Genomic DNA, 120584 nt, shown 5'->3' with positions numbered 1-120584 from the left:
AGATTCTGGTATGTTGTGTCTTGGTTCTCGTTGGTTTCAAAGAACATCTTTATTTCTGCCTTCATTTCGTTATGTACCCAGTAGTCATTCAGGAGCAGGTTGTTCAGTTTCCATGTAGTTGAGCGGTTTTGAGTGAGATTCTTAATCCTGAGTTCTAGCTTGATTGCACTGTGATCTGAGAGATTGTTATAATTTTGGTTCTTTTACATTTACTGAGGAGAGCTTTACTTCCAACTATGTGGTCAATTTTGGAATAGGTGTGGTGCTGAAAAAAATGTATATTCTGTTGATTTGGGGTGGAGAGTTCTGTAGATGTCTATTAGGTCTGCTTGGTGCAGAGCTGAGTTCAATTCCTGGGTATCCTTGTTGACTTTCCGTCTCGTTGATCTGTCTAATGTTGACAGTGGGGTGTTAAAGTCTCCCATTATTAATGTGTGGGAGTCTAAGTCTCTTTGTAGGTCACTCAGGACTTGCTTTATGAATCTGGGTGCTCCTGTATTGGGTGCATATATATTTAGGATAGTTAGCTCTTCTTGTTGAATTGATCCCTTTACCGTTATGTAATGGCCTTCTTTGTCTCTTTTGATCTTTGTTGGTTTAAAGTCTGTTTTATCAGAGATGAGGATTGCAACCCCTGCGTTTTTTTGTTTTCCATTTGCTTGGTAGATCTTCCTCCATCCTTTTATTTTGAGCCTATGTGTGTCTCTGAACGTGAGATGGGTTTCCTGAATACAGCACACTGATGGGTCTTGACTCTTTATCCAATATGCCTGTGTGTATCTTTTAATTGGAGCATTTAGTCCATTTACATTTAAAGTTAATATTGTTATGTGTGAATTTGATCCTGTCATTATGATGTTAGCGGGTTATTTTGCTCGTTAGTTGATGCAGTCTCTTCCTAGTCTTTACATTTTGGCATGATTTTGCAGCAGCTGGTACCGGTTGTGCCTTTCCATGTTTAGTGCTTCCTTCAGGAGCTCTTTTAGGGCAGGCCTGGTGGTGACAAAATCTCTCAGCATTTGCTTGTCTGTAAAGTATTTTATTTCTCCTTCACTTATGAAGCTTAGTTTGGCTGGATATGAAATTCTAGGTTGAAAATTCTTTTCTTTAAGAATGTTGAATATTGGCCCCCACTCTCTTCTGGCTTGTAGAGTTTCTGCTGAGAGATCCGCTGTTAGTCTGATGGGCTTCCCTTTGAGGGTAACCCGACCTTTCTCTCTGGCTGCCCTTAACATTTTTTCCTTCATTTCAACTTTGGTGAATCTGACAATTATGTGTCTTGGAGTTGCTCTTCTCGAGGAGTATCTTTGTGGCATTCTCTGTATTTCCTGAATCTGAATGTTGGCCTGCCTTGCTAGATTTCCTCCCTTCCATTTTCTTTCTTCTTTCTTGAACTCCTATTAGTAGAAAATTGTACTTCCTGGATTGACCCTTGAGGTCTCCTAATATGTTCTCTCTAGTTTTTAACTCTTTATATTTTTGTCCTTGGTTCTGGAAGATTTACTTGATTTTGAATGAAATATTTATTTCTGTAATTATATGTTTAATTTTTAAAAGCACTTCTTTATTCTGATTTTTTAATATATAGCATCATGTTCTCGTTTTATGGATGCACTAATGTGGGATCTTTTAGAATTTGGGTTTCTGTGACATTCTCTTCTGTTCCAATATTCTGTTTCTTTAAGAGTCAATTTGTTCTGTTTGTCTTTTTCTTTTATTTTTCTCATTGTCTGGCAATCTTTGAGTATTTTTTTAAAATATATTTTAAAGGAGACAGCAGGTTGATTTTTCTTAGGTAGCTAGTATTAACAGAGTCTTTCTCAAGAAAATGAAGGCATGTGTTTTTGAGGCAGAACTTATCTCTAGAAGCATCCCTGTAGGAAAAGTAGGGAAGTAGGGTGTGAGACATTGCAAGATTGTGGACACCAACTGCCAGAATGGTGAACTCTTTCCTTTGGCCTACTGAAGAGTGCAGTAATATTGCCAGAGTGGTTAATTCAATTATTAAGAAGAACAGATCTATAATTTTTTGCCTAAGGGTGACTTAGACAAATGCCTGACTGCCTTAGGAAGGGGAGAGGCAGGCAGCAGAGGAGTGTGGGAAGCTTTTTGCCACTGCTATTCTGTTGACTGACTTTTAATTAACCCATTAGTGTTTGGACCTCCTCGTTTTGTTTCCACCTTTCTGCCACACCTGAGTCAAGAACAGCGGCCTTTAGATAATTTTTATTACATAATTCCAGTAGGAAAACAACAACATTGATCATGCATTCCCAGTAGATGTATTGTTATTTATCTATAAGTTAAATATGCATATTACTGCACATATTTTTATGCACATCGTAAATCACATACAAAATAAACATTTGAAAAGGATGCCTTTTATAGACATTTAAAAAGGTATTTTAAAGGCTTTTTATGAGATGGGATCTTGCTCTGTTGCCCAGGCTGGAGTGCAGTTGTGTGATCCTAGCTCATGCAGCCTTAAACTCCTGGGCTCAAGGAATCCTCTCACCTCAGCTTCTTTTTTTTGAGAGGGAGTCTTACTCTGTCACCCAAGCTGGAGTGCAGTGCCACAATCTTGGCTCACTGCAACCTCTGTCTCCCGGGTTCAAGTGATTCTCGTGCCTCAGCTTCCTGAGTGGCTGGGATTACAGGTGCACACCACCATGCTCAGCTACTTTTTGTATTTTTAGTAGGGACAGGATTTCCCCATGTTGGCCAGGCTAGTCACAAACACCTGACCTCAAGTGATCCACCTGTCTCAGCCTCCCAAAGTGCTGGGATTACAGGCATGAGCCACCGCTCCCAGCCCCACCTCAGCCTCTTAAGTAGCTGAGATTACAGGCATGAACCACTGTGCCTGGCTTAAAACCTTTTACAAAATATTTGAAAAATAAAAATAAAGGTCTTAATATTTGTTCCCACACCATGTATACTGGTCTCGAGCCCCCAAGACATCTGGTCTGTTCACATCTCTGCCTTCCTGATCACCTCTCTGCTCCCATGAAACCTACCTACTCAGAGTGCTATAACTTGTTGCTTTCTCCCTTTTTTGTTTACCATGTTCATGGAAAGCCCTTATGTGGAAATTAATGGAAAACTGTCTCTGTACCACAGAGAAGATAAAGGGAGATATCTCATTGCAAGCTCTGGAAGAATTTTAAGCTTAAATCTGTCCATGAGTGGATGACATGGCTTTTTTGCAGGGCTACTGTGGGTCACACAAGTCCTATAGAGCACCTCTTGTAATGCCAATGACAGTGTCAGTTTTTTCTAAGTAAAATTTCTTCACAGAGTTCATGAAAGAGAGAAAAAATCCTGGAAATGTAACACGATGCAACAGTTATTTAAGCCCAAGTTCAATGCCTTCTAACTAGGATGCATCTTACTAAACATATATTTGAGAGACTATAACACAGAAGATAGGACAATGGACAAGATAGACATGGTATCTGTATTAGTCTGCTCAGGCTGCCATAACAAAATATCACAGACTATGTGGCTTAAATAACAGAAATTTATTTTCTCACAGTTCTGCAGGGTGAGAAGTTCAAGATTAAGGTTCTGGCTCATTTGGTTCCTGGTGAGGCCTCCCTTCCTGCTCACAGATGGCTACATTCTCACTGTGTCCTCATGGTGGAGAGAACAAGGTATCTGCTGTTTCTTCTTATAAGGACACTAATCTCATCGATTCAGGGCCCCACCCTTATGACCTCATTTAACCTTAATTACCTGCTGTAGGCCCTATTTCAAATACAGTCACATTGGGGATTAGGGTTTCAACATGTGAATTTTGGGGGTACACAATTCAGTTGGTAACATTACCTGTCCTCATGAAGTCCACTACAAAACACAGATATTAATAAGCAATGAAACACGTAATGAGGATGAAACATATAGTAGAGGTAGTAACTCATCTGGAGGACTTAAACTGTTATTCTCTATATACTTTTTGGGATGCAGAAAGCATGCATAAGCAATACACGAAAGCAATGTTTAGCAAAGAGTAAAGCTGCAGAGGTAAACCTGTGGCTTTTGACTTGAAGACAAACCATTTACATTATATGCAGGTCACAATTTTTTTGCTTGTTTTTAGTTCAAAAGGCACTTAAAATCTTGAGCATCATAACTTATGTCTTGTTTAGTAGTATAAATTGTTTCTCAGTGAAAGGTAATAAAAGATTATGAACCCACGATAGCAGGTTCTTCTGACTTCTCAGTGCAACTGCTAAGGTCATAGAATTGTGAGTGTTGGTCATAGGGAGCCAGTGAAGAGCAACTGAAACAAGTGTAAACACTTTCTTATCTCCTTGTGATTATTTGGTAAGCTTCTCTGCTGTTTCAGAAAAAAGTCAAAATAAAACACCGTCCCAAGTAGGGACTGAGTCCTCATTTGTCAATCCTAGGACCTGGATCACACACTCTACTCTGGTCTTGCATATACTGGTGTTATTGGTGATCCATCCATGATGCTTTGAATCTTTCTTACATGTCTATGTACATCAGCCAACATCTCCTAATGATGAACAGCTGCACTTTTGTTGGATGCAAGCCAGAAGTGGCAGATTTGTCTCTGGGACTGTTAAACCACAAACGTGCAAGGGCAACTGGAGTGCAGGTTCCAGCTGTCATAAAGAACCTCTTCAGTTGCTGTTGGGGTTTTGGATTCACTTACCTCTACTGCAATGGGGTACTTTTCTACTCCTGCAAAAATAGAAAGTCACAACAACACAGAAACTGCAAATTTTGTACTAAATTAACACCTTATGCACCCTTAAAGGCAATGGTTTGCCAACTTTAATGTTTATTGGAGTCACCCAAGGACCTGTTATAACATAGATGAAAATACGGACTTCTCCCTCACAGTTACTGAGCCAGTAGACCTGAGGTGGGGCTGGAGAGTTTGCATTCCTAAGCTTTCATGTGGTCCTGATGCTGCTGGTCTAGGAAACACATTTTGAGTGCCATTGCTTTAAAGAATCTTGATGTTCTTACCCGTAGCTTAGATGATTATATTTCCTACAGTCCCTGTTCTTTTCATGGGATCTTCACATACAATATATTGTATACAGTTTTCCATGTGATTGTATTGTATCTACGGGATGGTCAAAAGTTTCTTATTGGTGATGGTAGGACATTTAGAATTTTCTACTTCTATAGATGTCCTCATCAGCAGTTCTTATACCTAGCAATAAAATATTAACTTACTTCATTTAATTTTATGAAACAGGAATCTCATGCTTTTCAGATATAACAATTAATATATGCAAATATGTTGCAAATATAGTACAGTTACTATCAAAAGTTGTGAAGTTTAGAATCTTTCAGGACACTTTAACATCCATGAAGTGATTCACTTTGAAGCAAAAGCTCCTATCTGTCCTTTATTCTGATATGTTGGCATCATGTTTTCCAGAATGAAGAACAAGGTTCCTTTGGGAATTTGTGGGCCAAAGTGTTTCTGAGAAGTGGAAAAATTGATGCCAGAGAGCTGTGAAGAAAGGAAAAGGAAGCCATCAGCTGAGAGGGCACAGTACATATATATACATAATTTCTGGGAATCTGAAAGATGGGAAATCCTGGAATGCAGTGCAGCTATCAATGAAAGGAACATAGAAGACCTGAACTCTGGGCATGAGTCAGCCACGGATTTACTTAAAGATCCCGGGCATTCATTCACTCATACATCCATGCATTCAACAAATAGATCTTGAGCCACCTATTAAGCACCAAGCACTGTTCTAAGGGCTGAGGATCCAGGAGTGAACGAAATACACAATGTCTGTGCTCTCCTGGAGCCTACAATCTAGTATGGACAAGGACAAATGTGTGAACAAAAAATATTTGTTGAATTGAATTGAAATATTATGATGTCAAGTAATGCTACATGCTATGAAGAAAAAGAAAGAGGGACAAGAGACAGCGAGGGAGAGGGCCTCTCTAAGGAAGAGACACTGGACGCAATGACACAAGGAGAGGGCTGTGTAAATAGAAAGTGTTCCAGGCTTAGGGAAGAGCATATGCACAGGCTCCAAGACAGATGTGTCTCTGGCACATCCCAGGCTGTTCTGTGAAAGGGCCCTATATGCAAAAAGGCCCCCAAATGCCAAAGGAGCTGAGAAACCGAAGAACAAGGAAGACAAATTCAGTTTGTCGGTAAAGGGTGGTTTATTGGGGAACTCACAGACAGAAGCATGGTCTTGGGCAGCTGCAAGACAGAGGGATTTCTCACGGTTACCCTCAGACCCAGAGATTATATACTAGAGGGAAAGAGGGTACATACTCCAAAGAGACAATGAAAGACCACTGTCCAGAACAGGCAAGACTGCTATGTGCGTCATAGCCTGTACTTGGTGTGATAGTATTATGGTTGCTTTGATCTCAAGGCAGGATTTGTAGTGAGTACATGTTCTTACACTAACGACAGTAAATAAAGTAGGACTCAGGAGGACTTCAGGGAGTGGGGTGAATCACAAGTCAACATGGTGGATTAGCATCCAAGATGCGGTCACTTTTGTCTCCACACAAGCACAGCAAGGAGGCTGAGCCCCTGCAGAATGAGGAGAGAAGGGGTGCAGAGGAATGGAGAGCAGGGCAGTAGTCAGTGGGGCCTGCAGCCTCTGGCAAGGATTTGGGCTTTATTCTGGGCCAGATAGGACGCCATGATGGAGATTTTAGCAGAGGAGTGACATGATCTAAATTAGGGAAAGAAGAAGTGGAAGGTTACCAGGTGCTTAGCTCCCTCCTGGCTCCCACAGATGCTAAACTTACCCGATTTTAATAATTTTTACACACTGAAGGGAACCCACACTAAATCGTTGTTTTTAAACAGCTAAGAATGTTGTTGGGCTGGGTGTGGTGACTCCCAGCGTTTTGGAAAGTCAAGGCAGGAGGATTGCTTGAGCCCAGGAGTTCAAGACCAGCCTGGGCAACAAAGCAAGACCCCATCTCTACAAAGCAAGTAAAAAAAATTATCTGGGCATGGTGGCACAAACCTGTAGTCCCAGCTACTTGGAAGGCTGAGGCAGGAGGATCGCTGGGTCCCAGTGGGGTCCAGGCTGCAGTGAGCCATGATCGCACCACTGCACTCCAAACAACCCCACCCCCTAAAAACCCAATGATGTAAATTCACATTCGGCTCAGATAACTATTATATCAAAAACTAGAATTTTACAAATTAGGGTTCCTCGAGTATTTAAACAATGATTAAAAATTTAATCAATTAAACTCTTTCAAACTAAAAATGTAATGAAAATTATAAGCCAAATGGATATTTTAAAATGGTCTGAACACCTTACAAATCTGATACACATTAATATAATAGTTACAAAACTTTTCAGTATAAACCTCCAAAAACCTTTTTATAAAAATGTCAATTTTGTGAATCTAAATTTGCTTTGTCACAGTCTCTGTTCTTATATTCTTTTTCTCATATTGCTTCCCTGGGTGCTGGAGGCCTTCCATCTGCCCCTCCAGATCCCTTCTTCTCTGGGCCTGCCCTGTTCCATGCCCTGGGAGACTTCTTGTATAAAATGCATCAAAAGTGGGTGTGGTGGCTCATGCCTGTATTCCCAGCACTTTGGGAGGACGAGGTGGGCAGATCACTTGAGGTCAGAGGTCCGAGACCAGCCTGGCTAACATGGTAAAACACTTACTCTACTAAAAATACAAAAATTAGCTGGGTGTGGTCTTGGGCACCTGTAATCCCAGCTACTTGGGAAGCTGAGGCATGAGAATCAATTGAACCTGGGAGGTGGAGATTGCAGTGAGCCAAGATTGCGCCACTGCACTCCAGCCTGGGCAACAGAGCAAGACTCCATCTCAAAAACAATTAAAAATTAAAAAAAAAATGCATCAGCAGAGTCCTTTACCCTCTGACTTTGGGTGCGTTCCACCAGTGGGAGGCATCAGCCCAAGATCAGAGGGTGGGGGACGATGAGGTGTGCTCCCTTCCTGCAGGGTCTCCATTAGTGGGCTGTGTGGCTGACCCCTGTGCTCTCCAGGGTAATGGCTCCTCCCTTGCCCCCCAACAGGCCTAGAGCTAGTGAGCTTCCCACTATTGCTACTGTATTGTTTTTTGGTTTCCCTTCACCCTGCCTATGCTGCTACAATAAGATCCTTCATTATGCCTTTCTCAGTTACTCTGTTGGAGTGTGTCATGGGTTTCCCGCTAAGACTCTGACCTATTGATAGATCATAACCTAGGAAGTCAGAGTGACCTTTGCTTACCAGTGTGGGTGATCAATACAGGTTAACAGTTGAAGGGCCGGGCGTGGTGGCTCATGCCCGTAATCCCAGCACTTTCAGAGGCCGAGGTGGGAGGATCGCTTGAGCTTAGGAGTTTAAGACCCGCCTGGGCAACATGGCGAAACCCTGTCTCTACAAAAAGAAAAAAAAAAAATTAGCCTGTTGTGGTGGTGTGCATCTGTAGTTCCTGCTACTCCAGAAGCTGAAGTGGGATAATCACCTGAGCCTGGGGAGGTGGAAGCTGCAGTGAGCTGAGATCATGCCACTCCAGCCTGGGTGACAAAGGAAGACTCTATCTCAAAACATCAACAAAAACAGTTGAAGACTCAGAACCAGGGATAGGAGACGGTACTTCCTCCCACGAGGCCTTATCCACATAGAATAGAATAGGCTCTTTATCTTTTTTGGACAGCCTTTGCTCATTATGTAAGGAACTGTGGAGGTTATTGGCTCTAACCAGTCAGTTTTGCTTTTTTTGTGTCCTTAGTCTTATGATCTTTAGGAAAATAATGCTGTTTGAATGTCTTATCTTGACAGTAGAGCCTGAGACAAGACAATGACTAATTACATAGTGTTTGTGATGCCACCAATTAAAGCCATTTGAAGAAGGACCTGGCTTGGTTTAACTGATTACGAAAGTGCTGATCAATTCAGTCAACCGAAACAGCAATTTTATTTCTTCTTGGCCATTCAGACCTGCAATGATGAGGCCTCTGCTACTGTAGATCTGGCTCTGTGTATACTTGGGAGCTGGGGGACTCACAAAGTCCCCAGGAGAGTGCGCATACTCCAAGGCGGGGGCCTTTCAGGGCGGCCCATTTGGGATCCTTGCAAGCTTTCAGGAAAACAGTATCAGTGATGCTCTGTTAGCTGGTGCTGTAGAAAGAACCAGAAGAAAAAGAAACCGCAATTGCACCTTGAGGGATGGTGTGTAATCTCTGGATGGATATTGGCTGGATCAGCGGTAAAGAATTGATGGCTCAGCAGGCCATGTCAGCATGGCTTGTACTTTGCTGGCTGACTTGGTGTTTGAATTTCCCTGCCTTCAGGCTTTGGCTGTTCAACTGGGCTAGCATCAATCACTTTTTGATGCATCTTCAGGCTGGGTCCTTTTTTCCTCCAGACTGCTGTGGAAACTAGAAACAGAGCAACAGTGCCAACATTCCCCCTGGGAGGGCTCTTCTTCAGCCCCCTTCCTGGCCAACAGCGCTGTGCTGTCCCCACTGTGGCAGAAATGCTCATTGTGCTGGGACGCAGGAGCCAGCCATCTTGCAGACCCTGCTACTGGCTGGTCACCAAGCTGGGCACCTTGCAGCTTTTCTGTCACTGGTTTTCTAGCAGGTCGTGGCACTGCCCCATCAGCCCTCTGCCTTGTCAGGTGGGCTTACTTTCTCATTCCCCTAGGGAGCTGCTCCATCTACTCATTTCCTCCCAAGCCCCTCTCTTCCCTCCCTTTGTTGATGACCTATACTTTGCCAGGAACATAGGAGACACCAGGCTTCCTTAACCCCGACCCCCTTAGTCGGATCACCTGACTGTCCCTGGCCTGTGTTCTCTCCAGTGACAACCTTGGGAGTATCCCTCCTTCTGCCAAAGGCCAGAGTGGGGGCTGTAGGTCTGGTCACTTCTCTCATGTCCTTTCCAGGGATATCAGGCCTTCTCTCATGGGTGTCAGCAATGCGTCTGTCAAGGGCTCAGCTAAGCTGGAGAGAGTGGCTAATTGAAGCAATAAGCCAAAAATGAAAGTAACAGAAACACCTGTAATCCCAGCACTTTGGGAGGCCAAGGTGGCCGGATCACTTGAGGTCAGGAGTTTGATACCAGCCTGGCCAACATAGTGAAACCCCGTCTCTACTAAAAATACAAAAGTTAGCTAGGCATGGTGGCACACAACTATAGTCCCAGCTACTCAGGAGGCTGAGGCAGGAGAATTGCTTGAACCCGAGAGGTGGAGATCGAAGTGAACTTAGATTGTGCCACTGCATTCCAGCCTGGGCAACAGAGCAAGACTCCGTCTCAAAAAAAAAAAAAAAAGAAAGTAACAGTGAAGCCCTCATCACTCACTGCAGGGGCAGAAGCAAGAGGATTCTACCCTCCCTGCAACAGAGCTCCAGTCAAGGGTCAAGTAATCGGTATAGATGTGGGAATGAAGGTCATCTCTCTGTTGAGGCTTCTGTAGTTTTATGGACCCGGAAACTAGGGGGAGGGAGAGAGGAGAGGGCCAGGAGTGGGAAAGAACTGAGTCAGAGAGGATAACAATGTCTTCGTGGCCCCCCCTTCCCTACTCCCTGAGAAGAAGGAGGCCTTAGCTGAGGTGCCTGAAGAAGGCCTTGGGCACAGGTGCGGGGCTGGGAACACAGGTGTGTGTAAGAGCATGGCCAGCAGGGGCCTGAGACCTTGACCGCAGCTCCCTCCAGGGACTGCAGTGCACTGGCTATGCCATTTCTGGTCTGGAGAGGGAGCCTCCCTGTGAGGCCTCCTTGTCACAGCCTTATAGTTGCCCAGGGTCAGTCCTGAAAAACCAGCCCTGGGATTCTAACTAGGAGCCGGACTCCTCATTTCCTGTCTACAGGCTTCAGGCGACAGTATACAATGGTGGTGTAATATCATCCACCTGAAATATCCCCCCTTGACTTTCTTCTTGCCCCTTCCAGACACTGTCACACTTCTCTGAGCCCAAAAGCCATCCTTCTCAAAGGAGTTGGCTACACCTGCTGTACACCAGCTTCTCCACACCTTCCCATTCACTCCTCAATACCCTGAAGTCTAGACTTTCTTGTCATCGCTCTGCTGCAACAGGTCTTCCCAAGGTCTCTAGGTTAGGCTGGGTTCCCTGGAAACACACTCTGGAAGGAAGATTTGCATGTGGGAAATTCATCTGGAGATGCTCTTGGGGACAACACTTGAAAGGAGTGAGGAAAGTAGGATTGGGCAGAGGGAGAAGTTGGAGACGGATGATGATTCAGAGTTGCCTGAAGTTAACGCAAGGGGGCCCAGCCTTGGCACTCCTGCATGGGGCAGTCATCGGGGGATCCCCTAGCTTCCGTTTCCCTAGAAATGAAAGAAGTCTCTTGCCTGGCAGAGGGGGCGTGACTTATGCCTGATTGGCAGCTCCCTGGATGAGGAGCAGGGAATCGCTGAAAGTCCATCTTGAACTCCAGCCTCTTGTTTTTAGAACAGTGCCTCATCCCTGTTGTTGTTGGATTGAGGACCTCGATTCCCTGTTCGTTGTTGGCTGGAGGCATCCTCAGGTCCTAGCCATGTGACTTCTCCAACATGGCAGCTTGCTTCATGCAAGTGTGCTGTCCAAGAAGGCAACAGAGAGAGTCTGCTGGCAAGACGAGAATTACAATCCTATGGAATCTAAGACAGCATCCTGTCACCTGTGTCACTTTCCATGGGTTGAAGAAGGTCATTGGCACTGCCCACACTCAAGAGGAAGGGATTACTCAAGGGTGTGGCTACCAGGAGGTGGGGATCATGGGTGGCTATCTTAGATGATAGATTCTGGAGCCACACCACTTGGGTTCAAGTCCTGGCTCTGTCACTTCTTGCCTGTGTGATCTTAGGTAAGTGATTGAACCTCTCTGTGCCATAGTTTCTTTATCTGAAAAATGAGGCAGATAATAGTATCTGCTTAACTGGGTTGCTGTGGGAATTAAATGAAAATGTAAAAGTGCTTAGAACAAGACCTGCACATAGGAAGCAGTAAGTAAGGGTTGGCTATCACTCGCATCTCATCAGCTCCACGGGGCAGCTGTGCAATGCAACCCTCAGGGGCAGCCCAGTAGCAGGCAGGCCCCAGGCAGAGGCCAAGAGGAGGGGAACTGCAGCTGGCTTGTGTTTCCCGTTTTTATTGAATTGTTCAACCCAGTTTAAAGTCTGTCCTTGCCACGACTCCTCCTGATCCGAGATATTACTCCCACAGCTTTAACCTTCCGGGCATCTTTTTTTATCACAATCCAACAGCAATAAATTTGACCTCATGAAGTGCCAGCCCAATAGTCAGTGGCTGTTTAATTAAGAGTTCTGATGGGCATGGAAACAAAGACACTGTTTGGTGTCTGCTTGATTCAAACAGGAGTGGTGAGGCGGTCAGGAGACAGAACATGGACCTGACTCAGGGAGAAAAATCATGTTGAGTCTCTGAGTCTCTAGTTCGTAAAATAGACTTTGTTTTTTACCTCCTGTTTGTTTTTTAAGGAAGTTGATTTGCAACAGCATTTTCTGAACTAGAGAGTTCAGGAAATGGGACAGTGAGGCAGCATGCCCAGTCATTCTCAGGTAAGTCCCTTGCTGAGAAGAGTAAGATACTAAGAAGATATTAGAACTGGCAGGGTAAAACAACGGAGCCTTTCCGTGCTGGATTAAGTTTCCTGTGGCAGAAGTAACAAATGATCACAAGCTGGATGGTTTAAAACCACAGAAATTGTCCAATGAATGCAGCCCAGTAGGTTTCAGCCTTATTTTACCCAGCCCCTATTCAATATGGAGTCGCTCTGGTTCAAACACCTCTGAGAATGGCATCAGCAGATTGAGTGTCTGGTGAGGGCCTGTCCTCATAGGTGGCGCCTTCTCTGTGTCCTCACATGGTGGAAGAGATGGGCAGCTCCTCTTTTATGAGGTCATTAATCCCATTCACCACCTCCTAAAGATTTCTACATACGAATTTTGGAGAGGCACAAACATCCAGACTGTAGCATCCGGATATCCTGTACAGAACATTACTGCTTTCTTTTACCTCGCATATTTATTTTTGTTTTCGCTTGCATATGTTTTATGGTGATTTGTTAACTTACAGCTCTCTGTTTAATCTGCATGTGTAATTGTCATGTATCCCAAGAAGGCTTTTGTTTACCTTTTTTTTTTTTTTTGAGATGGAGTTTCCCTCTTGTCACCCAGGCTGGAGCGCAGTGGCGCGATCTCGGCTCACTGCAACCTCCGCCTCCCGGGTTCAAACAATTCTTCTGCCTCAGCCTCCTGAGTAGCTGGGATTACAGGCACCTGCCACTATGCCTGGCTAATTTTTTGTATTTTTAGTAGAGACGGGGTATCACCATGTTAATCAGGCTGGTCTCAAACTCCTGACCTCAGGTGATCCACCCGCCTCGGCCTCCCAAAGTACTGGGATTACAGGGGTGAGCCACCACACCCAGCCATCATTTTTTATTATCCATTAATTCAACAAATATTTCTTTGTACCAGCTACTTAGGATTATCTATTAGGCATAAAGAAAGGGGTAGCAACTTGGAGAATTGCTTCCCAGGTGGTCAGTGGTGAGCAGCCGAGAAGCCTGAAGTGCATGGTAAGGATGCATTCCTGGGCCACGTTTCCCAGAGACACTCACAACCCCTCAGGAAAGAAATCTTCCTGTGGAGGCACAAGGTAATGAGTGGAGTCAGTTAGCTGCGTATTAAAAGAAAGTGACCCCTTTGAAAGCCAGATAACAGAAGGTCACAAAGAAGTGCAGGTAAGCACGTCCTTTCAATCTATCATAACTGCTCTGCTACAGCAGCTGTTCTCCACCTTGACTGCACGCTGGAATCACCTAGGAGCTTTAAAAAATGCTGATGCAAGAATCCCTCCGCAGAGAGCTGAAATTCATTGGTCATGGTAAGGCCTGGGCATCCACATTTCTAAAGCTCTCCTGATGGCCACAGTGTGCAGCTACGGCTGAGACCCATAGTTGTGAGGGGAAGGAACAAAAGTGCCCTGGAGGCTAAACCAGTCTGGGGATGGGTGTGGGAGGTATGTTAGGGGAGGGGCAGGAGCCCCACAAGGAAGTGAGATATTTTCAACAAGGCGAGGCAGCCAGAAAGAGCGAGGAGGAAGGGTGGAAGGGGGTGAGGATGGCTTACACTGTCTTCCCCTCAGGGAATCTTTCAAACCAACTGGACGTATGTTTTCTGCTAGAATGTCTGATTGGTGGCCCACAAATGCTCTGCTGAAACCCCTTCTGGTCCCGGAATTCTTGGACATTTTCCCACAGGTGGAGTTCTTCCCTTAGTCACTTCCTGGTGAAGTGGCATCCTTTGTCTGGGGAAATACCCAAGCTTCATTGTCTTATGCTAAGGAAATTGAAGACACGGACAAAGGAAATCGAAGACATGGACACACAAAAACTGGGTTTAACAGCAGAAGTTTAGTAGTTGAAAGAAAGAAGAGAGAGCTTCCTTGTGCAGAGGGAGGGGGTCCGAGTGGGTTTCCGGGTTTGCGGCAAGATACGGTTGGTTTTATAGACGAGCTTGAAGAGGCAGTGTTTGATTTATATAGGGCATGGTGGATTGGTTGGGCCAGCTGTGCCATTTACACAGCCCACAAAGAGGCTGGCCATCCCACCCTAATCTTTTATTCTGCAGATGCGGTCTCTACCTGGCCAGCACCATAACACCTGCACACATGAGGAACCTCCATATTGGATGTACCTGGCTTCCAGGTATCCCTTTTCTATTGGCACAGCTGCCGCATTCACCTGTGCAAGCTTCCAGCTTGCTTGTCTATGCTTGCAGCTTGATTTTTCAGGCTGCTTTTTGTTAGAAATGTTTTGGGGGCTGCTTTTTTATTAAAAGAAAATTCCACCAAGAACTCTTTTATCCTTACTAACTGCCTAAATAATTTCTTTTTTAACTCCTATATCACTGGCTGCAAAATTTGCAGCTTCGGCAGATTAAATGTGTTACCCACATCCTCCCAACTCAGTGGGGCTCCAGCCCAGAGACTGGAAATCCACCCTGAGTACCAGCAGGGCACAGGCCACACATCTGCCATGAGCTCTTAGCACAGCCCCCGTGGTTGCCTCAGGCTTTTGTTATGTGGTTTCAGAGGTTCCTGTGGAAGGTTCAAACCACAAAGACTAAATGAAAGATTATATGTATTTATCACAAAGTCTGGCACATAGTAAGCACTTCATACATGATACCTTTGTCCATATTATGACTTACCTAAAAAGAAAAACAAATCAAGTACATTTAAGAAGACAACTGTTGTTGTCTATGTCCTAGACCTCACATAGTTCTGTGATATGGAAAGAGAAACTCTCCTGGTGAGAAAAGGCCTCTGAGTGCCTATTTCAGGAATGCAAATAAAAAGGAACTAAGCGGGCGCTGATTCCCCAGTGTCCTCACCAGCATCCTCGTGGTGCTGTGTGAATGCCATCAGCCCTACTGTTCTCTGCATCTCTTCAAGTAGGCCCTGCAAATGCTGGTGAGGGACACGGGCTCAGCCCATCTCATGTATCAGCTGGTCTGGACCCTGCACACCTGAACACAGTGCTCAGCGGTTCCTGGCTGTTTGGGAGCCACTACTCAGCACAGGCAGTGTCCCCTCCTATAGATGTCACCCCGTAACACCCTCCCTTTCAGACTGGGGTGGAAATGTTCCCTATCAGACAGAAAGATACCGAAACAAGACCGCTTCTAAGGTTAAGTAGCAAAATGAAAGTGAGATTCCCAAACAGATTTCTTTTTCTGAGACAAAGACCCATTATCAGCGCTCATTTTGAGAAAATGCTGTGTGTTTTGAACACATATGGGGACTGAATACATGTTCGAATGATGACTATTTGTAAGCATTTGTATATTCATTATAATTTTCCCCAACTTTTATTTTGAAAACTTTAAACCTTTAGAAAAATTTAATGCCCAGATACCCTTCATCTAGAATCACTATTAATGCTTCACCATATTTGCTTTCTCTCTCTGTCTCTCTCTCTCCACACACACAAGTGCACTTTAACAGCTCCGACATTTAGATGTGTCTTACAGTTGATACTGAGGCATAGCTTAAGTGACGTTTTCCTTTTTTCCGCAGTGGTTCAAATACTAATGGTGAATCTTACAATTGATGGCATCTTAGATTCAATAGACAACAGAACTGGAAACTGCTTAGTATAGTGTCTGGCTTATTGTCAATGCTACACAAATGCCAGCTATCATTACTATATTAATATAATGGTGAATTTGTCTAATTCTTCTTATAATTTTGTCCATTTTGATCTATTTTGAAGCTATGTTGTTAAGTGCATATACATTTACAACTGCTTCACCTTCCTGGTGAACTGAAACTTTTTTTTTGAGATGGAGTCTTGCTCTGTCACTCAGGCTGGAGTGCAATGGTGCGACCTTGGCTCACGGCAACCTCTGCCTCCTGGGTTCAAGCGATTCTCCTGCCTCAGCTTCCTGAGTAGCTAGGATTACAGGCATGTGCCACCATGCCCAGCTAATTTTTGTATTTTTAGTAGAGACAGGGTTTCACCATATTGGTCAGGCTGGTCTTGAACTCCTGACCTCGTGATTTGCCCGCCTTGGCCTCCCAAAGTTCTGAGATTACAGGTGTGAGCCGCTGTGTCCTGCTGAAACGTTTTATGATTATATAGCAGTCCTTCTTTAGTAATGCTTTGTGCCTTAAATTTTATTTTGTATTATGTTTTTTTGGTGGGTATTTAAAAAAACTAAAGCTTTATTATTTTTTAAAACTATAGTCTGATAACTTATCTTTTGCTGGATAAGTTAGTCCATTTACTTTTGGATTCATTTCTATTATGTTGCTTTATGTTTTGTATTTGTTCCTTTTTTTTTTTTTTTTTTTTTAAGGTTCTTTTCTCTCCTTCCTTGTCCAAGTAATCCTTTTACTGGGTAATTTTTTTTTTTTTCTTTTGAGATGGAGTCTTGCTCTGTCGCCCAGGCTGGAATGCAGAGGCACGATCTCAGCTCACTGCAACCTCTGACTCCCAGGCTCAAGCGATTCTCCTGCCTCAGCTTCCCAAGTAGCTGGGACTACAGGCATGTGCCACCACATCCGGCTTATTTTTTGTATTTGTAGTAAAAATGGGGTTTCACCATGTTAGCCAGGATGGTCTTGATCTCCTGACCTCGTGATTCGCCTACCTTGGCCTCTCAAAGTGCTGGGATTACAGGCGTGAGCCACTATGCCCGGTCTTTTTTTTTTTTTTGAGATGGAGTCTCACTCTGGTGCTCAGGCTGGGGTGCAGTAGCGTCATCTCGGCTCACTGAAGCCTCCATCTCCCTGTTCAAGCAATTCTCCTGCCTCAGCCTCCAGAGTAGCTGGGATTACAGGTGCCTGCCACCACACCGGGCTAATTTTTGTATTTTTAGTAAACATGGAGTTTCACCATGTTGGCCAAGCTGGTCTCAAACTCCAGACCTCAAGTGATCTGCCCGCTTCAGCCTCCCAAAGTGCTGGGATACAGGTGTGAGTCACCGCACCAGGTGCTGACTGGGTAATTTTATTCCACTTTTTCCTCCCACACAGGGGTTTTCAGTGTCTACACTATTAACATTTTGGACTGGATGATTCTTTGCTGTGTGGGCTGCCCTGTGCATTGTAGGATGCTTAGAAGCTTCCCTGACCTCTATTCACTAGATGCCAGTAGCACATCTCCAGCTGTGGCAGCCAGATATGTTTTCAGACATTGCTGAATGTCCGCTGGGGGACAAAACTCACCCCCTTCCCCATTGAGAAAAACTACTTTATTAATGACGTTACTCTAGAAATTTTAACATACTTAAACTTATCTATGTCTCAGATTAATCAGTGTGTTTATCCTTCTCCCAAACACAAGAACTTTAAAGTACTTTAATTTCCCCCACCTGTGTTTTAGCTGTTTTTAAAACTCATTGTTTAAATTAAAAAAAAATTATTTATCATTGACAAATAAAAATTGTATTTATTTATCACGTACAACATGATGCTTTGAAATATGTATACATTGTGGAATGGGTAAATTGAGCTAATTAACATACGCATTACCTCATATACTTAACATCTTTTGTGTTAAAAAACACTTAAAATCTACTCTCTTAGTGATTTGCCAGAGAAATGTGACAGTACCTGGAGTGGGGCAAGCAAGTCAAGGGTGGGTTATTTCAGGTGGCTGATATTTCACTACGATCGTATATGACTGGGTGGGGTCTGTAGACAGGAAGCTGAGAAGTCCAGCTTCTGGTTAAAATCCTGCATGTTATTTTCCAGGCCTGGCTGTGGGCAACTGCAAGGCCTGGTAGGTCTAATGGGGAGACTCCCTACCCACACCTGACTTGGCACAGCCGGGACACTGTAGTCCCTGGAGGGAGCTGAGGTCAAGGTCTCAGGCCCCTGACCCTGCCAAGTTCTTACACACACCTGCGTTCCCAGCCGTGGCTCATTCATTCCCAGGTCTCTCTATCCAAGGTCTTCTTCAGGTGCCTCTGCCACGGCTTCCTGATGCAAGGGAGAGGGTAAGGAGTGGAGAACTTTGAAAAGACATTGTTACGGCCTCTGACTCAGTGGCACTTTTCCCAAAGGTATTGTGTCAGCAAAACCCTCCAAAACAACAACTAAAAAACCCAATAATTTAAACTAGAGACCTATTGTACAACATGTGGTGTGTTATTAACTATAATCTGACATGACACCGTTCGGGAAAAAAAGAGAAAAAAATTATTGTTTTATAGAGTCAATGTTTGCTTAACCAGAATATTTACCAGTTTCTTTCCTATATTTCTTCGTAATATCACAGCATCCATCTGGGATCAATTTCCTTCTGTCTGAAATAATCCTTTAGATCTTTATCTAATAAACATGTTTTGATGTCAAATTCTCACAGTTTTGTTTGAGTCTTTACTTTATCCCTTTTCCTGACAGACATTTTTTACAAAATATACACTTCTAAATTGACAAAGTTTGTAATGCACATGAAAGGTATCCTATCACTGTTTGCCTTCTGTTAGGGCTCATAAATCATCTGCAAGTTTGGTTGTTTTTCCCCCTTGAAGGTAACCTGCCTTTTCTGGTTTTGGTGTTCTGCATTTTCACACTGATATGATTTCTTCTTATTTGCCCAGCTTGAGAATTGTTGAGATTCCTAAATTGGTAGACTGGTGTCTTTTATCAGCCATTGTCTTTTCAAATACTCGCATGCTGCTTTTGCTGTATTCTCTCACCTCTCCTTCTGGGACTCTGATTAGTAACCGACATGTGTTAGGTCATCTCACTCTACCCTTCATATGTCTCGTATCCTAACCACTCATATTTTCCATTCTTTTGTTTCTCTGTACTGTGCCCAGGATAATAACTTTTTTTCTTTAAAAAAGTGTAACAAGGTCTTAAAATTCAATTTCAAAATTAATTTATTTTATTATTTATTTATTTATTTTGAGATGGAGTCTTGCTCTGTCACCCAGGCTGGAGTGCAGTGGCATGATCTTGGCTCATTGCAGCCTCTACCTCCTGGGTTCAAGTGATTCTCCTGCCTTAGCCTCCCAAGTAGCTGGGATTACAGGTGTGCACCACCACGCCTGGCTAATTTTTGTATTTTTAGTAGAGACGGGGTTTCACCATGTTGTCTAGGCTGGTCTCGAACTCCTGACCTCAGGTGATCCACCCGCCTCAGCCCCTGAAAGTGCTGGGATTACAGGCGCGAGCCACCACACCCGGCCAAATTTTATTTCTATATACATGCAGCAAACATTGAAAAAATTTCAAAAAAGCAATCACAGATCTACCCTCCATATGATGGTTAATTTTATGTGTCAACCTAGCTAGACCGATTGGGTAAAACACTAGTCTTGATGTTGGTGTGAAGGTATTTTTAAAGATGAGATTAACACTTAAATCCATAGATTTTTGAGTAAAGCAGATTACCCACCGTAATGTGGGTGAGTTTCACTTCTATCACTTGAAGTCTTAAAAGAAGCCTGAGGTCCCTTGAGGAAGAGAGTTAATTCTGCCTCCAGACTGCTTTTGCTCAAGCTGAAACATCCACTCTTCCCTGCTTCTCTAGCCTGTTGGTCTGCCCTGCAGTTTTTGAACTTGCCAGCCTCCACAGTTCCTTAAAATAAATCTCTATGTTCATTCTATTGGTTCTGTTTCTCTGGAGAACCCTAATACCCTTCCTGAGTAGCTGGGACTACAGACACATGCCACCATGCCCAATTTTAAAACTTTTTGTAGAGAAGGGGTCTCACCATGTTGCCTGGAATGGTCTCAACTCCTGGGCCCAAGTGATCCTCCCACTTCAGCCTCCCAAAGTGCTGGGATTACAGAAGTGAGCCACTGTACCTGGAGACTCCCTTTTTTGCTCAGTGTCAGTTTCAGTGTCTCAGCTGTGTCTAATCTGCTGTTAAGCCTGTCCCCTGGCTTTTTAAACTTCCACAACTATACTTTTTACTTCTAGGTCTTTTTTTTTTTTAATAACAGATCTGGCCCTTGACTGCAATTCTAGTTTTTGAAGCTTTAGACTGAGAGCTCCCAGATGACTCAGACCTAGTACCTAACACAGTGCCTGGTCAACAGCAGGCAGGGTCTAGGAAGTACCCGTGGAATGAGTGGACATCAAGATGGCAAACTAGAGCTTTTGCAGTATCTAACAATGACACACACATAGTATCATGAACACATATAGTGCAACACAGAGTAAAACTTTAATGGAGCACCAGCAGCATATAAAACATATATAGGTAGAAAAATAAATTCAAAGTACCGCCAAGAATCCAAAAGTCTGTGTATAGCATTGAGCTGACCACCCTTGAGTTGAGGTCGATTTTCAGATCAGTCCATCCATAACCTGGTAGAATGTTACATCTACCAGACGTAACATCTCCATTCTTATTCCTCATTTTAAATATTTCTGTTTCTCACATTTTTTTTTTTTTTTTTTTTTGAGATGGAGTCTCACTTTGTCACCCAGACTGGAGTGCAGTGCCACTATCTCGGCTCACTGCAACCTCCTCCTCCTCCTGGGTTCATGCAATTCTCCTGCCTCAGGCACTCGAGTAGCTGGGATTATAGGCATGCGCCATCATGCCCAGCTAATTTTTGTATTTTTAGTAGAGACGGGGTTTCACCATGTTGGCCAGGCTGGTCTTGAACTCCTGACCTCAGGTGATCCCCTGCCTCGACCTCCCAAGGTGCTGGTATTACAGGCGTGAGCCACTGTGCTCGGCCCTGTTTCTCACAATTAAAACATGATCCTATTTTAGTGATATAAGAGGCTGAAAAGTACGCTCTCAGTGGCCAACTTTTGAAAACATCATGTAAACCTTTATAAGGCAGTGAGTTCCCAAATGGAGTATTTTTGCTAAGAGAGCCTTTAAAATGTAGCTCTCTGGTGGCTAAGATAAGTCCAGGGTCTGGGAGTTCTAGATGTGGGGCTGGCTCAGATGGTCTTGGCCCTCGTTTGCTGCCCTGATCCCTCACTGAGGCAGATGTGAGATGGAGTACGTCATTGTGCCCAGCCGAGTGTGTTTCCTTCTCAGAGCCTAGCTCTGGGGTCCCTGCCCAGGCAGGGTCCCGAGGCTGCAGCTGTCACCAGGATTCTGCTTGCCACTCTCAGAGTCTTCTGCAATGACACTTAGCTTGTCGAAAACATCATTCTCATCCGACAATGGAAAAGAGAAAAACAGAAGTGTGTTATGATGAGGATGGCCCAAAAACTGTGGAGGGAAAGAGGACAGTTAACGATCAATTTTCTCCATTTCTTTTTCTGGGTTTACAAAGATTTTTTCACAGAACTCCTGGCTGGAAAATCTATTTTATTTTATTTATTTATTTTTAATGTTTATTTTATTTTTTTGAGACAGAGTCTTGCTCTGTCACCCAGGCTGGAGTACAGTGGAATGATCTCAGCTCGCTGCAACCTCCGCTTCTCAGGTTCAAGCAATTCTCCTGCCTCAGCCTCCCAAGTAGCTGAGATTACAGGCATGTGCTACCACGCCCAGCTAATTTTTGTATTTTTAGTAGAGATGGAATTTTACCATGTTGGCCAGGCTGGTCTTGAACTCCTGACCTCAGGTGATCCACCCGCCTTGGCCTCCCAAATTGCTGGGATTACAGGCGTGAGCCACGGCCTCTGGCATCTTTTGATTTATTATTTATTTTTATTTTTTTTTTACAGGTGGGGATACCCACTGCTATACAAATGAAGTTTTTTTTTTTTTGAGACGGAGTCTCGCTCTGTCGTCTGGGCTGGAGTGCAGTGGCACAGTTTTGGCTCACTGCAACCTTTGCCTCCCAGGTTCCAGAGATTCTCCTGCCTCAGCCTCCTGAGTAGCTGGGACTACAGGTGCCCGCCACCATGTCCGGCTAATTTTTGTATTTTTAGTAGAAATGAGGTTTCACCATGTTGGCCAGGCTGGTCTTGAACTCCTGATCTCAGGTGATCCACCTGTCTCAGCCTCCCAAAGTGCCAGGATTACAGGTGTGAGCCACCATGCCTGTGCCCGGCCAATCTTTGGACTTTTTTTTTTTTTTTTCCAGACGGAGTCTCGCTCTGTCACTCAGGCTGGTGTGCAGTGGTGCGATCTCGGCTCACTGGAACCTCCACCTCCCGGGTTCACGCCACTCCCCTGCCTCAGCCTCCCGAGTAGCTGGGACTACAGGGGCCCACGACCTTGCCCAGCTAATTTTTTGTATTTTTAGTAGAGATGGGGTTTCACAGTGTTAGCTAGGATGGTCTCGATCTCCTGACCTCGTGATCCGCCCACCTCAGCCTCCCAAAGTGCTGGGATTACAGGCGTGAGCCACTGCGCCCGGCCCAATCTTTGGACTTTTTAAAAATGTGGCTACTAGCAAATCTAAAACACACATGGCTTGCAATATGCTCTATCAGACAGAGCTGCCTTCTCACTTTTAATAGACACCAACTCTTCTCAGTTTGTGTCACCTGTAGCCAGGGCTCCTTAAGGGCAGGGACCACAGTCTGATAATCTTTGTCTCTCCGGTGCTTTGAACGATGAAGATGCCCCTACACATTTCCTGAAATCTCTGCTGGTTTCCCACTCTCCATTCTTCATCTTCCTAGGTCCACCAGTGCTCTTAATCTTCATAATTAGATGGAGAACCTTCTGTAAAGCTTTTCATCTTGAACCCTTTCCCTCCAGAAGGAACCCCTCTTAGTGTCATTTCTACACTCAGCCTTCTGATATGACTTAATGGAACCTGAGGGTAGCTCCACTACCTCCTGGAACGGACCTGTCGGGATTTTTCCCTTGTGGGTTTTGAGCAGCTGATGGAGGGTGGTGGGGTGCTCCTCTGTTGGGCCAAGAAGGAGGCTGGAGGGAAGGGGAACCTCTCTAAACTTCAGATCCAGTGGATTAATGAGAATGGACTGGAAGCTACTCTGGATTTTCCTGGGATAATGGGGACAGCAGAGATCAAAGGAAGGTGTATTAAATCACAAGGAAGCAGTATCAGCTGAGTCTCCCGGTTGGACACGCGCACACACACACACACACACACACACGCACACACACACACACACACACACACACACAAACTGGTGGCTGGCTCAATAGATGAGTGTAGGATGAAACTCCCTAGTGCTTTTTTAACTCAGTCTCCATTCCTAGCAAATCTCCCTAAACTCTAAATGATCCTCTGGGTCCTGGTTAATGGATTCTATACATCATGAGTCAAGCTGGAGAAAGTCGTGACATGAGGACCCCGACCTGCTCCGTAGTTGCCTGGCCCTTCTCCAGCACCCTCCACTCCCTTCTCTGATTTCTCAGATCTTACAGGGGCTGGCTCCACGGTCAAGTCTGCAAAGTCTTCTAGCCTTGGAGGTGAGAGCTCATGCCAGCAGGCCCCTCTACTGTTCATTCCGTCTATTCTTTCCTGTCTGGCCAGTTTCTTTGACAGTGAAGCCAGAAGCAAAAATAGCAGGTGAATAATTTTGTTTCCTCTTGGTTCTCAGTTAACACAATACCTTTTACCCAAGCAAAGGGCCCACCCTCATTCTTTGTTCTTTCTGCTGCAGCTGTGGCTTCTCAAAAGCTCATAGAGGATTCTTAGTTCATGCTGGTGCTACAGTCTCCTTGGTACTTTTTTTTTTTTGAGATCGAGTCTCGCTCTGTCGCCCAGGCTGGAGTGCGGTGGTGCGATCTCTGCTCACTGCAACGTCAGCCTCCCAGTTTCAAGCGACTCTTGTGCCTCAGCCTCCTGAGTAGCTGGGATTACAGGCGTGGCTAATTTTTGTATTTTTAGTAGAGACAGGGTTTCACCATGTTGGCCAGGCTGGTCTCGAACTTCAGACCTCAAGTGATCTGCTGGCCTTGGCTTCCCAAAGTGCTGGGATTATAGGTGTGAGCCACCATGCCCAGCCTGGCACTCTCTATAGGAGGTTCTAGTCGCTCTGAAACACTTGCCTATGGTCCTGTGCCCCACTTTCCATCGAGGGTAGATGCAGTGCTGTGTTGCCCAGATCCCTTTTGTGGTGGAGGCGCTTGTTCCCCCAGCCTCCAGGAATGTCGGAGGCTGAAATGGCTCACAGCTGAGTCCCTTTCTAGGCTGTGCCCTTCCCAGAAGGCAATTGCCTTGGTCAAGGCTCTGTGCCCTTCCCAGAGGCAGCCTGCATCAGCTAACTGGTGGTGTGGGGACAAGGGCCTGATATTAGCTATCACAACAATACATTAATAGGACCAGACACGCAAGAAGTAGCAAGGCATTGGTGAGGCACACACACTGCAGAAGGTGAGAAACTCAGCCTGTAGAGATTCAGGGACCTGCCACATCTGTGATATTTGAGGGGACCCTTGCAGTGGGGCATGCCAGGACATCCTCTTTAAAGGACCAATTATTATATCTCACCCCTCCCACCACTAGGAAGGAAGCATTGTGCCGTGGAGGCCTCAGGGTTCTGGAGGCAGCATGTTCCACGCCTAGGAATACTGACTGCTCCAATATGTTTATCAAACCACACAGGAGGCTGCCGGCATGGAGGGGCCCTGGGCAGGAAAGGGCCCTGCAGAAGGTATGGGCTGTGGAGCCTGCAGCTCTATGGACACCTCAGGACTGGTACATTACCCACCAGGGATGGCCTGTGAATCCAACCTGGGGAATGTGTGACTTGGCATATCCTTGAAGTGTCTGGGGTGGGAAAAGATGCTGGGTGGAGTTTATGGCAAATCCCAAGAGGAAAATCGCAACATAGATACGAGAGTTCTGGGGTCAGGCGGGGCCATCTGCAGCAGATAATTATACTCTGTTTGAAAAAGCAGCTCCTGGGACGCTATGGGGTCCCAGCAGAGACAGAGCTTCTGACGAGGGACACAAGGTGATCGTGCTGCCCAGAAGTGACCATCATGAGGCCTGAGACCCAGGAGGTCCTGAGATGGGGTCAGAGGGTACATGCGGCCACATGTGGTGGCTCGGACTCCTGTCCCTCTACCCCTGTCGCACCGTGTCTGTGTCTGCTCACATGATGACTATAAAGGGGGATGGGTACTTATGCCCAGCAGAAGAAGGAGGAAAGGCCGGCCTGCTTTCGTGGCAAGGTTAGCATGCTATGTGGGCACACACCGAAAGTGGCCCGCTGCTGCACTTCAGCCCCAACCAGGGAGAAAGCCTTCCCACGGGCGGAGCTTTGGGCCATGGGTCTGGTCATCACCTTTACGTGGAAAGAAAAGCAGCCCAAGATCAGGCCAGCTGTGGGATCCCAGGCTGGGGTTAGTGACAAGCCTGGTGGTCAGGGGCCCTGGGGAATGAAGACTGGAAGGTTAGGGACAAGGATGTTTGGGAAGAAGGATGGACCTGAGGGAGTAGCTGGAGTGTGGAGATTTCTGCATCCCATATTAACTCCCACTGAGAGCATGTATCATAGACAGCAGACAGCCAGAGAGACATGCTGACACAGCCAGTGGATGTCAGCCAGCCTCTGCCACTGGTCACCTGTACATGGCACAGGGCCCATGAACACAGCAGCCGTGGTGGCAGGGATGGAGGCTGTGCATGGGCCTGAAAGAAGGGGCGCCCACTCCCACGGCTGGGTAGCTACCACTGCTGTGGAATGTCCAACCTGCCTGCGACAGAGATCAATGCTGAGCCCCTGATATAACGGCATTCCCTGAGGAGACCGACCAGCCACCTGGTAGCAAGCTGATGACATCGACTCTTGCATCACTCTGGAAGGGGCAGTAGTGCATCCTGGCTGGAGCTGACCTTTAGTTTAGGAGTGATTTGCTGTTCGTGTCCTGCAGGGCCTGTCAGGACCCCTAAGGTCTCACAGGTGTTTGCTCTCCTAGCAGAGGATCCTGTTAGGGGTTGAATTCTGTTCCTACAAAATTCATGTCCTGGGCCAGGCGCGGTGGCTCACGCCTGTAATCCCAGCACTTTGGGAGGCCAGGGCGGGCAGATCACTTGAGGTCAGGAGTTTGAGACCAGCCTGGCCAATATGGCGAAACCCTGTCTCTACTAAAAACACAAAAATTAGCCGGGCGTGGTGGTGGGCGCCTGTAATCCCAGCTACTCCGGAGGCTGAGGCAGGAGAATCGCTTCAACCCAGGAGGCGGAGCTTGCAGTGAGCCGAAATCATGCCACTCCACTCCAGCCTAGGTGACAGAGTGAGACTCTGTCTCCAGAAAAAAAAAAAAGAAAAAGAAATTTGTATGTCCTAATCCCTCTACCTCAGAATGTGACTGTATTTGGAGATAGGGTTGCTGCAGAGGGAATCAGTTAAGTAGAATGAGGGTGTAGTGGAGTAGGGTGAGCCCTCCCCCTGTGACTGGGGGATCAGTTAAGTAGAATGAGGGTGTAGTGGAGTAGGGTGAGCCCTCCCCCTGTGACTGGGGGATCAGTTAAGTAGAATGAGGTTGTAGTGGAGTAGGGTGAGCCCTCCCCCTGTGACTGGTGTCTGTGTAAAGAGGGGCAATGTGGACACTCACATAGGAGAAGGCTGTGCGAAGACCAAGGCAGAGACTGGGTGATGCCTCTAGAGGCCAAGGAATGCCAAAGATCGCCAGCAACCCTCAGAAGTTAGGGTAGAGGCCTGGGACAGCTCCTCCCTCACAGCCTCCGAGGAATCCACCCTAGTGACACTTTGATTTTGGACGTCTGGCCTCGAGAACCGTGAGAGAATCAATTCCTGTTGTTTAAGCTGCGCAGCGAGTGCTACTTTGTTACAGCAGCCCTGACAAACTAATACAGACGCCGTATCACATGGTGCCAAACCAATGGGCCCACTGACAGTGAAGGTGGGACCCCCCCTGGTCGTATCACACCCCGCACCACCCAGCAGCTGCCAGCCTGGAAGAAGGACGGAGCCGCCTGTTGAAAGTACAGGGGAGGCGCCAGCTTGGAGATGACACCTGGTGAGGGCGGGGCATTGTCCTCCAGCCCCTGGCATGCACCCAAGACCAACAGTCACGTGGGGCTGTGTCCCCAGCAGGTGGAACACCCGGGTCAGGAAGCAAGCGCGGGGCAGGAGTGGCCCTGTTCACCCTCATGCCCAGTGACCTACTGGGGAAACCGCTGCTCCCTGGCCTTGTGATTTGAGGCTCTGTGGGTCTAGGGCAGGGCCAGCAAACGAAGGCCCATGGGGCAGATCCGGCCTACCACTTGTTTTTTCATATGGCTTTAGGATTTTTAAATGATTATATTTAAGTGGTTATATAAGTGCCTACATAATTTTGATTTTTATTTCTTGCCAACAGAACCTAAAATATATATATATAAATATATATATATAAATTTTAAAATTTTTTAAATTTTGAGACGGAGTCTCACTCTGTTGCTTAGAGTGGAGTGCAGTGGTGTGAGGGATCACTGCAACTTCCACTTCCCGAGTTCAAGCAATTCTCCTGCCTCAGTCTCCCGAGTAGCTGGGATTACAGGCATGTGCCACCATCCCGGGCTAATTTTTGTATTTTTTTTTTTTTTTTTTGAGACGGAGTCTCACTCTGTTGCCCAGGTTAGAGTGCAGTGGCGCGATCTTGGCTCACTGCCAGCTCCGCCTCCCAGGTTCACGCCATTCTCCTGCCTCAGCCTCCCGAGTAGCTGGGACTACAGGCGCCCGCCACCATGCCTGGCTAATTTTTTGTATTTTTAGTAGAGACGGGGTTTCACCATGTTAGCCAGGATGGTCTCGATCTCCTGACCTTAGGTGATCCACCCACTGCAGCCTCCCAAAGTGCTAGGCTTACAGGCATGAGCCACTGTGCCTGGCCTTCTAAAATATTTTTTACCTGGCCCTTTAAGAAAAAGTTTGCTGACATCTGGTCTAGAAGGTTCCCAGAGTGGGAGCATTTCTACCAGGGGACATGAAACAAGGCCCGATAAACTTTAAGCCACCTCCTCAGGCCAAGAGACTGGCAGGCAAGGAGAGAAGTCACCACTGTATCACAGTGGGTACCCGCCAGAGTCACTGGGCACCTCCTGGGACTCCCCTGCCCGATTTTGACAGCAAATTGACAAGTGCAGGGACAGGCCATTGCCTGAGATGGGCCTGGGGACTGGAGGCTCTGTGCTTTCTGGGATGAGGGCTGGGTCACCCAATCAGGTCAGCAGCCCCTACAGCACAGGCTCCTCCCGGGAGAGGAGAGCGGGCCCTCAGGGCCAGCCCACAAGCATTCCTTTGTGGTCCCGACACCAGCAGCAGCGGTGGGGGCTGGAGTGCATTCCACTCATCTCCCTCCTGTAACCTTCCCCAGGAAACGAGATCAACTCAGATCCTGGAGGAGCTGCTTCCAGGAGATCCAAGTGGTCCCAGGGATGACTGTAATGCAGGCTATGGTGCCTTCAGGAATGAGTCACTCGTGCTCCTAGCTCCTGGCTGCTGCTGTCTCACCCCTCACCCTAGCTTAGGGCCCCTTCCTGGGAGTAGCCCACATCCAGCGCATGGCCAGTGTGGAGGTCACACACCCATCCCTCTTGCCTCAGCTTAGGACATCTCTAAAGGGCCACCCCAGCTCGAGAGGCCACATGGGATTGGCTGAGGCCTCTGTTGTGGCTGTGTGACAGCTCAACCTCTCTCTACCTCATCTGGCTACCTTCACTCCCTTAGGGTATTATTCCCAAGGATGTTCCCCATTAAGCCTTTTGAATACAAATCTCTATCTTAGAGTCTGCTTCCTGGGAAATGAGACCAAAGATAGTTCCTTGGGGTCCGGGCTTGGCATCTTTTCATTTTCAAGTGTCAGTGACTACCCAGAGTTTCATTTCTTAGGGCTTCTTCAGTCCTGTTATCATTAGTCAGGTGCATTGTTTCTTCTTCCTAATCCTTTTACAAATAGCCTTCCTAAAGTCCAGGAAACACTACCCAGAATTTCAATCGCTCTCGTATATTCCAAAACTGGAAATGTGCCTTTCCTTCCTCCCATTCTCTCCCTCTGGCGATTTCCTGGCATTCAGCCTCCAGTTTTCTCTTTCTTTCACACTGAGCTCTGTTTTTTCCCCTCCTGCCCTAGAACCATCACCTTTGCTCCTCAGGGACCTGGGGCTTTGGGCAGTGAAGGCTGGAGAAGGAGCGATGCCTTAGGTGCAGGGAGGGCTACTGGACAAACCTGCGCCCCTTTCCTCGGGGCTGTTCCTTGACCTCAGACTTCCCTGAAACGGTTACAAGAGAATGGACCAGCACACAAGATGGGTGTGTGTGTGTGTGTGTGTGTGTGTGTGTGTTTTTTTCCGGAAAACATGTTGTCTGGAATTGGGCAGCCCTAACTTGAAAGGAAAGCTCTTTCCAATCAAGGTTTTCAAATCCACATCTCACTCCATCCTACCTACCTCTTTCAGGTGCTGTGGAAGAGAATTCCTAGGGGAGAAGGCGTACTTTGTCTTCTTGTAAACGCACCACAGCAAGGCGAAGCAGCCGAGGAGTGCCAGGCAGACCATGAGGACCGAGGCCATGAGGATGCCAGCCACCATCCAGGAGGGGACTGTTTCTGCCAGGGATAGTGGGCATGTTACATTCTTGTCACAGGTCGGGTCACAGTGATCCCAAGAGCATTTTAACCATCACAATCCCTGAAAACAGAGCCTGTACGTTTATCTTGGGGGACGTCTCAGAAACAGCAACCGGTTGGAGGACTCAGAGGTTTTCGAAGAGTTTCACCCTTTTCCTATCTTCTCCAAAGTTTGGTTTCTGGAATTATTGCTGATATACATCGAAAGAATAACAAGCAAGAATTCTGATGCACTGTACCTACTGGCAGTGTAGCAATGGGCCTCCCTGGTCTGGATATACCAGTTCTGCCTTGACACAGCCAATGAGACCCCCCTGGACACCTGAGCCTGAGTTAAACACAGGCGCCATCTCACTCTATATTGAGAAAGACAGAAACTCTGCATGAACAACTCTATCCAAACCCCTGCACTAAGCCAGGTGTGGTGGCTCACACCTGTAATCCCAGTACTTTGGGAAGCCGAAGTGGGAGGACTGCTTGAGCCCAGGAGTTTGAGACCAGTCTGGGCAACATAGTGAGACCCTTTCTCTACAACAAAAAAATTTTTTAAAAAATTAGCTGGGTATGATGGCACACACCTGTAGTCCCAGCAATTTGAAAGGCTGAGGTGGGAGGGTCGCTTGAGCCTGGGAGGTCGAGGCTGTGATAGTGAGCTATGATTGTACCACCGCACTCCAAACTGGGCGACAGAGTGAAACCCCGCCTCAAAAACCAAAACCAAAGCCAAAACAAACAAACAAACCCCTGCACTAAGAGACTTGGCCAAACCCCAGCATAGCCTCTAGCAGGCCAAGGCTACATCCCTGAGACGACCCAACCCCCTTGAATTCCTGTCTGGAGAAACCCAAGGCTGCCTAAGGAACTTACCATTTGTTCTTCCCAGCCCCTGATGAGAGCATTTATTAAAAAGGGCTTACAGTGGTGAATCCATTCTCTGTCCCTTTGAGACATATACGTATCTCCCACAGCGCAGGGATATTTTTCTCAACAATCTGCGAGCCATTCTTTTGAAATCATCAGGAAGGACAGGGCCTCTGTCTCCCTGTCTCTGTGGGAGGGTAGAGGCCTAGCCTTGATAAACGCCTGTTCACAGACACAGAGGGCCTCACGGCACTGACCCACCCCCTTAGCTGATTTAAAATTTTTTTCACTTCCCTGATTCTGCTCAACTCCCCATGCATTCTTTCTTTCTACTCCCTCATTCTCCTTTCATTTATTTTCATTTTTGAGATGGAGTCTTGTTCTGTTGTCCAGGCTGGAGTACAGTAGTGCAAACATGGCTCACTGCAGCCTTGACTTCCAGGGCTCCCGTGATCCTCCCACCTCAGCCTCCTGGGTAGCTGGGACTACAGGCATGTGTCACCATGCCCAGCTAATTTTTAAAATATTTTATAGAGATGGGGGTCCCACTATTTTGGCCAGGCTGGTCTCGAACTCCTGGGCTCAAGCGATCCTCCTGCCTTAGCTTCCCAAAGTGCTGGGATTACAGGCATGAGCCACTGCACCTGGCCCTCGTTCTCCCTTTAAAACACCTCTGAGTAAATGGAACTCGGCCCTTTTCCTAACTCCAGTCATTACTGAACAAAATGTTTTGACCGCTTTAACTAGTGTCCTGCTTTGCTTATCTTTGATAGAGTCCAGGATGTCACCTGGGTTGCTCGTGGTCCCAGCTCCCCTTGTTCGGCTCCAGGTCCCTCCTCCAGCTGCCCTGGTGACCTGAACTCTCTGTACCCATCCCCTGCCAACCAGCACCGCCCTCATGAGCAGAGCATTTACTCTGAGAGGGGCCAAGAGAACAAACACTGCCCGTGAAGAGCACGTCGTTTTAAAGGGACACAGGGATCAAAGAGCCCTGACACAGCACATGACCCTGGAGCTACAGCAAGTGCAGTCACCTGCTGGCACCACATGGTGCTTGTCACAGTGCGTGGCTCACAGCGGACACTCCTTAAACGTCTGAGGGATGGAAGTGGCGTCTGTATGAGGGAAGCGGCTGGAAGGACCTGAGCACTTGTGCCGCCCCCAGCCCCATGGCCCTCGCTCTCTTGTGTTTTCATTCCCACAGGCAGCCTCCCATCTCCCCAGCTCCTGTCCTTGCGGGTTTCAGGACTCCTTATCCCAGTTCTTGGTTCTTGTTTGTTTCATGTACCGGAGCCCAGAAGCGGTGCCGTCTGGCCCACACTTCCAGGATGTTCAGCTCAAACATGTGAGTCTGCTCTTAGTGATTCCAGGGTCATACGGCAGTGAGCTGGCTGGAGCGGCCCCCAGTCCACACCACAGCTGAACACGTGAGGTCTCCTTGGGATTTGACATCCCAGGTCTTGAGAAAGTTCCAGGCTCCTACTCATCCATCCATCCTTCCATTAATATTTCGGTAGTTCTCTAATTTGGCGCCCGGAGACTCATTCAAACAGGGATCCATGGGCCCCGCCCTGTTATTTTATTTTGGGTAATGAACCCCTGGGGCAGTGCTTGGGTCTCCTGGTGTCTCAAACTGGGGCATCTTAGCATCTTAGACAAGGACACCTCTGGGTGGCGGTGACATAATTCAAGAAATGCTTTTGTTACTCACCCCAGATGGAGAGTTCCAGAAGGGGAAGGAGAGACAACCCTGCTCTGCACAGGCTGTGAACTGTGGGAGAATCTACTAATCTACATCCTCTGTATAAAGTTCTCTAACTTGTTTCAGATCCATCTGACCACACCATGAGGCAGACTACTCTTTCCTGTTTTATCCACAGGGACACAGTGCCTCAGTTTACCTATGGAATTAATCTATAGGTAGTAAGTTACAGGAAACATAACCTGGGCTTAGATGAGCCTGTGTTCTGGTTGATCCTTTTCATTTACTAGCATTTGGGCAAGTTACTTAACCTCCCTGTTTTAGGCTGTTTTTGCACTGCTATAAAGAAATAACTAAAACTGGATGGCTGGGCGTGGTGGCTCATACCTGTAACCCCAGCACTTTGGGAGGCTGAGGTGGGTGGATCACTTGAGGTCAGGAGTTCGAGACCAGACTGGCCAATACGGCAAAACCCCACTCTCTACTAAAAATAAAAAAATTATCTGGGTGTGGTGGTGGGCGCCGTAATCCCAGCTACTCAGGAGGCTGAGGCAGTAGAATTGCTTGAACCCAGGAGGCGGAGGCTGTGCCAAGATCGAGCCACTGCACTCCAGCCTAGGCAACAGAGTGAGACTCCATCCAAAAAACAAATAAACAAATAACTGAAACTGGGTAATTTATAAAGAAAAGAGGATTAATTAGCTCATGATTCTGCAGGCTGTACAGGAAGCATAGCGGTATCTGTTTCTGGGGAAGCCTCTGGAAGCTCCCAATCATGGTGGAAAGCTAAGCAGGGGCAAGAGAGGGCAAGATGCCACATACTTTTAAACCGCCAGATCTCGCAGGAAGTCACTCACTATCGGGAGGACGGCACCAAGGGGATGGTGCTAAGCCATTCATGAGAAGTCGGCCCCCATGATCCAATCACCTCCCACCAGGTGCCCCCTCCAGCACTGGGGATTACATTTCAGCGTGAGATCTGGATGAGGGCAACATCCAAACTGTATCACTCTCTGAACCTTCATGTTCTAGTTTGTAAAATGGGAGAAGATCCTTCTAATGCTCTCATTGAAAACTTGTGGATTTAAATGGGATAGGTGTGTTTTAAGAAAAAATGAAAATGGTGTTTGATGAAAGCAGGTTTTCAATGGCTCATACCCTTTTGTTTTGTAAAATGTTTGGATTTTGTCAGTTCATGGGTGATTATTGGTATTTGCAAGCTATTTGAAATGTTTTCTTTTCTTTTTTTTTTTTGAGGCAGGGTCTCACTCTTATTGCTTAGGGTGGAGTGCAGTGGCACGATCTCAGCTCACTGCAGCCTCTGCCTCCTGGGTTCAAGCCATTCTCCTGCCTCAGCCTCCCAAGTAGCTGGGATTACAGGTGTGCACCACCACACCTGGCTACATTTTGCATTTTTAGTAGAGACAGGGTTTTGCCCTGTTGGCCAGGCTGGTCTCGAACTACTGACCTCAGGTGAGCTGCCCGCCTCGGCCTCTCAAAGTGTTGGGATTACAGGTGTGAGCCACCATGTCTGGCAGACATGTTTTTCTTTTTGATCAAACTGCATGCTGCATGCCATGTTTCATCCTTCCATTGTCTGAGCTTGCTGAACCCTTCACCAACATCTTTAAATTATAGGAAGGCCTGCTGTTTGTATGCAGACACCTGGGCCACAGTTTTCACCAACATGCAACTGCAATGTGTCTGCACATAAATATGCAGTGTTTAGGCCCATGGGAACCTTCTCTCTTTCTTTCTCCCGTTCCTTCCTCCAAGCTAGAAGTGGTCCATATGGTGTGTGAAGGACTGTGTTGATGTCCTGGTTCCTTGCATACAAGGGGCCCTGAATCAGGCAGCACTGGCTGAGGACGGCGGTCAGATTTCCTGACACTTGCTTCCCATCACATGTCGGCAGGGGCTGGAAATGTGCCGCCTGCGGAGGAAAGGCTTTTGGGGTATGTGACAAGGCTCGAGCTCTGCTGGTGGTCTTGGGAGGACTGATGGGCCTTGCTTTAGGGAGCCTGGGATGGCAGAATAAGTACTGCCAAGGGGGGCTCATGGAGGCAGACCTTGCTCCACCAGACAGAAAAGGTTTCTAGCAACTCCTTTGATCTAAGAGTGAATGAGCTGTCTCAGAAGCGGGTGTGGTCTCCTTCCCAGCATGAAGCTGATCAGTCAGGGCTGAGAGACAATGTCAGGGTGATAGATTTCTAAACTGAGCTGGAGTTTGAGTTGGATGCAATCATGTCTAGGGCAGGTGTCTATAAAGCTGTTTAGGATGCTTAGCGGAGGTGCATCTCAGGACTCACCGTCATTGGTGGTTTGCTCACAGACAGGCTCACTCCATTCCCCAGCTTTGTTCCGATCAGGAAGAAACCCTCGAACTTGAACACAATAAGTTGTCCATGGATCCAGGTTTCTGAGGACCTCAAAGTCATACTGGGGAGTAATTTGAAACTAGTAATGGAGACAAAAATAAGAACATGACTAAGCAGTGAAAGAGCACCACCTTTTTTTTTTTTTTTCACATTTAAAAGTTATAATAGCTGTTTTAGACTTAAAATAGGAAGGAGCAGGTAGCCGGTGCTCCTCTCAGTTCAGGGACCCTGAGGCCACTCAGGGGGTGCATCAAGGACTGACGGCGGTGCCCACAAACCATTTCGGTTCCCAAATTCTCCAGCTTAAATGACATACAAGCCATCACTTCTTTTTTAAAAAAGATAAAGCAGGCCAGGTGTGTTGGCTCATGCCTGTAATCACAGCACTTTGGGAGACTGAGGAGTTTGAGACCAGCCTAGTCAACATGGCAAAACCCCATCTCTACTAAACATACAAAAAATTAGCCAGGCGTGGTGGCGCACGAGAATTGCTTGAACTTGGGAGGTGAAGTTGCAGTGAGCCGGGATCACCCCACACTGCACTCCAGCCTAGGTGACAGAGCGAGACTCTGTCTCAGAAATAAAGAAATAAAGAAAATAAACCGGTCTTTTAATTGTTATTTTTTTTGAGATGGAGTTTCACTCTTGTCATCCAGGCTGGAGTGCAGTGGCGCGATCATGGCTCATTGCAACCTCCATTGCCAGGCTCAAGCAATTCTCCTGCCTCAGCCTCCCGAGTAGCTGAGAATACAGGTGCACACCACCACACCCAGGTAATTTTTTGGTATTTTTGTAGAGACGGGGTTTTGCCATGTTGGCCAGGCTTGTCTTGAACTCCTGACCTCAGGTGATCTGCCCACCTTGGCCTCTCAAAGTGCTGGGATTACAGTTGTGAGCCACCACACCCAGCCGCAATTGGTTATTTCTCTTTTGGGGTTGGGGTTGTTGACAGCATGCCTATATTCCTTTACTGCATGAGGAGCTAAGCCCATGGAGGTCAATAATTGGATTAGACTCATGGAATATATGAAGAAAATGGTTTAACTTCTAATAAGTAAATTAAAAGACCAAAAGCAAATCAAAGCAACAACTGAAAAAAATGGCAGCTTGCCGTTCCAGAAGTCCATTGCCTCTAAAACCTTACAATGCAAATTTTTTCAAAGATTAAACTCAGAGGCAAGCAGGTAAGGTGGTGGCATAGCAGTAGAGGGACCTTCTTAATCCCCGCTAGGGCTTTTTCTGCCCTTTCACGTCTGGGCAACTTCTGGTTTTATCTTCTCACTTTCTCCCAACAGGAAGAAAGAATTCTCAAAAGCCCTTCGTGCTGTGAGTTTAAGGACCTAGTCTGGCACCGCCTCAGGAATCTCTGCATTCTAGAGGGGAACCATATAAGCCTGCATTGATACAAAAATTAGCCAGGTGTGGTGGCGGGTGCCTATAATCACAGCTACTTGGGAGGCTGATGCAGGAGAATCGCTTGAACCCAGGAGGTGGAGGTTGCAGTAAGCTGAGATCGCACCACTGCTTTCCAGCCTGGGCAATGACAGACTGCGACTCTGCCTCAAAAAAAACCCCAAAAAAACCTGTATTGGTGGCATCACAGGCACCTGTGAGAGTAGCAGTGCAGCAGGCAGCCTTTCCACACTTGGTAAGTCACACTGAAGGTTGCCACACAACTGGCCAAAGGGAGAGGACAAATGTGTAACCAGATGCCCATGTTATGGGCATGTGTGAGAAAAGAAGCTAAACAGTAAGTGGAGTTTGCACTGACCCTGCTTACTGTAAAACTAGATCCTTAATTGAGGTCTGTTGCTAGCTCCCAGAGGGGAGCGATCTGCTCTTATCTTTATACCCCAGGGCTTAGCAGAGATGCCTGCATTTGATCAGTGATTGTGAGTATCAGAATTCATATGTTGAAACTTAATTGTCAATATGATAGGACTCAGAGGTGGAGGCTTTCGGAAGTGATTAAATAATGAGGGCAGAACCTTCCTGAATGCCATTGGTGACCTTAGAAAAGAGCAGCAAGGGAGCTGTTTACATCCTTGCCCTTTGCCTTCCACCATCTAGGAGGCAGAGCGCACCAGTGCTCACCAGACACTGAATCTGCTGGTGCCTTGATCTTGGACTTCCCAGCCTGCAGAACTGTGAGAAATAAATTTCTAGTGTTTATAAGTTACCTAGTCTGTGGTATTTTGTTGTGGCAGCAGGAATGGACTAAGACACTGCATCATTTAATGGAACATTTTTTGGGGAAAAAAATTAACTTGAGATTTTTTGGGCTATGCAGTGTGTGTATATAAATTTAACTACATCAGTCCTAAGATAATAAACATGGGTGATCCCTTCTTCCCAAACACTTTGAGAATTAAGTGGTAAAATCAACATTTAATGTGGAAGGGATAACATATATGTAATATGACATACATAACATATATATGTCAGTTTAGGACCATGAATGGCATTCAGCTCAGAAGCATTAGGTATCAGAATAAACCTTGACCAAAGATGAATAAAAATAACCTTAACATGTCTAGCAAAAAGGAAGGAAACCTCATGTACTGATGTACTGACCATATCTACATCATTCCAGGCAATGGGATGAGTTTATATTTTCTATTATTTCATTAAATTCCCCAACAATCTTATGAAGTAGGTTATTATCCTTGTTTTATTAATAAAGTAAGTTATTATGCCCATTTTGCAGACTTGAGGAGGCTGGGGTCAAGAAAGTGACCAATGGCACATGGTGGCAGGGGCGATATTCCGATCAGATCTTTTGACTCCAAGCCCGTGTTTTTAAAGAAATTGTCCCCTGAAGAATAGAGCAACAAGGGGCTGTCTTGACCATGGACGTCCCTGATTTGTGGTATGTGTGGGACACAGGGGTTGATGTCATGGGACAGTTGTCAATTTGCTGATCAACTAATTCAGCCAGCTCCAAGTTCCCTCAGCTAACTCTGACTCAACTGTGCCTTCCCCTGCAACTGCCCTTCAGGGAGGGAAAGGTCTGCTGTCACTGTGCAGACTTTGTCCTGAAAGTCTGCTCTACACATATCCCTAAGGAGTCTGGGAAGCTTGAGCCAGAGATACCAGTAACCCCTCAGTCTGGGAAGCTCTTGGCTTACAGAGGACCAGTCCATAAGATGCTGCCACCCTGCAAGATTCTGCAAAGAATATGAAAGCCTACTACCTCTGAAATGCAATTAGCCAAGCTTACCTTTTCATCAGTACCGTTTTTCCAGTATTGCACATTATAAGTCCATGAGTTATACACATTCTTCATAGTCCAAGTTTCGTATTCATTCTCAATTTTAGGGGCTAAGAAACGCATATGTAAAGAATCAGCAAGTACTTCTACTTGCATTCCAGGGGGTCCAATAATGGCTAAGCAGAAGAACAAACAAAATGACAATCAAAAATCACATTTTAAAAATTTCAACATTAATTTTTCATAACCATGCAGAACAATTAGTCCACGGAAGTACACTGCTTTGATATACTATTGTCATGACATTGATTGACATGGCTAAGAAGGATAGTTGGATTTAGTTTCTTTTAAAAAATCTGATAATCTTTGTCTATTAATGAAGTTTAGTCCACTTATGTTTATTGTGGTTTCTGATACATTTGGAATTATTCCAGCTATATTATTATGTATTTTCTATAAGGATTTCTTTTTAAGTTTCTATTTTATGTTTTTGGTGTCTTCTCCTCCTCTTTTATTTCTGTTTTTTGTTGGCTTGAATTTTATTTCCTTTTTTAGGATGGAAGCTACAGATGGCATCTCTATTGTTTTTAGTGGCCACCTTTACATGTTTAACATATATAATTAACCATATATATTTCCAACAATGTCTAAAGCTGTTTCCCTTCTGAATGTTCTTTTACTAGATATTCATGTGGCTGGCTCCTTCACTTCATTTGGGTCTCTGCTCAAATGCTACTTCCTCAGAGAGACTGTATCTTACCATTCTATGTAGAAGTGCAGCTCCCATTACTTTCTGTCCTATTACCTTGCTTCAGTCTTCTTAAGAACCACAGTCACTACCTGTCATATAATATGTATCTATTTATTTATTATCTGTATTCCTGATTAGCACACATATGCTCCATGAGGTATTTTGTCTCGTTCATTGTTGTAGCTTCAGTGCTCAGAATGCAGCTGTTACACAGATGTACTCAATAATAACTATAGAATGGTTCATAAATGGTTCCGGGCAATCATGGTGTTTGAGTTCTGTCCTGTATTCTTCTTTGGCTGCTGTTACTTTTTCAGGGCTGTTAATGGACCTGCTTATATCATTCTAAAGTGCTCGTCTGAAAACCAGACAAGAAAACTTGTTGGAATACTTTGCCAAAGCCAAGTATAAACAGGTTATGCATGATGCCTGGAAGCACTTTCCTATCACTAAAATACATAGACTTCAAGAGGCAAATCTCCAATATTGGGTAGTAGTTGCTAAGAGCACAGATGCAAGAGCCTGGGTCTGAATCCTTGCTCAGCCACTCATGACCTGTATGACTTTTTGACAAGCTGCTTAACCGTGTTGTACCTAGGTCCTAAAGGGAACTTCCATGGATGGGAGCTAACAGAATTTGGGACAAGTTAGGACATGGTAAGACAGCAATTATAGGAGCAAAAACTTGTACTTTTAACTATTGTGAAACTTACTTTTCTGTTCATCTTTTCTTTGTTTTTGTAAAGGTACCGTTAGAAAAGATAATCTAACTTTGATAATTTATGATTCCAAAAGTAAGATGTTTTTACCCAGGCTTGAGATGGAATTGGGAAAGGGAAGAAAGGCATCCTAGCCTCCTTCTCTACCAGGGAGGATGTAATTGTGGGGGACATGGGGGTCCAGAGCAGGGACTGGCATAAAGACCGCTCCCCATATAGAGACAGTTCTTTTTTTGAGATAAGACTTCACTCTGGTCACCCAGGCTGCTGGAGTGCAGTAGTGTGATAATGGCTCACTGCAGCCTTGACTTCCCAGGCTCAGATGACTCTCCCACCTCAGCCTCCCAAGTAGCTGGGACTACAAGCACACTCCATCATGCTTGGCTAATTTTTTTTTTTTTTGGTATTTTTTTTGTTTTTAGTAGAGACGGGGTTTCACCATGTTGCCCTGGCTGGTCTTAAATTCCTGGGCTCAAGGACAAGCATGGTGGTTCACGTCTGTAATCCCAGCACTTTGGGAGGCTGAGGCAGTTGGATCACTTAAGGTCAGGAGTTTAAGACCAGCCTGGCCAACATGGTGACACCCTGTCTCTACTAAAAATACAGAAAAATTTAGCTGGGCATGGTGGCAGGCACTTGAAGTTCCAGCTACTCAGGAGGCTGAGGCACGAGAATCACTTGAACCCTGGAGGCAGTTTGCAGTGATCTGACATCAGCCACTGCACTTCAGCCTGGGTGTCAGAGTGAGACTTCGTCTCAAAAAAAAAAAAAAAAAAAAAGAAAAGAAGAAAATTCCTGGGCTCAAGTGACCCACCACCTCAGCTTCCCAAAGTGTTGGGATTATAGACGTGAGCCACCATGCCTAGCCAGAGACGATTCTTTTAGTGCTTTTCTCTATGTGAGTTTTGAAGGGCTGTATGTGAATTTTGTGAATCAGGTTCTTTTAACCTCTAATCTTCTTTACTCTCTCAATTGCTAATATATGGTTTAATTAGTTTTCAACTCCTGATATTCTAAATATGCTCATCTCATATTTAGGGGACTCTGGTGGTCACCATGACCCTCCAAATCTAACCTGGGAACAACATATATATATATATATATATATATATATATATATATATATATATATATATTTTTTTTTTTTTTTTTTTTTGAGACCAAGTCTCGCTCTATTGCCCAGGTTGGAGTGCAGTGGCGTGATCTCGGCTCACTGCAATCTCTGCCCAACCTGGGAACAATTTTTGATGCTGACCAACCAGTCTGACCCAACCCACCTGCCATCAGCCCTATCCCTCCCTCTGTCCTTCGCTGTGGGCAAGCTGGCTGTCTGCATCAGATTTTCCATCTCTACACCTGCCTTCATTCTTTTGCCTATCACGTTATATTTCTTTGTTTAAGTCATAATTCCATACTGATTTTCTCCCAGAAAATTCACCACAAGAATCCTTCCAGAACTTCTCCTTAACAGCACAGGCCCCAACATAGTCACATCCTTGAGGCACTGAAGGTGTTAGATTTATATTTAATTGTTGCATTGATAATATGCCTATCTTTTTCTGTCTCTCCCATGAATTTCTTTAGGGATACAACTCTCTTTATTATATTCCTTAAGCTCCTTGTGCAAGGCCATCCATTTGTGGGCCCTCAAAGAATTCTTGTTGATGGACCAACCAATGTGGAAAAAAACAAGGCAAGATGATGACATTACAAAAAAAGGGAAAACAAAATGGCTTACTGTCATCCACAGGACAGAAGGTGATGTTTACCCAGTCTGAATGCTCATCTGCAAATTCAGCCCTGACTCTCAAGGTGTGGTCACCGTACTTGGAAAGACTTGAGAAATCACATTCCGTCAAGGTAGTACTCATGCATTTATCTTGGAATATCCTATAACTACACAATCAAAAAGATAGGTCAATCAGGAGAATTCTAGCTTCAGTCTCCCTGAGGCTGACTGGTACTTAATTTGGAGGCAGCGGGGCGGGAGTGGAAACTGTGTTAAACATAGAAATAGGCGTCTTCGAAACAGAACTTCTCAGAGACTTGAACATCTTAATGACTACGTGCCTCTCCAAGGGGCTGAGTATTCAGCATACTTGACCGAGAAAGCGTCCTTCCTTGATTATCTATTTTTGAAAGCAGGGGCACGTGATTTATGAGACATTGATTTACAAAGATTTACTAAAATAAAGATATTACAATGATTTTCAATAAAGTCATGCGCCGCATAATGACATTTTGGTAGACGACAGACCACATGTACAACAGTGGTGCCCTAAGATAAATACTGTATTTTTACTGTACCTTTTCTGTGTTTAAATACATTTAGATGTACACATAGCTCGTTTTATTGTGATTTGCTTTATTGTACTTCACAAATATTGCATTTTACAAATCGAAGGTCTGTGGCAACCCTGCCTTGAGCAAACCTATAGGTGCCATTTTTCCAGCAGCACATGCTCACTTCATGTCTTTAGGTCACATTTTGGTAATTCTCACAATATTTCAAACCTTTTCATCACAATTATATGTGTTATGGTGATCTGTGATCAGTGATCTTTGATGTTACTGTTGTAATTGTTTTGGGGCACCATGAACCACACCTATATAAGACAGTGAAATTAATCAATAGATGTGAGTGTTCTGACTTCTCTACCCAATGGCCACTCCCCTGCCTCTCTCCTTCTCCTTGGGCCTCCCTATTCCAAAAGCTGCAAATGATTAAGCTTAGTGAGGACGGCATATTGCAGGCCACAACAGGCCTCTTGGGCCAAACTGTTAGCCAAGTTGTGAATGCAAAGGAAAAGTTGTTGAAGGAAATTTAAAGTGCTACTCCAGTGAACACATTAATGATAAGAAAGCAAAACAGCCTTATTGATAATATGGAGAAAGTCTCAGTGGTCTGGATAGAAGATCAAACCAGCCACACCATTCCCTTAAGCCAAAGTCTAATCCACAGCAAGACTCTAACACTCCAATTCTGTGAAGGCTTAAAGAGGTGAGGAAGCTGCAGAAGAAAAGTTGGGGCTGGGTGCGGTGGCTCACGCCTGTAATCCCAGCACTTTGTGAGGCCGAGGCGGGTGGATCATCAGGTCAGGAGTTCGAGACCAGCCTGACCAACATGGTGAAACCCCATCTCTACTGAAAATACAAAAAAATTAGCCGGCGTGGTGGCATGCACCTGTAATCTCAGCCACTCAGGAGGCTGAGGCAGGAGAATCACTTGAACCCAGGAGGCAGAGGTTGTAGTGAGCTGAGATTGTGTCACTGTATTCCAGCTTGGGCAACAGAGCGAGACTCCATCTCAAAAAAAACAAAAAAAACAACAAAAAAAAAAGAAAAATTGGAAGTTAGCAGAGGTTGGTTCATAAGGTTTAAGGACGGAAGCCATCTCCATAACATAAAAGTGCAAGGTGACGCAGCAAGTGCTGATGTAGAAGCTGCAGCAAGTTATCCAGAAGATCTAGCTAAAATGATGAAGGTGGCTACTCTAAACAACAGATTTTTAATGTAGATGGAACAACCTTTTATTAAGATGTCATCTAGGACTTTCATAGCTACAGAGGAGAAGTCAATGCCTGGCTGCAAAGCTTCAAAGAACAGGCTGACTCTTGTTAAGGGCTAATGTAGCTGGTGACTTTAAATTGAAGCCAACACTGGATTACCATTTTGAAAATCCGAGAGCTCTTAAGAATTATGCCAAATCTACTCTGCCTGTGCTCTACAAATGGAACAACAAAGCCTGGAGGACGGCACATCTGTTTACAGCATGGTTTACTGAATATTTTAAGCCCAGTATTAAGACCTACCACTCAGGATAAAAAGTTTTCTCTCAAAATATTACCTCTCATTGACAATGTACCTGGTTCCCCAAGAGCTCTGATGGAGATTTAAAAGGAAATTAATGCTGTTTTCATGCCTGCTAACACAACATCCATTTTGCAGCCCATGGGTCAAGGAGCTATTTCGACTTTCAAATCTTATTATTTAAGAAATATATTTTGAAGCCAGGCACAGTGGCTCATGCCTGTAATCTGAGCACTTTGGGAGGCCAAGGTGGGCAAATCACTTAAGGCAGGAGTTCGAGACCAGCCTGGCCAACATGGCGAAACCCTGACTTTACTAAAAAAAAATACAAAAATTAGCCTGGTGTGGTGTCACTACTTGGGAGGCTGAGGCAGGAGAATCACTTGAACCTGGGAGGTGGAAGCAGCAGTGATCCGAGATCATGCCACTGCACTTCAGCCTGGGCAACAGAGTGAGACTCCATCTTAAAAAATAAAATAAAATGAAATAAAATAAAATAAAGAAATATATTTTGTAAAGTTATAGCTGCCATAGATAGTGATTTCTCTGATGGATCTGGGTAAGGTAAATTGAAAACCTCCCAGAAAGGATTCACCATTCAAAAATGCCATTAAGAACATTGGTGATTCATAGGAGGAGGTCAAAATATAACATTAACAGGGGTTTGGAAGAAGCTGATTCCAACCCTCATAGATTACTTTAAGGGGTTCAAGACTTCAGTGGAGGAAGTAACTGCAGATGTGGTGAAAACAGCAAGATAACTAGAATTAGAAGCAGAACCTGAAGATGTGACTGAATTGCTCCAATCTCATGATAAAAGTTGAACAGATGAAGAGTTGTTTCTAAAGAGTGAGCAAAGAAAGTGGTTTCTTGAGATGGAATTTATTCCTGGCGAAGATGCTATGAACATTGTTGAAATGACAACAAAGAATTTAGAATATTACATAAACTTAGTTGATAGCAGGGTTTGAAAGGATTCCAATTTTGAAAGAAGTTCTTCTGTGAGTAAAATGCTACCAAACAGCATCTCACACTACAGAGAAATCTGTCGTGAAAGGAAGAGTTAATTGATGCAGCAGACTTCATTGTCATCTTATTTCAAGAAACTGCCACAGTTACTGCAACTCAGCAACCACTACCCTCATCAGTCAGCAGCCATCCATATCAAGGCAAGATGCTCCACTTGCAAAAGGATTATGACTTGCTGAAGGCTCTGATGATTGCTAGCATTTTTCATTAAGTATTTTAAAATTAAGCTGTGCACATTTTTTTAGACATAATGCTATCACACACTTAATGGACTACAGTATAAACATAATTTTTAGATGCACTGGGAAACAAAAAAATTCATGTGACTCACTATTGTGGTTTTAGCTTTATTGTGGTAGTCTGGAACCAAAACTACCTTATCTCTGTGATATGCCTATATACAAATACCATTGTGTTACGATTGCCTACAGGACTCAGTACAGTAACATGCTGTACAGGTTTACAGCCTGGGGCAATAGGCTAAACCACATAGCCTAGGTGTATACGAGGCTACACCATATAGGTTTGTGCAAGTACACTGTATGACGTTCACACAGCAAAACTGTCTAATGATGCATTTCTCAGAATGTACCCCAGTTGTTAAGTGACCCGTGACTGTCCTGTCCTATAAATGACTATCATTGCAATTACTCTGGAAAAATTATAAAACAATTCATCAGTCTCAGTCAGAACACCAGCCCCGACAGCAACCGCCAAAGGGAACATGACAGAAAGTGAAGTGGAAGAAAAGAGATGACATTTGGACATGCCTGTTGGATGCTAGGGAAATACAATCTCCTGAATCTAAGCTCGCAACAGCCAAGGAGGTGTAATTGCCTCCACGTGATCAAAGGAAGCCCAGGCTCTCATCCTGCAAAAAGTGAGGAGCTGGCCCGGCTCAGTGGCTCACGCCTATAATCCCAGCACTCTGGGAGGCCGAGGCAGAGGATCACTTGAGCCCAGGAGTTTGAGAACAACCTGGACAACGTGGTGAGTCCTTGTTTCTATAAAAAATGAAAAAATTATTTGGGTATGGTGGTATGCGCCTGTAGTCCTAGCTACTCAGTAGGCTAAGGAGGGAAGCTTGCTTGAGCCTTGGAGGTGGAGGATGCAGTGAGACGTGATTGCACCACTGCACTCCAGCCTGGGCAACAGAGTGAGACTGTCTCAAAAAATTAAATTTAATTTAAAAATTTATAAAATAAAATAAAAAAGTAAGGAGCTATTGGATTGGTCCCCCAAGGCATCTTCTGGTGCCAAAACCAATTTGGTTGCTCCCAGAAGTGATGATGAAAGTGATGCTGATAAAAATAACAACAGCCAACATTTATTAAGTACACAGGGGTCAGGCGTGGAGAGCCTAAGAAATCTGCCCAACTGAACTCAGATCTGTTTGACTTCATAGTCTAAGGTAGCACATCACACCTCACAGCATTCTTAGTGATACCTAGAAAAATCCCTTGCAAAAAGTAGATAGAGATCATTGGGATCATGCTATTTTTTCACTTAATATACCACAGATATTTGTCAATCAGTCATTTCTTCACGGCTGCTTAACATCTCATCATTTGGAAAATCTAGTGGTCATTTCATTAAGGGGGTTTTCTTACATGTGGCCATATTTTTTTTCCTCCTTCCCTTCTTTCTTCCCTTCCACCTTCCTTCTTTCCAACTCAAGTCCAGCTAATTAAAAAAAGAAAAAATTGTAGAGACAAGGGGCTGCTATGTTGCCCAGGCTGGTCTTGAACTCCTGGCCTCAAATGGTTATCCTACCTTGGCCCCCCAAAGTACTGGGATTACTGGCCCATTTCCTTCTTTTAAACGAATGCATCAATTGTCCAGCATGTGCAGTATTTCAAAAGTTGTTTTGCAATAACTTCTTTTTCACTAGGTTTTTTTTGTTGTTGTTGTTGTTTTTTTTTGAGATGGAGTCTCACTCTGTCATCCAGGCTGGACTGCAATGGCGCAATCTCGGCTTGCTGCAACCTCTGCCTCCTGGGTTCAAGTGATTCTCCTGCCTCAGCCTTCCGAGTAGCTGGGACTACAGGTATGCACCACCATGCCCGGCTAATTTTGTATTTTTAGTAGAGATGGGGTTTTGCCATGTTGGTAAGGCTGGTCTTGAACTCCTGACCTCAGGTGATCCACCCACCTTGGCCTCCCAAAGTGCTGGGATTACGGGCGTGAGCCACCGCGCCTGGCCTTCACTAGGTTATTTTTATTGCATGTACAAATATTTCCCCCCGCATTAAATAGGTAATATGACCCATTCCTCATATTTACATCTAATTGTTTTGGATGTTTTTATATTAAAATCACCAGTACATCCTCTGAAGTGCCCCCTGCTCTGGCCACCCTGCCCCAATGCACTCAAACAACAGAGAGGTTGTGCTGTGCAATTGCTGATGCTAAACTCTAAACAACTCTTTTGTAGAGCCACATGAGGGCAATCACATCTTTAGGGATCAAGTATCTTCCCCAAGGACACTCCCAGCACATATTTTGTTTTCTCCAGCACATGCCATACTCACTCTGTAGTTCCACACGGGGGAGACCTAGAACCTGGGTGTGGATACCCTCATGAAGTCACTTCAGGAAGTCATTGGGATCGCTAACATAAAAGATAAACATGCAAAGCCAAGTGCCTCGACTATAATGGCAAAAAAGCATGGCATGGGCTGGGTGTGGTGGCTCACACCTGTAATCCCAGCACTTTGGGAGACTGAGGCAGGTGGATCACTTGAGGCCAGGAGTTCAAGACCAGCTTGACCAACATGGCGAAACCCCCTCTCTACTAGAAGTACAATAATCAGTTGGGCATGGTGGCATGTGCCTGTAGTCCCAGCTACTCAGGAGGCTGAGGCAGGAGAATCGCTTGAACCCAGGAGGTGGAGGCTGCAGTGAGCAGAGGTCGTGCCACTGCACTCCAGCCTTGGTGACAGAGTGAGACCCTGTCTCAAAGAAAAAAAAAAAAAGGCCGGGCGCGGTGGCTCACGCCTGTAATCCCAACACTTTGGGAAGCCGAGGCAGGCAGATCACGAGGTCAGGAGATCAAGACCATCCTGGCTAACACGGTGAAACAGCGTCTCTGCTAAAAAATACAAAAAATTAGCTGGGCATGGTGGCGGGCGCCTGTAGTCCCAGCTACTCGGGAGGCTGAGGCAGGAGAATGGAGTGAACCCGGGAGGCGGAGGCTGCAGTGAGCTGAGATCGCGCCACTGCACTCCAGCCTGGGCGACAGAGCGAGACTCCATCTCAAAAAAAAAAAAAAAAAAAAAAAGAAAAAGAAAAAAACCAAACAAACCCAAAAGCACGGCACAGAACAAGAAAAACATAAACTACAGGGGAGACAGACAGACAGAGAAGAAAGTTAATTTTCCACAGTAAAATTTCTGTGGCTATTCAGACTGAGTAGAGAAAGCACAGAAAGCAAATGATAAAGCCAATCAGTACTAGAAAATGCACATCTGGAAAAAAATCAATTATAGAATATGCCCTCCTTTAATCCTTGGGACAGCTGACAGTACTGGACTATGGACTGTAAATTAGATACAAGTATTGTATGAATGTAAAAGTTCCTGAGCTTCTCACTGTACCATGTGATGTAAGAGATTATCCTTGTTCTTGTGAAATACACAGTGAAATATTACAGCACAAAGGGCATGAGAGAGAAAGAGGAAGGGAGAGAATGTGACCAACATTAAAAATTGGTGAATCTGGGCCGGGCGTGGTGGCTCACGCCTGTAATCCCAGCACTTCGGGAAGCCGAGGCGGGTGGATCATGAGGTCAGGAGGTGGAGACCATCCTGGCTAACACGGTGAAACCCCGTCTCTACTAAAAATACAAAAAATTAGCTGGGCGTGGTGTTGCCCGCCTGTAGTTCCAACTACTCGGGAGGCTGAGGCAGGAGAATAGCGTGAACCTGAGAGGCAGAGGTTGCAGTGAGCCGAGATTGCGCCACTGCACTCCAGCCTGGGCGACAGAGTGAGACTCCGTCTCATTAAAAAAAAAAAAAAAAAATTGGTGAATCTGATTGTAGGCTATCTGGAAATTCTTTGTATTCTACTTAAAATTTTGAAATGTTCTGTTAGTCTGGAATTATTTTGAACTAAAAGTTAAAAAACAAAAGCCAGCAACGCACAGACAAGGACTATCTTATTCATCTTTCTACTTCTTCTCTGATGTAGCAGGCCTTGGAGATTTTTGTGAAATGACAGCTGGACCTGGGAACAAATTTCCTCCTACCTCACTGAAGGACTTGTCTATCTTCGTATGTTTCTGAGTCACTTAGAAAGCAGGTGTGTTGGCTTGTCAGCCTTGGGCCTCCTGCTGCTGTTTGCGCCTGGCCTAAAGGTGTGTCACCTGCAGTCCAGCATGTGGCATATGGTGGCAGGCTGCCAAGGGAGTGCTGGCACTGACTTCCTTCACCAGGCATAGGGAAACACTGACAGGCAGGAGAGGTAGAGGGCGTTCAGATCACCGCTGAGATGACCGTCTAGGGTGACACTCTTCCTTCACAGCCCCTGCTGTTGTCAGAGAATGGGGCTTTTAACAGTCAGTAGCTGTCTTACTTTTAATTTCAGGATGGAACCACGGAGAAACTGAGCACTCATTATGCAAATTATGTGCATCACACATGGCACTGGGGCATGATGTTATAATCCATTGGAGGGGAACAGGTGATATATGGTAGCAAGGGGCTTCCTGACTGCTTTGCATATCTCAGTTTCTTGGGTAGCATCCACTCAACATTGTTGACTTCTAGCAATACTACTCATACCTGGAGATGACAGCAGTGGTATTTTTCTTTTAAAATGTATCAACTGTGACAAACAAGCTAGGATCTGCACAGCATGAGGTTACCACTATGGCTGATTATATCTACGTATGCATGATAAAATGTCTATATCTGCCAGCAGCCCTGTGATCAACAGTCAAATCATCAACCATCACAACTAGAAAACCTAAAAGAGAAAAGGTGGCCATGAGAATTTCCCAGACAGAAAAAGGCTGGCAGGGAGGCTCCCTGAGGGCTGTCACAGTCACACGGTGACAGTAGTCAGACTCCCTCCTGTGGCCCAACCCAGTGACCAGCCCAGGGCTGGCTCCTCCGGTGCGTTCCTGCCAATAGTGAGGCCAGACCCACCTTAGGTACTGAGCTGTGAAAGTCAGGTTCCCTTTGGCAAAAGCAGGTGACTCCCACTGTAGAATGTTCTTGAAATTAACAGAATTCATTCTGACATTTTCGGGAGGTGGTACCATTCCCAATGCTATGAAAATAAGACAAAAACATTTACAACCTTTTTCCTCAAAACGGATGCCCATGAAAAAGCCCACATCCAGCACTTGGTTCTCCTCTATGGCTCCATGTCTTCAAAGGCCACGTGGGTGAGGGAGGGAGAGAGAGACAGGTTGGCTGTGCTGAGGAGTCTAGATTTTCTTTGAACAGCCATGAGGAGAAATTTCTGGAGGGGCAAGAGTAAAATGGGGACAGACAAAGGAGCTTTGGATTTGTGTGGTGGCAGAAAGGTATGAGGGGGTAGGGTTGGTACATGGATTTCAGATATATTTCCAGAGGTAAAAACAAACTGGAGACTTCCTGACACATTTGATGCATAAAAGCTGAGGTCAATGTCCATTTTGGGCTTAAGCAGCTGGTGCCCCGATTGGAGCTCAGCTGGGGAACTCACAAGTCCCATTGGAGCTGCATTAGGTTGGAGATACTGGAGAAAGGCTGAAGTAGGAATGTCAGGGAGACAGCCAGATGAATGAGCCCAGAGGTCACACCAAGAACAGATGTGGGCTAGAGACAGAAATTATTTCCAAACCTTTTAATAGAAAATTCAAAACCTGGCCAGGCATGGTGGCTCATGCCTGTAATCCCAGCTCTTTGGGAAGCCGAGGCAGGTGAATCACCTGAGGTCAGCAGTTCGAGACCAGCCTGGCCAACATGGCGAAACCCCATCTCCAATAAAAATACAAAAATTAGCCAGGCGTAGTGGCACACACCTGTAATTCCAGCTACTCAGGAGGCTGAGGGAGGAAAATCGCTTGAGCCCGGGAGGCGGAGGTGGCAGGGAGGCGAGATCAAGCCACTGCACTCCAGCCTGGGCGACAGCAACAGAGCAAAACGCTGTCTCAAAAAAAAAAAAAAAAAAAAAAAAAAAAGGAAGAAGAAAGAAAAGAAAATTTGAAACCTACATGCAAGTAGAAAAGTAGAAGACTATAATAAACCACCACCCATCACCCAAATGGTACCAAGAAAGGTATAAATGTGTGAGTCATGGGCCTATAGCCCGTGTTTAATGCCAGGGTTTGGCTGAAATCCCCCAAAGGAACAGTGCCAGGGAAGGAGAGAAGAGGCCTTGGGCATCTCAATTAGCTACATAGAAACCTGACAGAGCAGGAGGGTCCCAAGCAGAGACAGCCTGACGGGGCGGGAAACCGGAGGGGTATCCCGGAAGGCCAGGGAAGAGTTGATGAGAAAGGAAGGAGGTGACCATGGTGTTATTGGAACCTAGACAGTCAATTTAGAGGAGAACAGAAAAAGTTTCAATGGATTTAGGTTTAGAAGCCATGGAGCTGGGGCGCTGGGGGGCAGAATCCAGATTTCAGGGTGCTGAGGTCTGAACCGGAAGGAGGGGAGGTGCAGTGGGTGATGGGAGGCACATCTGTAGGGAGGGCTGGCACTGAGGTCGGGGAGGGCTGTCAGGGCACTCGGGGGCTGCTGGGGGCCTCCACTTGAACCGATGGTCTCCAGAAGGAGCAGATGACAGCCACGGTGGGATCTTGGGTCTTTTGGGGAAGCTACTTTATTTAGACGCCCGCCAGCAGAGAGCTGCAGGAGGACAGGGAGTCAAAAGACGCCGGGAGTCTCCCCTTAGTTTAGGGCCCAGACGGTCTGTAATTCGGGCGCGGACGGGGCTTTCTCCTGTTACAGAATCGACGGCAGCAGCAGCCTAGTTGCCTCTCAGCAGCCGGCCGTGGCGTTTGCATCTTCTGTCCCGAGGCCCCGATGGCTCTTAAGTCACTTGCAGGGCGCCCAGGGATGGGATCGGGGTGGTATCTCGCGGGGCCTCCCGGTTCCCAAGCGCGTCCCCACCCGCGGACCCCTCACCTGACACCAGCAGGCAGCCACCCAGCCAGCTCCCAAGGCTCCGCGCCATGGACGGACGCTGGGGGTTCCGCGGCTTCCTCCAAGCACACGACCCCCGCCCGCGCCCGGGAGCGCTTGTCCGCGGTGACTTCCGGGAACCAGCGGAGCGGGGCGGGGCGGAGTGGGGAGGGGCAGGGCAACCGGGCTCCTACCCCGCTGCAGGCCCCGCCCACCAGCCCGGGTCCGCCCGCCAGGAGCGGGGCACCGGCTTGGCAGATGCACACGAGGAAGAGGAAGGGATCCTCGCAAGCTTTGAAAAGCGCCGTCAAGTCAAATAAATGCCCTACAACACCAACCCAGGACTGAGATGTGGATGCTGGAATGACGGTGGTGGTGGTGGCCTTCAGTGTTCCCCAGGTTTTGTTCGGAGCACCGGCACGCCCTCTCTCTTGAAGTCCGCTCTCCGCACAGGTGAGTTAAAAGCACTTCAGCAGCAAATCCAGTCTGAGGGTCTTCTTTACCCTTCTCCTCCCCAGGGATAAACAACACAAAGCCAAGTCATCTTTACGCAAATAACTAGTTTCTTTCAGAGACTACGGAGAAAGCGTTAATTTCCTCTTTTTAACTTGATTAGTGGTTAGACGGGAAAATCCGGAGCTGTCCAATGTCTTGGGTAACGTACAAGCATCGCCTGATGTCTGACGCCAGAACACCACGTAAAGTCAAGCAGAGGGAAGTGAATGCGCCCTAGGCCCCTGCAGGCCACCAAGAAGAGCTAGAGGGAGTTGGTGCAATCCTAGAGATGCCGGCAGGTGCACCAATCTGTGGCACACGTACGCTCTCCAATGGAAAACAACTGAAGACCACACCAAGTTTGTATTAAAAAAGTACTGTTATTAGTTTTTACCAACCTCCAACCATTATACAAAATTTTAAAAAATACACAAACACACACACACACTCACAGCCATAGAGGTTATCCCAAAAGATCAACCCAGAATCTTTCAGAATATGACAGATGCATTGAGAAGGCAGATAAATTGATTCAAATACCAAAGGTCTCTTTCCTATGGAATTTCATTAGATTAAATAAGGTGTTCCCTCCTCACAGCCCTATCCTTTTGAGCAATGATATAATCTATTTAAAGTCCTTGAACTATAACTTGTATAATTTTTAGTTTTCCCCCTTTGAAGGGGCCTAAGAGAAAGGTTTGAGAAACCAGCTCTTGAGGTGGGGAGGGGTGAGGGGTAAGAGGGTCCTGTGCCTTTCATTCATCCTGGGAGCTTCTCAGGGTTGCAGCATTTCCACCTGTGTTTATTCTTGTACATTTTCTCATCTTTCTCCTGGGTTCCTAGGATCTCGGAGATTACCTAGTCCAATCCTTTTATTTCAGAAACAAAAAACCTGAGGCTCAGAGAGGCTAAGTCAAATGCCTAGGGTCACACATGGAAACTGTGGGAGCTGGATCCCTGAGTCCCACTCCTTAAACTGGTTGCTACATGACATTCTAGAACCTCTCCCCACCAACCCCCTTTTTAAAGACAGGGTCTGGCTCTGTCACTCAGGCTGAAGTGCAGTGACGTGATCTTGGCTCACTGCAACCTCCGCTTCCTGGGCTCAAGCCATTCTCCCACCTCAGCCTCCCAAGTAGCTGGGACAACAGGCACATGCCACTACGCCCAGTTAATTTTTCTAATTTTGTTTCGTAGAGACAAATTTGCCATGTTGCCCGAGCTGGTCTCAAATTACTGGCCTCAAGCGATACGCCTGCTTAGGCCTCCCAAAGTGCTGGGGTTACAGGCAGAAGCAATTGCTCGGGGGTCAGACTTCCCTTCCCCCGCCCACAACCCCCAACCCGGCCTAGATTCACAGGAACTGTAATCACAGCTGACACATTCGATTCGGAATCAGCACAGACAGCACTCTGAAAATTGTCAAATAGGGTCTCTGAAACTTGTATGCCACACTTCTCTTGAAGAACCTGAAGCATCTTTGTGTTTGCTTTTTTTAACCTTAAAATACGGCACTCAGGTTTTATCCCTCTCCCCGACGCCATGTTTCCTTTCTGTATTAGTCACATGCGTGATCCTAGAGTCTTGTCTTCCCCACTTTAACTGGGGAGGGCTGGACAAGGTGGAATTCCAAGTGCAGGAGACAGGATGTGACATGGGTGAGGTGCCCAAGGCTCACCGACTGAAACTTTGATGGCTCTTCCCTGTTTCCTTGTGCAGGGCCACCGTTCTCTCCACTGCTCAGCTGGCTCTCCTCCTCCCTGCCTGCCTGCTTTGCAGCTCTTGCTACTATTTTCCTTTTCTTTCCCTGCTCCCCCCCCGGCACAATTTATTTCACAGAAATATCACAGGGCCAGCCAGGCACAGCAGCTCACCCCTGTAATCCCAGCACTTTGCGAGGCTGAGGAGGGCGGATCACTTGAGGTCAGGAGTTTGAGACCAGCCTGGCCAACATGGTAAAATCCTGTCTCTACTAAAAATACAAAAATTTGCTGGGCATGGTGGCAGACGCCTGTAATCCCAGCTACTTGCGAGGGAGGCTGAGGCAGGAGAATCACTTGAACCTGGGAGGCGGACGTTGCAGTGAGCCAAGATCACACCATTGCGCTCCAGCTTGGGCAACAGAACCAGACTCTGTCTCAAAAAAAAAGAAAAAAAAAAAAGAAAAAAGAAATATCATAGGGTCCTGGACCACCTCTGAAACCACAGGGAACCCTGCTCCCTGGTAAACATGATGCAGAAACATCCTAAGTGCATTTAGTGTAAAGGAAAGGTGCATACGTGCTTCCTTCAAAGTGCATCACTTTGAATATGTAAACAATGCACTGAATGATACTATGGTCCCCCTACTGGGAATGTGCATAGGTGATATCACCTGGAAGAACGGAACACTCTACAGTTTCCTACTCCTTCCCTCGGAGAACACTTGCAGACGATAAGGCAGCAAGTTAGGATGCAAGGACAGAGAACCCTGTAGGTGCTTGTCTGTCCAAGTTCATTTGATAGTTTTGGAGTCATCTCATTATATAACCATCCCCAAGGTCAACATCTGACTCAGAAGTGTCACTTTGATCAGATGGAGCATCTTCAGACCACAGGTCCTCTGAAGAGGGGCTGGGAAAGGTTGGCTGTGTCCCTTCCCCGCTGGCCAGCAAATGGCTTGATTGCACATTGTCAGGACCCTCTGGGTCAACCATCTCTTCTGGATGAGACGATATCATCAGAGGGGCTTCTTCTAAGTCGTCACTGTCCTCATCATCAAGAACCCTCAAAAACACAGAGTTTAAATCCACATTGAAGGTAATTCTGCCCCCAGACCCCTCAGTGGAGCTGTAGTCCTCTTCCGGAAAAGGGTCCTGGAGTGGACTCTCTCTCCTCTCACAGGGCCCAATCAAGAGTTCCAAGCGCTGAGGGCTGCCCTTTGGCGTCATGGGGAGCTCCACGTCAACCTCAGGCAGGTCAGGCTCCTCCTCGGACTCTGGATCTAGAAACTGGGATTCTGTAGAGGTGGCAGAGGCCTGACCCAGAGGCCTGACAGTCAGTCCATGCATGGTATAGCCACCGCCACTTGTCCTGGGCGCTGCTGCCTCAGTATCGCTGTCACTCTCATCATCATAATTATAATCCCACACTTTCTTCTTTCTGTTGATGTAAATGACCTCCACCATATCCATGGCTTCCAACGGTGGCAGGTTAAGAAATGGCCAGGCTAAAAAGTTATGAAAATTCTTAAAAAAAAAAAAAAAAAAGAAGAGAGTCCATATCAGCTGTGACTGTTTGCTCTTTATTTTTTACATAATAAAACTTAATCATTGGGGCACAGGGATGCACGCTTGTAATCCCAGCTACTGGGGAAGCTTAGGCAGGACGACTGTTTGAGCTCAGGAGTTTCAGACTGTAGTGCATTATGACCGCACCTGTGAATAGCCACTGCACTCCAGCCCTTAGCGAGACCTTGCCTCTAAAAAAATAAAAAATAAACTTAATGAGATTGACTGAATGATGCAGATGATGATGATAACAGCAATAATAACAGCTAACAGTTACACCATGCTTACTATATGCTGGGCATGACTCCTCTTGGTGCTTTATATATAATTTACCTTTCCCTTGCAACTGCTCTATGAGGTATGCTTACTATTCTTTTTTTTTTTTTTTTTTTGAGACGGAGTCTCGCTCTGTTGCCCAGGCTGGAGTGCAGTAGCGCAGTCTTGGCTCACTGCAACCGCCACCTCCCAGGTTCAAGCAATTCTCTGCCTCAGCCTCCTGAGTAGCTGGTATTACAGGCACTCGCCACTATGCCTGGCTAATTTTTGTATTTTTAGTAGAGACGGGGTTTCACCATATTGGCCAGGCTGGTCTTGAACTCTTGACCTCGTGATCTACCCGCCTCGGCCTCCCAAAGTGCTGGGTTTATAGGCGTGAGCCACCGCGCCTGGCCAGGCTTACTATTCTTATGCCCACTTTATAGATGAGAAAATGAGGTGCAGAGGTTAAGAAACTTGCTCAAGGTTTGTGACTAGTGAGTGGGAGCAGCTGCCTTTCAAACCAGGCAGGCTGTTGGCCACAGACTATGTTCTGACTTACTCCTCTTAACTTCCTCTCCTTTGGCTGCTTCTTTATATTTTTAAGATACTTATATATTTTTAGAGCTAGGGTCTCACTCTGTAACCGAGGCTGGAGTGCAGTGGCGCGATCACAGCTCACTGCAGCCTCCACCTCCTGGGCTCAAGCAATTCTCTCACCACGTCCTTCTGAGTAGCTGAGACCACAGGCATGTGCCACGACGCCTGGCTAATTTATTTTTATTTTCTCTAAGACAAGGTTTCCCTATATTGCCCAGGCTGGTCTCAAACTCCTGGGCTCAAATGATCCACCCGCCTCAGCCTCCCAAAGTGCTGAGATTACAGGCATGAGCCACTGCGCCCAGCCCTTTTTAAATCTTTTTATAGGATAAATCCACTTTGTGTATATGTTCCACTGACATAATCCAAAATAAAAAGATGATCCATATAAAAATGTTTATTGTACTATTCATCATGACCAAAGAAAAGAAAGAAAAGGAAAAGAAATCCAAATGCCCTATAGTTGAGAAATGGTTAAATGAAAAATGGTATGTTAATAATAATGAAATTCTACCTGATCATTATAAATTATAGGTGATGAAGTATAAAAAAAACAAAAAAAACCCAAAACATTGCTGAGTGCAGTGGCTCACACCTGTAATCCCAGAACTTTGGGAGGCCAAGGCGGGTGGATCACTTGAAGTCAGGAATTCAAGACCAGCCTGGCCAACATAGCAAAATCCCATCTCTACGAAAAATGCAAAAATTAGCCAGGTGTGGTAGCACACGCCTGTAGTCCCAGCTACTTGAGAGGCTGAGGCACGAGAATTGCTTGAGCCTAGGAGGCAGAGGTTACAGTCAGCTGAGGTCACGCCACTGTACTCCAGCCTGGGTGACAGAGTGAGACTCTGTCTCAAAAAAAAAAAAAAAAAAGAAAACATAAAATGCACAGATACGCTTACAACTGCACATGCATACATATGTAACTAACCCACACATTGTGCACATGTACCCTAAAACTTAAAAGTATAATAAAAACAAAAAACAAAACAAAACAAAAAACCCCCTGCGAAATATATATTTATAGATATGGAAAAGAACTCAGAGTGAGAAAGCATTTTGGTGTTTATAGAAAATGAGATTTTCTTCTGTGAAAATATTTATATAAATACAAATTCTTAAGTTAAAATAAAAAACAAAGATAGAAAAAAAAAAAACCAAAAAAACTACCTACCAAGACTTTGGGGAGGCTGTTTCTTAAGCATATATAACCAATCCATTTCAGTGTCACTATGGCACTTGTCAAGACCAACGCCATCAAAAACACAGTAATTATTCCTCCTATTTTGGCAGATTCTGCTGATTCTGTTGATGAAAAATTAAATGACTTTATTTCAAAAAAGGCAATCAACAATTGCAGATGGAAATAAATGTATATTGGTCTGGTGTTACAAGGTGATCAAGAAACCAAAGCTTTGAAAAAACAGTTTTATATTGAGAAATACCAAAGACTGGAGAATGATCTAAGTGTGCATTTTTTAAACAATAAAACAGACTTAGCTTTTAAAAGTAAAATTTCCTTCAGTTTATATTCTATAACTGCACTGTCCAGTGGAGTAGCCACTGGCTGCAGTTGGCTGAATTTAAATGATCAAAATTAAACAGAATTAAGAGCTCGGTCTCTCAGTTACATGAAACACATCTCAAACGTTTGGTAGCTACACTGATTAGCATGCGCTGCGGGCAGGAAGAAGTGGGGAAGGAAAGTTTGCTTGAAAACAACCAACTGGGTCATTCTGAGGCTGGACTTTAGCCACGCCGGGGCCACAAATCAGGCCTCTGCAGAACCTGCCTTGCTCTATTAACAGTTCCCCTTAGTTTCTCATCAAAATTCCTTTTGGAAAATTTCAACTTTTTGACTGACCATAGTTATTTTCCTGAAGCGCGACCGGACTGAAAAATCAGTAGTTGTATCACTAAGGCTCTCTTGCACTTCCAGAAAGGTCTTCATTAGTATTAATCCTGGAACTATAGCCTCAGGCAAAAATAGATAGAGGGGAGAAAAAAGGAAATCAAAATGGATTATGTACTCTAAGTCTTCCAGAAGGTTAAGGAATGAATAGAAAGAAGTTCAGTAAAAAACCTTGCACTGTTAGATAGCACAGGCTTCAAGAAGCCACTCTCACCTCCATCAAGAGAGTGTGAAGGATTGGACTGTCATATCAATGACAGTTCCAGAATCAGATCTAGCCACAGAGGCACGCCGTTAAGGATACAAAATTCTGATATGTATAGCGTTTACATTCTTGAAAGGGGTACTGTAAACCAAAGTGATTTCATTGGTGAAGGAATGGCATAGTACAGAGATTGTGACTCATGTATCCAACTTGCATATAACAGCTACAAAGCACTCTACGTCCAAACCAAATTGTGTAAATTGTAGTTAATATGCTAGGATAATATTCCTCAATTTGGGGTATTCTCATGCGTCTGAGAATACTTCAGGAGAACTTAGAATTTTTGTTTGTTTTCAGCTTGATGATAATCTAAAAAATACAAATCTCACTTGGGGTCATGACAATTATACATGCATGCTATTTTTAAATATTCATATTTGAAAAGAGATGAATCCCATCAATGTTCTGACTCAGAAAGGAGAAGCTGTGATTGAATGTTACTGCTGTTAACTATCTTCTTCATGAAAGATGGGCCAGATCAACCCATCTTGGGAAGGAGAGACCAGGTCGCGTCTTAAAAATTTGGCCTTGGACAAACCTGTCTGTCTCTGGATTCACTGTGGAGATATTTTAAGCAAAAAATAAGAAACCTCACAAGCGGAGGGCCGAACTGAGCAATGGGGTTGGTAATATCTGATCACTATGATCTTTAATAGAAAGGATAAAGAACTTCATGAAAAGATTGGTGATAACTAACATCAGTCTCTTATAGTTCCTCCCGTACTTACCTCTCTGGAACAAGCAAGACCGCCTCTCCCCTAGGTGACTGCAGTAATCAGCCCAGGGGTCACCTGGCTCCCACTTCAAGACATGTGGATGTTCCCTTTACATCCTAAGTCAGATCATGGAGAGCAACCTGCTCACAACCCTCTGAGGGCCCCCATCTCTTGCAACGGCTTCTAAGTTCTACATCATTCAGGCTCCTCCATCCTTTCTGACCCGAACTGTTACTATTCTTCCCTTGTTCAGTTCACTCCTGCCGTGCCGTGCCATGCCAGGCATATCCTGCCTCGGGGACTTGGCACTTGCTGAACCCCGCATATGGAACTCCTTCCCCTGATATGTCTGCGTGACTCACTCCCTTGCCCTGTGTTTGTTTCCCATTGCCACCATAACAAATGATGCAAAGTTAGTGTCATAAAACAATATAAATATATTATATTAATAGTTCTGGAGATCAGAAATCCAAAATGGGTTTCACTGGGATAAAAAATATCAAGATGTTGGCAGGACTGCACTCCTTCTGGAGGCTCTAGGGGAAAACCCATTTCTTTGCCTTTCCCAGCTTCTAGAGGCCACTTGCATTCCTTTGCTCATGGCCCCCTCCTTCATCCTCACTCTCTGACCTCTGCTGCTGCTGTGAGAGCTCCTTCTCTGCCTCTGAGTCTCCTGCTTCTTTTTTTTTTTTTTTGAGACACAATCTCGCTCTGTAGCCCAGGCTGGAGTACAGTGGTACCATCTTGGCTCACTGCAACCTCCACCTCCCGGGTTCAAGTGATTCTCCTGCCTCAGCCTCCCAAGTAACTGGGACTCCAGACACATGCCACCACGCCTGGCTAATTGTTGTATTTTTAGTAGAGATGGGGTTTTACCACGTTGGCTAGGCTGAATTCGAACTCCTGACCTCAGGTGATTCACCTGGCTCGGCCTCCCAAAGTGCTGGAATTACAGGCACAAGCCACTGCGCCCGGCCAATATCTTCAATTTCATCACACCCACAAGCCCCTTCGGCATAGAGGTCAGCCTGTTCACATATCTGGGATTAGGATGTAGACATCTTTGGGGGCCATTATTCTGCTTACCACATCTCCCTTGGGTCTTTACTCAAATGCTACCTTCTCAGAAAGGCCATCTCTGGCCATCTGTGGTGGATGCTGTGGGTGGCCTGCCCACGTCCCCTTTTCCAGTCAGTGCACACCCACTACTGCTGCCGCACGTGTCTGCTGATATATCTCAGAGCTGATCCTTCTCTAAGTGAAAGGTGAGGCCAGCTGGACTTCCTGGGTGGAGTGGGGACTTGGGGAACTTTCTTGTCTTACAAGAGGATTGTAAAACGCACCAATCAGGGACTTTCCTGTCTCACAAGAGGATTGTAAAACGCACCAATCAGCATTCTGTAAAATGCACCAATCAGCAGGATCCTAAAAGTAGCCAATTACGAGGAGGATTGAAAAAAGGCCACTCTGATAGGACAGAAACAACATGGGAAGGGACAATAAGGGAATAAAAGCTGGCCACCTCCAGCCAGCAGCCGCCACCCGCTCAGGTCCCTTTCCAGGGTGTGAAAGCTTTGTCCTTTTGCTCTTCACAATAAACCATGCTACTGCTCACTCTTTGGGTCTGTGCTATCTTTAAGAGCTGTTAACACTCACCACGAAGGTCCACGGCTCCATTCTTGAAGTCAGCGAGACCAGGAACCCACTGGCAGGAACCAACTCCAGACACATAAGGAACTGCCCTTGCCCAGAAGGGGGCTGCCTTATCTGGAGGCCATGCCATAGATCATCACCAGTAACTGACTGGCTGCTGACTTGAGGATACAGTTCATGCTTTAGAGAAACCCTTGGGATTAGGCTTGGCTGAGAGCCACATGCTTGCTTAATTTCTCTCTCCCTATCCCTACCTGTTCCCTCTTTCCCCTTCTCCTAAGATGCCCCCACCAATAAATCACACTTGAATATGAATTCACATCCCAGGCTCTGCTTCTAGCAAATGCAAATCAAGACACTATCCTATTAAAAATAGCAACCCACTCTCCTCCACCTAACATCCCCCTCACCTCCTTTCCCGCGTAATTTTTTTCCGGGGTACTTACTTAACATACTGTCTATTTTACATGTTGATCTTGTTATTCTGTCTCCTGCTGCAATGTAAGCTCCACAAGGTGAGAAGTTTTTAATCTATTTTGTTCACTGCTAAATCCTCAATATCCAGAAAAGAATCTGGCTCATAATAGGCCCCCAATAAACATTTGTCAAATGAATGAATAGAGCTTTTCCTTAGGGCCTTAATATTAATACAAGAGCCAAACAATTAATTTTAGGGCTTGACAAGGGGAAGGTGTTTCTCCAGATCTCTGGGCTAAAATCCCCCCATATCTGTCTGCCCTAGGATTGGATCGCAGTGCTTACTGCTGAGCCTATGTTAACGCTGGTCTCAGGCTATCCTTCCAAGACCCCTCACCATCCAAACCTGTCTGGTTTCTGAGTTTGGCCAGTTAAGGGTAGGTCAGATGGCAAGCACGTAGTGACAGAGGCCACATTATCTGAACCTATTTGCTTCCTGAGTTTCAAACAAGAATTTGACATCAGGTACAGTATTTGGATAATTAAAGAGAGCGGTACTTGACCTGTCTTGGGTAATAATCAAAGAATGAGGGCTGACTTGATGTGCAACATGACGCGTTCACACCAAGTAAAAATGGAATGACCTGAGAGGATGTTGTTACGTGAACATTTCTTAGTAGGTGAAATGGAAAAGAGTCAGGGGAGAAGGTGAGTCATCCAGAATTCATCAGCCTCCAAGGAGCTTGTGCCTTCTCATCGGCAACACGTTCACCTTGGAACTGAGGACTGAGTTTCAATAAACCACCATCTGTCTGCCAGGTCACTAATTTCAGTTTTTATTGTCTATAAGAGTTTCACTTGTATGTGAGATCAATGATATAATAAAATATACATATATATCCAGTCTTTGTCCCTCGTTCCTGGAGCAGAGCTTCAAAAACCTGTGGAATTTCCTGAACGATAGGAGTGTCTTTTGTTAACAAGCCCCCTTTAGGGGCCATATATGAGTTTATGCTTGTGAGGTGACGGGGCAGGGTGTGGATAGCTTCAGGATGAGGGCTGGTCCCTAGAAAAACTAACCACATGATCAGACGGTTGGAACTTCCAGCTCCCCCATTTGACCTCTATCCAAGGAGGGGAGTGGGCTGGAGACTGAGTTCAATCCTGCAGCCAGTAATTTAATCAATCACACATACATAATGAAACCCAATACAAACTGTGAACACCAAGGGTTGGGGAGTCCCCAAATTCATGAACACATGAATGTACAGAGAGGGTGGTACACCCTGACTCCCCAGGGACAGAAGCTCCTGCACTCGGGACCCTTTCAGACCTTGTCCTGTGCACCTCTTCAATGGCTGTCCATCAATTCCTTTATCATAAAATGGTAATCATAAGCATAACACTTTCCTGAGTTCTGTGAGTCATTTTAGCAAATTATAAAACCTAAAGGGAGGTCATGGGAACTCCTGAATTTGTAGCCAAGTCAGATGGAAGTGCAGGTAACCTTGTCACCCAGGACTTGTGGCTGGCGTCTCAAGTGGGGGCAGGCAGTTTTGTGAGACTGAGCCTTTAACCTGTGGGGTCTGTGCTAACCTTGGGTAGTGTCAGAAACGAATGGAATCATTGGACAACTAGTTAGTGTCAGATAGCTGGTGTTAGCACAAATATATGCACATTTGTTTTAGATTTATATTTTTGAAAGAGCTATAGTCAGAATCTATATGCAGTTTTAGGTTTGCCTGTATTTGCTGACATAAAAATAACTTACGCTAAAGGTGTTTGATGTATTTTTTCCTTTAGAACCAGCCTGTGCATCACCTGGTCTTGAAGAACACTAGAGAATCAAATCATACTGCCCTGTAGTGAAGCCAACACACAGCCCCGTTATGTGCCAGGCAACGTTCCGTGGCTCACTTCATTCACAAGTGACCATATCACTTTGTCAATGAAAAGAGCCAAAGTCAGTAACATACTTGAAGAGATTCAGTCTGAGCCAAATATGAGTGACCAATGGCCCATGACACAGCCTCACGAGATCCCGAGAACCCTTGGTCAGGGTGCAGCTTGGTTTTATACATTTTAGGGAGACATAAGGCATCAATCAATGCATGTTAAGATGTACACTGGTTCAATCTGGAAAGGTGGGACAACTTGAAGTGGGGGGGCTTCCAGGTCATAGGTAGATTCAAAGATTTTCTGATTAAAAACTTGGAATTAATAAAAGGAAGCATCTGGGTTAAGACAAAGGGTTGTGGAGGCCACGGTTCCTATTACGCAGATGAAGCCTCTGGTAGCAGGCTTCAGAGAGAATAGATTGTAAATGTTTCTTACTGGACTTAAAAAAGTGCCAGACTCTTAGTGAATTCTCTCTTGGATCAGGAAGAAGACCTGGACTGGGAAGGAGGTTCTTTATAGAAAGCAGATTTTCCCTGCAAGAGACAGCTTTGCAGGGCCATTTAAAAATATGTCAAAGAAATGTATTTTGGGGTAAAATACTTTGGTTTCTTTTAGGGCCTGCTATCCATCATGCTGGTATTAGTGCTACAAAGCATCTTTCTGTCAGTCTTAAGGTTTCTGTTTTAATATTAGTGCTGGCCAGCTGTGCCTGAATTCCAAAGGTAGGAAGGTCCAGTGAGGCATGTCTGGACACTCATTCCCATCATGGCCTGAACTAGTGTTTCAGGTTTACTTTACTTTACTCGGCCCTTGGCTAAGAGGAGGGATCCATTCAGTTGGTTGGGGGGCTTAGAATTTTATTTTGGTTTACAACTAAAGTAATTTCTTTATAGATCCTACCTTATTTTTATTCTGGTAAATCAGAACATTAAAGATTCTTCCATTGGTGTCAGAGGCATTTGAGCCAGAGCAACTCCATCTTGAGCTGGGTAAAATGAGGCTGGGACCTATTGGGCTGCATTCCCAGACAGTTAAGGCATTGTAACTTACAGGATGAGATAGGGGGTTGGCACAAGATAACGTTGGTAAAGACCTTGCTGATCAAACAGATTGCAGTAAAGCCGGCCAAAACCCACCAAAACCAAGATGGTCATCCTCATTGCTACACTCTCACCAGCACCATGAGTTTACAAATGCCATGGCAATGTCAGGAAGTCACCCTACATGGTCTAAAAAGGGGATGCATGAATAATCCACCCCTTGTTTAGCATATCATCAAGAAATAATCATAAAAATGGGCAACCAGCAGCCCTCGGGGCTGCTCTGTCTATAGAGTAGTCATTCTTTACTCCTTTACTTTCCTAATAAACTTGCTTTCACTTTATGGACTCGCCCTGAATTCTTTCTTGCGCAAGATCCAAGAACCCTCTCTTGCAGTATGGATTGGGACCTCTTTCCCCTAACATTGCGGTTGGGACATTTAGAAGGGCTTCTTTGAGGGAGACTTGCATAGCTTCTCACTTTTGGTAAAACAGGTGGAAACTTGCCTACTTCCTGAGAAAACAATCAGCAGGGAGTTCCGAGGCTTGATTGTTCTCACTCCAAAGGGGAAGAAGGTTTGGGATCACACTGTTTACTGTTCTGATGTCTGTGTAACAGAAAGGTGTTCAGCCTTCATCAGTGATTTTGTCGTACACCCTGGCAAGGGTCTCTTTCATCTATGAGCGAGAGCTGATGCCAGATCACATCCATGATCTGCACCCAACCTCGCTGCTTCCACCTTTTCACCCCTTAATGCCACTGTATACCACTGTCTCAAGCAACTCCACCTCTTCTGGCATTTGGCTTCAGCAATGGCCACACAAAGGGCACACAGAGCTGAATTTAATCCTGACTTCCTGAAATAAAAGCGTTTCCATTTCAAGATTTCTGATCTCATCGAGTAGTATCTGATTGTTTTTTGGTACGACAACATAAAAGTGACTCTACCAGATCGTACACACGAACCAACAGAAAACATCTCTGTGAGGTGTTTATTGGAAGAAAGACCTTTAGTGCTCTATGAATTCTTTTCAGATTCTTTTCTTTAAATAGGCTTGCCCTCAGAGTAAAAGCATGAATACTCAAAACATGAATTTAAAAAAATGAACATACCTGATTCCTGGCCAGGTGGAAGGAGGGTGCATTTTAAGGGAGACTTTATTACTGCCTGCTCATCACTGTGCTCAAAATAAACAGATACACAGTAGTTCGTGTTTGGAATTAACTTGTCAATGACATAGGTGAAATTTCCACTCATGTTTCCTTTTATTTCGGGTTTATGCTGTAAACATAAGCAAAAAATCAGTAAGACTCTGCGAATTTCATTTAGAGGCAGGCCTTAATCTCTTTCAGGATTTGTCTTCAAATCTCAAACAGGGTTAGATTTATCACAGGCTTGGTAAGAAAAAGGATTTATAAGTCACCTGGAGCAAGTAATTTATCAGAAAACTACACCTACATGCACTTTAATATACACCCGCACACACACATATTTTATAACCATGACATCTAGTCTAGCGCCTTCATTTTACAAATGAGATAAAAGTCTTCAAAGAGGAATAAAAGTCTCTGTGACGTCATTTTTACAAGATTATCTTCTCTCATGGACAGTATGTGTCTACTTTACACTTGAGAAAGTGCCTTCATAAACATTAACTCTTTTGACTTTCAAAACAGTCTGCAAAATAGGCATTACCTCCACTCAACAGATGAGAAAACTGTACTTCAGTGTGGCTAAGTAACTTCTCCAAGGTCACAGAGCTTGTCTGTGACAAAATTGACTGATGTCTAGTTTCTCATCTTCTCCCTTTATCAATAGATAGACAGATATAGACAGATACATAGATAGATAGATAGATAGATAGATAGATAGATAGATAGACAGATGGATGCGGTCTCACTCTGTTGCCCAGGCTGGAGTGCAGTGGCATGATCTTGGCTCACTGCAACCTCCACCTCCTGGGTTCAAGAGATTCTCTTGCCTCAGTCTCCTGAGTAGCTGGGATTACAGGCGCCCGCCACCATGCCTGGCTAATTTTTGTATTTTTAGTAGAGATGGAGTTTCACCACGTTGGCCACGCTGGTCTTGAACTCCTGACCTCAAGTGATCTGCCTGCCTTGGCCTTCCAAAGTGCTGGGATTACAGGCGTGAGCCACCGTGCCCAGCCATCTCCCTTTAAACACCTTGCCTCTTCTTTCCTGTAGCTGCATTTCACTTCAGAATTTAAAAGATGATATGAAGGCTCTTTCATGAATAATAAGTTTTCTATCATGTTTTACAGTTTTTAAAATACATTCTTACTAGCAGTTTAATAAATGAGGATTCCTAGCAGCTCAAATACAGCCTTCAGTAATAATCTTTTTCTGTAAATTTCTGTTTGGGAGGAGGAGTTAGTAAACAAACAAACTTACGACCCAACAAACTAAAAGCTTCCCCTCCACTGGCCAGCACACAATCTCCTTCTCTGTTTGGAAAAATTCCTTGGAAGAATGAGCTGTCTTCACTGTCTCCAATTTTTCTCCTCCCACTCTTTCTTGAATCTACTCCAACCAGCTCTTTGCCTCCGACTCTATTAAAACTACTTTTATCAAGGACACGATGTTGCTAAATCCAATAGTCAGTCCTCTTCAATTGTCCCATTTACAGTACTGGACTCAACAGACCACTTTCACCTTCTGGAACGTTCTTCTCTCAGCTACCAGGACATCACTCTCACCTGCTTCTCTCCCTACCATGCTGGTTGCTCTTTCTCAGTCAATTTTGCTGTTTCTTCCTCATTTGCCAGATCTCCAAATTTTGGAATGTTCCCGGGCTCTGTCACTGGATGTCTTGTCTTCTGAGTGTCTATTCCCAGGTGATCTCATCTGGTCTTAGGGCATTCAACATGCACCAAGAAGCCAGTGACTCCCAGGCTCTCTCTCTAGCTGGGGGTTCTCCCCTGGACAACAGACTGGCACATCCCAGCTCCTTCCCCACGTCTCCTCCTAGATTCCTTACGGACAACTGGAATTTAACATGTCCCAAACTCTCTACCCCTATCTAACCCTCACCTGCTTCATTCATCATCTTCCATAGTTAATGGGGAAGTTAGTCTTGCTCCACATGCAAAATATATGCAGAATTATGAGCTGGGCATGGTGGCTCATGCCTGTAATCCCAACACATTGGGAGGCTGAGGTGGGTGGATCGCCTGAGGTCAGGAGTTCGACACCAGCCTGGCCAACACAGTGAAACCCTGTCTCTACTAAAATTACAAAAAATTAGCTGGGTGTGTTGGCGGGTGCCTGTAATCCCAGCTACTAGGGAGGCTGAGGCAGGAGAATCGCTTGAACCCGGGAGGCGGAGGTTGCAGTGAGCCAAGGTCGTGCCACTGCAGTCCAGCCTGGGCAACAAGAGCAAAACTCCATCTTAAAAACAAACAAACAAAACTCAAAATATATGCAGAATTTGATGGCTTCTCACTACTCACTACCCCTCTACTATCAAGGTCCAAGCCACCACCATCTGTTGCTTAGATTATACTAGTAGCTTATTTTTTTTTCTTGATTTAATTTAAAGGCTAATTTTCTTTATGAAGAAGATGCCTATTAACTACAGTTTTTCCTCTTATATAGAGTAGTCAATATCCTAATAAGCATCAGTCTCTTATTTTAGGAATCATAATCTAAAACAGAGTTAGTTGCTTATGGGGTGAACACAAACGAGACATGATTGAAACAGGAGATTTAATGACACTCCACATAGTCCTTAGGCCACATAAACTTATTTTTCCCCCATTTTTGCTCCTTTTCCTAGAGTACTGATTATAATCCATGTTGATATTAAAAGAAAAATGATAATAATCATATAATTTGTCACTGCCTCTTAAGTGACTGCCACCCTGGATTGTGTCTTAGTTGGTCTCCTAACTCGCATCTTTGCCCCTGTGGTCTATTTTTAACAGCCCAGCCAGGATGCCCTGTTAAGCCTTGGGTTCCACAGGCTTCCATCACACTCAGAAGACCCAGACCCACAAACTCCTACCAGGTCCAGCCACATTTACCCTCTGACCTCACCTCCTCTTCATCTCCTGCCTTGTCACTCCAGTTCAGCCACCTCTCTCCGCTGTTGCTGAAACACACCGGGCCCACTCCAGCCTCAGAGCCTTTGAACTTCCTGTGCCCTCTGCCTGAAATGCATCTACCCTGATTATCTCTCAGGCTGGTCTTACTTGCAAGGGTTTTATACTTGGCAAAGGGCTCTACAGACATAAGCTGCTGCTACACCCGTGAGAGCAATTTGTCCATTTCCACTTATTCCAGCATTCGGAGGGATAAGGACAACAAAAATTGAAGATGCAGGGCTGTCTGATACCAGATTACCCTGAGGTTGCTGAGAGTCAGGTCCTTCGCAGAAATTAGGAGAGGACAGAACCTGCCAGATAAGCCACTTCCTTACTGTGTGTGAGGGCCCGAGAGGCAGCGACAGATGCTTTTCACGGGTGGCTCAGCTAAACCCTCCTTTTCAAAGAAATCTCTCCAGGGTTCACTGAAATTTGGCTGTACTCTGCATCTCCCTCCCACACCCTCTCTCCTGTGTGTTCCCTGATGTGCATGTGGCTTATTCTTTTTTTTTTTTTTTTTGAGACGGAGTCTTGCTCTGTCACCCAGGCTAGAACACAATGGTGCAATCTCAGCTCGCTGCAACCTCTGCCTCCTAGGTTCAAGCGATTATCCTGCCTCAGCCTCCGGAGTAGCTGGGATTACAGGTGCCTGCCACCACATCCAGCTAATGTTTGTATTTTTAGTAGAGATGGGGTTTCACCATATTGGCCAGGCTGGTCTCAAACTCTTGACCTTAGATGATCTGCCCGCCTCGGCCTCCCAAAGTGCTGGGATTATAGGCGTGAGCCACCACGCCTGGCCGTGGCTTATTCTTTTAAAGAAGACTGTGCTGCAGGTTTAGATCAATAGTGAATGAACCATAGTGACTTCTTCCCTAAGTTGGACCATACTGAAGCCTGACCTTTTAGCTTTAATTGTTCAACTGCAAATTTCCTTTCAAAAGAGACAGTCAAGTGCATTGATTGCCCACTCAGAACTGTTTTGATCCTAACAGGAGAAGCCACTTACCTTCTTAACAATCCCCTCTGACTGTTCTTCAATGACGAGTGATAAATCAAACTGTAATTCTTCCTCAACAATAGATGGAAATTTCACCATCACATTAATGTGGTTGGTAAAACCAACAGTCTCAAACTCTGGTGGTTCAAAAGACACTGTTCAGAAAACAAAAACAGACAGGAATATGTCACAAAGACCATATGTGGCCCACAAAGTCTAAAGTGGTTCTCCTCTGGCCCCGTACAGAAAATCTGCCAAGTCCTGATTTACATCATAATTTTTCATGCTAATGCTATTCCACTAAGTGACTGTATCATGATTTAATTGATTCACTGTTTTGAACATTTAAATTGTCTCTGATTTTTATTAAAGACTTAACGTATCATGGGATATTCTTGGAATTAAATTTTTGCATTTGTCCTTAATAATTTCTTTCTTTCTTTTCTCTTTCTCTCTCTCTCTCTCTCTCCCCTCCTCCCTCCCCCCTTCTCTCCCCCCGCCCTTTCTTTCTTTCTCTCTTTCTTTTTTAATGTAGACATAGGGTTTCCCCATGTTGCTTGGGCTGGTCTTGAACTCCTGAGCTCAACTGATCCACTGGTCTCAGCCTCCTAAAGTGCTGGGATTACAGGTGTGAGCCACTGTGCCTGGCCTTAATAATTTCTTTGGGACAAATTACTAAAGAATTCTGGATTAGAGTAAGCACATGTTAAGGTTTTTAATACATGCTGTCAATTACTTCAGATGGACCATGCCAAAGCATACTCTTTGTATTCCCTCTAAACCTGGATATTTATGTATTTTTCATATTTATCATTTGAGTCATGAAACATATGTCACTGTTACTTTAATGTGCATTCTTTAACAACCCAAATACCATGAACTATAAATTCTGATTTTCTTTCTCGTCTGTGTGTACACACAAATGTTTGTTTATACACATACGTAAACATGCACGCAAATCCAGCAAATGTCGTATCCGAATTGTTTGCCACAGTGGGATTCAGTCATCCTTACCACCTTGCTAAGCACGTATGAGCACGTGCGCACCCGCATAGCCTACAACAGGAAGCTGAGACCAAATGGTTCTCTTGGAAACTCGTTGTAAAGTGGGAAACTGAAAAAGTAACTGAGCTGGGGCTGTTAACACAGTGCGTTAGGGAGCTGACTTGAGTCACAGGGAAAGAAAGAAGGGGTAGACCTGTTCTTGGGGTCTAGTCTTCTCCTCTGAGTTTTGGGTACTAGGTGCATGCACACTTGGTGTTCACACACAAAAGAATATTGGGTTATAATGTGGGGGTGGAGTTGCTGTATTAAGAAAATACTGGGGCCAGGTGTGGTGGCTCATGCTTGTAATCTCAGCACCTTGGGAGGCTGAGGTGGGCGGATCACTTGAGGTCAGGAGTTCGAGACCAGCCTGGCCAACATGGTGAAACATTTCTACTAAAAGTATAAAAAATGAGCCAGGCGTGGTGGTGTGTGCTTGTAATCCCACCTACTCTGGAGGCTGAGGTGGGAGAATCGCTTGAACCTGGAAGGTGGAGGTTGCAGTGAGCCGAGATTGCACCACTGCACTCTAGCCTAGGTGACAGAGTGAGACTCCATCTCGGAAAAAAAAAAAAAAAAAAGGAAAATACTGGGCGAGAGATGAGAGAGCTAGATCCAGCCCACCTGAACCTGGTTCCACACTTCCTGTCAGGCTGTGAAACCGAAAAACAGCAGCTCCTACTGCCTTATACAGGCACTGGGCAAATCTGCAAAGTACAAATTATCATTCCACTTTTCAGATTTAAAAAACCAAGGCCCAGAGAAGCAAAGCAGTCCACGGTTACAGAGCTAGGAAGTGGCAGGGCCAAGAGGTGAGCCCAGCCCCAGGTCTAAAATACCTTTGTAGACCTCCTCTATCATGGAATAGCAAATAATAATGATCTTGATGATGGGGACAAAGTGGAGAAACAGAGATAAACTCACTGTCTATGGCCAGCCAGAAATTGTGTGAGCAACTGAACAAGGTTGTGTTCCCGCTGAATCCTTCTAGGATGGTGACATAGGCCTCGTGTGTGCTTCTCCACTCATCTGTGAGGTCACAAAATGATCTTGTGGTATTTGCACAGTTCATAACCATCTTCAAATCTTCTGGTTTACTTTGGAAAGAAAAAAATGGAAAAAGGAAAGTGTTAGCATTGACGTAATGAGAATCTATTTTTGGGCGCCTTACTTCATTGTTTCCTTTAGGGCTCTGCCCAAATATCACTGTATTAAGTGATCTTCCCCAACCATCTTACTGAAAATGGAACATCTTATGCCCTCCCCACCCCTGCACTTTCAATCTCTCTCTCTCTTCTTGATCGTAGCATTTACCCACACCTGTCACATTATACCTTTGTTTACTGATGTCTCCATTTACATAATGTCTGCTCCAGGAGGGCAGGGACTTTGGTTCACAGTTGGACCCCCTGGCATGTAGTAGGTGCTCAGTAAAATTTGGCGGATCAGCCAGGTGCAGTGGCTCACGTCTGTAATCCCAGCACTTTGGGAGGCCAAGGCGGGCGGATAACGAGGTCAGGAGATTGAGACCATCCTGGCTAACACAGTGAAACCCTGTCTCTACTAAAAATACAAAAAATTAGCTGGGTGTGGTGGCGGGCGCCTGTAGTCCCAGATACTTAGGAGGCTGAGGCAGGAGAATGGCGTGAACCCGGGAGGTGGAGCTTGCAGTGAGCCGAGATTGCACAACTACACTCCAGCCTCAGTGACACAGTGAGACTCCGTCTCAAAAAAAAAAAAAAAAATTGCCGGATGAGTAAATGAATGAATGAAATTTGGGCCCTCATGGTGGAGGCCTCGGATCTCCCTCCCTCTATGGGACAATCATGAATGCCTTCCCTGAGACCCCCTCCCTCTCTGGCTAAGACTAGATGATCCAGTCCTAAGTCAGACCTGGGCTATTTCAGGGACAATGCAGATATCTCATCTACCAAGCTTCAGTTAGTTGGATGATACATGTGACCACTCAATGCAGAGAAAAACTTTTTAGCAGGCACCGAAGAGAAACTCACAAGAGGTCTCCCACTGGCTCAGTCAGTAAGCAGTAGCAGCAGCAGCTCTAGGCCAAATAAATAACCAACAAAAGGACACTCCAAGGGGCTGCTGGATCAAAGCAATGACTTCTAAGAGTGATTGGTAGGTGTGGGAAGAAGAAAGACAAACAGGACTCCATCCATTATGTCATGAATCCTTGCAGCAACCCCTCAGCAGAGGCATTAGCTTAGGGGCTGAGGTCCGTGCCAAGTGTCAAGCTGGTTAGTGACCAAACCAGACTTTGGACCCGGGCCTGTCCCAGACTAGGCCAGGCAGCTTTCTGGTGTCCCACCAGAGTAAAGAAAAGTGAACATAAACCATCAATATGGTCAATAGACCTTTAGATTCCTGTCCTCAGATAACAGGACTTTTAAACACTCAGACTGACTGAATTAGAGAAATCATTGCCTAACCCATACACAAGAATTATTATGTATGTGAGGTTCTGACCTGTAGAAATTGGCTTTGATGACACATACAAGCTTTGTCAAAATAGATTTGGATTATTAAAGTATTCAATTGAATTAAAAATGGATGCGTGATAGTGTTTTGTCTTTGGCTTTTTAAGGCTCTGAATAAGAAATGCAGAGAGAAGGAGAGGTAGATAGGAAAAGGGAGAGGGAGAGACAGAGAGAGAGAAAAGATCACCTCCTTCTCCCACTCCCCATATAACAGAACAATAATATGTTTACCAAGAGAAAAATATCAAACCAACCTCATGATTGTATACAGCAACATATAGTGAGTTGGTACAATGGAGTGGTTTTTTAATTCCCATGATAAGATGGACCGGAAATTTCGCAATGATATCTTGAAAGTGCAAGATTCATCTGTGTAATCTAAAGAGAAGAAGAAAAAAAGGCATTGAAATTTGGAACCCACAGTTGTATTCTGGCCACTGTTCAGTCATTTTTTGGGATCTAGAACCCACACCTCTGGCAGATAACCCCTCCAGAGAGCCCTGGTGTCTTGAAAACAGGAAGTCTACAGGACATGGGAAATAAACTGGTAAGTTAATTAACGAGCAACATATTATCAGGGCAGGCAAGCATGGGAAACAGGAACTGTGCACTGTGTAAGCAGAGTCTCGAGACAAGGGCTTCTACAATGCCCTTGGACTGCCTCTCCATGATTCACTGGACCAAAATAACCCAGGCCATCCCAGCCCAAATGGTGCACTTCCTTTCACTCTCCTCTACCCATTCTCCCTCCCCAAGCCGTTCTCTCAACTCAGCTCCCAGCTCCTAGCTCCTCCATGAAGTCCTCCTTTAGTAGCTCAGCCCGCTGCAAATTTTCCTTCCTCTGGATTCCCCAGCACTCTTATTCCCTGGATCACAGAGAGCAGGAGAGTATAACATGAGCCCAGACTGGCCCTTTCTAAGCATTTAAACCCCAAAACAATGCTGAAGCAGGCGCTATGAAGAGATTCATTTTACAGACTGTGAAACTGAGTTGAATTATACAATGTCATGTAGGTGGGAAGTGGCAGTGATAAACGAGACATTAAAGCCACACTTGCCAAATTCTGCCTTATATGGTTGAATTTTTAAAGATCACCTAAGTTTCCTGTGGTTAGGACCCAGGCCTTTGTTTCTCAACTGCCAACTCTTCACCCCCAACCAAAGCTTAGCACCAGGTTGGACACATATTTGATGCTTAGTGAAGTTTTGTGGACAGATTTATATACATAGGAAGAAGTTTAGTTAAAAAAAAATTATCGTCCTTTGTCTGGAACCCTCAGGGTGGAAGAATGTAAATTAAACAGCAAATATTTCGGGGCCATTTTTTGTTTGGCACAGTCTGCGCCTCCTCATTCTTCTATTAGTGAGATTATTAAGAGTTTGAATATTCTTTAAAGAAGTTTAAAAATGATCTCTAGTGTTCATTTCTTAGACTAGTTTTGTATCCCTCAAAAAACCAGAGTTAGCTCATTTTAGCTCCTTTTACAGAGAAAGAATCCCAATAAAATATGCAACAGATGTACAATCAGAAATCAAATCTCCCACATTTTATACCTCTGAATGGTTGCCCCAACACTTTCACTCTTATACAAAATTTAGTGAAGCCAAAAAACATCTCTTACCAGGCGAATCATGTGAAATACCAAACACGAGGCTGATATACACTAGAAGGAAGAAAACACATTAGAGAGGCAATAGTTTTATCTGGGCTCAACTTGCAACGATTACTCTAAGTCTGGAATTCTTTAACACACATTTATTGGTATCAGATTGAGACTTTTCTTGTGCCAAAAAAATGCCCACATAGATGGTTTTTACTCTACATTGGTGCCAGCAGCACATGGTGCAAGGACTGTGATCTCAGCTAAAATAAGATCCATTTGGGAGCTGACACTAACAACAATATGTACGGTCCCTGTTCTGCCCTGCTTTTTCCACTTAAAAATATATTTGGGGCTGGGAGTCGTGGCTCACGCCTGTAATCCCAGGACTTTGGGAGGCCGAGGTGGGTGAATCACACAAGGTCAGGATTCGAGACCAGCCTGGCCAACATGGCAAAACCCTGTCTCTACTAAAAATACAAAAAATTAGCTGGGTGTGGTGGTGCACACCTGTAGTCCCAACTACTTGGGAGGCTAAGGCAGGAGAATCGCTTGAACCCGGGAGGTGGAGGCTGCAGTGAGCAGAGATCGCTCACTGCATTCCAACCTGGATGACAGAGGGAGACTCTGTCTAAAAAAAAAAAGGCTGGACACAGTGGCTCACGCCTGTAACCCCAGCATTTTGGGAGGCCAAGGCAGGTGGATCACTTGAGGTCAGGAGTTTGAGACCAGCATGGCCAACATTGTGAAACCTTGTCCCTACTTAAAATACAAAATTAGCCGGGCCTGGTGGCAGCTATAATCCCAGCTACCTGGGAGGCTGAGGCAGGAGAATCGCTTGAACCTAGGAGGTGGAGGCTGCAGTGAGCTGAGATCACGCCCCGCACCCCAGCCTGGGCAACAGAGTGAAACTGTGTCTCAAAATACACACACACACGCACACACACAAACTGTGTCTCAAAACACACACATACACACACGCACACACACACACATACACACACGAGATCTTTTTTTTTTTTTGAGACAGAGTCTCGCTCTGTCACCCAGGCTGGAGTGCAATGGCGCTATCTCGGCTCACTGCAAGCTCCGCCTCCCGGGTTCACGCCATTCTCCTGCCTCAGCCTCCCGAGTAGCCGGGACCGCAGGCAGCCACCACCACGCCCGGCTAATTTTTTGTATTTTTTAGTAGAGACAAGGTTTCATTGTGTTAGCTAGGATGGTCTCAATCTCCTGACCTCGTGATCCACCCGCCTCGGCCTCCCAAAGTGCAGGGATTACAGGCATGAGCCGCCGCGCCCGGCCACACACGAGATCTTTAACACCAAAGAATTTTCTTGTTTTTGTTTAAGTATTTGGGCTGGCTGAGGGAGGGTCCTCAGAGGCAATTGGCCATCCTAGAAATATTCACAGAATATGAATACGCATGTTGCTAATTAATCAACTTTAGAGGTAAAAGACATTTATCAAAGATTGGGGAGGAAGAAAGGGTGTTAGGAGAAATTACTCTTCAAATTATAGGCGAGGATAGTCCTGATCATTATTGCCTTAAGTCACTCATTTGTTTTCCTAAAATTAACAACAGGACAGGAATCTACACTGAATCTAAACTACTAGCGTAGGTTTCCTATTTGATTTCCACTTAACTCCTGACACTAGGCAGGGTGGTACTGGGTTCTCTAGTCAGGGAAATGAGTTTGCGACTTCCTGCCAGGGCTCTCAGTGAGGATGGCATCACAGCTTGCTTCTATAAGAGCTAAGATAAAAAGCAGCACTTACCCATGAGAAACAAATTAAGTGATCTGACGATGGAGGCATTCTGGCTCAAAAGCATCTTTGCTATTTTTAGACTTCTCTTGACTTTTACATCTGAAATCAACATTAGGTGATCAAAATTCTGAAGTGTCTAATTAAATTGCAAATATAAAAATGGGAGCAAAGACAAGATAAGGAGAGACCTGTAAGGAATAGTAAAATTCCTAGTCATTTACCCCATTTATTCAAGTGAGCCTGGTCTCAGCGTCCGGGCCCAATCCCCTACCTAGTCCGGGAGGAATTTTAAATTTAACTTTTGAACAGGCAACAGTCGTTGGGTTCAACAATTTTAAGCATACAAAAAAGAAATAGTGAAAAGTCTTGCTCCCTTTAGAAAACCTTTTTTTCTTTTGTGAATCCTTCAGAGTATCTTCATGCATAAGCAAAAACAAATAGATATTCCTAATTTCCCCATCTTTTAGACAAGAGATAGCATGTATAGTCCCTGTTCCACCTTGCTTTTTCCACCTAAAAATATATTTGGAAGATCTTTCTATCCTTGTTTTTTAAATAGCTGGATAGAGTTCTACTCTATAGACACACCACTATTTATATAATTAGTACCCCTACTATAGACATTTGAATTATTTCCAGTCTCTTCTGCAAGGAAATCTCTTTCATTTTGCACATGTGCCAGTTTAAGTGTGAGAAAATTTCCAGAAGTAGAATTGCTAGACAAAGGACATATCAGTTAGGGTTCTGGCAGGAAACAGCTCATTCAAATTAGGATAGACACTTTTTAAAAAAATAAATTTAAGGGGTACAAGTGCAGTTTTGTTAGACAGATATATTGCACAGTGGTGAAATTTGGGCTTTTAGTGTATCCATCACCTGAATAGTATACATTATACCCATTAAGTAATTTCTCATTCCTTAACTCCCCACACCCAATCCACCCTTCTCAGTCAGTAATGACTATTATTCCACATTATATGTCAATGTGTGCACATTATTTATTAATAGCTCCCACTTATAAGAACATGTGGTATTGACTGTTTCTGAGTTGTTTCTCTTAAGATAATGGCCTCCAGTTCCATCCAGGTTGCTGCAAAAAACATGATTTCATTCTTTTTTACGGCTGAATATACTGTGTGTATATATACGTAACTTTTTTTTTTTTTTTTTTTTTTTTTTGAGACAGGGTCTTGCTGTGTTGCCTAGCCTGGAGTGCAGTGGTGCAATCATGGCTCACTGCAGCCTCAACCTCCCAGGCTCAAGCAATCCTCCTGCCTGTCCCCCTAAGTAGCTGAGACTACAGGCATGTGTCACCACACACCGGCTAATTAAAAAAACTTTTTTTGTAGAGATGGGGTCTCATTATGTTGCCCAGGCTGATCTCAAACTCCTGGATTCTCGCCTTGGCCTCCCAAAGTGCTGGGATTACAGATGTGAGCACCACACCTAGCCACATTTTCTTTATCCAATTATTTGTTGATGGATACTTAGGTTGATTCCATATCTTTGCAACCGTGAACAGTGCTATGTTCTAAGAAATTCATTGTTAGGCTATTTCATTGTGGGAACATCATAGAGTATACTTAGATAAACCTAGATAGCACAGCCAACTACACATCTAGGTTATATGGTGTAGACTATTGTTCCTAGGCTATAAATCTGTGCAGCATGGTACTGTGCTGAATACTGTAGGCAGTTGCAACACAGTGGCATTTGTGTATCTGAACATATTTAAACACAGAAAAGGTACAGTAGAAATATGGTATAATCTTACGGGGCTATCGTCATATAAAGGGTCCATCTTTGCCAAAGACATCATTAGGGGGTGCAGGACTATATTTACAAATGTGTGAGCGGGCTGTAGGCAAACCAGAAGGCAGAGTATAGAATCTGCAGCTCACAACATTGAGGCCTGTGACCACTCTGGGGCCCAGAAGGGAGAGTCCAGAACCTGCAGCTCACAACACTGAAGGCTGTGACCACTCGGGGCCTGCAGAAGGGAGAATATAGAACTTGTAGCTCACAACATTGAGGGTTGTGACCACTCTGGGCCTGCAGAAGGGAGAGTTGAGAACCTGTAGCTCACAACATTGAGGGCTGTGACCACTCGGGGCCTGCAGAAGGGAGAATGTAGAACCTGTAGCTCACAACATTGAGGGCTGTGACCACTCTGGGCCTGCAGAAGGGAGAGTTGAGAACCTGTAGCTCACAACATTGAGAGCTGTAGCTCACAACATTGAGGGCTGTGACCACTCTGGGCCCTAGGAGGGGACAGTACAGAACCTGTAGCTCACAACATTGAGGGCTTTGACCACTCTGGGCCCCAGGAGGGAGAGTACAGAACCTGCAGCTTACAACATTGAGGGCTGTAACCATTCTGGGCCTGCAGAAGGGAGGGTATAGAACCTGTAGCTCACAACATTGATGGCTGTAATCACTCTGGGCTGGAGGGGGAAGAGAAGAATCCAACACTGCAATTTGTAAGGAGAAACTCCTGTATGAGCAGCTATGACATGAGACCACTGGACACAGCCAGACCAAGAGGACAGTGCAGGCAGGAGGCTGAGGGATAAATATCCCTCACTGTGTCCCTCCCCTCTCTCATTTGGGGCTCCCCATCGGCTGAACACAACCAGAAGCCATAGGGCAAGGGGCCTGGAGTTGTATCCTTACCAGACAGTGTCCTGGGCAAACTAAAGAGTGGGGAGAGGGGAGGGTGGGTCTGAAGAAGCAGACAGAAGAGACCTGGCAATGAAACTATGCATCTGTAATTTGGATAGAAATGGTCACACCGGCCACCCTCAGGGCTATACCAATTTACATAACCACCTGTAATGTGTGAGAATTTTGGTTTCCCTACCGTCTCTTCTTAGAGGTATATCATCAAGTTCCTGGATTTTTCTCAAATTCATAAATGAAAAGTTGTCTTTCACATTAATATTAATTTGTATTTCTCTTACTCTTTGTGATGGAACATCTTCATCTTTTCATAGGTTTAAGAGCGATTTGCATTTCCTTCTCATTAACTGTTCGTGCCTTTGGCAATTTTTCTGTTGAGCCGTTGCTATTTTCTTACTGGTTTGCAGGAGCTTTTTTTTAAGTAGAAGGGAAACTGTGATATGAGTCACATATTTTTCTTCTCTCCCCAGTTTGTCACTTGCCCTTTGAGTTGCTTGTGCTGTTTAAAAAAACCAACCCTCCCCCCAAAAAAAACACCCAGAAGTTTTTCGAGTTTTATGTTTTCAGATTTAAAGGTATTTTCTTTCTTAGCTTCTAAATTTTGAGTCATAATCAGAAAGTCTTCCCTACTCCAAGGTGAGAAAGGAATTCAAGACGAATTTTAAGGAGCCCCAGTAGATCTTGTTCCTTCTCTCTCTATTTTGTCCCCATCCACGTGACTAAGACCTATAGATTGTGGGCATTCTTCTGTTCCCCAAACACTGGGGAAATATCATCAAAATAAAAAAAGACCATGAAATCAGACTTGTCATGGCTTGTGGCGACCGTCTGTGGCTGGTGACACAGGGGTAAGAAGAATTTACCATGACAGTTTAGGTCAAGAAAGGCAGATTTATTAGAGAAAGTAGGAAAATACATTGCAAGGGAGCAATGGACAGGTCAGTAAGAGAGGAGCTGACTGCCAGGAGACAAAGGCTTGCTGGGGATTTTATAAAATGCAATTTGAACTGAAGAGTGCTACGTGGAGGACTGACAACGCCAAGGTAGCAGGGAGCTAACTTGCATTCTTCTGTCAGCCGAGATGTTTGATGATAAGTTGAAGCATATGATGATACGCAGGAAGTTTGTGAGTTATGTGTGCAGGAGGGTCGTATGTCCTGGGCCATAAAGAAAGGCAGACCTATAGCTTATTTGCTTCTTCTTTTTGTTTGTAAGTCCTGGACCATGAAGCAAGGTAGACCTATGGCTTATCTGCTTTATCTCTTTGCTTTCCCCTAGACCCCCAGCCTGACTCCTCTTCCCTAATTAGGACTTCACAAGACCAAGCTCAAGCTAAAAACAATGTAATTTTTAAGTCTTCTCTGATGCCACAGTAACACGTCCAACCTGGGGTATTCTCTTAGAGAAATCCAAGTGATTCCAAGTCAAAATTTCCAGCCTTGCTACAGACTCCACCACCCATGAGATATCCAAGCATGACTGCCTGGAACTAATCCCATAATACTGTACCCATTGAGAAACATCTGCTGAGATATCTTGATGTGCTACATCATCTCCCATAATCACTCCACAGCAGAGGCGTTGACTAGTTGTGAACATTCCCCTAGAGACCACCACATTCAGATTGTAGAAGGGCAACTTCTTTATTTTATTTTTTGAGACAGGGTCTCACTCTGTCACCCAGGCTGGAGGGCAGTGGTGCGATCTCAGCTCACTGCAACCTCTGCCTCCTGGGCTCAAGCGATTCTCCCACCTCAGCCTCCCAAGTAGCTGGGACTACCGACATTTGCCACTACACCTGGCTAATTTTTGTATTTTTTTTTTTTTAGAGATGGGGCTTTGCTATGTTGTCCAGGCTGGTCTTGAACTCTTGGGCTCAAGTGATTCTCCAGCCTCAGCCCCCCAAAGGGCTTGGATTACAGATGTGAGCCACCATGCCCAGCGAGGGCAACTCCTTTATACTTGAACACCTGACCTGACCTCTGACCTGTGGCCTCTGGTCCCTCCGTTTGTCTCCAACGGTGGCACATCTTCATCTTTGTTATATATGTGCAGAACACTCAGTCTCTTCAGCAGCCGAGAAAACACACACACACACACACACACACACACAAGTCCCATTCTCCCCCTCTGGGCCAGGGGATGGCTTCCTCCCTTGCTTTCTGGTGACTTATACTTCACTTGGAACCATATGCCTGATTACTAGATTCTTCTTGCTTGGAAAATATAATATCCCATCTTGGCATCCTGCCTAAATTAATTGAGCTCCTTAAAACTCTTGCTGACTACAAATAGATCAGTCTTCCTAAAGCATGGCTCCTGTCAATAGGGCTAGTCTGTCCCCCCGGGCCCTGCAGCTAGAAGGATCTTACACTTGGCTTAAGGTTCTCCTGTGGCTATCCTGAAATTCTTAACCATTTTATCTTTCAATGTGTGTTTTGTGCTAGGAGCCCCAGCTCATACTTGGATCCTTCCCCATCTCCTGCAGGTTAGGCTCCCAGCAGACGAATCCCAGGCCCTGTCTGGCTTCAGTCTCTATGCCTAACAACTGCTGCTGCTGTTGGCACGGGGTGTCAACTGGGACAACGTTCCACTGAAGCCCTCCTGGTGCAGATGCTGGAGAGGTCAGGGTCAGCACTCCAGCCTCGCCCCATGGATTGGAGTCAGAGGGCGACTGGCTGGAGGTTGGGTCTGGCAGGGATGAGTCTCTGGGTCACTCTTGACCTAGGTACCCAGCACGTCTGAGGCAGAGATGTGAAGACCCTTGGACGTGGCCACTACACTGTGGGTTAGGATGGTAGGTGCTTGGGAAAGGGAGACTCAAGGCTTGACTTCCCCAGAGCCTGCCCCAGGCTGGATCGAGGGGAAGCTAGCAGGAGGGGGATGCCTAGAAGTCAGGTGCAAGTACATGCATCCTAGAGTCACCAGGGCAGAGGGGGGACCTGTGCGAATCTGCTCTGGCTCCCTCGGTATCCTTGTGCCTGAGGGAGGGCTCCCTTGGGTGGCTCTGTGCCTGGTGGAGACCCTCTCTTCCTCTTTGCAAACTTCCTCTGTCTGGCTTCAGTTTGCTTCTTCTGGCTAGTTCAAGGGAACCTCCCAAGATATGCTGTAAAGTACTAATGGTATAACTTGGCAATTCCATATATGAATTAAATGCTCTTATTTAAATCTCGTTTTGCATAATATAAAGAACTGCAATATTCATGCTAATAATTCAAGTTTTTATTTTTATTTTTTATTTTATTTTTTGAGACAGAGTCTCACTCTGTCCCCCAGGCTGGAGTGCAGTGGTGCGATCTTGGCTCACTGCAAGCTCTGCCTTCCGAGTTCACTCCATTCTCCTGCCTCAGCCTCCAGAGTAGCTGGGACTACAGGCGCCCGCCACCACACCCAGCTAATTTTTTGTATTTTTAGTAGAGATGGGGTTTCACAGTGTTAGCCAGGATGGTCTCGATCTCCTGACCTCGTGATCCACCTGTCTTGGCCTCCCAAAGTGCTGGGATTACAGGTGTGAGCCACCACGCCCGGCCTATTTTTTTTACTTAGAATGATACTAAATAGCAAACAAAAAAACATTACGTGTTGAGAGAGAGGGACTGTGGAAGAAAAGGCTTTATATTTTAGTACCTTTAGTGGTACTTTCTTATGCATTTTTATTTGGCTCTGGGTGGGCCCTGTGAATTATGTAGTCAGCTCAGTCTGTAGCTCACTGTTGCCTGACAATGCACCAAGCTCCTTGGGTTAAATTCAAGGCTATCAGCTTTTCCAGTTTTTCCTAGAGTTATTGTCCTGCTGAGCTCCAGGTGACAGGTCACCCCCTGCTCTTGTTAGAGGTGTTGGAACCAGAGTGACTCCATCTTGAGTAGCAGCTGGGTAAAATGAGGCTGAGACCTGCTGGGCTGCATTCCCAGGGGGTTAGGCATTCTTAGTTATAGGATAAAACAGGAGGTCACAAAGACCCTGCTGATAAGACAGGATGCAGTAAAGAAGCTGGCCAAAGCCTGCCAAAACCAAGATGGTGACAAAAGTGTCCTCACTGCTTATTATATGCTAATTATAATATATTAGCATGCTAAAGGAAACTCCCACCAGTGCCACCACAGTTTACAAATGCCATGGCAACATCCAGAAGTTACCCTATATCGTCGAAAAAAGTGAGGAACCCTCAGTTCCAGGAACTCCCACCCCTTTCGCAGACAACTTATGAATAATCCACCACTTGTTTAGCATACGATCAAGAAATAACCATAAGTATACTCAGTGGAGCAGCCCATGCTGCTGCTCTGCCTATGGAGTAGCCACCCTTTTATTCCTTGACTTTCTTAATAAACTTGCTTTCACTTTATTCTGTCAGCTTGCTCTTTAATTCCTTCCTGTGAGAAGCCAACAACTCATGTGGCTTCCCAGGCTGAACCCCAATTTTGTCACAGGTTCACCCTGTGACACTCTGGCCTTCTCCATTCCGAAAGAAGAGCTCTACCTGCTATTCACCCTAAGACCAGACAAACCCTGCCAATTTTCAAGGCCCAGATAAAATGGATGGATTGGGTGAAGTGATTCTTTGAATTCCAACTCCTCCTGGATGGACAAACAACCCTCCAGGAACTCGCTGCCTCATGGTCTCCTGGTAAAGTATGGCTGTGTCTTTCCTTCTGTCTGACACAGACTGATGCACATTGTCAAGGAGGCAATGAATAATGAATGAACTGGATTCAGAAATGTTAGACAAAAACAATTACGTATCTTTTTCTGGAAATGAGAAAAGCATGAAAAAGTACAAATAAGAAAGTAACACTCATCCTTATTCCTACCATCCAGCATCAACAACTGTTAACATCTTGGCATATTTGATTCCAGTTTATTTTTCAAACATCTTTCTTTTTTCTTCTGTAAAAACTATTACTATCATTAACATTAGGTGAACATAATCCCACAGATCTTTCTATGCATAAACACACACACATACACACACACACACGGTGTTGCTGTTTAATGTTACTTGGGAAAAGACTAAAATAAAGTCAAAGGAGTTGTTAAAATTTAAATTTTTTTGTCCATAAGAAAGTATAATTTCCTATGATATCCCTCTAAGGTTTTAAATAAAACTTATGAAAGATATTAAAAGTTGCAGTATTATATATTCACATAGCGTCTTTTAATTTTATACCATATTTACTATTCCATTCTTTGAAAGAAGAGAATATTGGTATTCTCATATTTCCTTCCATCTTCCTCCCTTTTTTTTGGCTGTATATTTTTGTCTAGATTAATAACAATCCCATTCTATCCTACCCACAATTTCTACAGATGTATTACTTCTATATTTAAATAGAATAAATATTCACCAAGTCTTTTTACCATTCTCTACTCTTAAGTTCTTTATTTTGATTTATCTCTTAATTTGCTATTTCCTGGATTTTATTACTCAGCAAGTTTTTGTTTTTCCAAAAACAGTTCATGGGTGCTGAATTCCCTTTGTTCTTCCAGAAAAAAAATATGCCCCTCGGAAAAGTTTCTCTCCCTTGGAACTGTTCCCTCACAACCACCATAGTCTGGCATTTAGTGCTGCACTGAAGTCTGAGGCGAGCTTGACTTTGTTTTTCCCTACTTTACTTTTTCTTCTTAGATTCCTAAATAATTCTTTTTCTTTGAATTTAAATAGTTTAAGATATCTTAGTGCTTCTGTATTCCCACATGACATTTTCTGGAACATGGCATGTTCCTTTGGCCTACAGACCATTTTTTCTTCATCTCAATAAGCTTTCCTTCGACTTATTTTTATTTGAATTTTCTGTACCATTTGTTGACTTCTCTACATCTTGGACTCCAGTGGTCCCAGTTCTTGATTGTATTTTGTCTTTCATAATAGCTTCTTTCTTCTTAATCTTTGTCCCTTTTCAGTTGAATTCACTGGGCTTCCTTACTGGGCTTTCTTCTATTAAAATACTTTTATTTTCAGCAGTATTGCTTCTGTTCTTTCTCCTGACTTATTTATTCTGTCACTATGTTTTTACGGTCTTCAATTTTCCTTTAGGTCTGCAATCTCCCTTTTCATCTCCAATTTACAATTTTCTCATCTTTGAGTTTGTTTTATTGGATTTATATTTTTATCAAGTTGTTGTACAGTGTAAGGCAACGGTAACGAATTTCTTTTGTTTCAAGTGTAATTCTTTGTTTTTAGTAAGACGCCTTGCAAGCCACGTTGTTCTTTCCTTTCCTTTTTTCCCCCCTTACCATTTCTGTTCACTTTGCTGGTGCTAGTTTGGCTTTAGTACCTCCTACTGATATGGCGGAGTGAAACCCTGACTTCCTTTTTACAACTGCACCTGATTCCAGCTTGTTCTGTAAAGCCTGGGCAATTTCTCTAGCCCAGAAAGTTGGTGCCCAGTGAACCTTCCCCCATCTCACTCACCACCTTCATCCAGCATAAGGGCCCACTGCTCCTTTGTGAGAAAAGAAAAAAGCAAAGTATGTTGTGATTCAGTTTCCTCTTTTTTTTTTTTTTTTTTTAAAAAAAACAAGGACTGGATCAGTTTCCTTCTTTCCTATTTATTACAGAGAAATCTCACTATAGTTTCTGGTGGTTGAGACATATTTAAATTTTAAATTTTTTTTTAAACTTGAGAATTAAAAACAAACAAATGAAAACCAATGACAACGCTGATGGATATCTCCATGTACCAGATGGTAAAACCCTGGCTTGTGGGGTAACTCGTTTTCCTGTTGGGGCCAGAGAAAATTTTCGGTGGCTCTGAACTCCTCCCCATCATACATACCTCTCTTTTTCCCTCCTTTGTTTTGTCTTTTCTGTACCTCTAAGTCAGCCAATCTCCTCTGCCAATTACCTGTTTTTCCTTTACTCTTCCCTGAATTGCATAGCCCCCAGTTTCATTCTTCCAAAGGAAGAAGGACCCTCAGGGCCAGTGCCGTCAAGCTCTGCTTTAACTCACTAATATTTCACAAATCATAAAATGCACATTTTCTTTTAACATTTGAGCATTTCTGAAATCAGAATGCTTTCATTCTGGTGGCATGGCATAGCATGATTGACAGTGTTTTTTCTTACTTCATTACATAAAATGAAAGTGCATCTTATAAGCAATGGCATTTTAGTTTGGGTTTTAGCTTTGATAAAACATGATGATTGAGCCTGTAATACTAGCACTTTGGGAGGCCAAAGCAGGTGGATCATTTGAGGTCAGAAGTTCCAGACCAGGCTGGGTAACATAGTGGAAATCCCATCTCTACTAAAAATACAATTAGCCAGGCGTAGTAGCACACGCCTGTAATCTCAGCTACTCAAGAGGCTGAGGCAGAAGAATCACTTGAACCCAGGAGGGGGAGGTTGCAGCGAGCCAAGATCGTGCCACTGCACTCCAGCCTGCGCGACAGAGCGAGACTTTGTCAAAAACCAAACCAAACCAAACCAAACCAAACCAAACCAAACATGATGACTGATAACAGAAGATGATACATACCATTGACTCTTGAACAGTTTGAAGGTTTATAAAGGTAGCAGAAAAAATGAGTCCAATGTGGCTTTGAGTGTGCAAGTGTGAGCCATGGAATATATATTTTAATAAATGTTTCACTTCTAAGACAGTACCTCTTGGGTTATGATCCTTTTCATACTACTTTTTGAAACGACTTTTAGACAAATCACCATTGTCAAATTATGTGAACCCAAATCAGATTTTCTTTAACTTTTCAATAAATACATGAGAAACTTTAGAGGAAATATAGGTAAGAAAAATGAGTCATGTACATTTTTGATTATCTAAAATTGTGGAAAACAACTTTATGAACAATAGAACTTACAAGTTCAAGTCATTTTCTGAGACGAACAGATCAAGCCTTATCAGCAATGCCCTAATTGCTAGAGGAGTTTATCGAATATTTTCCTTAGGGTAGATTTTGATAGGGTCTCTGCTACCCCCTCACCCCCTCAAGCCTGCACAGGTGGATTGGGGGTGGGTGGACAGGATACTGAGAAACCTTGGCAAGCAGTGGGACTTAGCCCCTGGGCCAGTGAGCACACATGGGAAACTCCACGTCTCCCTGAGCCAGCTCGGGCACTTCTCACCACTGACTCGACGCCCAAGCATGCTATATTCCTTTCTAAGACTTCTTGCTAAACAAAACAAGGAAATAAAAAAAAAAAAATGTTAAAAGAAAGGAGGTGGGAATACTCTGAGTCAATATAACCATCGCTAACCAAATAAACGGGCTGATGGAGTCAACTCGCTACTGCGTGGAACGGATTGATTTGTTCAGGGTTGAAAGTGCCGATCGCCTCTCCATATTCGCGGAGTATCTTCCCAGTATCTCCCCTCTCCGACCCTGGGAGGGTGCACCCTTCTGTCTCCGCGGCCACGTCCCCTCGCCCCTTCCCCCTCCTGCCTCCACGCAGCGGATCCGGAGGAGTGTAGGCCACTCCAGCCCAGGCTGCAGTCTGTGACCCTCACGCAGGTCGAGGTGGGCTAATCCCAGGGGACCTCAAGAAGGCGGGCTGGAGATCCCGAACCTAAGCACCGGGCTGGTGAGCCGGTTTTGCAAGGCGAGGTGGACCTGGAGGAATGTGACCCTCAAACTTAGCAACGACTCACATCTTGCAGTGGCAAGTGCCCGGTGTCCTGGGCATCCTTGGTGGGGTGGGGTGGGACGCGGAGGGGTGCAACAAAAGCGGACTCCCAGCAGGGGCGACGCGTGGAGGGCGCCGGGCAGGGGCCGGGAGGGGTCCTGGGGTCGCAGGTGCGGCCCCGGGAGACAGGAAGGGCACATTAGCCGCATACTCAGGACGCGAAGGGAGGGCAGGAGGAGGAGGAGGAGTCGGGGAGAGCGAGAGGGAACCGGAGGCGATTCCGGGAACCGCTACGGGGAGGCGGCGTTTTCCCTCCAGTCAGCTGGCCACGCGCTCCGCTCCCGCGTCCCCGCCACGCCGCGTTACCTTTGCAGCTCTCGCCTTGCGGCTCCCGAGGGACGCTAACCTCGGGCCCCAGCCGCGCCCGGCTCTGGGACCGGACGCTCGCGGTCGGGATGCGCCCCGCGGGCGGCCTCTCGGACAGAGGCGGCGGGCGGGGGACAAAAGCGGCCCGTGCGGCCGGGTGGTGGTCCGCGGGCTGCGCTCGGGGAACTGTTCGGCTCGCCGGCGGGATTCCTACTGGCGGGGAAGAAACGTCTTTAGTGCGGGTGCGCGCGCCGAGCCCCGGCCTACGAGGAGCCCTGCGGGAGCGCGGGCGCCGGCGCCGCCGCGGGGGCGGGGCCGGAGCCGGGGGCGGGGCCGGGGACAGGGGCGGGTCCTGAGCCGCGGGCGGGGCTGGAGCAGGGCCGGAGGCGGAGGCCGGGCCGGGGGCTGGGCAGGAGAATACTAAAAAGGTCCGGTCATTTAAAAGCGTCTGCTGCCGATTGTCAGCTCCTAACCAATCCCGCCTTCGCCGAGAAAGCTTCATAGGGGAAGAATTTGGGACTGTTTTGTTTACTGAAGTATCCTCAGGGGATAGAATAGTGCCTGGCATTTAGAAGACACCCAAAAATGTGTTGACTGAATGAATGAATGAATGAACTAAAGAGTGAATGGGTTCTCTCCTGGCTCCCCCACTTGTTAGTTGTATAAACCTGCATGATATAATTCTCCAACCAGTAAAACAAGGATAAAAATACCTACCATTGAGTACATGTTGTAAATATCTACAACATTATCCGTTGTAGATTTTCCCCTCTTCTCCGCGGGTCTCTCCTCCATACTCCTGCCCTTCTCTCAACCCCCCACTGATCAACGTGTTTCGGGATAGGCAGAAAGACAGATATTCTTCATTAATTTGTCTACTTGTTATTTATACCCTGTCAACTTCTAAAATAGACTATGAGGCCGGGAGCGGTGGCTCACACCTATTATCTCAGCACTTTGGGAGGCCGAGGCAGATGGACCATCTGAGGTCAGGACTTCAAGACCCAGCCTGACCAACATGGTGAAACCCTGTCTGTACTAAAAATACAAAAATTAGCTGGGCGTGGTGGCGGGCGCCTGTAATCCCAGTTACTTGGGAGCCTGAGGCAGGAGAATCGCTTGAACCTGGGAGGTGGAGGTTGCAGTGAGTTGAGATTGCACCATTGCACTCCAGCCTGGGAGACAAGAGCGAAACTCTGTCTCAAGAAAAACGAAAAAAAAAAAAAATTCCAAAACCAAAATAGACTATGAAGCAGCTTTCAAGTAAAATGTATGTATATTCTAAACATTACGGCTACTAAAATGGAAATGTTAATATCTTTTTGAAGGAGAGGGAAAAGATACACTAACCACCTAAATTATTTTAACTGAGTATTTAATCTCTCTTTCAGCTTTCTGGCCTCCTACGAAAGGGAGGAGGAGGATGTTTCATACTTTTTGTAGATGGGAAAAATGAGACTTTTAATCTATGAAGTCAACCAACATTTGCTGATACTCCTTTAAGGCTAGGCACAAGGGTGATCATAAAGAGGATGTCACGGTCCTGCCTGTCATGTGACCCGTGGCAGAATTCCCACCAGCCCCATACGATTTGAAGGGAACTCATCTAGGATCCTATTTCTTATAAAAGACATTCAACATTGAAAATATTTTCAGCCACAGTTTTAGAGAATTTGCAGAAATACCCTCTGAAAATGGGAGAAATCCAATACCAAACTCCATGTGCCACATGCACTCTTTTATATAAACATATATATTAAAAATAAAACTATGTCAAAACCTTAACTATGACTTATTGCAGATTGGATGATAGTAGGTGATTTTTATTTTGTTTCCTTTCCAAACATTCTACAGTAAACATCCTTACTTATATAATTAGGAAAAAGATTTTTTAAAAACAAATGCAGTCCTGGATAACATGGTGAAACCCGTCTCTATTAAAAATACCAAAAAAAAAAAAAAAAAATTAGCTGGGTGTGGTGGTGGGTGCCTGTAGCCCCAGCTACTCGGGAGGCTAAGGCGAGAGAATGGCGTTAACCCAGGAGGTGGAGCTTGCAGTAAGCCAAGATTGCGCCACCGCACTCCAGCCTGGGCGACAGAGCGAGACTCCGTCTCAAAACAAGCAAACAAACAAAAAACAAAACAAAACAAAAGCAAATGCAGTCTATGCCAAGGTGTGAAGAGCTTGAAAGCTGTCACTCCACTCCCTACAACAAGAGAAAAGCTGAACAAATTGAAGATTAACAACTCTTCTTGTTTCAGTATCAGTGAATTGAGTCACAGGGCAAACTGCAAAAACTGAAAGACAGGCAAATGCAAAGAATCACAGTTTACAGGGACCAGAACCCTCTGAAATCATAGCAAAACTTAAATTGTAATTGACTAATTGCTAGAGACTGAGTGTGGACTAGCTTGAGAATTAAACACTGTTGGGTACTCAGTCTTAGCGGGATACTCCCCAACTTGTTAAAGGTTTACTCCAAGAAGCTCTACCAAGTTCTCATGGTAAAGACCACAGAAAAATTCCTGACTGGCCAGTGGGAGGGGAAAAGTAACCATTTTGAGATATGCCCAGAGTGTTCTGTAACAAAAACCTGTCCTCAAGGGAATTACATTACTGGAGCCTAAAATGACCTAGCAGAAGGGCAATTAGACAACTCAGCCCCCTCTAGCCTTCCTGTCTATCATCACTGGAGGAAAAAAGCAAAAGCTAAGAAACTTCTCGGAGGGTCATAGCCCAGAGACTCAGGCCCATTAAAGAAAACTCTGGGAATTAATCATAAGACTGTAGAATGTTTTGTCTCCACAGTGTCTTACCACCACATCAACAGGACTCTGTAGTATAATAACGGTGGATTACAACTCCATTTAAGAAGGCATTTCTAGGAAAACCCAAAGACAATGGAGGAGACAAAAATGAGGACACTGAATAAAACTGAAGCCTCTGGCACCTACAACTACAGCAAACATTTAACACAGCCTAACTCTTAGCCAGATAAACCTAACACCTTATCCTAAAGGGCAATTTATCTCAGCTCCCGTGACCTGATATGTTATATCTAGTTTTTAACAACAAATTACAAGGCATGCTGAAAGGCAGACAATGCCAAGCACAATTGGAAGAGACAAAGCAAGCTTAGAAATAAGACTCAGAGATGGCAGAGAATTTGCAAATCAGACTAGGAATTTAAAATCACGATGATTGCTATGCTAAGGTTTTTGTATTATCATAGAAAAATATCTGGTCTGGTTCCTGCCCAGAGCTCCTAAATCTCCTGCAATTTCCTGAGTAATAGGGGTGATAGGAGTTATAATGAGGCTACTGTTTTTGTTTTTGAGATGGAGTCTCCCTCTGTCACCCAGGCTGGAGTGCAGTGGTGCGATCTCGGCTCACTGCAAGCTCCATCTGCCAGGTTCACACCATTCTCCTGCCTCAGCCTCCTGAGTAGCTGGGACTGCAGGTGCCTGCCACCACGCCCGGCTAATTTTTTTTTTTTTTTTTTTTTTTGTATTTTTAGTAGAGACGGGGTTTCACCGTGTTAGCCAGGGTAGTCTCGATCTCCTGACCTCGTGATCCGCCCGCCTCAGCCTCCCAAACTGCTGGGATTACAGGTGTGAGTCGCCGCGCCCAGCAATGAGGCTACTCTTGGTGAGCCCCTGGATAGATTTTGGATGGAGGCTGGTCACCAAAAAGACCAAGCCCAATAATCAATAAAGCCTGGAACTTTCAGCCCTACCCCCTCCACCCCAACCTCCAGGAAGGAGAGAGGGACTAGAGATTGAGTTAATGATCAATTATGCCTACATGATGTAACCTCCATAAATAACCCCTGAACAACAAACAGAGTTTGAAGAGCTTCTGGGTTGGTTAACACATTAAAGTTCTGGGAGGTTGGTACACTTAGAGAGGGCATGGAAGCTCAGTGCCCCCTTCTCCCATACCTTGTCCTAGGTATCTCTTCTACTTGGCTGTTCCTGAGTTGCATCTTTTATATAAACCAGTAATAGTAAGTAAAGTGCTTTCCTAAGTTCTGTGAGTAGCTGTAGGGATTCTGTAGATGTTCTTTATCAGGTTGAGAATAACTGTCCAAATAATAATAGCAGCAACATATTGGGTGATTATAGCTTATGAATAAGTGAAATGTATAATAGCAATGTTATAAGGGTTGAGAGGGAGAAATTGGGAATACTGTTTTCTAAGATACCTGTGTACTACCCATGAATTAGTGTATTGTTATTTGAAAATGGACTTAGATTAGTTATAATGCATATTGCGAACTCTAGGGCAGTCACTAAAGATTTGTTAAAAAGAAGTATAATTAATGTAATGGTTAATAGTGAGTTTCAGCTTGATTGAATTGAAGGATGCAAAGTATTGTTCTGGGGGTGTCTGTGAGGGTGTTGTCAAAGGAGATTAACAGTTGAGTCAGTGGACTGGGAAAGGCAGGCCCACCCTCAATCTGGGTGGGCACAATCTAATCAGTTGCCAGCATGACCAGAATAAAAACGGGCAGAAGAAGGGGGAAAGACTAGACTGGCTAAGTCTTCTGGCCTCCATCTTTCTCCCATGCTGGATGTTTCCTGCCCTCGAACATCAGATTCCAAGTTCTTCAGCTTTTAGACTCTTGGACTTCATTTCAGTGATCTGTCAGGGGCTCTCAGGCCTTTGGCCACAGACTGAAGGCTGCACTGTTGGCTTCCCTACTTTTGAGCTTTTGGGACTTAGACTGGCTTTCTGGCTCCTCAACTTGCAGATGGCTGATCGTGGGACTTCACCTTGTGATCATGTGGATCAATTCTCCCAATAAACTCCCTTTCATATATACATCTGTCCTATTAGTTCTGTCCCTCTACAGAATCCTGACTAATACAATTAATGCACTAAGTGAGGAGAGAATGGAATCATATAAAATATTCAATTAAAACCAGAGAAGGGCTGGGCGTGGTGGCTCACGCCTGTAATCCCAGCACTTTGGGAGGCCAAGGCGGGTGGATCACGAGGTCAGGAGATCAAGACCATCCTGGCTAACATGGCGAAACCCTGCCTCTACTAAAAACACAAAAAATTAGCCAGGTGTGGTGGCAGGCACCTGTAGTCCCAGCTACTCGGGAGGCTGAGGCAGGAGAATGGTGTGAACCCAGGAGGCAGAGCTTGTAGTGAGCCGAGATTGTGCCACTGCACTCCAGCCTGGGGACAGAGTGAGACTCTGTCTCAAAAGAAAAAAAAAAAAAAAACAGAGAAGGCAGAAAAAGGAAGAAAAACAATAACAGCAACAACAATAAACATAAAAAGAACAAGTGCATTGAATAGAAAACAGTTACAAATATGGTAGATATTAATCTAACTATCAATAGTATATTTAAGTGAATGGTCTAAATGTACCAATTAAAAGACAGAGACTAACAGAGTGGATTTAAAAATAAATCAAGGGCCAACTATATATTGTCTACCAGAAATCCACTTTAAATATAGAGACACTGATAGATTACATGTTTAAAAATGCCAACCTGACCAACATAGTAAAACCCTGTCTCTACCAAAAAACAAAAAACAGAAAACAAAAAAAATTTTAGCTGGGTGTAGTGGCAGGTGCCTGTAGTCCTAGTTACTCAGGAAATTGAGGTGGGAGGATCACTTGAGCCCAGGAGTTCAAGCCTGTAGTGAGCTACGATTGTGCCACTGCACTCCAGGCTGGGCAACAGGGCAGATCCTGTTTAAAAAAAAAAAAAAGAAAAATGGAGAAATATATGACATTCTAACATTAATCAAAAGAAAGCTGGAGTAGCTGTATTAATTTCAGGCAAGCAGATTTCAGAACAAAGAAAATTATCAGGGATAAAAGGCAATTATGTAATGATAAGAAAGTCAGCTTTCCAAGAAAGCATAACAGTCCTTAGTGTATATGCACCCAACTCCAAAGTGTCTAAATATATAATGCAAAAATTAATAGAACTGCAAGGAAAAATAGACAAATCCATCATTATAGTTGGAATTTTCAATATCTGTTTATCAGTAATTGACAGATTGAGCCAGCAGGGAGAGAATCAGTAAGGGTGTAGTTGAGCTGACCAGCACCATCAATTAATTTGATCTAACTGGCATTTATAGAATATGTCATCTAACAGCAGCAGAATACCCATTCTCAAGTTCATGTGAAACATTAATTAAAATAGATCACATTCTGGGCCATAAAACTCATGCTAACAAATTTGAAAGAATAGAAATCACACAAAATATACTATTAGATCTTATGGAATTAAACTTGAAATCAATAACAGATAGCTAGAAAAAGTCCCCAAATATTTGAAGATTAAACAAAAAACTTGTAAATAACACATGGGTCAAAGAAGAAGACTTAGGAAGAATTGGAATATTTTAACTGAATAAAAATGAAAATAAAACACCAAAATTTGTGGAATAAAATGAAAGCAGTGCTTAGAGGAAAATGTATGGCATTAAATGAATACACAAGAAAAGAAGTGTAAACCAAAAAATATAATTATAAGCAGCCCCCGCCCTCCCCCCAACCATCTGAATGGATCTGTCCTCTCTGCCAAGGGCATTCCAAAGTTAACCTGAAAAATTTGTTCAGGCTATGATGAAAGGTGGAGTCAGACATGCCTCATTATACCCTCTTCCCTTGTGGAATTCAGGAAAAGCTGACCAGCATTAATATCAATACAGATCTTAAGTCTGATAAGAAGCATTTACAATCTATCCTCTCTGAAGCCAGCTACTTGGAGGCTTCATCTGCATGATAAAACCTTGGTCTCCACAACCCCTTACTGTAACCCAGACATTCTTTTCTATTGATAATAACTATTTCAACGAATTGCCAATCAGAAAATATTTAAATCTACCTATGACCTGGAAGCCTGACCCCACTTTGGGTTATCCCACCCTTCCAGATCTAACCAATGTACATCTAACACATATCTGAGTGATGTCTCATGTCTCCCTAAAATGTATAAAACTAGGCTGTGCCCTGACCACCATGGACACATGTTTTTGGGATCTCTTGAGGGCTATGTTAGGGGCCATTGGTCACTCACATTTGGGCTCAGAATAAATCTCTTTAAGTATTTTACAGAGTTTGACTCTTTTTGTTGACAGAACACAGACCTAAAATCAAAAACTAAGCTTCTACCTTAGGAAACTAGAGAAAGAAGATCAATGTAAACCTAAAACAAACAGAAGAAAAGAATTAATAAAAATTAAAACAGAAATCAAAGAAATTGAAAACAGAAAATGAATAGAGAAAATCAACCAAACCAAAAGCTCGTTCTTTGAAAGCTCAGTAAAACTCATAGACCTCTAGGTGGGCTAACCAAGGAAAAAAAGAGAGAGAAGACACAAATTACTAATATTAGAAATGAAAGAGAGGTCATCACTACTAATCCTATGGACATTCAAATGATAATAAAGAAATATTATGAACAATTTTGTGCCCACAAATTTATTAACTTAGATGAAATGGGCTAATTTCTTGACAGACACAATCTATCAAAACTCACACAAGGAGAAATAGATAGTCAAAATAGTCCTATATCTATTAAAGAACTGAATCAAGGCCGGACGTGGTGGCTCACACCTGTAATCCCACCACTTTGGGAGGCTGAGGCAGGCGGATCACCTGAGATCTGGAGTTCAAGACCAGCCTGGCCAACATGGTGAAACACTGTCTCTGCCAAAAACACAAAAATTAGCCATTGCAGTCCTGCTTGGGTAATAAGAGTGAGACTCTGACTCAAAGAAAAAAAAAAAAAAAAAAAAAACTGAATCAACAATTGATAACCTTCCAATAAGAAAACACTAGGCTCAGATGATTGTACTGGTGAATTCTGCCAAATATTTAAGGAAGAATTTATAGCAATTCTCTATTATGTCTTCTAGAAAACTGAAGTAGAGGGAACACTTTCTAGTTTATTCTGTGAAGCCAGCATCACCCTAATGGTAAAACCAGTAAAGACAATACAAGAAAGGACAACTGTAGACCAATATCTCTCATGTTCATAGATGCAGAAATTCCCAACAAAATATTAGTAAGCCAAATCCAACCATATATAAAAGAAATTATAGGCCATGATTAAATAAGATTCATTCTAGTTATACAAGGCTGGCTCATCCTTTGAAAATCAATTAATGTAATCCATCATATCAACAGGGTAAAGAAGAAAAATCACATATCAATAGATGAAGATAAAATATTTGACAAAATCTAACATTTGTGATAAAAACTCTGAGCAAACTAGGAAGAGAGAATGTTCTCAACTTGCTAAAGAACGTCTACAAAAAACCCTACAGCTGATATTATGCTTTATTGTGAAAAACTGGATGCATCTTCCCTAAGATTGGGAGGAAAGCAAGGATATCTATTTCATTAGTCTTATCAACAATGTACTGGAAGTACTAGGTAATACAATAAGATAAGAAAAAAAAAAGATGTACAGATTGGGAAAGAATAAATAAAACTTTTTAAATTTGCAGATGACATAATTATCTATGTAGGAAATTCCAAAGAACTGATTAAAAAAAAAAACCCTCACAAATCACTCCTAGAAATAGTAAGTGTTTTAAATGGTAATAAGGTTGCAGGATATAAGATTAATATACAAAAGTCAATTGCTTTCCTATATATCAAGAATGAACAATTAGAATTTGAAATTAAAAGTACAATACCATTTACATTAGCACAGAGTGACAGAGAGAGAGAGAAACCTAACAAAATATGTAGAAGATTTGTATGAGGAGAAATATAAAACATTAATGAAAGAAATAAAAGATCTAAAAAAAAAATAGAGGGATAGTCCATGTTAATGGATAGGAAGACTCAGTAGTGTTAAAATGTTAATTCTTCCCAATTTGATATACATTTAGTGGAATCTCAACCAAAATCCCAACAAGTTATTTTGTGAATAGCGACAAACTAATTCTCAAGTTTATGTGAAAAGACAAAGGACCCAGATAGCTAACATAACGCTGAAGTAGAATAAAGCTGGAAGACTGACACTATCTGACTTCAGGATTTACTATAAAGCTGCAATAATCAAGACAGTGTGGTATTGGTGAAAAAATAAGCAAATAGACCTAAGAAATGGAATAGAGAGCCCAGAAATAGACCCATAAAAATACAGTAGACTGATCTTTGACAAAGCAGTAAAGACAATTCAATGGAGAAAGAATACTCTTCCCAACAATTGGTGCTGGAACAACTGAATATGTGAAAAGATGAATTGAGACACACATCTTTATACCTTTCACAAAAATTAACTCGAACTGGATCATAGACCTAAATGTAAAAGGCAAAACTCAAAAAATTCTACAAGATAACAAAGGGGAAAATCTAGGTGTCTTTGAGTTTGGTGATGACTTTTAGATCCAACACCAAAAGCACAATCCATGAAATAAAAAAAAAAAATTGGATTTTATTTAAATTAAAAAGTTCTGCTCTGTCAAAAACACTGTTAAGATAATGAAAAGACAAGCTACGTATTGGGAGTTTACATCTGTGGTTTCCTTTTTAAATACTGAATAAATAGAAAATTTGATGAAGAACAATACATTTATATAGTCTCAAAGTGTCTCATCACAAAAATGCTTATTAATTACAAAGGGGAAAAGAATAATTTTACAGTGGCAAACCCTGGCGAGGTCATCTTAAATGGTAAAATTGAACGTCATCAATAATGAGACAAAGCAGAACTGTGCATCATGCAACAGGAAGTGAAGAAAACAAGGCAGCACCTCATGTGTGATCCTTCCACCAAAGGTGCATACCAAATTGGCCCAGGGCCCAGCCCTCAGCCCTCTTCATCTGTTTTTTGTTTCTGATTTTTTTGTTTTTGTTTTTGTTTTTGAGACGGAGTCTTACTCTGTCGCTTGGGCTGGAGTTCAATGGTGCGATCTCAGCTCACTGCAACCTCCACCTCCTGGGTTCAAGCGATTCTCCTGCCTCAGCCTCCTGAGTAGCTGGGACTACAGGTGCCTGCCACCACTCCTAGCTAATTTTTGTATTGTTAGTAGAGACGAGGTTTCACCATGTTGGTCAGGCTAGTCTTAAACTCCTGACCTCAGGTGATCCACCCACCTCGGACTCCCAAAGTGCTGGGATTACAGGCATGAGCCACCGTGCCCGGCCTTCATCTGTTCTTTAGGTGACTCCTGCAACTGGTGGCTTAATGTTTCAGCTCTATGTTGATGATGCACAAATATATACTTCCATCTTATACCTTTCTACGGAGGCCTTTCCATGGGGGGAAGGAAAAGATGTCCATGGAAGCCCATCATGGACACCCTACAAAATAACTGGCCTGTAGTCTCCATAAGTGTCAAAGTCTTGAAGGCCAAAGTCTGGGCAACCATTCAAGACTGAAGGAAACTAGAGACATAACCACTACATGTGATGCATGATTCTGAACTGGATCCTTTTACCATAACAGACATGGCAGGTGAAACTTGAAGGGGATTAGATGGTATTAATGAATCAAAGTTAATTTTCTGCTTTGATGGTGGTATTATAGTTAGGTAGGACAATGTCCTTGTTTGTAGGAAATACACACAAAAAGTCTTTAGGGGTGATGGGGCACCAGGAAATAGCTCAGAAAACAACTTGTTTGTATTGTAGTTCAACTTTTCTGTGAAGTTTATAATTGTCTAAAAGTAACAATGGCAGGGTGTGTTGGTTCATGCCTGTAATCCCAGCACTTTGGGAGGTTGAGGTGGGAGGATCACTTGAGGCCAGAAATTTTAGGCCAGCCTGGACAACATAGTGAAACTCTGTCTCTATTAGAAAAATTTAAAAATTACCCAGACATGGTGGTGCATGTTTGTAGTACCAGCTACTCAGGAGCCTGACACAAGAGAATCCCCTGAGCCTGGGAGGTCAAGGCTGCAATGAGCTGTCATCGTTCCACTGCACTCCAGCCTGGGTGACAGAATGAGACCCTGTCTAAAAAAAAATAATAATAATAAAAAGGTATTGAAGACATAGAAAGACAGCATCAAGGATATATACAACTTCGGGCCTCAGTGGAAAAGTATGAGTTAGAGATATAAACTTGTGAATCATCAGCATAGAGCTGGAGCCATCATTTGCATGGGTTCACCTAAAGAACAGATGAAGAGGGCTGAGGGTGGGGCCCTGAGTCACGACCATGTTTAGACATCCAGTAGAGAAGCAAGGCCAGGGGACCCAGGAGCATGGAGACTGGATGTCATGGAAGCCAAGAGGAGAGAATTTCTTGAGAAGAAGGGAGAGATCACTCTTGCTGAATGTGGCTGAGGGCTCAAGCAAGATGAGGGAGTGACCCTGGGCCTTTGCAACCCAGAGGCTGCCGGTAACCTACTGAAAAGAGCTATTTCAGGAGAGACCAGTTAGAGAAGGTGGTAGGCTGATCAATGGTCCCCCAAGATGTCCACCTCCTAATCCCCAGGATCTGTGAATATAATCTCTTACATGTTCAAAGGGATTTTGCGGATTTGACCAAAAGAAGAATATTGAGATAGGGATGTGATCCTGGATTATCCAGGTGGGCTCAAAGTAATCACAAGGTCTTCATAAAAGGCAGGCAGGAGAATCAAGTCAGAGAAAGAAGATGGAAGGAGAGAAGAGGAGGCCAGACACTGAAAGAGGCTGTGCTGCTGGCTTTGAAGATGAAGGGTCAGGGGCCATGAACCAAGGAATGCAGAAGGCTTCCAAAAGGAACGCAGCCTTGCCAGCACCTTGACTTCTGACCTCCAGAACTATAGGATAATAAACTTGTGTTAAGCCACTAACGTTGTGATCATTTGTGACAGCTGCAGTAGGAAACTGCTACAGAGAGAGGGCTGAGAAAAAAAATTGGAGGTGACAGGAACCAATTTGGAAGTTTTGCTGTATAAGTGAGCAAAAGAATGGGCTGGGAACCAAAGGAGGCCTTGCAGGGCAAGGGTGGATATTTTTATTTTTATATTTTGAAATTAATAGACTTTGTTTTCTAAAGCAGGTTTAGGTTTACAGAAAAATTGAGTGAAAAGTATGGAGAATTCCATATACTTCCTCTGAACTCCCCACCCACAGCCCATGCTGTCAATTTTCCTATTATCAACATCTTGCATTTGTGCAAAATGTTTGCTATCATTGATGGACCCAACTGATTTAACAATTCCCCCCTTTTGGTCATTTTCTCAATTTTGAGATATTGACCAAAACTGTAGTCATTGATGTCATTATTACCAAAGTAAGGTACTTATTTGATCTTGAAACCCACTGGGAAAGTTAAATCAAGTTTAGCCTAAAGCTGGCTTCTTATATATTTAAGTTCGGCCTAAAGGTTTTTCTGTACATTGTGAACTATAACAAGTGGAGGTATAAACTGACTGTAGCCTACACTTGTGTCAACCACTGAATTTTGGCCAATCAATGTAGCCAACTGTCAGAACCATGTTCAAATAAGGCAAACACTGAACTGTAACCAATCTAGTTGTTTCTGTACCTCACTTCCATTTTCTGTAGGTCACTTTTTTTTTTTGCTGTCCATCAAACTTTTCCCACCATGTGGAGGGGCTTAAGTCTCTCTGAATCTGCTGTGATACTGGGGGTTGCCCGATTTGCAGTGAATCATTCATTGCTCAGTTAAACTCCTTTAAATTTAATTCAGCTAAAGTTTTTCTTTCAACAATCCCAAAATCACTAAGCCAAAGGAAAGTCAAGCTGGGAACTGTGTCAGGCAAACCTGCCTCCTATTTCATTCCTAAATAAGACAGCAACAATGATTTAAAAAAAAAAAAAAAGCTACATACTTCTCTCACAATTTGTCCACAAGGAAATTCCTTGTGTGGACAAAGGACAGAACTCAAAGTGTCCCTCTGCTCACGTGAGACAAATGCATATCTGATTGTTTCCTCTGCCCTGTTGTTTCACTAAGCCAGACTATTCCTCTACTCTCCTTTCATGTGTAAATTGTGTATTCAGTGAAGGCTCATCAGAGACTCAGAATAATGCAACCATTTGTTTCTTATCTACCTATGACCTGGAAGCCCCCTTCTCGCCTTGAGTTGTCCCGTCTTTCCAGACCAAACCAACGCACATCTTACACATATTGATTGATGTCTCATGTCTCCCTAAAATGTATAAATCCAAACTGTGCCCTGACCACCTTGGGCACATGTTGTCAGAACCTCCTGAGGCTGTGTCATGGGTTTGTCATGCGTGTGTCCTTAACCTTGGCAAAATAAACTTTCAAAATTGACCGAGACCTGTCTCAGATATTTTAGGCTTACATGCTCTTAACAGGAAATATGTGGCAATATTATCTGCCGAGAGGATCACGAAGGAGGTTGGTGGAGAAAGAACATTTTAAATATGTAATACTCTTGCATATCAAAGACTGCCTGTTGGAAGGTGACTCAGTGAAAGCATTTCTCTGGGCTGGAGAGACTACTAATGTGGGTTTGATCCTTCTCTTCATAAAATCCATACTCCTACAACTTTCTAGTCTCCCGGGGGGTCAGGGGAAGGAGTGCCAAATTAGGAGAACCAAATCTAGCCCCGACTCTGGCATGAACTTCTCATTGGTCACATTTGCTTGTGAGGCCAAATATTCAACTCTGGCTTCCTCTTGGTAGGCCCTGGCTGAGGTTCCAGATGGCATTGTTCATGAGAAGCTATGAGGTCAACTTCAAATTTGCACATGTGAGGACAGTGGGGGCCAGTTCCCTCACTGAGTCTCTGACTGAGAAACCACAGACTAAAATTTGACCACACTTAGCCTCTCTCTTTCGCCAACTGCCCTCCTTAGCCACCCCAGGCAGGTGGAAGGAAGTGAGGTGGGGAGGGACTGCTTCTTTCTGCTCAGCTGCTACATGTTGCTACAGGTTGAGCAACTCTAATGTAAACATCTCAAATCCAAAATGCTCCAGGAGTTCCTCTGAGTGCTCAAAAAGTTTCAGATTATGGAGCATATTGGATTTGCGATTTGGATGCTCAACCTTTACTAATAGGGCATTGCAGCCTTGGCAAGCTCCTGGCTTTGTAAGATTGAGAAAGAGGCAACAGCTTCCAGCACACCCATCTTTGTCTCAGTGACTTAACCACATGCACATGACCTGGTTTCTCCACCTCTGATTCTCAGAATTGCTCATTGGCTTCCTCTTTCACTCTCTTTTTAAGCTAGTGTACTAACTTGGGCTTGGTTCTGCACACAGCCTCACCCCACCAGCCTTCTCATGGGGAAGGTGCCAGGGCTCTGTGGCTGCCACAGTCCTGTGGTGTCCAGACCATTTCTCAAGCTTGCTTTAGATTGTGGCAATGAGTTAATTTTGCATAGACATTATTGAATATCATTCAGTGAGTTACTACAGAAATGTAGATTCATAAAAAAACAACAACAACCCAAGTCTCATCAACTGTTTCTCAAGATTCTTGGGTCTCCCAATGACCCATGCCCATCTGCTGGGAGATCGCCGTGCATGAGGACCTGATGGATTTGTAGGAGATCCTGCTCTTCTATGGGAGTAGCCCCAGTGGGCACGCTGCTCAAATGAGGCTGGTAAGGGCTAATGAAGGTGCCTAGACTTGATCTTAGGTTTTGGGTATAGGACCCTTCGAAGGTCCCCAAACTCACCCCAGGGAGAATGCAGTCAGTGTCCCCCACAGGGAGAGCTGTAGGAAACTCACAGAAGAATGCTGTAGGGAATCCTGCCAAAAGTGCAATTCTGGAGAGCTCTAAACCACACTTTGGGGACTCGAATGATCTATGATGCTGGCAGGGAGCGAACTTGCACTTGAAATTTCAATAATTTCTCTGGGTGTGAGAGAAGAACCAAGTAATGTTTCCAGGATCATTTTGTTGCTGTCCAGACCTCTTCCTGTTCATCCCTCGGGCAGGTGTAGCCAGGAAAAGTGAGGATGACATTTGTTTGCAAACAATATTTCTGAACCCCTCGAGTTCAGAGCCCAAATTGGATTATTTTGTTTCTGATTAACTGATTGGGGAGGGATGAAGGAATTTCCACTGGGTCTGGAAATTGGGAAGGAAAAAAGATGAGGATGATAAAGTCAGCAAAAGAATAAGCATTCAGGGTTGGGCATGGTGGCTCACACCTGTAATCCCAACACTTTGGGAGGCTGAGGCAGGCGGATCACTTGAGGTCAGGAGTTTGAAACCAGCCTGGCCAACATGACGAAACCTTGTCTTTACTAAAAATACAAAAAATTAGCCCATGTGGTGGTGCATGCCTGTCCCAGCTACTCTGGAGCCTGAGGGAGGATAATTGCTTGAACCCAGGAGGCAGAGGCTGCAGTGAGCTGAGATCGTGCTACTGCACTCCAGCCTGGGCAACAGAGTAAGACTCCATCTCAAAAGAAAAAAAAAAAAGAAAGAAAGAAAAAGAAAAAAGGAAGAATAAGCGTTCAGCAAAAATCAGCATTCAGTAAGAATGCCAAAGCTTTGAGGGGAGGGTTCGTGATGAATGACTCTGGAGTAGAGACTGCCATGGTAGGAAAATGGGATTCCTGGCTAAAGGACTGAGATATGTGATTAGAAAGTTGGGCTTGAGCTACAGGTGTGGGTTGGGGTTAGTGGTAGAAGTCCAGTGGTGGGGTATGTTCACCCCCCCGGAGGCATTGTGGAAAGTTGTGGGATCAAAATTGGTTATCATGATGGTGGGCAGGTGCTACTGGCACTTGGTGGGTAGAGGCCAGAGATGCTAAATATTCTGTAATTTCAGGATGGTCTCCCATGTTGAAAGTAGTTCTGAGCTCTTCAAGACTGTTGAATCCATGGTTAGATCTTTATGTAGGTAAAAAACAAAAACAAAAACAAAATATGTTTCTAATGAGTTGAGCTTAGAACCTAACTGTGTTTTACATTTTACCATACTTTCTGAATCGTGACCCCTCAAATTCATATGTTAAGGTCCTAGCACCTGATGTGATGGTATTTGAATGTTGAACCTTTGGGAGGCGACTAAGTCATGATTATGAAGATGGAGCCCTCACGATGAGATTAGTGCCCTTATAAGAAGGGACAGGAGAGAATTCTTACTGTCCCTACGAGTAAGGACACGGCAAGAAGACGGCCATCCACAAGCCAGGAAGAGAGCCCTCACCAATAACCAACTCTTGATCTTGCCCTCCAAGCCTCCAGAACTGTGAGAAAGAAATTTCTGTTCCTTAAGCCACCCATTTGATGGCATTTTATTATAGCAGCCATGCAGACTCAGATAGTAGGGTTTTAATATCACTGCATTTTCCAGAATTGTAACTGCTGTGTAAATTGAGAGAAGATTGTACTCTGTCTTGCTCAGAAATTTACCATGAGTTCTTCTCCATTTTGGAAAATCACACCCAATAACACTCATGATGTCTGAATCAATGATAGATCCCACCTGTACCAGACTGTGTGACAGCTGTGGCATTTGCGAGGAATCCAGATTATGTAGAAAATTCAGCATGATCTGATTCACAAGTTAACAAGCTTTCTCTCTCTTTTGCTGTGTCTAGGAAAGATTTGGAGAAACTTTCCTAGACACAGTTTCTAGACTGGAAACTTGAGTGCAGCAAGGATGCTCTTGTAGCAGTTCAGATGTAATAGAGCCCTGGACTAGGAGGCAGTGGGGATGGATGAGAAATATTGAGGAAGAGGAGTACATAAAATTTGGTGCTAGATTGGCTGTGTGAAGTTTGGGTCATATAAGGAACTGAGAGGCAAACTCCCAGGATCCTGGATTAAGGCATCTGTTAGATGGTGGAACCATTTTCTAAGATGGTATGTGTGATGGTTAATTTCATGTGTTAATTTCGCTGGGCCACAGTACCCAGTTGTTTGGTCAGGCACCAGCCTAGATGTTGCTGTGACGGTATTTTAAAGATGTGAAAACATGTACCATGAATAAAGCAGATTATCCTCCATAATAGGGCCTGGCCTCATCAGATCAGCCTAAGGAGAAAAGACTGAAGTCCCTGAGCAAGAGGGAATTCTGTTTCTAGCTGCCTTCCGACTCAAGCTGCAACATCAACCTTCCGCTGGGTCTCCAGCCTGCTGGCCCGTCCTGCAAGTTTCAGACTTGCCAGCCCCCACAATCTTATGAATCAACTCCTTAAAACCAATCAGTTTTCCTCTCTTTCTCCCTCTCTCCCCTTCTCTCTCCCTCTACACACATACCTCATTGGTTCTGTTTCTCTGGAGAACCCTAATATAGTATACAACAAGAAGCAGCATGCTGAGGGTGAAAGAAATGATGCATTTCCACAGAGAGGTGGAATTGCTAAAGGCATTGCGGAGGTTTCCTGGAGGCGGCTGCTTCCGTATGTCCAGAGTGAACACGATTTAGACTGCGAGAATGGATCTGGAGACCAGCAGTGTCTGGCAACAGTTGGTCCTGTGAGCGCAGATGAACTACTCCAGAGAGATGGGAGAACAGAAACTGAGGATGTGAGGGCAGATCTAGGGCAACAGCGAGCAGACAAGACAGAAAAGGAGCAGAGAGATTATAGAAAAGCCACCAGAGTGCCATCACAGCTGCGAAGACAAAGGGTTCTGGGAGGAAGTGGGTGACAGAGTCCAAGGGCACTGAGTTATCAGGAGGATTAAGTGCTGAACAAGTCGCTGGTGACTTGGTTGAGTGCAGGTTTTGCGCAACGGGGAGGGGACGAGATAAGAATGTAGAGGACTTGTTTTCGACAAGTTTGCTAGGAAGGCAAGGAAAGGAGATATGTTGCAGCTGGAGGCAGATGTGGGGGAGGAGAGGGGTCCTGCTTCATTCTTTCTTTTTTTTCTCCCCCAAATGGGAAAGTCTTGAGTGTGTTTATTTTTCTATTTTTATAATTAAGAGAATGTTTTTTTTGAATAGACACAGGGTCTCGCTATGTGGCCCAGGCTGGATTCTAATTCCTGGGCTGAAGTGATCGTCTTGCCTCCGCCTCCCACAGTGCGCCATTGAGTGTTTTTAAATGCTGATGCAAAGGAACTAGTGGTGCCTGGGCGGGGGTGGAGGAAACAGGAAACAGGAAACAGGAGTAAGAGGCCGACTGAGGTCTGAGGGGTGACAGTGCCATCTGATTATCCTTAGTATTTTCTGACTAGGCTTCTCCAAGAACAAATAATACTTTTGACTTACATTTTGGAAGTTTTCCAGGGAGAGAGGTTTGACCTGAGGAGACAAATCCCTTGGCGCTTCTTTGGTGCTATCTGGAAACCAAGCTGCTTCGCCGGCCCTGGAGGGAATACATTTTGTAATTCCATAATATGTTCTTTCATTTCTCAAATCTTTTAAATCTTTTTTGTTTTCCTAATCTTTTTTTTTTTAGATAGGATCTTGCTCTGTTGCCCAGGCTGGAGTGCAGTGGTGCAACCACAGGTCACTGCAGCCTCAAACTCTCAGGCTCAAGTGATCCTCCCACTCAGCCTCCCCAGTAGCTGGGACTGCAGGTGCGCCCCGCCATGCCCCGCTAATTTTTCTGTATTTTTTGTAGAGACACGGTTTTGCCATGTTGCTTAGGCTGGTCTCAAACTCCTGGGCTCAAGTCATCCACCCCCATTGGCCTTCCAGAGTGCTGGGATTACAGGTGTGAGCCATCGAGGCCGAACTTCTTCATTGTTAGACATCAGGTTGCACAGAATAGGAAAAATCATAATCATTCATTCTTGACATTCTCTTCTCACTGGTCCATATTTCTCCTGCTTTAATTTAGTTAGTTATTCATTAGTTATTTTAAATAGTATAATGGCATCTATGAACCCACAGACCCCTCCTCCTGCTTCCCCAAAATCTGGGCAATGAATTCAGAATCCAGTTCCTCTCCTTCCTTTCTTTTTTATATTGCTTTATATTTTCTATATGTGTTCCTTAAATGTACTTTTAAAATTTTAGTTGTTTTAAATTTACAGTCTTTTGGGTCTATATTTTCTACATGTCAAATTGCCAAGCCTCCTCCCTTTGTTGCAGGCAGCTATCATCCACTCTACCTGACTGCTGTGTAATATTTCACTGTGTGAATAGACCATTGTAGGACGCAGAATTTGAAGATGGCTGCCAAGATTCTGGGCCCTGGGGAACATACAGTGTTCAATCAAACTTGAATCTAGGTGCTACTGTGATGGGTTTTGCAGACATAATTAATGCCCTTCATCGGTGGACCTGAAGGAAGGGAGCTTGATCTAATCACATGTGAACACTTTAAACCTGGGTCTAGAATCAGAGACAGGCAAGTCAGACATCCAAAGTAGCAGTGAAAATCTCCTGCCAGCCTTGCAGAAGATAACTATCGTGTCGTGGAAAGGACCACGGGGCCAGCAACCTCTAGAAGCTGAGAATGGCTCCAGCTGACAGCTGGCAAGATGGTGGAGACTCACTCCTTCACCCTCTAGGAACTCAATTCTGCCAACAACCAGTGAGCTGGGAAGAGGGCGCTCACCTTCAGATGAGATTGCAGCCCTGACAACAGCTTAATTTCAGCCTGGTGGGCCCCTGAGTAGAGAACCCAGCCATGACATGTCCAGACATGTGACCTATAGAACTGAGATAATAAATGGGTGCTGTTTCAAGCTGCTACGTTTGTCATTTGTTATGTAGCAATAGAAAATGAATACAACCATAGTTTATTCTTCTCCCTTTTCTTGATGAGCAGTTGAGTTGTTTCCAGTTTTTGATTATTGAGAACTGTGGTGCTATGAATATTCTTGTACTTGTGCAAGCATTTTAGGTATAATTCTTAGAGTGAAATTGTTATATCATAAGATATGTGATTTTTTTTTTTTTTTTGAGACGGAGTCTGGCTCTGTTGCCCAGGCTGGAGCACAGTGGCGCGATCTTGGCTCACTGCAAGCTCCCCCTCCCAGGTTCATGCCATTCTGCTGCCTCAGCCTCCCGAGTAGCTGGGACCACAGGCGCCCACCACTACGCCCGGCTAATTTTTTGTATTTTTAGTAGAGACGGGGTTTCACCGTGTTAGCCGGGATGGTCTTGATCTCCTGACCTCGTGATCCGCCCGCCTTGGCCTCCCAAAGTGCTCGGATTACAGGCATGAGCCACCGCGCCCGGCCGGATATGTGAATTTTTAACTTTAGAAAGAAATGTCAAACTTTTCTCCAATGTTCTTGCATTAATGTATATCCCCACTAGCAAATATGCAAGCGTTTTTTTTTTTTTTTAATATTAGGTTCCATCTTAATTATACTGTGACTGGAAGACCTGGTTATGAGATATGCATTCTTTGAAATTTGTTTAGTTTTTTATGGTCTAGTATGTGATCCATTTTAATAAAAGTTTCATGTGTGCTTAAAAATGTATCTTTTTTTTTTTTGAGACGGAGTCTTGGTCTGTTGCCCAAGCTGGAGTGCAGTGGTGCCATCCCATCTCACTGCAAGCTCCGCCTCCCGGGTTCACGCCGTTCTCTGCCTCAGCCTCCCGAGTAGCTGGGACTACAGGTGCCTGCCACCTTGCCTGGCTAATTTTTTGTATTTTTAGTAGAGACGGGGTTTCAGCGTGTTAGCCAGCATGGTCTCGATCTCCTGACCTCGTGATCCGCCCGCCTCGGCCTCCCAAAGTGCTAGGATTACAGGCATGACCCACCGCACCTGACCTAAAAACGTATCATTTAAGTTTTAGAGGCATAACTTTCTGTATTCATTAGGTGAAGTTCAAATCTTTTACATTCCTGCTGAGTTTTTTTGTTTACTTGACCCATTATTTACAATGGTATGCTAAAATCTCCCACTGTGAAGGTGGATTTCTCAATTTATCTGTATATATTTCTATCAATTTTTGCTTTATATATACTTGGGGAATTAAACTTTTTATCATTTTGGGGGCCCTCCTCATCCTTCATATTTTCTGATCTATTTTATATACCATGACTGACCATATGTCCTGATTTGCCTGAGACAGGCCTAGTTTACTTTGTCTTTTCCTGATACAATTCTTAAATAATACCTTTTACTCTCAAAGGTATTCTGATTTAGACAATTATATACAGTAAATCTAATTTTATATAATTTAACATTATAACACAAATATTCCTGATCTATACTTTTAAGTTCGGGCAAGTGTAAGTCTCTTTTTTCTTGTTCATTGGTCTTAGAATTTTTTTTTTTTGTTTGTTTTTAAATCAGAGTCTCGCTCTGTCACACAGGTTGGAGTGGAGTGGCTTGATCTCGGCTCATTGCAACCTCCACCTCCTGGGTTCCAGTGATTCTCATGCCTCAGCCTCCTGAGTAGCTGGGACTACAGATACACACCACCACATCCAGCTAATTTTTGTATTTTTAGTAGAGGTGAGGTTTTGCCATGTTGGCCAGGGTGGTCTCTAACTCCTGGCCTCCAGCGATTCTCCTGCCTTGGCCGCCATAAGTGCTGGGATTATAGGCATGAGTCACCACACCCAGCCTGGACTTAGAATTTTAAAAATTTGTTGTTTACTACAACCAACTTTTGTAAGGTATTTGATTATTTTTATTTGTTTCTTGCAGCAACTCTTTGATTTGTTTCTCTACTTATTCAAGTTTTGAGGTCTTATATGACTGAGAATATTTGTTTCATGCCCTGATACTTAATTAAAGGGCAGTTTGGCTGGATATGTATTTCTAGGTTCTAAGGTCATATCCTTCAGTACTTTGTTGATACTGCTCCATTGTTTTCCTCGATCCACTGATGCTGTGGGGAAATCTGGTGTCAATCTTGATGTTGGTACTTTGTATGATTTACTCTTTGCAGAATTTTCTTTGTCTTTCATAGTCTCATATTTTACCATAAGGTGTGATATATTTTTCTCTTTCTTTCTTCTCTTTGTCTTTCTGTAGGCCCTTTCATTCTGAGGTACTTCTTTTTTTCTTTTTGAATTCTAGGAAATCTAGCTTCATTATTCTTTCAAATATTTCTTTCTTTTCATTTTATTCCTCTGACTCTCTGAGCCTTATGATATGGATGTTAGCATTTGTATGTAAATACTCCATTTTTTTGGCTTTTCTCTAATATTTTCTATTTTTTGTCCCTCATTTGAAGAACTTCCTCAGTTTCAACTTCCAACTCACTAATTTGTCCTTGAGTTGTATTCATTCTACTGTTTAGTCACATTTCTGTGTTCTTTCCTTCAACTAATATATTTTTTATTTCTTATGCATGGTTCCTTTTTAATGTTGTCTTAGTATTGTTTCATTTCTCTTTATTTCCTATTAAGCTTATTAGGCTAATTTTAACTTCTTGGACTTTTCCAACATTTCCTCTTCTGATGGAATCTATAATTCAAATTTTTTTAAATGGTTTGCTTCTCAACTACCTTGCTATTTTGACCTCATTCTCCATGGCAGTGGCTAGGTCAGTTGGCTTCTCTGTTAGGCAATACCTATGGAGAGATGGGGTGGGGACAGATCAGTCCCAGACAACTGTGCCACCCTCAGTTACTCCACACCCAGCAAAACAATGTTTCAGGTCAATGCTCCATCTTTGGTCCCCAGGGAGGAGTGGTTTAGGAAGGGGCACTTTTTGGATCGCAGTTCCCCTGGCCTGAGGGTTTGGAAGGGGTGGTGTTAGAGAAGGAAGCAACTGCCTGGGATTTTTCTTCCCACCTGTTTTTTCCAGCTCCTCACAGGCACAGGACTTGTCAGATGCCTGCATTTTACTCCTGGGACATCTGGACACAGGTCTAAGTCAGCAGCGGGGTAGGGGCAGGCACTGTTTGTCCCTAGCATTGGTAGGGGAAGGGGCAAGTGCAGACACCCATAGTTCCTTTTCTGTTTTACCCTTTCCACAGCCATCCACTGATCCTGCTCCTGGCCAAAGTCTCCTGGCCCTTTCCCAGCTGTTCCCCTCCCGACACATCCCACGGATTTTCTCAAAATTTTGTCAGTTCTCTCTTTATAGTTCCTCCAAGGTTTGTCTTAGGGGAATCGGCACTAGATATTTACTGAATGTCCGTTTGCAAGACACTGTGCTGGGAGCCACAGCACCCACAGTCAATGAGGCTGGCTCATTCCTTGTCCACAGGGCTGCTTACAGAGCAGTGAAGATGGACATTAAATACTTTTGCAACTAGGTAATTCATGACATTTGTGGTCAGTTCTAGAAAAGAGACAGTCTAAGCACTATGAGAATTCACAGGGATTTATCCAGGGGCCTGGGGAGGCTTCCTGGAAGAAGCAGTGTTGAACCAATGGGGAAGAGTGTTGGAAGAGCAATGGAAGAGTGTTAGGCATCAGCCATGGGAGGGAAGGGCAGGTGGGGAGGAGCCTGTCAGGCAGAGGGAAGGGCATTCATTAAGGTGGGGTGGTGGAAGGGGAACAGAGCCATTGAGGAAGTGGCAGGAGGTCAACATGGCCAAAGTAAGGGGAAGCTTCGCTGGAAAGGAAGGCACCGGGAGACCCTGCAGGGCTGTCCTCAGAGGCAGGGTTAAGGATTTGGGCTGTAGTCTGAGAGGAACAGGAAGCCACTGGGGAGTTTAAGCCAGAGTGATAGGATCAGAGCAGCTGTTTTGAAGATGACGTGTTGCGGTGAGGATGGGGGCTCCGAAACAGGCAGGAATGAAAGCTGGGAGACCCGGGAGGGGGCTACTGCAGGAGTTCAGGTGATGACAGTGGCCAAGATTAGCGTGCTGGCAGTGGAGGAGAAGAAAAGTGGATGGGTGTTGCAGATATTTAGGAGCTGGATTAGTAGGATTTGGTGGTTAGGTTGGGTGTGGAGGGAGAGGCAGGTACAGTCTGCCCTCCATAGCCATTGGTTCCACATCTGAGGATCAACCAACTGCTGATCAAAAAAATTTGGAAAGAAAGCCCCGATAAAACAACAATACAAGAATAAAAAAATGCAAATTAAAAATATAGCATAACAACTATTTACAAAGTATCTACATTGTATTAGGTATTATAAGTAAACTAGGGCTGATTTAAAGTATACTAGGCCAGGTGCAGTGGCTCATGCCTGTAATCCCAGCACTTTGGGAGGCCGAGGCAGGCGGATCATGAGGTCAGGAGATTGAGACCATTCTGGCCAACATGGTGAAACCCTGTTTCTAATAAAAATACAAAAATTAGCTGGGTGTGGTGGTGCGTGCCTGTAATCCCAGCTACTCAGGAGGCTGAGACAGGAGAATCACTTGAACCTGGGAGGCAGAGATTGCAGTGAGCCGAGATCGCACCACTGCACTCCAGCCTGGCAACAGAGCAAGACTCCATCTCAAAAAAAAAAAAAAAGTATACTGGAGGTGTGCATAAGTTATATGCAAATACTATGCCATTTTGTATTGCGTTGTTGCAAAAGTAATTGCGATTTTTGCCATAAATACGAAAAGGCAAAAACTGCAATTACTTTTGCACCAACCTAATACAAAGGGCTTGGGCATCTGTGGATTTTGGTATCCATGGGGGCCTGGAAACAATCCCCCATGAATATGGAGGATTGGCTTTATATAGATGACTCCCTTTGCTTAAATACCTGGCTTCATGGTGATGGTGAGCACAGAGGAAGGACATCTTGGAGAAGAAGCAGATTTACAGAGAAGATGATGAGTGGGCTTTGGACACGTTGACTCTGATGTGCCTGTTAGATGTTTAGATGTTTAAGGGGAATACCAGTGCTCAGAGGAGAGGTCTGGCTGGGCAGGCCTTGCCTGGCAGATGGTAACTGAATCTGTGGGAGTGGTTGCCATTGCAGTGTTTCTCTATGGAGTGTGGCTATTGGCATGCGAGGATGGACAGTTCTTTGGTGATACTGTCTTCTGTTTGGTCCCTCTGCCGCCATCCACTAAACACTAGTAACACAGCATCCATCCTGTTGTTGTGACAACCAAAGCCGCCTTCACACATTTCCCAATGCCACTTCCCCTTAAGAACTTGTAGTCTAGAGAGAGAATCTAGAATGAAACATGAAAAGGCCTATGTTGAGATGTTGTAGAGCAGGGGTGTCCAATCTTTTGGCTTCCCTGGGCCACACTGGAAGAAGAAGAAATGTCTTGGCCCACACATAAAATACACTAACAATAATGATAGCTGATGAGCTAAACACACACACACACACACACACACACACACACACACACACACACACATATCTCATAATGTTTTAAGAAAGCTTACGAATTTGTGTTAGGCTGCGTTCAAAGCTGTCGTGGGCTGCGGGTTGGACAAGCTTGGTGTGGAGGAAGAGGAAATGGCAAAAAAAGAAAGAAACAAAGAAAGAAAAAAAAAAGCTGAGAAGTGGCCAGAGAGGGGAGAAAGACCAGGTGTTACACAGAGCCCAGAAAAGAGGGTGTTTCTAGAAGAGAGGACGAAGGCCAGTTGTCTTGAATCTGTTGAGAAGTCAAGTGGGGACCTAGCAATGATGGGGTCAATGGTGTGTGGGGAGGAGCGTGAGCCAGCGTGGGCTGGGGTGAGATATGAGTGGTGACCTGGCAGGGGTGGGTCTTGTGTTCACTCCTGTGTGTGCAGGTCCATGCATTCATACGTGATCACCGCACATCCTGGATTTTCTAGGACGGTACCATTTTAAAAAATGTAATTCTGGCTGGGTGCAGTGGCTCATGCCTGTAATCCCAGCACTCAGAGAGGCTGAGGTGGGTGGATCGCTTGAGCCAAGGAGTTCAAGATCAGCCTGGACAACCTGGTGAGACCCTGTCTCTACAAAAAATACAAAAATTAGCCAGGCGTTGTGGCACACAACTGTAGTCCCAGCTATTTGGGAAGCTGAGGTGGGAGGATCACCTGAGTCCGGGAGGTCAAGGCTGCAGTGAGCCATGATCACGCCACTGTGCTCCAGCCTGGGTGACAGAGTGAGACAAAAACATTTAATTTTTTTTCTAACAAAGGCAATTCATGAAAAAGGCACTTAAATAGAATTTAACTTTATTTTGTTGTAGTTTTCATGGAAATCACATAAAACAGAAAAAAATGATCAGATTAAGACCCCCTTGTCCTAAGTCTTAGTTGAGAAAAAAAACTTTTTTTTTTTTTTTTAAAGAAACGAACCCAACTGAGGCCAAATATTCTAGTGATGCAGACATTGCTCAGATGTGGTCTAAGAACCACGCAGCAGCTTCAAGGGGAATTCTGGAAGGGAATTCCCACATTTTGAGCAGTGGCCACATTCCTGGGATAGGCATAGAAGAGGAAAGCAATCTTGGCCCGAGGGCTTCTGAAGTGCCTCTCAGGAGGTTGAGTCATCCACTAAGCCTGAATAGGGACCCGGGTCTTAGCGCCAGAAATGTGCCTGCCCGAAACAGGATATATGATCATCTGGGTTGAAAATTAACTAGGGAAGGACATGGTCCAGATGATTAAATTCCTCAGCAACCACTGAGTCATCATCTAGCAGATTCAGTCATGGGCTGTGGACTTCAGGTGTGTATTTTTCAGCCTGTAATTTCTCAAGTTGCTCCACTCTACTTCTGTGTCTGAATCACCAGATATGATGGATTTTGCCCTGTGTTTATAGTTTCACCTATTAATAGCAGGGTTGATAGTTGAAGAACGTTGAATCCCAACACACACACACACACCCCCACACACACCACATCAGTACTTATCCTTGTGCCACATGCTCTACTTTATCCTATCCTATCCTATCCCATGCCTTCCTTTTTCTTTTTTAAAAAATGTCTGAGACTCACTAAATTGATGTGTCATGACTCAGCTGCACTTTGGAAAACATTGATTTTAGAAGGTGGCAAAAGAAACCCGCAGGCCATTGTGAAATGAAGGGGTGATTAGAAACAAAAACCAGTGAGGTTACTTCTTAGGTCAAATGGAGCTGTGCAGACATCGTGAAAGGGTCTCTCCTCGGGCTGCCCTTGTCCCAGCTGGTGACGAGGCTCTGCTTCTCCCGTTCTAGGCCAGGGCAGCCCAATAGTAAGATGGCCTACTGCTATGGCTATGTCTCAGGACAGGGCACCCCTAGTGTGAGGCTCACCTCATTTAGAGGTCAAGGGCAGACCACAGGTCAAAGCTCCATTTCACAGAGGTTTAAGGGTTTCCTTTGCCTCCCTCCAAGTCAATGTTTTCTGAACTCCTGCTCAGGCCTATTAGTGGGTCCTGAAATCAACTTAGTGAGTCCCACTGAGAAGAAATGGCATGAAATGGAACAGAATAGAAAATAGCAGGGCACATAGTACATAGGAGGGAAGTAGCGACCTGTTTCGTGTGTGTGTGTGTGTGTGTGTGTGTGTGTGGTGTGCATATGGTGTTATTGTTGGGGGGCTGTGGGGTATGTGGTATGTGTGTGTGCTGTGTGGGTGGTGGATGTGGTATTTGTGTGTTATGTGTGTATGTGGTGTTTGCATGGTGTGTATGTGTGTGTATGATGTGTGTGCCATGGTGTGTGTGATGTGGGTGAATTGGATTGTGATCAGAAGTGGCTTGACACTGAGGCTAGAACTTCAGCACCCCCCACCCCAGCACAGCCCCGAGTTTGTTGGGGTTGGTGATGTGATCTCACACCCCAGTGTGGGTTAGGTGACCCTCCAATAAAGCCCATAGTACCTTGCATTTCCACCATTGTGGCATTGTGACCCGGTACTGTGGGTTTGCTTGTCCCTCTGTGTGTGTTTATTGGGTCCCTCTGGTGCCTCCGCACAGTGGCATCTAACATTATTGAACTCGCTCCATGCTGGGCACCACTGTTCGTGCCTTCCAGCCACTAATTCGGTGACTCATTCTCTCACACCAACCCTAAGAGTCAGCTACTATTATCACCTTCCCTATATTGTGGACAAGAAAATAGAGGCCCAGAGAGGTTAAATAACTTGCCCAAAGTCACACAGTAAGTGGCGAATCCAGGATTCTAACCCCAACGTCTGGTTCCAGAGCCCCCTTTGTGACCACAAAGCAGAAGGCACTCAATGAGAATTGGTTAAGGTTGTTAAGAGAATGGACATTTTGAAAATTAAAATTACAATTAAAATATGATTTTTAAAAAGGGTAGATCTTATTAAAGAGAGGGTTCAGGGGAGCTACTAGAAGGGATTAGAAATGACAGGTGGTATAGGGGCTGGAGGGAGCTGGAGTTCCCTACAGATGCCCACCATGGCACTGAATGGGTTAGAGGCAGCGTGGGGTGTGGGATTGAGGGGTTAGGTGAGGGCTGCAGTGAGGGTGGGCACTGGGCTGCAAAGGAGAGAGGGACAGAGACAGACACAGAGAGCACAAACTTCTGCCCCCTGAGGGGGGGTATCGGGAAAGGGGTGTGGGGAACAGAAATACCAAAGCATTATTGTGAGGTTATTTGCTGTGGAGTACATGCCATAATTACTGACCTGCACCCCACCCCGCCTCTCTACCATACTTTCCAAGGCGCCCACAGTGCTTCTTTTGTGTGAGTGGATTCCTTCGGCAGACTTGAAGAAGTCCTGAGGTTACAATAGAGTAAATGGGGAGATCCAAGGACAGGATGCAGGGCCAATGAGTTGACATCTTGGGTCGTGATATTGAAAGGGCTGAGCCAATGGCACTTCCATCTCCAAAGGGAAAGGCCCCTGCTGACTTCTGGGGTCTAGAATCAATGGCTGAGAGATTCAGTGTTAATTCAGAACTACCTGCTGTTTCATTAGACCTGCCCCTATCCCCCAACCCAGAGGGGTGTGGAAAGCTTTGCGTTGGCCAGGAGTGGTGGCTCATGCCTGTAATCCCAGCATTTAGGGAGGCTGAGGCGGGAGGATCACTTGAGCCCAAGAGTTTGAGGCCAGCCTGGGCAACATAGGGAGACCCCTGGGGGTCTCTACAAAAAAATTTAAAAATTAGCCTGGCATGGTGGTGTGCACCTGTAGTCCCAGCTACTCGGGAGGCTGAGGTGGAAGGATCATTTGAGCCCGGGAGGTTGAGGCTGCAGTAAGCCATGATCATGCCACTACACTCCAGCCTGGGTGACAGAGCGAGACCCTATTCAAAAAAGAAAAGAAAATAAAAAAAAAAAAAGGAAAAGAAAAGAAAGCAGCAAGCCTTCCTTACCCTTTGAACCCAGGCTCTGGCTTTCAATCTCTTTGAGAAATTAAATTACACCTCTAACATCCTGGTACACTCAGTAAGTCACAGTAGTCTTATGGTAAAGTGAGTGCACATAGAATCCTACTTTAAGCAAAGGGCTGTTCTTTCTGGGTCCCATCTACTACAATGGCAGTTGTCATGGTCTATTTTGCATGAAATCTCTTATACATGATTTTGTAAAGAAGGTTATAACAATATTTTTCTAATGATGCTTGTTTGCAATAAATTGATTGTAGAGCAAGATAATCACTTTATTGCAAACAAGCATCATTGATAATTATTTAGATACATTCATGCATCCTTAAGACAACCCTTTAGATATGGGTAGATTACATTTTGAGACAGCAGGGTGAGGTCTGTAGTGGGTCTATAAGCCAGTTAGCATGATAAGGGTAACCACCATCATCCCAGCTCCAAGGCTGTAAGTAAGGGATGTATGGGACAAGAATCTGTTTGCCTGGGGAGGCTGAGGATGCACCACTGTAGTCAGAATGCTATTGTCTAACCATGGGGTTGATGAAGCACATCTGGTCCAGTGAGTTGTTCTCTGTGCAAATCCAGGCTAGCCAATCAGCAGAACTGCCAGGCCTTGGGTGTGTAAAGTTGGGACAGGAGAGGGGGGAATCAGAGGGAGGAGAGTCTATAAGACTGGTTTCAAAGATGTCTGGAATGGCTCCACTATCTTGGCCTTAACATTTGCCATTCTCCATTTGGTGGCCTCTGCAGATGGCTGCCAGCCACCCTGCATGTGTCTATCTTCAAGACTTCCTTCTATATCTAGACATGTGAACTTGCAGGATCTGCCCAAGGCAGGGACTCAGGTCTGAATTTCTTCCCATCTGAGCATACCATGGTTGTGTGCTAATGTGGTGGTAGGACAAAGACCTTAAACCATTGACTTATTATGGGAGTCAACACAATGGGCAATCTAACCTATAAAAAACAACAGAAAAACATTTCGAAATGTATACATATTTCAAAGGCTACTATATATGGAAGTCTTATCCCTCAGTGCCTCTGGGGGATAGGACTCATATATATATATATATATATATATATATATATATATATATATATAAGCCCAAATATCTGTATGTTGAAGTCCTATCCCCCAATACCTCTCAGAATGTGGCTGCATTTGGAGAAAGGGCCTTTAGGGAGGTAATTAGGGGAAAACAAGGTCATGGGGAGAGGGGGCTTTAATCTGATATAACTGGTGTCCTAATAGGAAGAGGAGATTAGGACACAGACACACAAGAGGGGTGACCATGTGAAGACTCAGAAATCCGCCATCTATGAGCCAAGAAGAGAGACCTCAGAAGGAACCAATTCTGCTGACACGTTGATTTCAGACTTCCAGTCTCCAGAACTGTGAGAAAATACATTTCTGTTTTTGACGCCACCCCTCTATGGCGGCCCTAGTGGAATAATACTAATAACAGTGGCTGTCTTAGCAGGGCCTGTAGCTCCTTTCATGTTAGGAAACGGCTCCCTCTGCTGGGTCTTTGTGTTAAAAGCCAAATGATGCCCTGAAAACAATGACTCATGTTTGGACGGTGCAGAACAAAGTGCTTAGATTCTTCTTTTACAGAATCTATATAGAATAAAGAATGTAGAATATTTGTAGAGTTCTTTGTAGAATCCTTCGCCTGTAATCAGGGTTGATATTGACAATATTGAGCAACTGTTGTGGCTCTCTACTGTGTCTGCCATTAACCCTGTGGATGCTGGACTGTGAGGCTGGGCTGGGGATGGTCCTGGGGTGGGACTGAGTGGACAGGGTAGTGTGGGGAGGATGAGGTGGGGGCATTCAGGGAAGTGACTGTGTACCAACCAGTGCAGAAGGATCAACCAGGATGGAAGATACTACAGCCACACGGCTGAAGATCTGTGTGTTATCATAAAAAAATAGTTTACTAGTATCTTTTTATAAAACATCTTCAACTTAGTCTATTGCTCCTGGAAAAAGCCCACAAACAAATATGCTCTTATAAGCAAAAAATCTCTTCCTGGTATGGTTCACGGCTCTCCGAGACATATTTCTTGTCAGTTGGATTCATGCTATTATCCTCACTCTCCTCCTGACAGTCAAGTTGTGTTGCTGAAACTATAAACACTGCAAGTCTGGAGATAAGATTTGGTGAATTGCAGTTAGAATGTTGAATTTTCTATCACTTTCCACCTTGTGTTATTGCTACAAAACCAAACCTATCTATCATGCAGCAAGCCGTAACCGCAGTAGCCTCTATGTTTCTACCCTAGTTTTTGGTTCTCTATCGTCCTAGTCTCTTGCAGACTAGAAATTGTAAGAGGAGGCATGGTTAATTGAGGGTGGGGTAGAAAGAAGGAAAAGAGGAGGCTAGCAGGGTAGAAACATAGATGATATTGACACATCGAGAAGCGATTGCTAATCTACCATCGTCATTGCTGGGACTCGAGAAGGGCCTTACTGGGATCCAGCCAGGATTAGCTCAGCCACTGCTGCTGTGGTTAGGGTTTGCTCCATGATACTCTTTTGAGAACACATGCCATGGGGACAGTTCTGCACTTCTGCTCCCGTCTATGGTGGTGTGACAAGGCCGGCTCTGTTCCCTTTTTCCTTCTTAGTCTTAGCTTTTGAGACACCATGAAACTGACAGTACTGGTTCTGATTATGTGCAAAAACTGGATTCCAACTGCCAAGCATTTCTTTCTCATCTTCTGATTAGCTGCAACTTAGCGGTCATTCAACCTTGAGTAAAACAATTTCACTTGAATATAAAAACATGTTAAAATTAAGAAATTGCTTGCTTACACAATATATTATTCTTCTTTTTTCTGGCATCTTCATTGCGGTTTGGCCGTCATATCGTCACTTCTCCTTCCCCAAAGGGTCAATCCAACTCTAGTATCTTGTTCTATGTGGGTCTTTTGTTCCTTCCACCCATAATCTAAAGGTCCCAAGGCACTTCCCCTATCCTCCCTCAGCCAAGCTTCATCCTTGGGCTCTGCCCTAGAGTAACTCAGCTGACATCTCAAATATGTCTGATCATGCTAGTTTGTATAATTCCTGTTTTCTGCATGCAGACTATGTGTTTTTTCTAACACATCAGCAAATATTTAGTAACTTTAAATTTATATGCCAGTATTTTGCAAAGTGCAGTGGGGGGTACAAAGAATTGAAAACCTGATCTTACCAACTGGAGTTGACTACACATATGTAGGTATGGGAAAGAGTAAGATATACAGGGTACCACCTGTAGCTGGAGTACCTCCAGCACTGGGCGATGCTTTCCACTTCTCTCCTCAGTAATGCACAGGAAACATTATATTTCCAAATATGATGCATTCCCATGGGCTAGCAGTTGCTCCGCCCCTTTCCCAACCAAGAAAGCCTATGGAATTTAGGGATTGTTGGGATGTGATCAAAGGGACAACATTAAATATCCACTGTTTCTAAGAAGGATCCTTGTTTAGACACTTAGTAACAAATTAACTTATCCCCCTTATCCTGCCCAGCATCCATCAGTGGGTTAGGGAGGTATGGCTGAGGATGGCTGGCAAAGATAGGGCCATTTTCTGCATACAGATCACACTGCAGAGAAATAAACTGAGTTCCCTAGCGGCCTTTGCCTCCGCACTGCTGATTGCAGTTGGTAGAGCCACAGCGTGCTGAGTGATAAGCTCTTGAAAAGGAGCAGTTGCATCGTGTCCTCAGAGGAGGACTGTGTGGAATGTTTGTGTCTGCATATTCAAGCTTGTTGCCAGATCTGCTGTTTCTGGGCCTCTCTCATTCTCAATTTCCTTGTGTTGAAAAATGAAGATATGAATTCCTCTCTCACAAGGGCTGTTGTGGAAATTCAATAAAAGTAATTTTGTGAGAGCCTTTAGCACAGTGCTGGCATTCAGTGGTTGGTTGCTCAATAAATACTTGCTGGGTGAAAAAAATCTGATATTTACTTAAGAGTTCACTGTGTAATTTTTCTTAAAAGTATATCCAAGTAG

The 120584-nt window shown here is 44.6% G+C and overlaps 2 protein-coding genes and 1 long non-coding RNA gene across 11 annotated transcripts; 1 reads left to right on the top strand and 2 right to left on the bottom strand.

The window, feature by feature from the left end:
• Positions 1-3506: 3506 nt before the first annotated feature.
• Positions 3507-51671, bottom strand: IL10RB (interleukin 10 receptor subunit beta). Of its 6 annotated transcripts, none has more exons than XR_010125276.1 (8): positions 51499-51671; positions 49528-49651; positions 41280-41437; positions 38081-38247; positions 34792-34939; positions 29741-29898; positions 8233-8382; positions 3507-5494 (listed from the first exon to the last, which is right to left on the bottom strand). XR_010125276.1 is itself a non-coding variant. In XM_054468292.2 (7 exons), exons 1-7 carry the CDS (start codon positions 51545-51547, stop codon positions 18431-18433), a joined length of 843 nt encoding a protein of 280 aa, XP_054324267.1. In that variant the 5' UTR covers positions 51548-51670; the 3' UTR covers positions 17920-18430. The 6 variants fall into 6 exon arrangements, 4 of the variants coding, with proteins under 4 accessions (XP_054324267.1, XP_054324266.1, XP_054324265.1 ...); XR_010125277.1 differs by lacking the exon at positions 3507-5494 and adding an exon at positions 6153-6698; XM_054468292.2 differs by lacking the exons at positions 3507-5494; positions 8233-8382 and adding an exon at positions 17920-18469 and having other exon boundaries at positions 51499-51670.
• Positions 51672-51752: 81 nt separating this feature from the next.
• LOC134738972 (uncharacterized) lies at positions 51753-53442 on the top strand. Its single transcript, XR_010125278.1, has 2 exons — positions 51753-51948; positions 52112-53442. It is a non-coding gene; the product is annotated as an uncharacterized LOC134738972 (long non-coding RNA).
• On the bottom strand, positions 52351-87979 carry IFNAR2 (interferon alpha and beta receptor subunit 2). 4 transcript variants are annotated; one of them, XM_054468285.2, is made up of 9 exons: positions 87316-87979; positions 76040-76129; positions 74282-74323; positions 72914-73037; positions 71089-71261; positions 69130-69275; positions 65131-65299; positions 57289-57419; positions 52351-55217 (listed from the first exon to the last, which is right to left on the bottom strand). In XM_054468285.2, the coding sequence occupies exons 1-9, from the start codon at positions 87497-87499 to the stop codon at positions 54504-54506; spliced, it is 1773 nt and encodes a 590-aa protein (XP_054324260.2). In that variant the 5' UTR covers positions 87500-87979; the 3' UTR covers positions 52351-54503. The 4 variants fall into 4 exon arrangements, with proteins under 4 accessions (XP_054324260.2, XP_054324261.2, XP_054324263.2 ...); XM_054468286.2 differs by having other exon boundaries at positions 87657-87977; XM_054468288.2 differs by lacking the exon at positions 52351-55217 and adding an exon at positions 55253-55450 and having other exon boundaries at positions 87657-87977.
• Between the last annotated feature and the right edge of the window lie 32605 nt (positions 87980-120584).

Source organism: Pongo pygmaeus, chromosome 22 (genome assembly GCF_028885625.2).
Source record: "Pongo pygmaeus isolate AG05252 chromosome 22, NHGRI_mPonPyg2-v2.0_pri, whole genome shotgun sequence".
Taxonomy (NCBI): Eukaryota; Metazoa; Chordata; class Mammalia; order Primates; family Hominidae; genus Pongo; species Pongo pygmaeus.
This window is presented reverse-complemented; position numbering and strand designations above follow the sequence as displayed.

Excerpts from the sequence above, each read along its gene's own strand:
- IL10RB (XM_054468289.2), bottom strand. The coding sequence starts at position 49,706 with ATGGGCATCCGTTTTGAGGAAAAAGGTTGTAAATGTTTTTGTCTTATT. Across the intron at positions 34,940-38,080 it reads AAAACGGTACTGATGAAAAG|TTTCAAATTACTCCCCAGTA; the intron begins GTAAGCTTGGCT and ends CTCCATTACTAG. Across the intron at positions 29,899-34,791 it reads TGAGCAAACCACCAATGACG|AAACAGTCCCCTCCTGGATG; the intron begins GTGAGTCCTGAG and ends TATCCCTGGCAG.
- IFNAR2 (XM_054468285.2), bottom strand. The coding sequence starts at position 87,499 with ATGCGGCTAATGTGCCCTTCCTGTCTCCCGGGGCCGCACCTGCGACCC. Across the intron at positions 76,130-87,315 it reads GGCACTTGCCACTGCAAGAT|ATGTAAAAGTCAAGAGAAGT; the intron begins GTGAGTCGTTGC and ends TGTTGATTTCAG. Across the intron at positions 57,420-65,130 it reads TCCACCTGGCCAGGAATCAG|AATCAGCAGAATCTGCCAAA; the intron begins GTATGTTCATTT and ends TTTCATCAACAG.